Consider the following 144179-nt stretch of genomic DNA (forward strand, 5'->3'; position numbering starts at 1 on the left):
CCCCACATTCACCATTAGATTTCTAGAAGGAGTTGTTTTTATGCCAGGACCAAAGGGAGAAGTAGTTAAATTTACGAAATGAACGGGGAGATTTAAAAAACATACATCTATTAGTAACTAATGGATTAAAATGACAAATAATCAGAAAGGATAAGGGTATAGAAAGGATATAGAATATTTGAGCAATCATAGAATACATATTCTTTTTAGTTTACAGGAAGCATTAATCCAAACGGACCATATGGGCCTCCAGTAAGCAGTCCCGCAAAATTTCAAAGGACTAAAATCAAAGTATGTTCTTTGACCACAGAACAGTTACGCTAAAATTTAGTTTCAAAACAGAACTAGAAAACCCCCAGGGTTTGGAAGTTAAACAGAACACTTCTCAATAACCCACAGGTCAATGAAGACATCTCAATGAAAATAAAGTGTTTTAAACTAAATGGTAATAAAAATATGACATATCAAAACTTGTGAGATGCAACTAGAGCCATACTTAGAAAGAAATTTATAGCCATAAATACACATGTCAAAAAGAATAAAGGTTGAATATCAATTATCTAAGTAAAAGCATTTATTTAATATCCAACTCAAGAGAATAGAAAAAGAATAGCTAATTAGAAATTAGAAGGCAAGAAATAATAATACAAGTAGAAATTCTGGAAATAGAAAAAATGTACATGCAATAGAGAAAATCAACAACATCAAAATTCATTCTTTAAAAATACTAATAGGACTTCCCTGGTGGCACAGTGGTTAAGAATCTGCCTGCTAATGCAGGGGACACGGGTTCGAGCCCTGGTCCGGGAAGATTCCACATGCTACGGAGCAGCTAAACCCACGCACCACAACTGCTGAGCCTGCGCTCTAGAGCCCATGAGCCACAACTACTGAGCCTGCGTGCCACAACTACTGAAGCCCGTGCGCCTAGAGCTCGTGCTCTGCAACAAGAGAAGCCACAGCAGTGAGAAGCCTGCGCACCGCAATGAAGAGTAGCCCCCACTCGCTGCAACTAGAGAAAGCCCGCGTGCAGCAACGAAGACCCAATGCAGCCAAAAATAAATAAACAAACAAACAAATTAATTAATTAAGTTGGTAAACCCCTAAGAAAATCAGTCAAAAAAAAGAGAGAGGACATAAATCACCGATATCAGCGATAAAAGAGGACCATAAGTACAGACTCCATAGGTGCCAAAAAGATAATAAGAAGATATAATAAAAAATTTAAGCCAATAAACTTTAAAAATTTAGGTGAAATGGACAAATGCCTAGAAATACACATCTTACTAAAACTGACACAAGAAGAAAGAGACAATTGGAATAGTGCTATTTAAGTAATTGAATCTGTAATTTAAAACCATTCAACAAATGAAAAACCTTAAAAACCTAGATAGCATCGCTAACAAATCATCGCAAACATTTAAGGAAGAGATAAACACCATTGTACACAAATTCTTCTATTAAATTAGAAAAAATGGGGGTGGGTGGAGGGATTTCCAACTTGTTTTATGAAGACAGCATAATTTTGATACCAAAACCTAATAGGAATTCTACAAGAAAGGGAAATTACAGGCTGATCTCATAAACATGGAAGCAAAACTATTAGATAAAATATTAGCAAATTTAACCCAATGCTATATAATGGTAGCACATCATAATCAAACTGAGCTCAATCCAGGAATGCATGGTAGGAAAATCAACAATGTAATTCACCACATTATCAGAATAAAGGGGAAAATCATATTATCATCTCAATCAGGGGCGCCTGCTCCAGGCTTTCAAAGAGGAGCTCATGATATAATGAAGCAAGGGCAGTGGTCAGTCCTTTCTGGTAATATCAGCCAAAGTGGGAATGACAACCTCCCAACCTGGTTATAGAAGTGACATCTATGTCCAATGCCTGTGGTGTTGACAGTACAGCTTGTGGCCTCTTGGTCCCAAGAGTGGTCTGGTTTTCTTTCTCATTGGATCCAATCAGTGACCATGATTCCAGCCACCTTTTGTCTCTGCCCATTTTTGGATCCTGGTTGCCCAACCTTCCCAGGGATTCTAAATGTGGTTCAATGGAGCTTCAATTCACATGGGCCAAAGTCGGTTTTGCTGCATGTAATTAAGAACTCGACTGACAGAGGAGGACAGAGGCTGGGTCAATCTGAACTTTTCCTGGTCTGGCTTTTCTGCTACCATCAGCTGCCTCTTAAAGGTATAAAAATAATACAGAGAAAAATGAGATTAAAAATCACAATCTGAGAGGGCTTGTAAGCCTGGCAGTGGTAGGGGCAGTAGCGGGTGGAAGAGGGAAGATGGAAGACCGAGTGGAATTTGTTCCAGCTGTGAAAGCTACGTGTACAGGTGAGATGGGAATGGGCTTCTCTGGAAAACAGAGATTGCCGTGTTTCATGCCCTGGTCGGACAAGTGACCAAGGAGGGCTTCAGGGAACAGGTGATGATGGATGAGCTAAATCTTAATGCAAGAGTCTAATTTTCCCAGGTGGCTGGAAGGAGAAAGGGTGTTTTAGTTGAGGGAATAGCATGGACAAAGAGATGGGGTTTTGAGAAAATAGTGGTTATGGGAATGGGAATGTTGTGGATGGTTGATGTGCCAGGACACAAAATGGAGAGGTTGGAGATGACCCTGGAAAGAGGCCAAGCCCAGGTAGTAAAGTACCTTATTTACTGTTAAGGAGAGTGAATCTCTCCTGTGGCCCAAAAGAAAAGGATTGCTGAATATAAAGCCAATGTCACCAGCCAGAAATTCTCAAGGGAGTCCTGGAGTCTAAAAGGGCGTCTGATTGGGAATAAAGGAAGTTCCTGCAAATGACAGATGAAACAAGCACCTTGAAGTTGTTTAGTCCCAACACTCCTGCTCACCCCTGCCGCCCCTCACAATTTGCTTCTGCTTCTTTACTCCAGGTTAAGGTAGAGACTCTTCCCTTGCAGGTTTGAGCGCTGTCCTCTCCTCCCTGGCCTGACATGTGAGACTAGCACCAAGCCAGACCTCCAAGACCAGGTTTGGAGAAGACTGAGAATCCCCAGACCACTCTGTTAGCTCATTGGCACAGGGAAAGTACTTCAGCCGCTCTTCACAGAGGACTCCCTCCTCCCTCCATTAATAGGCTAAGGTTAACAGCACTTTTTCCTTGGGGGTTAGGGCACAGGAGGGAGCCTGCCAGGGACTAGGCTTCGCAGAGGAGGCCCCAGTGGGACAGTGCAACACACCTTCACACCCCCAAGAAGGCAACGTGTCCTGGGCCTCAGGTGAGTGACTCCTGACCTTCTCTGCCCCTGGTCTCTCCAACCTGTAACAGAGGGATTGTGACTGCTTGTGACATTTTCACATCACAGTTTCCAAATGCTGGGGAAATCTGAGGCATCACAGACGTACTCCCTGGGCGGTGGTATTTACCTCCAAATGCGAAGGAGGCAGATGCCAGCCCAAGCACGTACACAGGTAACTTCACCCTCTCCTCAACGACCTCAGCGGGCGCGCTAGACCTGCCCCACACCGGGGTGCTAAGCCTCCCTCTCGTCCTAACTGCAGACCCAAAACCATCCTTAATTAAGTTCTTACCTGCCCGCTGCCAGGTGTGCCCTTCAGCAGGACAGTGTTAATTCCAGCCTCCGGGGGCAGGGATCCAGCCCCCTTTCCGGGCACGTCTGCTCTCGCGCTCAGCCCCTACCTGGAAACCCCCTCCTGCGCCCCACGGCCCCCCTTCCTGTGGACGGGGGAGTTGCCTGTTACGCTGACGCTGCCGGGAAGTTCACTCACGTCCAGCGCCCACCCAGGCGAGCCCCGCAAGTATATAAGGACCGCGGAGAGAGAGCGGGACAAGGCGGCGCGAAGGAAGAGAAAGAGGGGAAGAAAAGTGACCGAGAGGCCGCCGAGCATCCTCGCCCCGGCGCAGCGGGAGTCGCCCGAGAGCAGCCTCCCCGCGACAGGTAGGGGCGCAACGGCGCGGAACCTCGCTCTTATTCCCGGACCCCTTGCCCCTGGGGCCTCGGGATGCTCTCGCCCAGCTCCGATCTCAGAGGTATCTTTGACTTGCCGCGGTCCTGAGTTCTTTGAAAACTTTCTGTACTGGGTGCAGCGTGGGAATCCGCCGGCAGCGGGGCGGCGAAGCCCAGCCTCTGGACGGTGGGAGAGCGGCTGCGACGGTTGGAAGTGGTGCCTTCCACGAGCTGGCAGCCACATCTCCCCCGGGTAGGGGGGCTGCTAGGGCCCCTGAGGCTCCTACCGCGTTCTGGGGAGATCTCGGGAGACCCAGTCTTTCGGGTTTTCTTCTGATTTTCTGGGTAGGGGTCACTTCTTAAAAGATACCATATGATGTTGGAAATGGGGGCAGAAGAGACGAGGCTAAAAGTCACAATAAACTCCCTGCGTTCCAGACTTTTTTGGATTCAAATTTCTGAATCCTCGTTTCCCTGTCCGCCTCAGCGCACCCGACGGGGCCGCGCTCTGATACAGACATGGCCTCCTCTACGAACAGCAGCTGGTGTTAAAAAGAGGTGGCCCGGACGGGAACTGTCCACGGTCCTGAACCACCCCGTCTCTTCCCTCAATAGGACCTCAGAATGGACCTTCTATCTCGCAAACCCTAGGTTGCAGGTCAGAAGCGGCCGTAGGAGCCGATCGAAGCCCAGGCAAGATGGAGGCTCAGGCGAGGTGGGTTCCCAGGGAGGGAGAGAGAGTCTGCAGGGCATTTGGATTCCCCAAATTCTTCCTGAATAAATGGTGAGGTGGTGGTTCCCACAGAATGGCTGGAAGGAGCCAAGGAAAGTAAAAGTGTGCATTTGTTCTGTCCATTGTTGAGATATGTACAGACTATGGCTTATGTAATGACTTAATGTTCCTTTGACATTCTGTTTTAGGACTTGATACGTGTGTATCATGGTGCGAGGACAAAGCTCTGCGCCTCTGTTCCTCTAATCTTTACAGAGGGCATGGCCAGTGTGCAATTTTATACTAACAAACAAAATGTTTTGGGTGGTGCGGGAGGGAGGGACTGGGAGTTTGGGGTTAGCAGATGTAAACTAGTATATACAGGATGGCTAAACAACAAGGTCCTACTGTAGAGCACAGGGAACGATGTTCAGTATCCTGTGATAAACCATAATGAAAAAGAATACTTTAAAAATAAAATAAAATTTAAAAAAAACAAAAAAAGTTTTGTTCAGCTCATAGAGAATTCACCCACACAAATGAATTTCTAATAAGTGTAGTTCTATTATAAAGTTAATGTCAAGATTAGCAAATTCCAAATTTCTACTTATTTTTCCAGGCTTTCAATTATTGGACACTCCCTACTTACAGAAAGCACACTTGACAGCTCCCCCTTACTTTATTGCTTTAAAAAATAACACAATTATTGGACACTCCCTACTTACAGAAAGCACACTTGACATCTCCCCCTTACTTTACTGCTTTAAAAAATAACACAATTATTGGACACTCTCTACTTACAGAAAGCACACTTGACAGCTCCCTCTTACTTTATTGCTTTAAAAAATAACACAATGTAATATTTGGTTTTGTTGAAAAATAGAAAATATACAGAAGCAGAAAGAAGACAAGTTGCTTTCAGGGAGCTATCTAACTTTTTAGCAGGAGATTGCAGCTCTGAGAGGGTGGGGAGTGAGAATGTCACCCTGTTGTACACATAGCCAATGGAGCAGGAGAGGAAATGCTCTCTGAGGCTTTTCAGGAAGGTCTGAAATCATGAGGTAAGTTTTTAGAAAATGAAATCATTCCAGGGCTTCCCTGGTGGCGCAGTGGTTGAGAGTCCGCCTACCGATGCAGGGGACACGGGTTCGTGCCCCAGTCCGGGAGGATCCCACATGCCGCGGAGCGGCTGGGCCCGTGAGCCATGGCCGCTGAGCGTGCGCGTCCGGAGCCTGTGCTCCGCAACGGGAGAGGCCACAACAGTGAGGCCCGCGTACCGCAAAAAAAAAAAAAAAAAAAAGAAAATGAAATCATTCCAGAATGGCCAACTTTGAGAACTGAAATATAGTTGAGGGGACTGTCAGACCTGCATGATTTTACTTCCTTCTTTACTAATATGTTATTTTATAGTTGCCCATAGTGATATAAAACTGTCATTTTTCTGCTTCTCTTGTAAACCTAGGCGTTTTTTTCTGACCAAAATGCGTTGTGTGGTCTCAGAGCTTTAACATAAATTGCCTTGTCCACCAAATTCAGGCTTTGTACTTGAACTGGAGCACCAAAAGTCTACAACAGGAGCAGCCTGTCCCAGGTCTCAACTGGACACCAAGGTTGACCAATGTTCTCCCAGTTGCCCTGAGACGCTGATAGGCTAGGCCACTGGCTGCCAGCACCACCTAATGGCTGCTCTGAAAACACTCAGGCTGTGCTTGGCAACCACTCAGAAGGGAGCCCTTTTGGCTCAGCTTTTGGGGGAAGGAGTGGGGTGGGACAGAGAGAAGGAAGTGGCTTCCTGAAGTAGACAATGAGAGCCAGGGGGAACTTTCACTTCCAGAGCCTTCCCTATAAAAAAGATTTGGCCTATGCCTCCACAAACAGGAGATTTCTTTAGGCAGATATTTTTAAATTAGGAGAGAAAATTAGTCATCCACACCTTAATGTGAATTACTTTTCTTATCTAATTAGGTTTCTTCCTAACAGCTGGTTGAAAAGATCCTCTGAAATCTAAAATGGTTGTGGAGCTGTTGGTGAGCTGATGACAGAACTCAGGGTCATTTCAGAGGGCTGACCTTCATGACAGGGGACAGGGCAGTGTGAAAGCTAGAAAGCTGGGGAAAGAGTCAGATACATGGGGCAAAATGCAGCCTTGATTCTTCCCTTTACTGCATCCTGACCCCTTGAACTCAGCATCTGACCAGAGGTACTTCCTGACTTCTCTGAGAAAGAGTCTTTGGTAGGTGTTCACAATGGGAGGTAATTCCCTTCTGCCCTGTGTGACCATCTCCTTCCCTTCCACACCTACAGCATCTTCAAGTCCAGCTATTTCAGACTACATTTGAGAGACTCATAGAACAAGAGGAGGTCTGACGTGTAATGTGTTCAGGAGATGAGCCAGTTTTAAAAGAATGGGTCTGATTTAAACATAAATCTCGGGCTTCCCTGGTGGCGCAGTGGTTGAGAGTCCGTCTGCCGATGCAGGGGACGCGGGTTCGTGCCCCGGTCCGGGAAGATCCCACACGCCGCGGAGCGGCTGGGCCCGTGAGCCATGGCCGCTGAGCCTGCGCGTCCGGAGCCTGTGCTCCGCAAGGGGAGAGGCCACAACAGTGAGAGGCCTGCGTATCGGAAAAAAAAAAAAAAAAATCTCTTCAAAGTTACAGGGGCCTGAGAAATAGTGATCCCCTGAGTGATGTGTGTACAGGACATCAGATTGGGTCGGCTGAGGTTTTGGCTTAACTGGACAGAGATTTTATTTGCCTTTATTTAAACCTACTATTCATAGGAAACAGGGTTTCTGAGGAATGATAGAATCCTGGTGGAGAGGAGTAGACCATCTCAAGCAGGAGTTTCAGAGTGCTTTGGCTTTCCCAAGTTACTCCTTCGATCTGGAGTGTTAGAACTATAGTTTCCTGAAGATGGTAAAATAGAAAAGCTCTGTGCTGGATCAGGAGGACTTAGCCTTACCTTGTCATGAGCATCTGAGTCACTGTCTCTCCCTGGGCCTTAGTTTCCTCATCTCTCAAATAAGGGGCCAGACCAAATGACCCCTAAAATATCTTCCAGCTCTAACGTCCTTTGGGGTCTGATTTTTAATAGGAGATAAAGGAGAAATTGTACATAGTTTCCCCAGGTCCCACTGCCCTCCTCTCTATCCCAACTCACACGACCACCCTGCACACCGCCTGCTCCTTGAGCTTGTCCTCGAAAGGCCTTGAGCTCCACAGATGAGTATATTGTTAATGTTGGCTCACGGTCCTTTCTGATGAGTGGCCAACATTGTTCTGCTCCTTGCAGGGGTCCCATTAATCTTGTTTGCCTCTGCAGAGCCTCAGCCTGCCTGGAAGATGCCGAGATTGTGCAGCACTTGTTCGGGCGTCCTGCTGCTGACCTTGCTGCTTCAGGCCTCCATGGAGGTGCGTGGTTGGTGCCTGGAGAGCAGCCAGTGTCAGGACCTCACCACGGAAACTAACCTGCTGGTATGTGGGCTGTGGTCGCCATCTTGGTTTGGGTATCAGATGGGACTGGGGCTGGGACAGCACAAAGAAAGGGGTATGGGGAAGGGGAAATTCATTCCCAGAGATATGGGTAAGTCACCCAAGGGCAGGAATAGACCTCCAGAGTGAAGTCAGAATTGGGCCAAGGAAGGGAGGAAGCAGCTTCAGGGAGATGGGTCTGGTCTCCAAGTTCTGCTTGATTATCTTTACTTCCTGTCCTGTCTTCTTGTATAGAGACCCACTTCATTTAAGCTATTTAGAGACAGTGCCATTAAAGCAAACAATACTAACAATGATGATAACAATAATTGCTCCCTCAACTGATCCTATACTTTCAATCTTTTAGCCCCCAAATTATTCCTTTTTATTTTATTTTTTTTGCGGTACGCGGGCCTCTCACTGCTGCGGCCTCTCCCGTTGTGGAGCACAGGCTCCGGACGCGCAGGCTCAGCGGCCATGGCTCACGGGCCCAGCCGCTCTGCGGCATGTGGGATCTTCCCGGACCGGGACACGAACCCGCGTCCCTTGCATCGGCAGGCGGACTCTCAACCACTGCACCATCAGGGAAGCCTCAAATTATTCCTTTTTAAATAACCTCATGTCACTTGACATTTCCATTCCATTTTTCTTCCCTTTCTATCTACTACAAGTTACGAAGCCAGGAAGGTAGTACTATAAACCATCTCTAGAGGGAGAAGGAAAAAACCCTTCAGCAGCCTTTCCAGAAGCATATAAAGGCCCTTTTTGCCAGGCTGGAACTCCCTCTAGGTCACCACAGTGTGTGTTTGTGTGTGTGTGTGTGTGTGTTTATGTGTGTGTGTGTTTATATGTGTGTGTGTGTGTTTATGTGTGTGTGTGTTTATATGTGTGTGTGTGTGTTTATGTGTGTGTGTGTGCGTGTGTGTGTGTATTTGTATTGGGAGGCATACATGAGAAACAATACCAAGTCAAGGCAAAAGACACACTGCTGGTGTCTGTGACTGAGTTCCATCCTTCTGCCTGTAGCTGCCTGGTGAGGGTGCAATGCATATCACTACATTCTGTGTATTTTGTCAGTAGAGAAGCTGAGTTTAGGTGAGGAGAGAGACTTTCTCAAAAACAGAGCAGGTTGCACGTGGAATATAAAATAGAAATAAAGAGCCTAGGGAATCCTGTGAGCTCTAGTTCAGAGACCCAAGAGACTCTTGACACCCATTGCACAGCCTCTTCCGTTGAGAGCTCACCAGGGAACGAGCTCTGGCCGTGGTCAGGCCCATGGGTTCTAGTCCCAGCTCTGTCACCAATGGGCTGTGGAACCTTGCCAAGTTCCCTTCTCCTCTCTGAGAAATTGGGTGTCATTATGTGTCCAGGGGAGAGGAGTATGAGATAATTTTTGTTTTCCACTGTTAATATTCTGCAGTGTTATAATTCTAAATCCCTGGAGTATGAAATCCCCAACTCAACAGAGTGGGTGCGATCATTCTGTTCCCTCCTTTGTTGTTCCCAGTAACTAAAAACTCAAGGCTGCAGCCCCAAGGTCATTTTCCTAAGCAAATGTGTGCCACAGTTGTCCAGTTATAGGGAGAGGAGATACAGGCTCCATGACCCCCGCAATGGAAATAATCCTGACTTTCTACCCTTCCCTCCAGTCAGAAGGTGACAGGGAAGTGAGACACCTCTTCCCAAAGCTCACTGATTGAGGAAAGTATAGGATCAGCTCAGAAGACTTGAAAGTGCGCGCCAGATGGGTGTGGGAAAGTTCGGAGGGAGATGGCTAGGGGAGGGTATGAGGTAGGTTTGCAGACCACTGGGGTAAGGTGGAGGCATTATGGAAAATACAGGCCCTAGAAGCCTGGACTTCTTTTCCCACGTTGGGAGATTCTCTCCCAAATTTCAACCCGATGCCCTTCCCAGACCAAACTGAACCATGTTCATTTATTCAGGATTCACTAAGTGCCAACAACTACCACCCACCTGCCGTTTACTGATGAATTCCTATATATCTGGCTTATAAGGTTTAAGACGTTGACCCTGCCCACAAAGCTAGGGGACAAGTAAACCACCGAGTGGGACAGGATTTTGTTGTAGCTGCCAGGCAGGGGTACCAGGGGACAAACGAGGCGCTGCCCGAGCTGAGTCTCAGATGTCCGTGGGTGCCCAGGGGCGGGGGTGGGCAGACGTCCTCGGCAAGGAATCCACAGGGCACTGGGGCCGCTTGTGCGGCCCGCACGTGCGGTGGGAGCAGAGGCGCAGGTGCAGCTTGTCGGTGGTGAGGGCGCCGCGACGGGGGATGGGGGCCGCGGGGCGCGGGGTCCTGACGCGCTCGCCGCTCTCCAGCAGGCGTGCATCCGGGCCTGCAAGCCAGACCTCTCGGCCGAGACGCCCGTGTTCCCCGGCAACGGCGACGAGCAGCCGCTGACCGAGAACCCCCGGAAGTACGTCATGAGCCACTTCCGCTGGGATCGCTTTGGCCGCCGGAACAGCAGCAGCAGCGGCGGCGCGGCCCAGAAGCGCGAGGAGGAGGGGGTGCCAGGGGGCGAAGGCCCGGGACCCCGCGGCGATGGCGCCGAGCCGGGCCCGCGCGAGGACAAGCGCTCCTACTCCATGGAGCACTTCCGCTGGGGCAAGCCGGTGGGCAAGAAGCGGCGCCCCGTGAAGGTGTACCCCAATGGCGCCGAGGACGAGTCGGCCGAGGCCTTCCCCCTTGAGTTCAAAAGGGAGCTGGCCGGGGAGCGGCCCGAGCCGGTGCGCGGCCCCGAGGCCCCGGCCGAGGGCGCAGCCGCCCGGGCCGAGCTGGAGTACGGCCTGGTGGCGGAGGCCGAGGCGGCCGAGAAGAAGGACGAGGGGCCGTATAAGATGGAGCACTTCCGCTGGGGCAGCCCGCCCAAGGACAAGCGCTACGGCGGTTTCATGACCTCCGAGAAGAGCCAGACGCCCCTGGTCACGCTGTTCAAAAACACCATCATCAAGAACGCCCACAAGAAGGGCCAGTGAGGGCGCAGTGGGCAGGGCTTCTCTCCCTGGGAAGTCGACCCCAAAGCCCCACCCCCTGCCCTCCTGCCGCCTCGCGGCCTGGGTGAGGCCTCGCCCAGGCGGTGATGGCGCCAGGCATTCCACCTTTTAAAGCTGTCTGTAGTTAGGAAATAAAACCTTTCAAGTTTCGCATCCGACTCTGACTTTGAATATTGACTGGGCGAGTAAAATAAAAATGCATAGCCATCAAATAAAGAGCAACACATATTGAAGGAGCGATAGTAGTTTCCATGTGACCAAGTGGTAGTATGTTTCATAGGATATAGTGGGAATGAAAAGAAAACGTATTTCCCACCCGTGACAAATGGGGCTTCAAGGGGTCAAATAGTTTGGGTGATGGCTCAGTATGGCTACATTTCCCACTCTCCATTGGATGGGGAAGGACTGCTCAGCTGGCTGATGTGTCAAGAGGCAGGATTCCTCCAAGTGACCCTGCTTCCCATCCAACTCCATGGGCCAGCGGGAAGCCGATGAAGCCCAACCAAAACTGGGAGGACGCTCTGGGCTCAGGTGGCAAGCTGTGGTAATGCCTCCGTGAATCTAGCCATCTGGGACCTTGGGCAAGTTTCTGAACTTCTCCAAGATTTAGTTCTCTCATCTACTCCTTTCTTCCTTGCTACTGTGAGGGCTACTGTGAGGGTTAATGAGAAAATGGATGGGATCATGTTATCACTGAGAGGCTAAATGTGAGAGCTGAGGGTTGGTATCAGTTCAGATTTGACTGCCTTATCAGACTACTCGCAGATATTCTCAAACACAGGGTCTCACCCACATAAACACACACCCATGGAGACACATCTGTCTAAATACAACACAAAATGCACAGATGCTTCTTCCAGTCCCTAGGGCTCAAGCCTTGAGGTGTGACTATCTTTTCCCCCTTGTCATGCCCAAGCTCTCTCCTCATGTCCAGCTGCAGCCTCCTCTTCATTCTCAGCGCTCGTGGCTCAGGCCTTAACTATCCTAACAGCTTCCTAACCAACTGGCGCCCTTGTCTCCAGTTGCCTTCTTCCCCAACCCATCGTACACATTCTTCATATTAATGTATACAAAATCTTGCTTTCTCCATATTCCCTAACTCGACACAAAACAATCGCCCCACCCCCACTCTTCCATCAATTCCAAACTACTGGGCACAGCACACACAAGGGCCCTTGTCCATCAGCTTCACTCTCCTTACCAAACCCCACTTCCCCTGGTCTTCTCGCTCTTCTACCATCCTCCTCCACCCTCTGCCTGGAATTCCCCACCTTCCCCCTCCATTTTGAATGTTACCCTTTTTTCAACATGAGCCCAGGCTGAAGTCCACTTCCACTGGGAAAGTTGGGATCTCTTGCAGCTGAACCTGCTCATTTTCAGGGTTTCTGCAGTCAGCCCCTCTGCATTGGTGGGGGGACATGCAGACCAGCTCAGATGGCAAGTTTCTTGCTGCACATGTCTTGTGCTTTTCTCTCAGGGAAACTCTAAGCTCCACGAGGGCAGAGGCCAGGGGTTGGGCTTCTCTTGTACGTCCCCATGATGTTTTCACGATGTTGGGGCCCCTGGTTTGCAGTCACACACATTTACAATCCACAAGAGACTCACAGACACTGATGCACAGAGATGCACATCTCCACATCAATTGCATCAGACATACCAGGGGATGATGCAGATCAAAGCCAGTTGGGGAACGTTTCTGTGTGGCACTTCCATATTTACTCCCATATATATATATATATATATATATATATATATATATATATATATATATTTTTTTTTGCGGTACGTGGGCCTCTCACTGTTGTGGCCTCTCCCGTTGCAGAGCACAGGCTCTGGACGCGCAGGCTCAGCGGCCATGGCTCACGGGCCCAGCCGCTCCGCGGCATGTGGGATCTTCCCGGACCGGGGCACGAACCCACGTCCCCTGCATCGGCAGGCGGACTCTCAACCACTGCGCCACCAGGGAAGCCCTACTCCCATATTTTGATGATCTTAGAAGTTCACAATTAAAGAAAACTGGAATGCACCTGGGAAGTCCTGATGGAATCAGAAAGCCAGACTTTTAAGATAAAGTCTCCCTCAATGAGGGTTATATGAAATGGGGCTAGATTCTAGTCACTGTAATGAAGAAATGGCCCAGGCCTTCCCATCTGAGGATGCTCCTATGCTGGGAATCCTGGGCCTTGTGTTTACATCTTGGTAGCATCCTTTCCCTTTCCCTCCTTCCTTTTGAGGCAAGTAAATAATGATAGGCGGGGGTGGCTAAATGTCAGTGATTAATACTGGTGGCATTTTCAGATCCTGTTTGCATCTCAAAAAACCATTTACTTTAAAGAAATCAAATAGACAACCGTGTGGTGACAACATTAACATTTATTTGAAAAGGGCATCATGAAGGCTCATTGGGAAATCACGACTAATAGTCCTAAAGAATAATCTTGCTAAGAGTCCTTCTTCCTACGTTCCACCCCTGCCCCCCCCAATCCTCCTTCCTATCCCTTAAACTAATTTGATTCAATGAGCTCAAAATACAGAAAACCGCCACAGGCACTAATTCTGCACTCACATATAAATACGTCAGCTATTATATACATACACTGTCAACTATGAACTACACTATACACACTTGCACGCGCACGGGCACACACACACTCAGCCAGGTCATGAACGTCTAAATGGACACAGACATGTCACAATGTATGTGTAATGCTGCAGCATTTGTGGATTTACAGCTCTGCTCTCCACAGGCCAGAATCAACAGCCATGGAGGAAGAGCTCAAAAGGGGAAAGTGATGGGCTGGGGTCCCAAGGGCTCCTGAAGGAGAAAAGACCTGGTCAACCTGGTTGGTGCTAAAGGAGAGCACGGAAAACAGGCCGCAGAGCCCCCTCCCACAGGCCCCTCCCCACTTCCCCAGCTGGCAGGCCCCACCAAGACCATCCTTCGGCAGGCTTCAGCCCTAGGCTGCATTTGGGATACGGGGTATTTTAACTAGAAGATTTCTAGGCTTAGCGAGGTGAAGAGGCAATACACTGCCCTAAGCCTTCTCCTCAGACATAAGGAAGGTGCCTCGTTTCAGCACAACTGCCTGCCAGGGTCTTTGGGTCTGGAGAAGTGGGCGTGGCCTGCTCAGAGGCGCCCACTTTCCTGTCTACCATCAAACTTAATATTCAGCCTAACAGCTCAGGTCTAGTCTTTTCCCACAGGCCCCAGCTGGCCAGCTGCCATTTCATGGTCATAAAGAGGAACTGGGAGAAATAGTCTCACTTCTCAGTGAGACTCTCTGTACCCAGGTGAGAAGCCCCAGGGACAATGGAATAGCAACTGGAAGGTGTCATGACCCAAGGGCCCCTAGTGAAGCCGGGAGGTCTGGCCTTTGAGGAGTCTAAACAACTGCAAGGCTGTTCTGATCCTTAGGCCAGTTGAAACATATCCTCTGGGACTGAGAACACCCAGGGCAAAGGACAGTGCACCTGGGACCCCTGCACTTCAAGCACTTCAGATGGTCCCAGCCCCACCTTTTCACTGCTCATCCATCTATGCTTATGCTTGAGGCGGAGGGCTGGACAGAGGGGAATGTCTGAGGACTTCTCTCCTTCTTCTTCTGACCCACTCAGGCTACTTCTCTGGGGAGGAGATGTTTAGCAGTCAAGAAATCACTTATTTCTACTTTTCAAAAAGAGGAAAATGGGAACAGGCACAGGCCATGGGGGACCACTTTGCAAGGAAAACCGGAAGGAGCCTCCAGGGTCACACTGGGGCTCTCCTCTCATCTGCTTCTTATGCATTTATGTGACTCAACCAAGTTCACTGAAATTCCAAATATATCCGTGCTACTGGGTTCTGTCAGCAGAGTGCTAACCGACCCTACCCCTCGCCCACGAGGAAGAGTCTTCAGCAGTTTTGGGGAGTGACTGGCTTGGGTGGCCTTGCTAACTGAAATTCACAACAGAGGGGGGATAGCAAAAAGGGCTGGTTGCTTGACACGGTGCCGCCAGACGCCAGCGGGCTTGGAAGGCAGGAAGAGTGGTGCTAGGCTGAAGGCTGGGGCACCCACCAAACTCTGCTTGCCTTCTCTCCCAGGGCTCGGGAGGGCAGGGGTGGGGTGAAGGAGGCGGCTTAATTTACCAGGTAATTGTTCCAGTTAATGTTCATCATGAACTTTCTGATTCTGAGGCATCTTTGGCCAGAATCCGTATTCTACTCCATGTCAGCAGGCAAGTTAATATTCTACTGAGTGTAAGTTTAAATTGAAACCGAGAAGGAGGGCACTCAAAATGTGGCCATGTCTCCAAAGGAAGCACATCTTTGCTATGTAGCGGTGACACAAAGAAAAAGCTGCTTCAGACAGAGGAAACAGCAGTGAAGTATATGAAGAATGGGAATCCTGCACCTTGTTTCTTCGATCTGTTCCCAGGGTGGGGATGAGGGAGAGATAGCTGATGGACATGTAGGTCTCTGGTTCTAGTGCTGGTTCTAGAAAGAGGCTCCAGGGAATGACTGCCAAGTCCCAGAACCAGGGCCCCAGGGCAGTGCTCAGGGTGCAGTTGCCATGGGGGTGGACCCTACAGTCAGAGAAGCACTAGAGAGAAACAGGGCTTCGCGTCAAAGCTGAGCAGGGAAGAAAGATGGGAAGATCCAGTGAGGAAAAGACATGTTTGTGGCTCAAGATTTACATTTTCTCTGAAGCTTCTTCCAAAGGTCATTTGTCTTCAAGTTTGTTTCTAGTTATTTTATTTTATTTATTTATTTATTTTTTTTTTCGGTTCGCGGGCCTCTCACTGTTGTGGCCTCTCCTGTTGCGGAGCGCAGGCTCCGGACGTGCAGGCTCAGCGGCCATGGCTCACGGGCCCAGCCGCTCCGCGGCATGTGGGATCTTCCCGGACCGGGGCACGAACCCATGTCCCCTGCATCGGCAGGCGGACTCTCAACCGCTGCGCCACCAGGGAAGCCCTGTTTCTAGTTATTTTAAATTTGGTTTCTTAATAAAGAGATATTAAAGTAAAGAGAAATCTCGGTTCATGCCTGTAAAGTTGGGTTGAGTATTAGCCAAAAGCCATAGAGCAGAGCCAAAGGCTGTGGTGGAGGGGCGGGAGCCGGGCCCCCTCGGCCCTGTAGTCATGTAGACCCTCTGGAAGCCACAGGCCCACAGCACAGAGGCAGCAACCAAGGGGGGAAACTATAGGAACGAGGGTCAGGTAGCCCCCACACCCAACAAGATTATTGCACACGCAATAGGAGAGTTCCATGTGTTAAGATTCTCCTAATTTGGACAAATACACCTGTCAGCCCTGATAATCAGGCTCTCACAGTGCATCTGTGCAGGGCCACGCACAGAGGGTGTCCTGAGAAGACTGCCCTCCCCTTAGCAGAATCAGCCCGCTTCTGACCCCACCCCACGCTGCTGAATATGGTACCCTCAAAAGGGGTTCCTTTGGGTCAAGAAATCTACTCACCCTCCCTCTTTTCAAGAGCAAATTCTCCAGGAAGGAATCATGTGACTATTCTCACCTTCCTGTGAGTCATATCAGCTCAGAAAAGTTATGGGAAGTTAGACTGGAAAAGAAGAAGGAAAGGGCTCTTCTTGGCCAGAGGGAGCTGCCTCAGGAAGAGGCCCAGGTGAGGCTCTGCCAGAGGCAGCTCACACGGGGAGCCGCAGGAAGAAAAGCATCAAAGAGGGAGAACTCAACTCAGAAATACATCCCTCTGGACAAAGGAGGGGAGATACTACAGCGGGACGCAGATTTGCCCACTTCTGCCCGCTGCTCCTGGACAGGAGGCCGGCCCGTGCTTCTGCTCACTGGCCCAGCCGGCCAGCCTGGGGACACGGGCTCCCTCTGTCAGCGGCCTGCTGCCCCCCACGGTGTCTCTACCCCAGCTTCCGTTATACAAGCTCAGTATTAATGAACAATAGAAACAATTCACGAAGAGGCAACTGGCAGGGTGAGCAGGGGAGTGGAAAAGACACCAGAGACTTGAAGGCCTTTGGACCCTCAAATGGGGAAGGAGGAGGGGACACTCTGGAGGAGATCAGCGCCCCATCTTCCAGCTCTCACAGGCCACTGCTTTACGGGAGGAGCCGGCCTTGCCTCCTCCTGATTGCAGTCTACGGCTTCCTTGGACCAACTGTGTTCTCTCTAGTTCCCTCCTGGGGGAATGGCAGCTGCACACCCACCCCCGTGAAAGCCCTTCACTTACTACACTAAGCAGGAGTTTCCTGGGACCTCAGCCTCTCTCTGGAGACCCCCAATGACTCCTGACCCCAGGATGACACAGAAGAGGAGACAAAGGGCACAGGTAGGAAGCTTATTGGCCCCAGCGTGGCCAGATCTCCCTCAGGGAAGACAAAGAGGAAGCAGGGAGGCCGAGAGGGGGGCAGGGGGGCCCAGGGCTCCACCTTGCTTAGCTGTCCAAGGTGCTTTTTCTCTGAGATCCCAGTTAGATCTCCATGGCGTTGGGGTGGGCGTGAAGGCGAGCCCCTCCCTCAGGCCCCACCCCTCCGAGAAGCTGTGTCTTGGAATTCAGTATACGCACAGATCGGGAAACTTCATCTCATAGACGGGGATGGAGTGGCTCTGAGGCTGGCCGTAGGCTGCAGTGATGGTTCCTGATGGGCTTGGTGGAGGCCTGGGACAGAAACACAAGGAGGGGAAAGGCATGAGGACGGTTCTGGGGTCCCGCCCCGTGCAGCAGAGCAGCTGATTGAGGTTTCTCTTTGAATAGGGACCAGAGATTATGTCAGTCTGTGGTTCCCAGGTTTCAAGTTGTTCTAGAATCTTCAGCTTGAAGTCAAGCTTTACTGCAGGCTCTACAGCGACTCTGTTGCTATAGAAAGTACCAGCTCGTGACACTAGGACCCCCGGCTCTTTTCCAGGGTTCACTGAGCTGTCTCTTTCTCCCTTCAGTCTCTGTTTCCTTATCTGGGGAGACTTGGTGGCCGACTCCAGCCCTGGAGACAGAGGCTGGGGGCAGGGAGGGCTGAAGACAGGTGCGAGAGGAGGACTTGGGGGGAGGGGTACCTACACTGGGCCACAGAAGTGGGGATCCCCTGCCCAGGGCTGCCACTTACCGGATGGTGATTTCAAAGATCTGATTGAGTTTGCTCTGCAGCAGTGATGCCTAGACACAAACAGAGGGAAAGTGAGCCAGGGGTTGACTCCCAAGCCCCCCTGCCCACCATGCACTGAAAGTGCTGGGCAGCTGCGGCCTTAGGAAAGAAACCGGTGTGAGCTCGTTTCCAGCACTTATCTGTGGACCCTGGCGGTGGGTTCAGATCAGAAAGAGCCGCCCAGCAAAGGCCTGTCGGGGACAGCACAGAGGCCAGGAACCCCAGGAAGGACTTCAGCAAAAGTTCTGGAAGAGCCCTTAGCTCCTCCAAGTGGGGCAATAGGGCCTGCTGGGCAGAGTCAGGAGGCTCAGAGCTGGTTCCAGCTCTTTCCTTAACTCCCAAGGAGCAGTTGTACAAAGTTGGTGCATTAGGGAAGATGTTCTCTCTGGTCCCTTCCGGCTCCACCTAAGTCCACGTACACAGAGAGTGAGATTGTGCTCAACTCTGAGCTCACGAAATGAGCAGCCTCTGCCTCTCAGGATGGAACTAGAGGTCAGCATAATATAGGCCCAGAAAAATCTATATTATACTTACATGTATTTTTATATATAATTTATGTATTTTTTATATATTACTATATATAATTAATATAATATACGAGAAGTTTATGTATATATATTTGAAATATATATAATAGAAAATTACACGTGTTTTTATTGAGAGGAAAAAGTACAATAAAATATAAGTTATTTGTAGACTTTGGATGTTTACAATTATGTTTCATTGTTACGAAGATGGACACTGGGGCTAACAAATCCCGGAATATCATTTTCAAGAAATGTTTGTGCTCTTCCCTTAGCCATCTACTCGTCTTTCTACTCGTCTGGCGCCCTCCCATTCAGGTTTCTTTTCCAAGGCCAGGCCGTTCCATTCCACCTGCCGGGGTCCCCCGGTTGGAAGCGGGCCCTCTAGCAAACGCTGGCCATCTTTCCTGTGCCCTGGCCCCTTCCCCCATCACTCCATAATGTGACAACCCTAATGGCAACAAACTGGCAGAGTTGTCATGAGAAGGAGATAAGCTGATAAATATAAGATGCTCTGATGAACAGCAAGTGCTATTTCCGTGCCTGCTCTGATGATTATAATTATTATCATCTATTTGGTACAGGAGATCCTGAGGTCAGGGTTTCTCCCTTATATGAAAACTGTGACCTCTGGAGGGGTGTATGACTAATAGCCTTTAGGTTCATGGGAAAACAATGTAGTGCCAAGGCACTGTTGGGATCTAAACCCTAATTTCTGGATGACAACAGAACCAGGATCTCCTAGAAACTCAGTCCTGCCCTGGGCCCACATCCAGTGTCCGTTTGATCCCGGGAGGGGCACCGTTACGTCTCACTTACCCGGGCCCCGCAATGCGCTGCAATCTCCTCAAAGGGCGCCTTCTGGAACTTCTCCACCACCTGTCGCCGCCGTTCACGTTCCTGCTCCTCGACGGCCACACTGTCCACTGCGCCACAGAGAGCCAGGTCAGCCCTCAGGTCCTACCCCAGTGATGCAGTCTGAGATTTCCCCCCAGACCTCCACTCTGCTGATGAGGGGCAGGGTAGCGTGGAGGGTGCGATGCCATCACTTGGCCCTGGGAGGGCTAGACCCTTTTCTGATCTGCCTGAGGGCTCAGCCCCCTTCCTTGCCTAAGAGTTTGAAAATTAGTTGAGTGGACCCTTAAGTGGGGCTAAAGCCCCATGTAGTTGCATTGACACTGGGACTCTTAGACGGAAGTTCCTGGAACAGGAAGTACTCTGGGGGGAATATGAAAAGGGACATCAACAGTGGAAAAGCCACAAAAGACAACGAAGAACCCCTATGGTAGAGCAGTCGAAGGCCATTAAGTTTAAGGCTTCTGCATATTCCTCTTGGTAGCCGAAATGAAAAAAAAAAAAAAAAAAGGAAGGGTATGAAATACGTTCATCATGCCCAGTTTAAGAAGGCAGAGCAGTGGGAACATTTAGAAAGTGTACCATCAATGACAACAAAGATAAAGATCTGTTACCAGTTATCGGAAAAATTCTCTAATTCGGGATACTTCATTGCCCAATAATCTAGACGAGGTAATACTGCATTTTAAAATCTATTGCCATTATTAAATAAATATTAATAGGATTTGTTCTTAATGGCTTTCACTAAGAACTTTTTCAACTTTTTCTTTTGTATCACACTCCACCAAAAAATTGTCAAGGTATTTATACAAATTAAAATTGCAGGTGGGAGGGAGGGAGACGCAAGAGGGAAGAGACATGGGAACATATGTATAACTGATTCACTTTGTTATAAACCAGAAACTAACACACCATTGTAAAGCAATTACACTCCAATAAAGATGTTAAAAAAATTAAAAATAAAATTGCTTTTTACTTGTCTGATTGGCTGTAACCCTCAACTGACCACTTTTAATGGCAGCAGTCAGTAGAAAAAGGGTTCCTGGCATAGGACATGGACACCCCCCCCAACCCGTTAAGAGAGGGGGACTTTTAATTGCAGCTTCAGTAGTTGTGAAGAGTTTAGAGGAAGCCACCAGCCTCTCCCCTCACACCTGTGTGAATCACACTTGCGAGGGCAGCAGACAGCTGCGCACACCCACACACCTCTCCAGGACCCAGCCCTGTGATCCCCTCCCTGGGGGCTCCCACTTACCAATGGCCTTCTTCAGCGTCTCATAGGTGATCTCCTCGGCAGGCACGCGCTGAGGGAGAGGGAACAGAAGTGCTCAGAAAGGGGGAGGGGGGAGCGGGGGGTGGGGAGGCAGCCTTGGCTTCCTCAGTTACCTGGCAGCCACTTCACTTCTCAGAAGAATGTCCTGAAGGGAGAAACTCCCTGAGGACACCCACATGCTCACTAGGGTCTCTGGAAGCTGCCTGAGCAGGCACAGAGCCTCCAACTGAAGGAGAGCAGGGAGAGAGAGAGGAGGGGAGGCTACTGCCTCATCAGTCACAACTCTGGCCTGAAAGAACTCACTGGCCCCTCCCCCCCTCGCCCCCCAGCGGGTCCCGTTAAGCTCCCTGGGAAGAAAACACTGTAATTCAAACAAATCTTCAGAGCACTTAACAGAAAATATTCGAAACAAGAGAAGGCAGTTAGCAAATATAATCTCATATGAAAATTTCAAGAACTAACATTTTTTTTTTTTTGCGGTACGCGGGCCTCTCACTGTTGTGGCCTCTCCCGTTGCGGAGCACAGGCTCTGGACGCGCAGGCTCAGCGGCCATGGCTCACGGGCCCAGCAACTCCGCGGCATGTGGGATCTTCCTGGATCAGGGCACGAACCCGTGTCCCCGGCATCGGCAGGCGGACTCCTAACCACTGCGCCACCAGGGAAGCCCCTGACTAACATTTTTGAAGACTTCTGATATTAAATTATCCACCAAGGTGATGTGAGTATTCAGTAAAGGTAAGGCATACTGAGGTTGGTCCAAGGACCTGGGTCACAGGATCTCAGTGTCCTGGAAACCCATAAAAGGAGGTGGAAAATAATGAAACCCAAAGAAGGGTGTTCTGTGGATGTGTGGCCTTAGGTCAGATGCTGAAAATTGTGAAGGAGTTTGGACTAAATTCCAGGAATTCCCCCCTAGACTGTGAGCTCCTTGAGGCAAGACCCATGATTTATTCATATTCTATTAGTTAAGTGTAATATTACATGAACGAGGCAGACACAGGAGAGAATGATTTCATTGATATAAAGCTCAAGAAGTGACATAAGCTGGGCTAGTGGCTCCCTCTGGGGAGGGGGTGCAGAGGCAGGGCTCCTGGAGGACAGCATTTTAGTCCCTGATCTGGGTGTGAGTGCATCCGTATATCCACTTTATACACTCAGACAATTCACTGAGCTTGGAATTCCACAAATGCTTGTTCGAGTAGGAAAGGACAGAGTTGTAGGTCTGGGATAAAGTCATCCAACAAATATTAAGTGAGCACCAATTATGTGCAGGATTCTTGGCTAGTCACTTAGTTGAAATTGCAAAATGTATTACTATAGGAATGACACGCAAGAGCGCTATCATTCACTCTGAAGATTCATTCACTGTGAAGGTTCATCCTCTGTAGGTCTGTCTATCTACCCATCCATCCATCCATCCATCCGTCCATCCATCCACCCATCCACTGTCAGCACTGATCAACGTCAGATATTCACGGGTAAAGTGATAGGAAACCATGTGGTGGTGGGAGAAAAAGGAAGACAGGTCACTTGGTAAAGGCAGGCAGAGAGGAGCTGATGGAGGAGATGGACCCCAGGCTGGATGTTGATGAATGGGCGATTCAAGAACGTAGAGGTGGAGAGGAAGGGTGATTCCGACATGGGATTCCACACTAGCAAAGACATGGAGGTGAATGAGATAGCATGGGGGAGACTGAGAGCAGACCAGCCAGAGAGGAGGGGAGATGAAATGAAATGGGAGGGCATCCCTGACTACAAATGGCTCTGAATGCCAGGCACTGGGTTTGGAATTTAACCAAACCAGCATTTATTGATCGTCTGTTATGAGGCTGGCATTTGAGGCTACAGGGAGTTACCGTGAGATTCTGGAGGGGTGGGGGGGGCAAGGTGGGCTGGAAGTGGAAAGAAGTACAGCACGGCAGAAGGGTGGAGGCTCCCACACCCCTGCTTTCGGTACCAAGCCATCCCCGGGCTAAGCTGACTCTCTGAGGGGGAGGAACCCATGATGCTGACCGAGGGGCCATGAGGGAGCAGGCAGCTGTGTACCCAGGTGAGCATTTCTCTTCCTTCTTCTGCTTCACTTTACTTATCAATTCCTGAGGGTCTCTCAACTCTCGGGAAGGAAGAATTACAACTATTGAGGGGATAGCAGTCAACTCACGCTGTGCTCCTAACACGTGAGGTTCCCATCCCTGCAGAGTTGGAAGGGCCTTGGAGGACACCTGGCTCAACCTCATGTTGCTTCTCCAATTGGCCTGAGTCAGAGCTTCCTTCCTTCCATGGGAAGGTTCCAGACAAGCTTGGAAAAGCCCTGCCCTGGAGGTCTGCCCTAGTAACCTAGGAGCTGTTGGAATGGCTGAGGGCACAGTTAGGGGGAGGCTTGACCTTTACCCCACTGACTTCTCCTTGCTCCAGGCCCATCTGGGGAAAGGCTGGGTGTCCAGGCTGTCCTTCACAGCTACTCCAGGCTGTCCATGCCCAGGGATCTCACAAGTCTCCTTGTCCCAGTCCCACCCAGATGTGCATCCTCCCTGCTTCTTGCTAAGGTTCCCCTGCGTCTCTGTCTCCATTAACTCCCCTAATTGGCAGAGTTACCATTTAAAACAAGGGTACCGCATCCTGAGGCTTCAGTTCCCTCGGGATGCCTTTCTCCCTCCTCACTGCCCCGCCCACATTTCTTTTTCATTTTAGTGAGTAAATTTGGTATTTCCACTAAAATTCTTTATTCCCCCTTACTTGTGGGTACACCTTCTTTATTTTCTGAGGTAGAAGCACTACCGCGCAAAAAAAAAAAAAAGCGTTTTTCTTGACATATCTGGAAGAAACATTGTAAAAGCTATTCTTGCCCTCCTCTTTTCTGTGAGGCCTTCCAATTTCCAACATGGAGCACGTCCGCCTCCATCATGAATAGGGAATGACTACCAGCAAGGCTTTCAAGACTGACTTTTATAACATGCTCATGGGAGTGTACGGGGTGGGGGGGATTTGGTAATTTTTTCCAGATGGAAATGTCTAGGATACGTATGATGAGAGTCAGTAAGAAAACAGGACTTACTTGAGAAATTTACTTTCTGTGCAACTTTAAATGTGTGGGGTGGCTAAGGGAGTCTAGATCGTGGAGTGTCTGACCACCTAGGAGGTAGGAAGAGCCCCCTCCCGGGAGGACGCTGAGCTTCACCAGGACAGTGGATCAAGAATGAGACGCTCACCTCCTCCTTCTCTGGGCTGTTCCTCGATTCTACCTCCACCTGCAGGGAAATGGTTTCTCCAATGCTCTTCCTCTTGGATAAGCGATCCTCATCTGGGAAAGGAGGATAGAGAAGCTAGAGTCCCCAGCCCCTGCAGAGCAAGCCAGGATCATGCCTCCAGCACCATCTCCCAACCCCCCTGCCTTTGCCTGGTCCACAGTCCTCGGAGGGCTCAGAGGGAGTTTATACGCTGGGGCTACAGCTGGAGTTTATGGAGGGCTGTGGGCCTTCACCGCCCATCTTAGGGCGGTGAGTTTTGCTTTTTAGGGCTAAGATTTTGAAATTACTGATGAGCACAAAGAAGCCGCTTATGACCAGAAAGCGTATCTCAACTTGCACAAGGGTCATCTGCTAACAGCACCAGCAGCTGTCATTTGCGTAGCATTTCCTCCTACGGGCATCTGCCTCTACCCTCTAAGGCAGGTATTGCTAATATCCCTACTTTACAGTCAAGGCAACTGAGACTCAGGGATGCCAAGGGACTCGTCTAAGATTCTTCAGGAAGTAAGCTACAGAGAACTGGGTCTCAGACTCCACAGCCCATGTGTGCTCTTTCCGGCACCGTGGGGTCTCTCCCACGCACAGGCCAGGCTATCCCGTGGGCCAGTTACTCCCAAGGACCCTGCACTGAAGAGGAGAGTGGGAAAATCAAGGATCTCACCATGGATTTCCCTGTGTCTTTCAGCTCTTGTGGGACATCTAAGGTGCCATGGAAGGTGACCGAAGGACTCACAAGTCCCTTCCTTTCAGGCCCTGGCCAAGAAAAGCCAGAGGCAGGCTCGGAAGTCCTCAAGCAGGGCTCCTACCTGTCAGCTGAGGGATGTAGGGCAGGCAGAGCCTGTCTGCATTGTAACCACTGCCCCCCAGGACCTCACTGATGTTGCTCTGGCGGAAGAGCAGCTCAATCACCACTCCATCGACGTTTTGAGACAGCCTGGGAGACAAAGGAGGGAAGAGGCAGATGAGAACCATGGGGGACTAGAATGATTTCCTGATGACCTTCCTTATGTTTTTTTTTTTTCTTTTTTTTTTTGCGGTACGCGGGCCTCTCACTGTTGCGGCCTCTCCCGTTGCGGAGCACAGGCTCCGGACGCGCAGGCTCAGCGGCCATGGCTCACGGGCCCAGCCGCTCCGCGGCATGTGGGATCTTCCCGGACCGGGGCACGAACCCGTGTCCCCTGCATCGGCAGGCGGACTCTCAACCACTGCACCATCAGGAAAGCCCGACCTTCCTTAATTTTAAAAGTAATCCTCAAGGCAGTTCCCCGGTGGCCTAGTGGTTAGGATTCCCGGCTTTTACTGCCGTGGCCTGGGCTCAATCCCTGGTCGGGGAACTGAGATCCCTCAAGCCACGCGGCAAGGCTGGAAAAAAAAAAGTAACACTCATTATACAAAAGTGACAGAGGAGCAAAAGGAAAACAAGCCACCTACAGTCCCACTTTCCACATTCAGATTTTGTGCAGAGTCCCTCAGTCACACACATTTTTGCACACACACAGACATCCCCACGGCCCCCACTGTCCTGTTCTAGGATCTATTTTATTCACCTATTGTACAGTGAATATCTCACATGAACTATTCTTTAAAAACACTTTGGATGGGCTACCAGTTGTCTAGGGTGTGGATGGGCCACCATTTATAAAGCCATCCTCTATTGTGGGATATTTTGTTGTTTTCAGAATATCTTTCCCTGGAGTCCCTCTGATGCTGAGGTGATGTTGGCCCACACTGCAGGCTGAGAAGGCCACTTGGATTGGCGGCACTGTCTTGTCAGGAAGGACTCCTCCAGGATTTGTTCCCATGGGCTTGGTCAAAGTTCCCAGAGGCTGCATGCAGCCCATATTCTATGGTACAACACGCTGAGATGGCTCAAGGCATGAATTATGGTCAGGTGAGGGGATCACACTTGACCCAGGACTTCTGGGTCATAGGCATAAGGTCCACTTTCTGCCCTTGAGCCCATAGAAGCCCAAGTCCCTGGCCTCAGACCATCCACTTCCTTGCTCAGCTGCTTGGGTTGTCCTTGAGCATGTCCTCAGTGTTCTCACCTGGGCCTCTCCACAAACACGTCCTCAGGGAGCATGTACGGAGCCTCTTTCTTCCTGCTCTCTATCACCTGAGGTTTGGGAGGAATCGTGAGAAAAGCTGGGTTCAGCAGGGAGAGGGAAATCCAAACAGGCCAGTGAAAGAGTTCCCACTCCCCTGAGCACTTCCTCCCTCCCACGAACCCCCTGGAAGAGCACCCATGGCTGGGCTTCTGAGGGAGAAACTCAGACCAACAGGGACGTCAGGGCAGCCTGTGAAGCCCAGGAGGACTGCTCAGGCTGTCTCCAGTGACACACATGCATTAAGTGTCCTCCAAAGGCAGGGGACTTAGCTCCCAAGAGAGTTCAGTTTCTTGCTCCTGTGTCCTATTCCTGTTTTCTGTTTAAATGCAAAAAAGGGAGCATAGGTCCCACTGTTCCCCAAACCCAGGTGCACTGCAAAAACACCCTGATGGAGAGTGACATGGTGAGTTTCCCTCAGCATCCTTTGCAAATTTTTGACAAGAAAGCTGACAGTTATTAAGATGCTGAGAAGTGGGAGGACGCTTGGCATGAAAGTATGTGCAGGAGGTGAGGAAGCCACGATGCTACTATTTTTACTGAAGAGGATGTGGGGGCATCGCCTTTCCTGCCCTCCTGGATCAGCCCAAGGCTGGGAAGATCCTGCCTCATTCAGGGTGGTCTCTGGCACAGCAATACAGCACCTTCCTCCATGCCCACAGCCAGCCCAGGCCAGCTGAGACCTGAGCTTTCTTGTTTAGTTTTATTTTGTTTTGCTAGTGTATTTTAAAGTTAATCCTACGTATTATATCATTCTACCTATACATAGTTCAGTATGTCTTAAAATGCCTTTTTGCAACAACTGAGAACATTTGATTACAGACTGGGTATAAGATAATACCAAGGCATAACCGATAATTTAATTAGGCATGTAAATAGCATAGCAATTAGGTGGAAAGGTGTCCATAATTTTTTGGACACATACTGATATATGCAGAGGTGGAACGACACGATAGTCAAGGTGTGTCTGAACACATTTCAGCAAAGAAAAAGAAAAGGAGACAGATGAAGCACACGTGGACGAATCTTCGTAACTGTTTAGTTCGTGTGACAGCTGTGCAGATGTTCACTGCCCTACTCATATTGCTTTCGTGATATTTGAAAATTCTCATAACAAAAAATTTCCTTAAAGTAGCTTTAGTCCCAGATGACCTGAGAGATGTGGGTATGTGCGCTTCCGGGAGTGGGGGGAGTATAGAGGGGCCGGAAGTAGAGGAGGGCAGGTAGCAAGCAGGTTGGGAAGGGGTACAGGATACTGCCTGTGCCTGACCCTGCCCTGCTATGTCATGTCGTACAGGAGGAGTCACTACCGCTGAGAATCTCTCATCGTTAGTTCTCATGCCTAGACTAAGCACAGGGCTCATGCAATGAAGCAAAAGTTGTTCTGGGGAAACCCCAAGTCAAGGGCCTCCTGAGCTCTCAGGGTCATGAGGACACCAACCTCACGGATGTGCTGGCAGAAGGCAGGCACTGTCGTGAGTTGGCTGATGAGGTTCAGGTAGGCGGCACCCAGCGCGTAGAGGGCACAGCGGTTGTAAACAGGCAAGTTCTCTTCATTGACCTGGGCCACGTCCTGTGGCAACACAGAGGGAACAAACTATGCTGGTGCCCCACCCTCCAGCCACCTTCTACCAACCTCCTTTAGACGTGGCCCACTACTCAAGACAAAGCCATTTCCAGCATTTTCCCCGTAACTCCCTGGGGAACAGAGGTCGCCCTCATTAAAGCTGAAGCAAATGGTCCTTTGTAGAACAATCCATGAGCTGGAGGCTCATATCCTTGAGTGGAGAGGCGACGCCCTCAGGGCCCCGCTCTGCAGTTCCCGCTGTAGGGAGCTGAACCGTCCAAACCCTCATGAGTCCCACCTCCAGGAGGCCGTCACCTTCACCACAGACCCTGGATGATCCTTGGAGGACTGGATTGCCTTGCTAAGCTGGGTTCACATGTTAAACCGACAAAGCTGTGTGAGTCACTAGGGGATCGGGACACAAAGGAATCTCAGATTCTAGGATGAGGACGATCGGAGCATCTGGGTTGGCCTTGCAGGACTGAGCGCCATCAAGCAGGTAGCTGAAGAGTCTCCACCACACAATTCCAGGCTCGCCACCATTCAGGATACGATGCCCACCTAGCCTCGGGGCCCTGCTGACCCTGGCCTTTGAGGTCTGAAGGACCCGCCCCAATTCCCAGCATCCTGAGCAGTGGACTTCCACCCAGGCAGACCATGAAAGTCTAAAGCCGTATCTAGTGCCACGCTGGCTGCCTGAGAGTCACGAGGGGAGCTTGTTGAATCTCCAGATCCCCAAGCTTGGGGACAGAACTGGGATTATATATTTTTATTTATTTATTTATTTTTATTTTTATGTTTTGCGGTACGCGGGCCTCTCACTGCTGTGGCCTCTCCCGTTGCGGAGCACAGGCTCCGGACGTGCAGGCTCAGCGGCCGTGGCTCATGGACCCAGCCGCTCTGCGGCATGTGGGATCTTCCCGGACCGGGACACGAACCCATGTCCCCTGCGTCGGCAGGCGGACTCTCAACCACTGCACCACCAGGGAAGCCCTATATATTTTTAATAAGTGCTTAAGGCAATTCTGAAGCACAGCCAGGTTTGGGAACTAGGTAATCTTTAGACAAATGAGTTTGTATGGAGATCACTCCGGGCTTATGGGTACCCTCTTGGCAATCCTTGGAGTCTCATTCAGACCTTGCAAGAGACCCAGAATACTAGGGTGAAGGGATATTTTTGAAAGACCCTGTTTCCCGGGTCTCCTTTACTCTGAGGATGAGCCAAAGCCATGAGTTCAGCATCGTTTGGTGGTTCCCCAAATAGGACCACGGTTTGTGGTCTTCGTGGAGGAATGGCCAACCAAGGGTGCAATATTCCTGGGCTCCAGAACAGGTGTTAAGCAGTGGCTACTTGGCTTTCTCACTAGTGCTTGGCCAAAACAGGTGCCTTCCCCCATCCCAACCCCTATGTCCCGCCCACAGGGGGCCCCTACCTGGACAGCCAGCACCAGGCGGATGAGGTCCACCACCACCTCCTCGTTGGCCAGCTCAATGCTGATGAGCGCCAGCAGGCCGTAGAGCGCCTCGTAGTGCTTCTGTATGTTCGTTTCCTCCTTACAGCTCAGGTAGATGTGTCTGTAGAGCTGCTGGGAGTGCTGGAGATGGCGACAAGGGTGGAGGCAAGGCCACGGCGGGCAGGGTGGGGACAGGAGGGGCAAGGAGAATGGGAAGAGCAGTCTGAAGGGGGCGACGCAGCTGTGTGTACCCCACCTCCGCCCTCAGGGACAGGATGCCTTTAAAGCAGACCCCAGTGGAATCGGGCAGTGCGGGAGTATGTGCTTAGGGAAGGTGGGCCCAGTGAAACCAGCAACAAAAGCTGCTGCCCAAATCCAGTTTTAGAACATAGTCAAGGGATGCTCCTCACTCTGGCTCGGTGATAAGTATGACCTGGGGGCTTGATCCCCTAGAGGGGTCGGCTGGTCATCCGGACTAAGCATAGTCAAAGAGGAGGAAGTGGGTTCTAGGGGCATGGCCAGTGGCGACTTGGGGGCTGGAAAACTGGGGTCCGCAGGGCCTGACCCACCCGGGGTTCACTGTGTCTTGAGGTCACACTTGCTAACCTTCTTCATGAAGATGGTGTCCTGCCGGGAGCACTTGTCCACTTTCAGCTTCAGGACAGAGATGTCGCTGAGGGTACTGGGAGGGGACGTGAGGGGCCACCTCAGTCAGCCCTTCTGCGAGGCCAGCAGAGCTCACATGGTATCACTGGGCTCTATCCCAGTGTTGTTAGTTGTTCCAGTGCCTCCCTGTGTCCTCCTGCCCTGGTTCTTAGCCTGATCTCCACTTTCTCCCAAGTTCTCAAGCTCCTGTCTCTTTTTTATTAAATACTGATCCAGATTACCCTCTTCCTCCCTTTCCTTCCTCCCTTTCAGCCCCCCAGTCTCAACTGATAACCCTGCATCCCCTTCTTTCCTCCCCACCTGAGAGCTCCCGTGGGTACCTGCTCTTTACCTCCCAAATCTCCCTCCCTTGCTCCACCAGGCACAAATGCCCCTTCAGTCTCTCCTTCCCTTGTAGGACCCCAGGGTCCATGTCCATGATTAGCTCCCTGGGGGGTTCCCACTGAAGATCTGAATCGTCTTCCCACCTGAGTGCGAGGTTCTAATGGGAGTCTCCTCCCCCATCACACACCAAATAGAGGGGAGACCCCAAGTTCACCTGATGGTGGAGAACTTGTGACGGTTGCCATGACGATCAATGAAACTGATGAGAATCTCTAGAACGAAGAGACGGATCTCTGCGTCCTCCATGAGGGCGGTGGAGAGAAGGCGGTCAAGGAAGTTGCTGGGCAGAGCTGACATCATGTTGTTGCACTGGAAGCCGGTGGATACCTGCAAGGGAGCCCAGGATCACGTGCTTACGAACGCCGGCCCTCCTGGCAGCAGTGAGGAGACTGAGGGGCAGTCGGCAGAATTTGGGTCTGAAGCATCCATCCTCTCTAAACATCTCCCAGCCCAGTTTCCCTGTCCTCCACCTTAGGCAGCTTTTGGGAACCCTCCAACATCTACCTAGGCAACCCGCCCAGCTCAGCTTAGCTAAGTGGATGGGGACAGTATGCAGGGACATTAAGTTACTAAAAGCAAGCAAAGGATGAGCCCTAGAAGAGAGCAAAAGCCAGGGAGCCTCTGAACCTAATGTTTCAGCCCATTAGGGCACAAATGGCGAACATTCACCATGAACACGCTTCATTAGAAGACGAACAGTCACAAAGAAGGAGAGACAGTGGAAGAACTTACAGCTGGGCTGAGGAATTAGAACCCACGGACATGGCAACAGCCGAGAGCACACACAGCATTTGCTTACATCTCTTCTAGCACGGCCATAATGAGGGTCTTCTGATTAAAGCCAGCAGGCGCAGAGACACCTCACCCATGATGGTGTCAACGTAGTTAAAAGCAGCAAACCAGATTTACTGTTAAGTCCATATTGCAAAACAATGCCTTTGATGATTCAGCAGGCCCTTGAGGCTCTGGTAAAGCCTGGTGGCATCGGTAGTAAACGTCAGTGTTCACGGAAGGGGGAGGTATTTGAGTGTGCCCCAAACTGTCACCTTGGTAAGACGCAGGGTACAAATTAATGACGGTAAGCTCAGCAAAGAAATGGCAGGAGTACACAGACAAAGGAGGTACGAGATGTGGGCAGTGTCAGCACAAAAAACCTTTATAAAAATAGTGTGACGTGAAAGGTGTGGGCTGGAGAGAGGGGAGGGAGGGCGTGAGCGGGAGCGAGGCGGCTGTGCAGAGCGGCAGGGTTAGAACAGAGACGGGTCGAGGGGTCACATGGGGGGTCTACGGAGGGAAAGGGGACTGAGGACCTTCCAATTTCAGTCTGAGAAGTTTGAAATCTGGATGCATCAATTAGAAACTGAGATTTACTCTTTAACAAGGAGCAACATGTGAAGAACAACATTTCTAGAAAATTCTTCTTGGTTGTATTTATGATAGGTGAGGAGGAGGGAGCAGCTATAGAATAATCTAGTTCTGAGATGTCCAGAGTTTAGGCCGGGGTTGTGCCTTGGGAAGCTTGTTACAAATACAGATTCCAGGACCTCAGACTAATGGCTCAAAATCTCTAGGGAATCTATATGTTAAACAAGTTGGTCATAGGAACAGCATTTGAGAACAATAAATCTAGCCTCCAGTGATGGCTGCAAAGAAGGAAAGAAGACAAATGTAAAAAAATTGATAAAGGGCTTCCCTGGTGGCGCAGTGGTTGGGAGTCCGCCTGCCGATGCAGGGGATGCGGGTTCATGCCCCGGTCTGGGAAGGTCCCACATGCCGCTGAGCGCTAGGCCCGTGAGCCGTGGCTGCTGAGCCTGCGCGTCCGGAGCCTGTGCTCCGCAACGGGAGAGGCCACAACAGTGAGAGGCCCGCGTACCGGAAAAAAAAAAAAAAAAAAAAAAAAAAAAAAAAAAAATTGATAAAGCGGGGAATTCCCTGGCGGTCCAGTGGTTAGGGCTCGGCACTTTCACTGCCGGGGCCTGGGTTCGATCCCTAGTCAGGGAAATAAGATCCTGCAAGCCGCGTGGCCTGGCCAAAAATATTTTTTTAAAAAATTAAAAATTAAGTTAGATAAAAGAATTATGGCTATTATTTTTTTTTAAATGGATAAAGGGAAAGACAGTGGCTAGGGGACTGAGGTGGTCATAAGTACCAAGGGAGAAACAGGTGGAAGGGACCTGGGGAGATACTTGGAGGGAAAAAGGGCAGGAACCAATAGAGTCCACGTCAATACAGAGATAATGTTTGAGTGACAAGGCCATCAGTAGCTGAGAAGGTACCTTTGTGAAAGTTAGAAACAGGCATCCTGCCTGCTCTGGAAGACCCAGCCCTGTGGGTACCCAGACTGGCTAGTGAGTGGAACACAGGTTGGATTTCAGCCCCCTACTCACCCCTTTGGCTGGGCATGTTTGTGCAGTGTGCAACCTGCACAACTGTATGTAGTAGCCTTGTCTTGTTTCCTTGGAAGGAGCTGCCTCCTACAGAGGCAGAGCAGGAATGGGGACAGGAGAGGCTCACCTGAAGGAGGGATTTCAGCAGCATAATCTGGGTCAGTCGGTTCCTGTTCTCCCTATAGACCAGAGACACAGATGATCACCAAGATGGTGATACAGGCAAAGACCCCACACTTGCCTGCCCAGTTCTTTCTCCTGATTAGATTCTCCATGAGGCTTATCTTGTTGGGTTACCCAGGACAGTGATTTCCAGACCAGGGAACTAATGGCTCCCCCCAAGGTGGGAGGTTGTTATTGGTGGGACAGCCTGAGGAACTGTAGGATCCAAAGGCCCACTAAAGGCTGCTGAGGGATTTGAGAGTAGAATGAGAGAAGACAAGGAAGGACAGAACCAGGAAAGTTGAGGTGGAGAAGGGAGAGAGCCCAAAAACGTGGGACGGGGAGTCAGGTGGAATTTAGGCTGGGAGAGGAAGGGGGAGGAAGGCATGGCAGACTCACCCGGTCCTCCCCATCTCCATGGGGTGATGCAGGGAAGGCAGTGGAACCTTGCTCATGATGAAGAGGATCACCTCGGAGCGCTGGTAAGTAGGCAACGTGCTGGCAAAGGAGCCTTCAGGAAAAAGACAGAAGAGAGGGTTTGAGGCCGGCAGCTGCTGGAGTCTCCGCTCAAACTTTCAGCTGAACAAACTACTGTGAAGAGTGCGGGCTGCTTCTCTAGGGAGACGATTAAGACCCAGAGGGAGACACCTAGATGACGGCAGAGGACTCTTCCAGGCTCCCGTTCCTTCACGTGTTATTCCGGAGGCTGTGGTTAAGGTCTTCGGGATGGCGAAGCTCCAGTGGCGCTAGGACCAGAGGGCTCTGAAAGTGATGAGCCCTTACACGCACATGGTGGCTTTATGGTTCTCCCCTTCCACATCCACGTGCATATCCATGGCCTTCTCCCTGTCCTCTTTCCTTCCTTTTCTCTTTCTTTCTCCCACCTCCCCTCCAATCGCTCAAACGTGGAAGCATCAGGCGGCCCTAATGGGGACTGGGGTGCGGGAAGAGTTCGCCTGTCTCAGCCTCTGATCTGAACTTCAGGCTGAGAAACCCAGGGAGACTGTGCTGTGATCTAACTCGGGCCTGGCCCAGGCCACTCTGTGAGCTGTGTGCGCCATGGGCTGACTCCATTTCCCCCAGTGTCCGTGAATAACACGATTTAAGCGGATGACAATCTTACACTCCCCTGGACTAACATCCTCGCGGAAGGGGCCTCGCCTTCCCGCCCGCCTGCCTGGAGCCTGCCCACCTACCTGCCCCTCCCACCGCAGTTCCGGCCCCGGGCCCCGCCCCTCCCCGGGCCCACCTATGGTCTTGATGACCGCCTCCTGGAACATGCGCTCTTCGTGCTCCTTGATGATCTTGGTGCCAAGGCTTATGGCCCCATCGTAGCTCCCGGTCAAAGCGTAGTCGATGCTGAGCCGCAGCTGCCTCAGCAGAGTGTTGAACATCTCCAGCACCGTGGGCCCTGAGCGCAGCGGGGTGGGAGACCTGAAATCCGGGGCTGGCACTCCTCCCTTATTCTCCCCTGCCCTGCATTATCGGGCAAGCCCAGGCCCCCTTCCAGCCAGGGGCTTCCTCTGCCCACTACCTTCCCCAGCTGATTTCTCCTCCTGAGGAAAGCCGGCTCTGACACCTCCCTATCGTGCCTTGCCCTCTTCTGGAAGGGGAGGCAGCCTACGGTTAAGGGCAGTTCCTTGTCCTTGGGGGGGTCCCCAGGCTCCACTCCACTCGGGATCCCCCTTACCCACAGAGCCCGTGGCGGCGATGACAGCAGCTTCCGACAGGACCTCCACGATGCCCGCCCGCACCGTGGCCGCGCTGCGGCTGTTGGCATCCAGGTGGCTCAGGAGCTGCTGGATAACCAGGTGGGAGTGCTGCGGCTGGGGGGGAGGGAGAGGTGCTGGTCCCCAGATAGCAGCCCCCATATGGCCTCTGAGCCAGGGCAGCCCTCGACGAGGACCCAAAGCTGGGTGGACAAAAGGGAGGTCCCAAGGCTAGCAGGCACTAGAGGTGGCACCCGGATACCCCAGTCCTTTTCCTGAGCCCCTCCCCCTCCTCGGTCCAACAAGGAGCTGAGTCAAATCCCAATGAAGATCTGGATTTCCACATTTTCCCTGGGCCCTTTCACTTCAAATGGGTCAAAAGTCAATTTTAAGATACTGTCTTCCTTTTCGGTTTCCCCAGATCCCAGGTCTTATTAGGGCCACAAGAGGCCCGGTGGTTTAGTCCAGTGGTGCTCAAAGTGTGGCCTGTGGTCTGGTGCCAGGTCAAGATCTGTCTGATGCCCATGTACATTGAGCTAAGTATGGAAATTGAGAGTAAGTGTTGAGTAAGCAACTTGACAGAAGCCATGGCAGCCAATTATGGTCTGTGGGCCTGTATTTTGCATGAGGTTGTCGTTTGTTTTTTCTAACAATTCTTTTTGTGTTTTATAAAGTATGGGTCTGTGACATATTGGAAATTAAACTAGTCCTTCTCCACGACTAGATTAAGCAGCGCGGGTTTAGACAACTAGGGGCTTAGGAGAAGTCACAGAGGACAGCTGGTTTTCTCCAGGTGTGCACCGTTCCGCTCCGAGAGGCGCCACCTTGGCCAGAGGGACAGGCTGGACCAGGGGAGCCGCCGTACCTGAATTGAGTACATGATGATTTTAAAGCAACGGATGGCGAACACCTTGGGTTCCCAAAGAGAATGGTTATCCAGATGGCTGTGAGGGAGAAAATATGGAGAGTAACTATGAAACGCAAGTGATGTTAGGAGGGAGAAGCTTGGTGGGAGAAAGTCACCCCCCGAGAGACCCAGCCCCTCTCGAAGCTCCCAGGTAAGTAGCAAGGGCTTTCAGGTGTAGGTGAGAGAAGGGAAGTACGAGAAGTCAACGAACAGGGTTCCATAGCTGTGGGCTCAGGAATGAAGCTGGGCACCTTCCTCCTCCCAACTCCTCTCCTCAAAACTGTGCTCGGTCACCATGTGGTAGCTTTTTTTTTTTTTTTTTTGGCGGTACGCGGGCCTGTCACTGTTGTGGCCTCTCCCGTTGCGGAGCACAGGCTCCGGACGCGCAGGCTCAGCGGCCATGGCTCACGGGCCTAGTTGCTCCGCGGCATGTGGGATCTTCCCGCACCGGGGCACGAACCCGTGTCCCCTGCATTGGCAGGCGGACCCTCAACCACTGCGCCACCAGGGAAGCCCACCATGTGGTAGCTTTTGATGCCACAGTGTGGGGAACATGGGCACAGAGAAGGGACCCACTTGGCCGAAGCACCGCAACTATAACACCTCCTTCCCTCCTCCCGAGTCAGCAAGGAGATGCCGGACCTGAAACTGTTCAAAGCTGAAGGCGGGTGGGTGGGGAAGGGGAACACTCACACGAGAACAGGCTTGATGGCGTTTTTGATGTTGCCAAAGGCAGCCCGGCCCAGCAGTTCCCGAAGGCACCTCTCAGCCAGCTCTGCAGGGTTCTCCTTCTCCTTCTCTGGTGCTTGGAGGGGGGAGGGGGACCGGCTGTGGAAACACACAGCCCACGGGTGAGGGATGGAATGCACAGCTGGGCGTCGCTTTGTGCAGGCCTTCTGTGCTTCCCTCACGCAAATGGTCCCAGTAGGACAAGCAGGAATTTGACGTGGGCTGCACTAGGTCACAGGGGAGGTGTTGAGGCTGTCAGAAGTTAAATGGGGGTAAGGAAGCCCACAGTGGAGGAAGATTGTGGGAGGAGGGATAAAGTTCTTTTTCTGGACATCCTAGGGATAGGCCTGATGTGCCTCTGCGGGAAGGATAGATGCCCTGAGCACCATGGGCCTGGGGAGGCGCAGACCACGAGTGTCTCCATGCCCCCAAGGCTTTGGAAGGAACGACAGATGAGATAAGAAGAGAGGGAGGCCGACAGAGTTGGAGAAAGCAGAAGAGAAGGGGAGAGAGGAAGGAGGGGAAAAAGGAAAGGCACGGGCGTTGGCTTAGTTAGGTGCGACTCAGTGGTACCCACCCACCTCCACCTGAGACCACCAGGGAGCTTGTCAGTGAGATGCTATTCCAGGAACAACCACCAGAGGGCACACTAAATTTCCCAACCGGCTCTAGCAGCGCAGGCTCAACTGACAGAAAGTGGGGAACCCACGATATCTTCAATCGGCGTCATGCCCAGGCGACGTGGACAGCACCGTGAAACTCTCCCTCCATCCCACTTCACAGAGGGGAAGAGTGAGGGGCAGGGACAGGATGAATCCTTTCCAGGGGTTCCCAGATTAAAACTCAGTATCTGTAACTCGTGTCAAGTGGCTGCTGGCTGGTCAAGTGGGCATTTCTAAGGGACTGGAACACCACTAGGAAGTGAGAGAGAAGAAAGGTCCTCCTCAGCACCTGGAACCATGAAAGGCATTTAAAAACCTCCTTGGCCTGCTGCTTCTAGAAAGACCAAGGGAACCCGACTCTTGGTTCTTTGTGTTCAGTACACACTTACCCCAGGGAGCCCAGCACCATTACTGTTTCTCCTTCAGGAATGCAGACCTTAAGGGGTACAGCAGGCTGGTAGAAGGCCAGAGCCAAGGCTCCTAGGGAAGCAGCTTTGGACTCACTGCAGAACAAGCCACAAAAGCCAAGAGCCCTGACTTTGGGGCTGGGTTTTACCAACCAACCCAGCCGTGTGGTTGCCAAGTGCCCTGGGAGGGCTGCAGGGCCGCGTGCAAGCTCCCCCGTCTCCTGCTCACCTCTCCGCCTCCTCCACGTGTTGCAGATTGAAAAGCAGGGATGGGACGATCTTGTCCATGTGCTGTGGGTCCCAGATATTGGCCTGCAGTTCATCATTCACGGTCTTCCTCACCACCCCTTGTAGACCTTTGATACCTGACATTCGGATTCTGTAAGGAAAAGGGAGACATGGGGCCATGAAGTCTGCAAGCCCTGACAAGTCCAGCTTCTGTGACAAGGAGAGGAGCACAGCGAGGGGATTAGGGATGCACTCGTCCCTTAAAAGGCAGAACAGAGCCCACCTTCTACTCTTCATGTGACTTGGCCTCCTGGCTGGCCGCCTTCTTGTGCTGGTGGATGTGAGCACGAAGGCCACGTCTTCTGGCTTGTCTTGGAGATTCCCAGACAGCCCTTGCCCCGTACCACCCGGGCTTCATCCCTAGGGTGCCCAGCTTCTCCAGGCTCTTTAGTACCCAGCTGGGTTTTCTCCAGTTTGAGCCCAAGATATAAGAGCTCAAAGTGCTGCCAAGAACGGACGAGGCAGAAACCAGGGCTGTGAGCAACTTACAGGGGGAGGGGATCTGGAGGGGGAGGGATCTGGAGGGGGAGGGATCTGGAGGGGGAGGGGATCTGGAGGGGGAGGGCATCTGGAGGGGGAGGGCATCTGGAGGGGAGGGGATCTGGAGGGGGAGGGCATCTGGAGGGGAGGGCATCTGGAGGGGGAGGGCATCTGGAGGGGGAGGGGATCTGGAGGGGGAGGGCATCTGGAGGGGAGGGGATCTGGAGGGAGAGGGCATCTGGAGGGGGAGGGGATCTGGAGGGGGAGGGGATCTGGAGGGGGAGGGCATCTGGAGGGGGAGGGGATCTGGAGGGGGAGGGCATCTGGAGGGGGAGGGGATCTGGAGGGAGAGGGCATCTGGAGGGGGAGGGGATCTGGAGGGGGAGGGGATCTGGAGGGGGAGGGATCTGGAGGGGGAGGGATCTGGAGGGGGAGGGGATCTGGAGGGGAGGGGATCTGGAAGGGGGGATCTGGAGGGGGAGGGGATCTGGAGGGGGAGGGCATCTGGAGGGGGAGGGGATCTGGAGGGGGAGGGCATCTGGAGGGGAGGGGATCTGGAGGGGGAGGGCATCTGGAGGGGAGGGCATCTGGAGGGGGAGGGCATCTGGAGGGGAGGGCATCTGGAGGGGGAGGGCATCTGGAGGGGGAGGGCATCTGGAGGGGGAGGGGATCTGGAGGGGGAGGGGATCTGGAGGGGGGGATCTGGAGGGGGAGGGGATCTGGAGGGGGAGGGCATCTGGAGGGGGAGGGGATCTGGAGGGGGAGGGCATCTGGAGGGGAGGGGATCTGGAGGGGGAGGGCATCTGGAGGGGAGGGCATCTGGAGGGGGAGGGCATCTGGAGGGGGAGGGGATCTGGAGGGGGAGGGCATCTGGAGGGGGAGGGGATCTGGAGGGGGAGGGCATCTGGAGGGGGAGGGCATCTGGAGGGGGAGGGGATCTGGAGGGGGAGGGGATCTGGAGGGGGAGGGCATCTGGAGGGGGAGGGCATCTGGAGGGGGAGGGGATCTGGAGGGGGAGGGGATCTGGAGGGGGAGAGCATCTGGATGGGGAGGGGATCTGGAGGGAGAGGGCATCTGGAGGGGGAGGGCATCTGGAGGGGGAGGGCATCTGGAGGGGGAGGGCATCTGGAGGGGGAGGCGCAGAGCTGTCAGGCTCTCAGGCACAAAGAGGTCTTGGCTGGGACTAAGCTGGCTGAGAAAGCAGAGGGGAAATGAGTAACAGCACAGAGGGGACCCCTTTTGCACATCCCCAGTTCCCACTCTGCTGACTCAGGGATCAGCACAGCCCTGCAGGAGGCGGCCCTCTTTACTGGCCATTTATTTCAACCTGAAGTTCCTTTTTTTAACCAAAGCTTTTTTTTTTTCCTGATTATAACATAATACATGCTAATTATAGAAAAGTGTAAAGATGATTTCCCATGCCATCGCCACTCAAAGATAATTATCTTGGCATTTTGGTGTCTTTCCTTTCTTCTGTGTATAATATATAAGAGGATCAAGAACCTGCTGCATATGTAATTCGTATTGGCTTTTTTCACCTATAGCATTCTATCACAAGCATTTCCCTACATCATTAACTCACAAACATGCTGAATGGTTATGTGCTACACTGTTATCAGAACTTTCTGAACTAGTCGCCTATTGGTCATTTAAGTTGTTTCTAAATCTGCTTCTGTAATAATGCTACAATGGACATCGCTGTACAAAGTACTTTACTACCTTCCAAATCATTGCCATGAGTAGAATGACTGAATCGAAAGGTAAGGAATGAAAGGCTCCCAGTTCTGCCAGATTCCCCCCACGCCCACTGCACAAGCTGCAGGAGAATACCATCCTCACTGTGCCTGCCTCAGCACTAGGGATCTCATTCCAAACATCTGCTCTAATTTTGTGGCTCAGAAAAATCCTCATATCTTGTAGCGATTTCACTTCGTATCCTTTCGATGATTATTGGAGTTGAGCAGTTTTTCTAAATATTTAGTTGCCATTTGTCATTTCAGCTTCAGTTTTAAGTGCTGTTACCACGGCGCTACCCTGAGCTTTACGCGGAGACCATAACTGGGTGGTGAGAGATGCCTAATGCACCGTCATCCCCTGGCCCAGGACCATTAGGGCTGCTGGCAACGGACAAGGGTTTCCCGGGCAAACACTTAGCTCCTCTAATCCTGAGCCAGGTCAGCACCCTGAGCTGAGGTTGTCCGGACTCGAGGACGAAGTAACTGTACTACAATTCTGCTAACTATTCCTGGCTCCAGGTTAAAGGTGCTCCCTAGTGCACTACAGAAATAAATCCCAGACATGCTGGACTCATGTCCCACCCAAGAGAGCCTGGCTGGCAGGAAACCAGGCCCAGGGGATGGAAATTTTTCTACCCAGGGCTTCCTTATGTGTGACTCAATTAATTTTTCTTCACTCTTTCAATCTCCCCAGAATCCCTTCCACATAGGTACACATTTCATTCCATGATGCCCAGAGCTGACTGATCAGGCCTGGGGGAGAAGCAGCCTCTTACTGTTCCTTATAATGGGCTCAGTGGAGGCCTGCCCACGTGCAAGGGACTGGGAAGTCTCTGAACCCAAGGGGAGTACACACACACACACACACACACACCTATTCATGAGACCCAAGGGTAGTTCTTGGAAAGGAGCTCTGAGCTCTGCAAAGGCTGCGAAGGACCAGGGGGAGAGCTCAGGGAGAAGGGGTGCAGGGAGGTTAGGGATGGGAGACAACACAAAGGGAGAAACTCCCCTCACCCGGCAGCCTTGCTTCCATGGGCGGCAGGTGCCAGGCTGTGGGTGCTGATGGCACTGCCCGGTGGCCAGAAGCAAACCTCAGCACCCTTCTCCTGACCTCCAGTCGCTCCCCACACCATCAGGACACGGTGCGACCGTGTCTGCTTCTGTGCCTCCTCCCCTGCTGTGGAGCGTGTGTGTGCGGTTGTGCGTGTATGAGTGTGTGTAGAGCAGCATGAGGAGTGTCCCCTCCCCTCCTGGAGCTGGGCTCTACCTGCGGTCAGCACCTGTTACAGCCACACCTGGTCACAGTCCCCCCCTTCCCCATCACCTGCTTCTGGACACACCCCACCTGCTCCAGCCCCTTCTGCCTCTTCACAGCCGTTCTGGAGCGAGGTAGCTGCTGAGGGAACCAGCGCTGGGGAGACAGGGGTTCCTTCCTCCCGTGACCCCCACTGGCCCCACTGAGGCACTGCAGCAGCACAGCCCCAGGGAGCCCCTGGCTGGTCCAGGCGAGACTGGGGAGCAGGGACACTGCCATCAGTCACACAGGGTCCTGCCCTGGAGCCGTTCCACAGCTTGGGAGCTTTGGGAACAGGCAGCCTGGGGGATGGAGGGGTTCACGTCCTGTTTCTCCAACCCAGGCCAGCAGCCATGCTGACGAAGTTGTAGTTTCGGGGCACACAGGGCTCCTGGACCGTGCCATTGTGTATCATGGGCACTCGGGCCCGCTGCAGTGCTGACGTGATGCAGAAAGAAGCCATGGGCTGAGCTCTGGAACAAAGCCATGGAGACCCAGTCTCCCGTGGGCATGTTGGCCACCCAGCCTCAGCCCCCAGCCCCTTCCTTCTCCGCCTCCTGCAGCTTTGCCTGGTAAGGACAGCTCAGCCCTTTTCCCTCCTTCCTCCTCCTTTTCCTGTGTTTCATTTCGCCTCCCCAGGTTGATAAGCACTCTTTGTAGGCAGTGGTTTACTTCTCATCCTTTATCTATCGGTATCAGCATATATTTGTGTGAATTTCTTTGTGATTTCATTAAGGGGTTTAATTTCTATGTCAATGAGTGTATTTCTGTAAGTTAAGTATTTTTGTGAGTGTGAGTATGTGTGTGTAAAAGTGTGTTCTGTAGTTGAAGATGTTGATCTGAAAAGCATCCTTTCCTTCATTCACTTACTCAACAAGTATGTCGTGAGTGCCTGCTGCTCTCCAGGCACTGTCTCAGCACTTGGGATGCGTCAGAGAACAAAACAATGACTCCTGTCCACACAGAGCTTACATTCTAGTGGGGAGAGACAGACAATGAATGAGAAACATATGTAAATTATGGAACATGTTTGAAGGGGATGAGTGCTATGGGGAAACAAAAACAGAGCAGGGTGAGGGAGAAGGTGAGGGTCAGGGGAAGGCGTTGTTGACAAGGGGACACTTGAGCAAAGCCTTGAAGGAGGTGAAGGAGTGAGCTGTACAGCTCCACAGAGGAAGCATCCCAGGCAGAGGAACAGACCGTGCAAAGGCCCTGTGGCAGGAATGTCCCTGGTGTGTTTCCAAGGCAGCACGGAGGCCTGCGTGGCCGAAGGGGAATGAGGAGGGGAAGAGTGGAGGAGATAAACTCAGGAGGACAGCAGGGATCAGCCAGTGTGAGGACCTCGGCTTTTTATTTGTGGGTGTATATTTTGATGGAGAGTGGTGAGTGGGAGTGTTTCTAGGGTGTATAAAGGCATGTACTTATGAACAAAAGAGAGCACAGGTGTGTACATGTGTGTGTCACTGGCTCTCAAATTGGGCTCAGAGGACCGTCACCTTACATCCCACCCTGTTTTCTGTGCCCAGAGGCTGTTCCTTTAGAAAGCATGTGCTGGGAGCCTAGCTCTGCCCACGCATCCACCTAAGTCCCGCCAGGTGCCCCTTCCCCACCAGCAACATCAGAGCCTCGGTAAACGCCAGTGAAATCAGACACGCAATCCGGGCTGGGAGCTCTGCAGGACCATCAATGCCTCTGCCATTAGAGGCACAGCCTCCTCAGCTTCCCTTATACTCACTTAGTCTTGATCTCCAAGTCTTCATGGCCAGAGTGGCACATTTCACTGAAGCGAGACACGAAGAAATCGTAGCTCCGATGGTAGGATGGGGTGTCCTCCTCTATGTTGGCAAACTTCACAAACTGTGTGGGGGGGAGAGGGGAAACGCATCGTGAGGTGACCCGCCATGCTCCTCGCCTTTGGGCTCGGGGACCTGGCATCCCCCAGGCCCTTTGCCATAGTAAAGCCACAAGAAAACACATCTTAGGAACCATGCATCTCAGGATCTGGCTATAGTCCACCTCCCAGAGCACACTCGGGCAATCTGAGTTTCTGAGTTCTCCTTTCCTTTCTACACAACAGAGCAGAACCCCTGGCCCTTCTCAGCCCTCCCCTGCTGGGTGAGCAGAGGATGGAAGAGAAGAGAAAGAGAAGGGGGCTCAGTCACTTAAGTTCCTCCTCCCATGTACATCCAGAGCTGCCCCAAACATACAGGCTGAAAGGCTGTGAGGAATAACGCTGGAAACTGAGCAAAAGCCAAGGCCACAGCACAGAGCACCACCCAGGAATGCATTCTGGGAAACCAGGACTGCGCTGAAATTTGATTTAAAACTGTAATTACGTTTTATTGTTAAAATTTTGAGTACACGTTGAACGTTTGCAATTTCGGTTCATTAAGCCTTGCTCAGCATTCTCAGCCGCTAGATTCCTTCTGTCATCACCAGGCCGCACACTTGCAGCTCTAAATAGGGACTTGATTTCAAATGAGTCTCTCAGAGAAGCAGGAATCACAGACTGAGTGGAGTTAAATGACTAAAAGTTAAATATAATTTTTATAGGTTATGTTGTTTAATGTTATGAATTTAATACCACAAACAACTCTAAACGGACTAAACTTAGACTACATCCTCCACTATTCTGCCTTGTATTATTATATAATTTTTACAAACCTTCGTTGGTTCAAAGAGGACATACTGTTATTCCTAAAATTATCTCATCAGCACACTCATAATATTCAGTATCAACTGTCAACCTGTTTCCCCATTTAACTACTTAAAAGTTGTGAATAAATTTTGGGGGGATGAAAATTAGCAACTTCCACAAACATCCTTGTTATTACAGTGTTTTGTTCTTGCAATAATAAATATGCATTTATTTTCTGCTGAATCATAAAACCTCAACATGCAAAGCAGATAAGGAAATCTTCCCTTCTAAGTTACATCTAAAATGCACACATATATGTGGAAGTATTCTGATATTAGCAATAAACCCAAATGACATTGCTTGCATCATTGATGGGGTTATGCAGAAGAGGCATAGTGGTAATCCATGTGATCACAAGATCATTGATTAGACCCAAGTTCAGGAGTTCCAGAAACAACGGTAGAGCTGGCCTTTGGCTACGTGATCTTCCTAAGCCCCACGGGCTAGAACACAGACTTAGGCTGATACCGAGGCTGAAACTAAATTTGGGTGCACTGCTGCTCTTAACCACCAACAGGATGTTCCCAGGCTGCACTCCCCACGGCCAAAGCCTGGCTTGGTCCATCCACTGAGAGGGTCATGCAGCTATGCGGTTCTAACCGCAGATCTACCTCTAACTGGTGGGTGACCTTTGAGTGGGACATTTGACTCCTGTCTTGGTGTTCCCATGTGTGAAATAAGCAGCCCAGTCTTCGTTCACTACATTTCTTTATTTTTTCATCGATGCTATATCTACTTCAAATATGATGAGGCAGCTTAAGATAAGACTATGTGTATGCGAGAGTGCATGCATTTCAGAATAATCAAAACAAGACTGAAAAAGAAAAGAGGCCAGTAATAAAGGAGAAACAGTCAAAGACTTTGTCCCCAATATAGTGACTGCGTAAACCCAAATGTATGTCAGGAGCATGAATAATCAGACTTCATGGTCACTGGTGTAGGAGTTTATGGGCTAATAGCAACGATGTTTAGAACATATGTGTATCAGGTACTGCCCATCAGCTCTGTTGTTTCTTAAAATGACTCTAAGTTAGAGAAATATTATTATTCTCATTTTACAGAGAGACTGAGACCCACAAATGTTACATAATTGCCCAGGGTCCTGCAGGAGAAACCCAGGTCTCAAGCACGAGCCTCTCCAACAGAGCTCTGCCCAGAAAACCCCCAGCTCTGTTCCTGCTCCTGGCTTCCTCTAGCGCCTCAGGCCAAATGACCCAGGAGAGTTGCTCTGGGGAGGCGAGGGTGATGGATATTGTCAGGGAGAACAGAGGATGAAGAAGCCGCCAGAGGGGACCTTAGTCTGGCATTTTTAAGAGGGCTGCAGGAGTGAGGCCACTGGTTTCCAAGCACTGCGGTACAACAGAGTCGAGGGGTCTCCGTGACCATGCAGATATCTGCCACAAGCCCCAGACGTGCTGAGTCAGCACTGGAGGAGATTCATCTGTTAGATGGTCTGAGGCAGAAATGCAGCAGGATTCCTGACAGGCAACCTGGCGGCCTCCCTTCCCTCTGGCCCCCCTCCCCACGCTGATACTTCACGGAACGATTCCTGATCTCTGTGGACGTGACATCAAGTCTCTTCACTTTTTTTTTTGTTTTGGCTGTGCCACGTGGCTTGCAGGATCCTACTTCCCTGAGCAGCGATCAACCCCCATCCTCGGCAGTGAAAGCACGGAGTCCTAACCACTGGCCCGCCAGGGAATTCCCAAGCCTCTTCACTTTCAACCTTGACTTTCCCCTTCCTCCAGTGCCGTGGAACCTCAAGGACTGGTGGCGCGTCAGGTGGCCTGGCCGGAGCCCTGTTCACGCCCAGTCTGCTCTGACTGTTTTCCACACCGTACAGGCTGCTGAAGATTTCGACTACGACGCCCTGGCTGCAAGGTTAAAGTGGAGATTACAATCAATTTCTTTTAATTAATTAATTTTATTTATTTATATTGGCTGCATTGGGTCTTCGTTGCTGCGTGCAGGCTTTCTCTAGTTGCGGTGAGCGGGGGCTACTCTTAGTTGTAGTACGTGGGCTTCTCATTGCAGTGGCTCTTCTTGTTGCGGAGCACGGGCTCTAGGTGCGGGGGTTTCAGTAGTTGCAGCACACAGGCTCAGTAGTTGTGGCTCACGGGTTCTCGAGCGCAGGCTCAGTAGTTGTGGCATGTGGGCTTCAGTAGTTGTGGCACACAGGCTTCAGTAGTTGCGGCACACGGGCTCAGTAGTTGTGGCTCACAGGCTCTAGAGCGCAGGCTCAGTAGTTGTGGCACCCGGGCTTAGTTGCTCCGCAGCATGTGGGATCTTCCCGGACCAGGGCTCGAACCCATGAACCACTGCACCACCAGGGAAGCCCCAATTTTTTAAAAATGGAACATTCTGTGATAGCCACAGAGGTAACGCAGGGTAGAAAACACGCATGGGGATTCCTTTCCTAGAACTACAGAGGCTTTCTTCTAGGCCGGCCCAGCAGTCACTCCTGAATCTCCCCTAGCTGGGCCAGCCACAGCTGCTAAGCTCACTGGAAAATTCCCTCACTCTTTTCTCTCGTGACTCTCTGCATCCCCAGATTTTTACTCTTCTAGAGTCTTCTTCCCTGGAAACTTAGTTTTGAGTCTCCTTCTCCATTTTCGATTTTAACATGATGGTGCTCTATTTAAGTGGACTATACTCGCCTACATCTGCCGGGCCCACAGTCAGACAGCCGTGTCCTCACTCTGCTTCTTGTCACCTGTGTGCCTGTGGACATCGTTTAGCTTCTGAGCCACTGTTTCCTCATCTGAAAAATGGGGGTGATGGGGCCTATGCCACGGGGTGTCACCAGGGTTAAACGAGGGGATGTATGCAGAGCCTGCCCGGAGGAATGCTCAGGGCTCTGCGCTGCAGTGAGCATGGTGATAGGGGCCTTTCATGGTCTGCTCATCAACTCCGGTCCTCGGCTCTGGTGCAGTGTGACCCTTGTCCTTTCCAGCCAGGCATTCACAGAGGAGGAGCCCAGATGGGCAGCGTGAACCATGCAGGTGACCATGCAGGATGCCGGGGGCAGGTGTGAATATGGAAAGAAGGAAATGAGTTAACAGCCACCCCAATGAACTGGTGCCCGAGGGTGGGAGTTGAGGACGGTGGCAGAAGGCAGGGAAGTTGGAAGATGAGGGCCAAGCCCCCTGAAGCACCCTTCAGGAACCGAAGGTCAGTTAGTGCAATAGGATGGGACAGAGCCCAGCACCGAGAGACAAGGAGGTGGGGCTCGGTGGGAGCTCTGGGCAGCCGGCACAGCAAAACAGGGAAGATGTGGCCGAGCATTTGTTTTCATCTCTTTACAAGGCATATATCACCTCCTAGGAATGTGAATGAGGTGGAGATAATTAAGAAAAGCTCCCTGAGTTCCTGGGATAACAGGAACTGAGTGAATTCAAGGCTTACTGTAAGTGAGGTTCCTAGTTCTAAGAGGCTTAAACTTTTTACGGTCCGGCAGGATTCAACACCGCACAGTCGTGGAACGAGCGTTTGCGGGGCAACGTACAAATACATTCAAGATACTGCTTCGCAGACAGCACGCCACTCTCCACGCGCCTGCCGCTCCGCTCCACCAGAAAAACAATTTCGAATATGGTTATTGTGAAGCATGTTTGCTTTGTTTTGACTCATACTTTGTTCCGTTGGGCGCCTTCAAAATATTCCTTGAAGAAGCTATTTATAGACACGGGAGTTTGTGTCCGGAGGAGCCACGCCAGGCCCCGTGCCCCATCTCTAACGCCACGTGTGGATGGCAGCACTCCGGGAAAGAAGGAGTTAACGCCTATATGCCGAGAAATGACAACATTAAATGTTTCTAAGGCACTTGCAGCTCAGGCATCATGTTAGTTTCCCGGGGCTGCATGCCTCCAGTCTCTGCTTCCGTCTGCACATTGTTTCCTCCTTTGTGTCCAACCTCCCCCTGCTTCTCTCTTCTAAGACCCTTGTGATTGCATTTAGGGCCAACCCGGATAATCCAGGATAATCTCTCCATCCCAAGATCCTTAACTTGGTCACATCCGCAGAGACCCTGTTTCCGTATCAGGTGACATTCGCAGGTTCCAGGGATTGGCACGTGGACATCTTTTGGGGGACCATTTTCCAGCCTACTGAAACATCCATTACCTGATGTAATTTTTGGCAAACCAGCGAGTTTAATAGGAGCGATGTTGCTCCCATTGTGAAGATGAGGAAACTGGAGCTCTAAGGGAGCGACTGAATTATTTCAGGTCAACCCGCTCGTGACAAGTGGAGCTGGGGCTCCAATTTGGGAATTCTGATACTTTGATGCTCTCTGCCCTCCACCAGTGGTTTTTAAATTTTACTGTGTATCAGAATGACCTGGGGAGCTTGCTGACAATGTAGACTTTTGAGCCACCCCAGGCCTGTTGAACAAGACTCTCTGTGGGTAGGACCTAGGCATCTGCATTCGGAACAACCCCCCCCCTGCCCCACCAACTCCTACCCTGGAGATTCTGGGGCAGGGCATCTACAGACCCCACGTCCTTTGTTCTCTTACTGGAAAGCTGGACCAGTAGCTGTGGAAATGATCCGAGGCAGGCTAGGAGGAAGAAAGCTTAAGCAATATATTTTGGCCTCCTCCTGTCCTTGGTAACGGAGGCCAGTCAAGGCTGGAGAGATGGCCGCCTCCTTTGAACTGGGGTGGCCTGGGGTTGAACCAAGGGGTCCATCTCTGAGGCCCGGGAGGCTGCAGCCTCCAGGCTCAGGCTGTCGACCAGCCAGGCCATTGCCTCGCTCTCCAGGACTCTTGCTCTGTTACGAGATCTGGTGATGAGGCTGCACTTGATGCCATCCAGAGGGACTGAACCCCGTTTATTACATTACGGGTGGCACCAGGGCTAATAAAAGAGGCAACATTTGGTACCAGGAGCTCTGAGCATCCTTGGGAACCCTTGGTTTGATAGCTTGTCGGGAGGAGCTTCCCTTCCCTGAGTCTGAAACTACGACAGCACAGATGACCTGCCCAGATGACCTGGTCAGGGAACGCTGGCCTGCAGTATCCCCATGGGGGCAGCTCCGAGGGAGCCTACCTCAAGCTGCTCCTGAGTCCTCCAGGGCTGACAGGAGGAGGCCAAAATGGAAACTTTGGTAATTGTGGTTCAGAGGATCAAATCCGGGGGACCTGGTCATGGGACCACACCCACTGGAGGAGTCCACTTGGGAAACATGCCCAAACCTGGCTGAGATGGGGTTGAGACTCTAGGGTTTAAAATAGAGCCTTCGGGGCTTCCCTGGTGGCGCAGTGGTTGAGAGTCCGCCTGCCGATACAGGGGACACGGGCCTAGCCGCTCCGTGCCCCGGTCTGGGAAGATCCCACATGCCGCGGAGCGGCTGGGCCCGTGAGCCATGGCCGCTGGGCCTGCGCGTCCGGAGCCTGTGCTCCGCAACGGGAGAGGCCACAACAGCGAGAGGCCCGCATACCGCAAAAAAATAAAATAAAATAAAATAGAGCCTTCATCCCTCCTATTAGAGGCAGAACAGTGTTATGATTATGAGAAGGGGTTTGGAACCAGAATGCATTTCTGAATCCCACCTCCCACTTAGTAGGAGGCTGATAGGAGGCACGTTTCTTAAGCGCCCCATGCTTCGGTCACCCCATCTGTACAATGGGGCCAGCAAGAGCAGCTGCCTCATAGGCTTGGTATGACCAGCCCATCAGAGTTAACAGTTATCACCTCATTTTTCCCCCAGTGGATTTCTGGCTTGCTGTCAACACTCCATACGTTTCCACTGGGCCCATTTACCTGTGTGACTCACTAATGTTTTAAACACTTGATACAGCAGGAACTTCCTGGCTACTTCACCCCTACCATTGTTAGGTCATACCTTACAAATGGCTTTTGTTAAAATGCTACTTGCCTAATGCACAAGACTGTGAAATAATAAAGTTGGATTTTTTTGGTTTTATTTTTTTAAGATATTGCAGTGATGAGGAAGGTCTCCATAGCGACAAACTGGAGACTGTGAAGATGTGACACTTCAAAGGCCAAGGGCACCACTAGGGTGACCCTTCCAAGACCAAAGTTTCAGCTCTTCAGCCAAGTTTGCTGGAGGAGATTCCCAACCCTCTGGCACAAGCAGGAAGGCGACACGGTTGTGTGAAAACTGAGAGTTACTAAGGGGCTGGGTCAATAGAGAGAAAGCAACCTCCAAATATTGACATTGCAAAACCAGCTCTCCCTGGGTCTGGAGAAGAAGCTGAGCTGGTCGGCCTCACTTCAGCGCTAGCCAAGTCTCTCCAAGCAGAAGTCAGCCTTTCTCTCTTCTGTAGATGGGCATTCTGAACCCAACTCCCTGTCATCAACAATAGAACCACACTGTAAAATACTGGGCATAGGGATTCCCTGGTGGTCCAGTGGTTAAGACTCCACGCTGCCACTGCAGGGGCCACGGGTTCGATACCTGGTTGGGGAGCTAAGATCCCACGTGCCGCTCAGCACGGCCAAAAAATAAAATACTGGGCATAGAGAGAACCCTAACTCTTTCATGGTAGGACTGCAGGCCTTTTCACTGTGTTAACCTACATAAGGAAAAATGGGAACGGTTGTTCTGTTGCACTAAGATGAACCCTAGCTGGAAAAGACACATGGTTTTGACTTTAACACCCCCTACCCTGTTCTCCCAACTGCTCTTGTTTATAGCAACTCCCGGAAGCAGTTTTCACTAAAGCCAGAGGAACAGTCCTACTGTGACATGATCGTGCCCTGCAAATCGCCTGCCAACCTGGGTGTAGTGATTCCCTAGACCTAGGACATCCTCCCCTGTCTACCCATATTACGTCTTTCCTCCTTCAAGATTCTTCGCAAAACTGACTGTGGTTTTAAAAACTCCTGGGAAAGCTCAGTCTTGCTGCCCGAGAAGGTGATCCCTCTGGTCCCAAGTAGTCCCACGTGCTAGCCAGCCTCCAAGGCCTACACTTGGGAAGCGCGGACCCAGGGAAGCACTGGCTGCCTCTGCTCTAAGATCCCCATCGTTTGCTGGCGCTGACCCCCGTGACCTGAGCTCTTCCACTGGCATCACAGTTCTGCCCTGACCTCCCTTCATGGAACCCACTTCTAGGCTGCTGGTCTCCAGCAGTGCTGATTTCTGTCGTGGTGTGGAAGATGAGAGAATTTCTAGTCTATAGATGACAAGTTGCAACCACAAGAGTTGATAAAATCGTCCAGAGGCAGCATATAGAGTGAGAAGAGGACAGAGCAGCAACCTTGGAGACCACAGACATTTCACGGGGACATGGAGAAAGAGAATCAATGAAGGAAACTCTATTAGTTTCCTATTGCTGCCGTAATAAATCACCACAGTTTAGTGGCCTAAAACAACACAAATGTATTACCTTGCAGTTCTGGAGATCAGAAGTCTAAAATGGGTCTGCAGGGTTGCATTCCTTCTGGACGCTTCCAGAGAAGCATCTATTTCCTTGGCCTTTCTAGCTTCCAGAAGCCACCTACATCCTTTGGCTCCTGGCCCCCCTTCCTCCATCTTCATGGCCATCAGAGGAGCATCTTCAAATCTCTTCCTCTCTGTCTCTCATCTTCTGTCTGACTCTGATCCTCCCGCTTCCCTCTTATAAAGGTCTTTGTGAGTACATGGGGTCCACCTGGATAACCCAGGATAATCTCCTTATCTCAAGATCCTTAACTTAATCATATCTTCAAAGTCCCTTTGGTCATGTACGGTAACATTCACAGGTTACAGGCATTAGGATGTGGACATACTTGAGGGACCATTATTTAGCCCACCATAGAAACGCAGAAGGGTGGGCCAGGTGGGAAGAGCTGGGATGACAGGGCCAGGAGGTCAAGGGAGTATGAAGAAGGTGCAATCAACGGGAAGAAATGCCACCAGAGATAGAAACATCCACTGAAAAACGAGTGAGGAATGGGTTATTTGCGTGGTTTCCACAGATTTCTAACTGCAAAGACAAAAAAGTCCTTTGACATTGGAGAGAGCCAGCTGTCACTACCCTAACCTGGGATGGCACTTAGCATCCATAAAAGTGGGGCACCAGACACTTGTGGTCCTTTTGGGATGCTCAATGCGGGACCCAGCACTCCCCGTGAAGTGTTATGCCTCAAGGTATTTAACCGCAGCCAGTCAAACCTTCAAGTCTAATTCTAGTCTGCAGGAAGTATAAGAGACAGGAGAGCAAAACGAAGGACACCACAAGGAAATAATCAGACAAACCCAGACTGTGGGGCATTCTGCAAAGTGGTGACCTGGGCAATATCATGAAAAACAAAGAGGGGCAGGAGAGGGGTTGGGACTGGTTAAGAGACATAAGGGACACAGAAAACAAAGTAAACACATGATCTTTACTGAATCCTGATGGGAAAGACAGCAATACAAGACAGTGTGAGGACTATTAGGGAAATTTTTATTTGGACCAATTTTTTTTTTTTTTTTTTTTTTTGCGGTACGCGGGCCTCTCACTGTTGTGGCCTCTCCCGTTGCGGAGCACAGTCTCCGGACGCGCAGGCTCAGCGGCCATGGCTCACGGGCCCAACCGCTCCGCGGCACGTGGGATCCTCCCAGACCAGGGCACAAACCCGCGTCTCCCGCATCAGCAGGCGGACTCTCAACCACTGTGCCACCAGGGAAGCCCGAAAGAGCAATTTTTAAAAACTCAGGTAAAGTTCACAAAACATAAAATGAACCCTTTTACAGTGCACAATTCAGTGGCATTCAATACATTCACAATGTTTTGCAACTAAAGCAAACCCCCAAAGGAAACCCACCTCTTGGTCATTAATGGGTCACTTTCCGTTCCTCTCCCTCCCAGACCCGGCAAACACTAATCTGCTTTCTGTCTTCATGGACTCACCTATTCTGGATATCTCAGCTAAACGGAAATATAACGTATGACCTTCTGGGTTGTTTCCACCTTTTGGCTATTGTGAGCAGTGCTGCTATGAACGTTGGTGTACAAGTATTTATTTGAGTATGCATTTTCCGTTCTTTTTGGTATATACCTAGAGAGAACTGCTGAGTCATATGGTAATTCTATATGTTTAACTTTCGGAGGAACCACTAAACCGTTTTCCGCAGTGTCTATACCATTTTACATCTCCACTAGCAACGTACAAGGGTTCCAATTTCTACACATCCTCACCAACATGTCATTTTATAGGATTGTTAAAAATATAGCCATCCTGGTGGGTGTGAAGAGGTATCTCACTGTGGGTTTTTTTTGACTTGCATTTCCTTAACGATTAGTGACGCTGAGCATCATTTCATGTGCTTGTTGGCCATTTGTGTATCTTCTCCTTGAATGTCTATTCAAGTCCTTTGCCCACTTTAATTGGGTTTTCTTTTTGCTATTGAGCTGTAAGAGTTTTTCATATATTCTGGTTACTGGACCCTTATCAGATATACAACTTGTAAATATTTTCTCCCATTTGGTGGTTGTCTTTTCACTTTCCTGACAGTGTCCTGTGATGCACAAAAGTTTTTAATTTTGAAGAAGTCAAACCATCTATATTTTCTTTTGCTCCTTTTGTTTTTATTATCGTATCTAAGAATTCATTGCCAGATTCAAGATCATAAAGATACACCCCTGTATTTCTTCTAATCTATAGGTTTAGCTCTTACATTTAGGTCTTCAATCTACTTTGAGTTCATTTTTATATATGTTGTGAGGGAGGGATGAAAGTACAAACTTTAAATCCGTGATCCTTCCTAATAATTTTATTATTTACACTAGGCTAATATATGAGATTGTTTATGTGAAGGGCCTCGGTATTCTCAGATTTAATATTTTCAGCTTATCCTCACAGAGTGACCTCAGAAAGTCAGGGCACATGGTCATTGCCCTGTCCCTGAGACACACGTTTGGACCTCTCAGGCAATAAGGCAGGTATGCAGAAGCCAATCCCTAAGCAAATCATTGAGCTTAGCTGGCTCTGGCTCCCCCTCATCCCCTGACTTTCCTGGTCTCTCACTGTCATCCCAAGTTCAGATATTCTCATTAAAGACCTGAAAGCAACACTTCAATTTAAAAAATTATACTTTACTGCAGATGATGTGCAGGAATGGTATTAGCAAAACCAGACTTTTTGCTGACAGGTTTTACCGTAGCTTCAATCCTTGGGGTGGTCAAGTACAAGCTGGATAAAGACCCATTAAGGATGAAGAAAGAAAGAGAGAGGAGGTCCCAGGCTTAGAGAGCTGGAAAGAGCATCTGGTTGAGGGACACTGCCAGCAAAGCCTGCCTCTGAAGCTGAACTCTGAATCTATTGCAATTATCTGACTCAACTTTCTTATAATCACCTCTCCTTACATAATCTCCATTGTCTGCAGTACGGTAATCATTAGTCAACTGCTTTCTTGCTAATACTGTGATTCACTGTGATGGGGAATCTAGGAATTGGCAGGATTCTGAATTTTCAAGCCTGTAGCTAACAAAATGCCTACCCTGGGCCAGGATGTGCTGTAGGGAACGCTAGCGCTGACAGCCACATGTTTCTATGTCTCCCCCGCCGACCCCTGGGGAGATACCCTCTGGATGCATTGATGACTGGTTTAGTTTCCATGTACATGTTCTCTTCTAGACTATAGTTATCTTAAACAGGGCAAGTGAAACAGTAACTGAAGCTGTTGCCAGGGCAACATGACAAAAGAATTTACCCTCAGCTACTGTATATGTAATTTGTCAAAGGCAGCTGGCTCACAGAGAGAGGAAAGAGGGGAATAGGTTGTTAGTTTTGGTCTTTGAAAGAAGAGTTGAAAGACTGTCTTCTGGTTAAATCAACTTAAGTAGAACAGAAAAGCAGCTGTGACCTGTGCAATAAACACTCAGAAAAGTCAGGTTGGGAAGGCTAAGAAGACAAAGCTTAAACTTATTTTTTTTTTTCCTGGTGATATTTGTAAAATAGTTGCATGTCAGGGCTTTTAATACCAAGCTGCTTGAAGGCCTGGAGCTGAAAGTATTCCCTGAAGGGGAAGGAACAGAGAGAGAGCAAGAAATGGAAGAGAACAAGCGGGATATTCAAGTATGTTAGATACATGCAAAGCTGAGCGTTCTTGACACACCTGATAGCTCTTCTCTCCCAAAACTATAAGCCCTCATGATAGCCGCCACTTGTACTGAGACCAGTTACGTTACAAAGCTTGGACTGAGTTCAATCCACTCAGGTTATCAATGAGAAGCCAGGCTCATGAAAGATAACCCGCTCGAGGTTACCCAGCTAGGAAAGGGCAGAACTAAGCCAGAAGCCCTGTTTCCTGCTTCCCTGTGATCTTCCCACTTATCTGATCCCTCTGTCCTGTGAACATCCGTTTACTCTGTCTTCGAAAGAAGCACAACCTGGACAGCTTTCAAAGGATGCCCCATGGAGTCAGGGGCCAAGCTCTGAGGGCACTGGGCACCCCCTGCTCTCAAAGAAATACCTCCCTTTCTATTTTTACATCTATTGGGGCCTCACCTAAACTTATTTAAGGGAAAAATCATTTTTAAAAGTCAGAAACCAAATAGGAATGGATCCTCACCATGCTGACCCAGAGGTTCTACACCCCCTCCTCACCATCCCCACTGGCAAAGCCCCTTGGGCCTCCTTACCGAGTTGGTGCCAAGGATCTGCAGGTTGGGCTTCTCAGACTCAAGCAGCTTGGCCACCATCTTGAGGAAACTCTCCACGAAGAGGTTGATGCTCTGGCAGTGACAGGCCATGAGCAGCTGGTCCAGCGCCTCCATGGCGATGCACACGTACCTGGGGAAAGCAGCAGCATTGCCGTCACTCAGCCTCGTGCCTGTTCCACCCCCACTGCGTGGCCGGGGCAATCTAGACGGCAGTGCAGTGGCCACCTGGGCAGCATCCAGCTAATGCAGGTCTCCCCTGGGTGGCCGACGACTGGACAGTTGTTCCAGCCCAGCCCTGAGAAGCAGAATGAGGCAGAGCTGGAAGGGAGCCTAGAGATGAATTCATCCAGCCCCTTATTTTACACATGAAGAACTTGAGGACAGACAAGGTACACCATTTCATGAGGAAATACAAGCAGAAAAAACTGATGCCCAGAAGAGCAGCTTCTGAACTCAAACCCAGTGAGGTCAGAGAATTACTCATCCAAGTCAAGACGTGTTTGTTGACACTGTCCTCGTCAGCGCAGGGGTGTAAGGATGAAGAAGTCCTTTAACTTAAAGAGCCTAGAGTGGGAGGGATAAGATAAATACACAGATATCTCCTCTAAAGGGAAAATAAGAAATGTTACCAAAAAAATGACATCCCACGAGGGTTCCAAAGAAGGAAAGAGGCTCTAGTGGGGAGGAAGCAAAGAACTTAATGAAGAAAGTTTAGGAAGAATCTGAAACGGGCCTGAGGACCAGCCAACTGCAAATGTTAAGGAACATAAAATTGCAATTTTTGTAGCTGAAGACCTCAGAAGTGCTATAATGACGTCCTACTCAAACAATACGGTTGACAGTGTTACCATGTTTGGATGACACTCAGCTTGCCCAGGGAGCATTTTTACCTCATGGAGAATAAGACAGAATGAAAATTCTTTTCTCCTTATGCAGCAGGTGCTCTGTGTCAATTCTAAGTCTCTAACCACTTAATTATTCTAAAGACTAAAACCCGAGTGAATACTTTCACAAACTAGGAACGCACGACATCCAATGGTGAAGAGCTGCCCATCCCATTTTTTGACAACCAAATGAACTCCTCCTTATATTTCAAGCAAACCCTAATAACCGCTATCCTTTATTCACAATTCTACTTTTAGAAGCAGCAAAAAAGAGAGCTGAACCTTCTCCTACCTGCCAGCCCTTCAACCACATGGAAACAACAATCTCATTTACTATGTTCCTCTCTTCTCCATGCTAAAAATACCCAATCCTGGGAATTCCCTGGTGATCCAGTGGTTAGGACTCTGCGCTTTCACTGCTGATGGCCCGGGATCAATCCCTGGTTGGGGAACTAAGACTCCCACAAGCCTTGCAGCACGGCCAGAAAAATAAAATAAAATAAAAAATTGAAATGCCCAGTCCTTTCCAGACTAGCCTTTGCAGGACAAACCCCAATTACTGTCTTCTTCAATGCCTCTCTTAAATCCCAAGAAAAAGGTCACAAATCAAATTCCTACTGAGAATCAGGAATACACATCTAAGCTCAAACCCAACATTTGTTCCACGATAGTGACATAATGAGCATTTGGTCAGGTAAGGCACATCATGAAAGATACATCCCCTACATACCAAGCATTTGCATTCTAAAGAAAGTAAGACAGGGCTTCCCTGGTGGCGCAGTGGTTGAGAGTCCGCCTGCCCATGCAGGGGACACGGGTTCGTGCCCCGGTCCGGGAAGATCCCACATGCCGCAAAGCGGCTGGGCCCGTGAGCCGTGGTCGCTGAGCCTGCGCGTCCAGAGCCTGTGCTCCGCCACGGGAGAGGCCACAACAGTGAGAGGCTCGCGTACCGCAAAAAAAAAAAAAAAAAAAAAAAGAAAGCAAGGCAGACATTCATAGAAAAAGGTTATCTTTTAACTTCTAATAAGGGAGACTCTGCAAAACTATTCTGGTTAAAATCTTTACAGTTTCCATTAAGGAGTTAGGTGTCTAGGGCAGAATGCTAAATGTCTCCCCTGGAATCTATTTTTGCCCTCTTCACTAGTCATTTAGAAGTTTAGCTGAGCTGTGGCTGCCCACTGGGAACATTTCCCAGCCTCTCCTGCTGCTAGGTGAGGCCACGTGACTTACATGTTGCCATTAAAATGAGAGGGAGTGATGCGAGCAACGTCAGCATTGCTTGCTTGAAAGACAGGATTGTCCTCCAGGTCCTCTCTTCCCTCTTCCTGCTGGCTGCAGAGTGGCAGCAAATAGATGGCCAGAGGTGAAAGCCCCGGATGACCTCATGGGCGGAGCCCACCAACCCAGACTGGACTATTGCATGAGAGAGAAAAAATATTTCCATATTGCTGGAGCCACTGTATTTTCAAGTCTCTTTATACCCTAAATAACACAAGTATCTGATAATCAGGTTTAGGAGTGCTTTAGAAACCTGAGGGCACAAATAAAAGGGAATCCTGAGCGATCCAAAGCAACTCAAGTGACTGCCCTCACAGGAAAGAGAAGTGAGGGCTGAACATGACTCCATCCTGCAAGAGGGGAGATCAGGCAGACTCCATGTACTCGGAGTGTGGTCATGTGCCCATTACAGGGTGGTGACCCCTCTACTCATAGAGCCATGTGGAACACAGGAAGTACTTCCTGATACAAACAAAATGCAGGCAAGGTAGAGTGAGAAGAGAACTCCAAACCTACCTGGGTGCTAAGGAGTCAGGCTGATGCTTCTAAGTCAGAGCAAGTTCTGCTACTTGGCCTCTCTTTAAGAAGCGGCCGAGAGGGACCTCCCTGGTGGTCCAGGGGTTAAGAACCCGCCTTCCAATGTAGGGCACACTGGTTTGATCCCTGGTCGGGGAACTAAGATCCCACGTACTGCAGGCAACTAAGCCCTCACGCTGCAACTACTGAGCCCATGCGCCACAACAAAAGACCCAGTGTGCCACAATGAAGATCCCATGTGCCACAACTAAGACCCGAAGCAGCCAAAAAGAAAAAATACAAATTAAAAAAAAAAAAAGAAGAAGCTGCCTGGTGTCAGGTTTATATGCCGTGTACATAATAGGGGATGAATTAAAAGATTTTTTCTTTATGTTTTGATCCAAATCATATCTCTTTGAAGGTTAGGCAGATAGTACAAAACTCTCGATTAGCTAGTCTTTGTTTTAAAACAGAGTTTGGTTAAATAAAAAGAATGTCCAGGAAGCATGACTATAGGATGATTTCTGAAGACACTACAAAACCACAACACAAAGCTCCACAAAGCCCTCGTGGCAGCCACTCAGTTTCAGACATTGTGCATCTGAACTGCCGCACACATAAGCCAGCTTTGCAAATCCATGTGTATAAAAGTAACAGCAGTCATGACGTTTTCTAAATGTCCTTTTTTAAAGACATCAGTCGCCATTTCTTCAGTACCCTTGCCCTAACTTCTTTACCAAACAACCGTAAGTAAAACAGCCTCTCTACTCTGAAATTTTCCTTCTCACTTTTGTAAAATGTTTATTTCTTTTATTTATATGAACTGAGTCAGCTATTATTATTGTTTAATATTATTAAATATCATTAAATAGCTGTCTCTGGGCACATTCACAAATGGATCCGGTCATGCTCTTATCTACAGAGTGTCTTTCAAATACAAAGGCAGCATTGGGTGTTTGGGCTCGTTTGGTGAACTGAAGCCACATTTTCTCCTGCTCTGGAGGGCCCGCCAGTCCTCGATAGCCTTGCCCTTCACAGGATGTCACAGCCACAGTTCAGGATACCTGTCGTGCCTTGCAGACCCAGGCCTGGCATGTTCCGGGTCCACTGTATAGGCCGTGAAGCAGACTGATTCCTGCAGGGTTGGGGAAGCAACCTGGGCCAGGGCCCTTCCAAAGGGACAGGTTTTCCCTGCGGAGAAACCTGGACACACTCTGGCAACCAAACATGGCGGATGGGAAATGGGAGCAGGCAGCATGGAATTCTCTTCTTCTATGAATCATCCCAGCATCCTTCTGCATGAAGGGTTTCACCATTATTTTATAGAGTTTAAATGAGGGAAAGGAAGGGGCGGGGTGGGGTTTGGCAAGAGAAGAAACCAGAAGGCCTCCCAAACCCCAGAGCTTAGATTGCTGCTTTTCCCTTTCCTGTAAAAAAATTCCCAGAAAATCCTGATAAGGAAAACCATCCTTTGCTAGCCAGAAAAAAAAAAAAAAAAAATTGGCTACTGACCAAGAGAGGAAATTTTGATGGAAAGTGAAAATGATGGTAGAAGTGAAACAGAAAAGTAAAAAAGTTTAAGGCCTAGTTCTCTGAATACACACTCCTTCAATCCCCATCTTTGATCCCAACACTAAGGATGGAAGGATTATAATTGCAAACTTGAACTTTTCAAAGTATCTTAGAAGATTAGAAGTCAATGGGCTTTGGAACCTCCTGCTCGCTGCATTGGTCCTATCTTATCATAACCTTCCTGGGTACATCTTATCCGTTAAGTCTATACTTTCAAAGAGCACGGGCTTCTCAGGGTAATGTCCACTCAACAGGACTGGGGCCAAATAGGTTAGTCTCAGCAGAGATCTGCTCTGGGCTTGGTATCCTGAAAGGAGTCCAGTGTAGTAATAGGTCTGAGAAACTGGCCTGACTGGGTAGTTGGAACAGGATGGGGAAGAAAGGAGCTGGTGAGAACCAGCCCACCACAGGGGCCCAAGGGAGAGGCAAGAGTAGGGCATGGACCACAGCAGCAGGTGATGACCAAGGATCTTGGATCCACTTGTAGGGCTTCCCAGTAGGTGAAGAAGGCAGAACTCAGGGAATCTGGGATGGACTGGGGTTCACAGGCAGCAAGTGAGGTCAGGAGAGGCTACTCAGCAGGTTATAACAACAGGAACTCAGAGTCATGGGCCAACCACAGCAGAAGGTGAGTTATAACAAGTGAGGAAAATACACAGGGGGGGCCTGGTGCGTAGGAGTGAGGCAGGAAATACCTTGAACTGAATTCCAGAGCAGGCAGCTGCTTCTGCGTGAACACCTTTCACTCAGTCAGGAGTGGGCTTAGGAGCCTCCGGGAAAGGAGGAACTGGCAGTCAAAGTCTGAGAACCAGACTTGGTTGCAGAGGAAAGCAGACCTAGGGTCAGAGATGGGAACCAGCACACAGAGAGAGGGGGCAGCTTTAGCAGGGCCAGCCATTGCCCAAGAATCACTCAAAGAACCTTGACCAAGAACCTCTTATTCTGGGCAGTCTGAATGTATTTAGTCATGTCCCCACTGCTGGACAGAAACTTCTGGGTTTTAGCAGCCAGAAGTAGGGGTTGACCTCAGCCAAGGGAGGGAAGGATCGACTCGTCATCTAGTAGGAATCTGTGACATCTCTGTCTGAAGGGTCAGCTCCGTCCTCCAACCAGGTTCAGGGTCCTTCTGGGGACTGTGTATCTCTTGGGAGCCCCACCAGCTCAGCTCCAGGGTCAGGCTCCTCAGGGAGTAGCCCACCCCTCTTTGGCATGGGCGTCTCCATCCTCCAGGCACTGGGGAACCTGACAGATTCTAATGTGGCCTTCTGAACGTGGTCATTGCTCCACGGTCATTGTCAGCTGACCCTGAATCTCACCCGGCACTGCCGTTACCTCCCTTGCTCTCCAGTTTCTAGGGGTGTTCTAGCAGTTGGGCTGAACTGGAAGAAGAAAAATATGAAGAATTCTCACTTTTTGCTGCTCTGCACATCACTGCCCATTATGGCGCACACTGAGTAGCAATACCTTGAAATTTGTATCTTATCCTCTCTCTGCCCACGTTTGGTTATCACCCTTGATGCTAAACACATACGAGCAGAGGAGGGTGGATCTGCCACTGGGCCCAACACCCAAGGTTCACGTCCACATGGTCAAACCATAAACACAGACACCTGCACGGTGGTAGGGAGACAGCTCCTCAGACTGTCTGCAGGTAAATATTTCACTCTTCCAAACCTGCCACCAGTGATTAGGACAATGATGATGAATGTGGCATTGGGTAAGGAAAGACGGGGAGGGAGAGGAGAGAGAACAGGAGTACAGATCTAACAGATTTTCCTTCTCCAAATGTTTATGGTTAGAGCCCCCAGAGAGGCCATCAAGGCTTTAAATGCTCAGAGGCTGCAATGGCTATTTTTAACAGAACGATAGCAATTTTGAGTTGCAGTGCTAAGGGCAGTGGAATGTTTCTGAGTGGCTCTGCTGGCTACAGGACATTTTTACTCAGAGAACCATCACTGCAGAGAGGGCAGGAAAAATTAGTATTAAATGTTTAATGGCATTGCTTGCATATTAGTTTCAGGTTCAGTCTAGGATAAGGTCATTTTTACTTGCTTGAGCCTGCTTTATAATATGTCAAGGCGATTTATATAATCAGCACGTTCATTCTATTCATGCCCTTTTGACTGAGTGTGTAACCTAATTTTATTATAGAAAGGGATCATAGAAATGAATCGTTTCCGGTCTTGCTTTTATACCGGGGATAGCTTGATGTAAGCGTGGCTGGTGGGTCCCGTGGAGGTGTGGACCTCTATACACTGTCAGCACAATGCAGATCTTTACACTCTGGTTCTCACTCCACCTTCCTCACCAGGAGGAAGGGACCCTGGAGGGTGATGGGGCTGATGGATGGTCGTAGGGGGGGAAAGAGGGTCCAGGGGAGAGATCGCTGCAAAGGCTCAGAGGCCAGAAAGCCGGGGGGGGATCGTCAGCTAGTCCATCTGGAATGGGTTTAGAGCAGCTGTGGCAGGTGTGTCTGGGTTAAAGGCAAGTTGGGGGCAGGTAGTGGAGGAGCCCAGAAATCAAGCTGAGACCTTGGATTGTACGCTAAAGAAGCCAGGAGAGTATAGCTTGATCTGTGTTTTGAAGATCATAGTGTTGATCTGGAAGGGCCAGTAGAGGAAAGATGGGAAGGGGGGAGACAATTTTCAAGGCCACTGCCATAATCCGGGGCCTGCCTCAGGAGAAAGGTAGGAGCAGAGGAAAGTAGAGGGTGGACATAAAAGGCTTCATAGAGAACAGAACCAATGGGACTTAGGAACAACTGCCCTAGATCTACCCTTCCCTTTGCTCCAACAGCCGTGCCACCAGGGACATCTTAGAGCTCTCTTTACATCCAGCCCCGCTCCAGATTGTGGCATGACGGTAGCGTAACAAACATGGTATGTCCTGCCGTTGACTTTTTTCATTTCAGGAAGTAATACATGCTCAATAGAGAATATTTAGGAAACACAAAAGTGTAGCTAGAAACCAAAAACCCCAGCCACCTTGTTCACAAAATATTAAGAGTACTCAGTATTTTGGCGTATTTATTTTTACTGTATTTTCCAGGCATTGAGATTTGTTATTGTTTTTAACTTGATTTAAATACTGTGTATATACGTATGTATTCTATTTTTCATTTACTTATGGCATTTTCCATATTATATGGAAAGTATGTTTATAAACACCATTTTTATTGACTAGGTAACATTTCCTGAAGCGATAAACACCATAATTTACTATTCTCCTCCAGTTGGGCATTTAAGTTACTTCCATCTTTTCAGTATTATAAAAATTACCATAATGAACATCTCTGTGTGTACAGTGAGATTATATATAAGATTGATATGGTGGGATAGATGAATAGAAATGGAATTACTGGATCAAAGGGCATAAGTGTTTTTGAAGCTCTTGACATATATTTCAAAATTACTTTCTAGAAAGCTTCAACCAATTTGTACTCATTCTAGAAAAGTATGAAAATGCCTCTCATTTTGCCATCCCTGGGTTAACACTGGAAATTATATATACTTTTTAAAAAAAACAATTTGATAAGTGAAGGTGGTAGCTTAGTATTTCAATCTACCTATTTGGCTGTTTAATCTATTGATCAGGGACTTCCCTGGTGGCACAGTGGTTAAGAATCCGCCTGCCAATGCAGGTGACACGGGTTTGAGCCCCGGTCTGGGAAGGTCCCACATCTGGTGGAGCAACTAAGCCCGTGCGCCACAAGCCCATGTGCTACAACGAGCCTGCGCTCTAGAGCTTGCAAGCCACAACTACTGAGCCCACATGCCACAACTACTAGTTCCCCCACCAGGGATGGAATCCGTGCCCCCTGCAGTGGTAGGGTGGCGTCTTAACCACTGGACCACCAGGGAAGTCCCTCCTTGCTTTTTAAGAGAGTAAGCTGAATGAGGCAGGGTGGGTTTGGTGAGAGTAACGGCACATTCTGGGTTCAATGGTGTGTGAGGGCTTCTGGATAGAGACACGGGGGTAAATGGAGGCTAACAGAGGTGCTCCTAGGAAGCCAACACCCCCTTCTTCCCAAATCTTGGCAAGGGCATCACATTTTACCTTTGGAAAAGCACAGGGAACCCACTCCTCACTCCCAGTCCCCATTTTCTCAGGCTGTTCAACAATCCAGTCTATTAACATTTCTTAAAAGGACCCTGGGACTTCCCTGGTGGCGCAGTGGTTAAGAACCCGCCTGCCAATGCAGGAGACACAGGTTCCGTCCCTGGTCCGGGAAGATCCCACGTGCCGCAGAGCAACTAAGCCCTTGTGCCACAACAACTGAGCCTGCGCTCTAGAGCCCGCGAGCCACAGCTCCTGAGCCCACGTGCCACAACTACTGAAGCCCGTGCACCTAGAGCCTGCGTTCCGAAACAAGAGAAGCCATCACAATGAGAAGCTCACGCACCACGACGAAGAGTAGCCCCTGCTCGCAGCAACTAGAGAAAGCCCGTGCACAGCAACGAAGACCTGGTGCAGCCAAAAATAAATAAATAAAAGGACCCTATGTTTTGCCCTGAAAATATATAATTTCTGCAAATCTCTCTCCACCCTCCCATACTACTTACCCATATCGATGACGACCCACATCACGGATGAGCCTCTCAGAGAGGTAGGCGCCAATGCGATCGAGCTTTTCTGGAGCTGACAGGGCGTAGAAGGTCAGCTTCTCCATGTTGGTCTTCACCAGGCCATCCTGTAAAAGACAGATCATCCTCACTGTGGCCATGCGATGGCTAGAAGACTTCAAGTCTAAAGGTAAATGGTCATTCAACTTAATCAACACTTACCAGAGTGCCTGTAATGTACGCGACAAACACATGTGGGTTTTGGGGATCTAGAGATGATTAAAACATAGACCCTGCTCTCCAGGAACTCCCAACTTCACCCAAAGTGTGCTAGCTATAAGCAAAAATAGTCAGTGATATAAATGTACATATGTGTGTGCATGTGTACACTATATGTATTTACATATGTATATGTGTATGTACATGGAGGTATATATGTGTGTGTGTATATGTGTGTATATGAATGGATGACAAGTCTTCAATGAAAGCAATGCAGAATTAAAACGTATTGGATATCCAACATCGAGAAGTGAACAGGAAGAAGGCAGCTCTGCAGCTTTCAGGGAATTGTCCAGAGGATGTTGGAAGTGTGACCCTCCACTGCCTATCAGGAAGAGGTCATTGATTTCCAGAGAAGAAGTCAAGTACATCAGACCCTTTCCAAAACCACATAACCCATAATGAAGCCTGACTGTAGAGTGGCAGCTTGGAAACCAAGAAGCCAGGTGTCCCCTGTGCCAACTTGACACCTGGCAGATACCAGAGGGAGCGTGGAGAGGACATGAGCTCCAGAGCCAAAACCCAAGAAGGGAAATGCTCACACCTGACAACAGCGAAATAGTAGCATTCTGAGTTAGCGGCTCAAGGAACTATCACCCAGAGAGACATGAGTGGAGAGAATGCTCAGCGGTGGCCAGAAGCACTGAGCACCGAGACACACTTCAGAGCCCTCTGCGGATGCTGCCCGCAGAGCGGCCCAAAGCTCCTCGTTCTTCAGGCTCCCAGCTGCCTCTGGTCACCGATGGGCTGTGGCCGAGGTTTTGGTGTGTCTGAGTGAGCCCCGGGGCCCACCCTCCCTCGGAGCAGCCCCCAGGGCCCTGGATGGGGTAAGGTGGTGAGAGGCATGCTGGCGGCAGGAGACGAGACCCACCTCGGGATCCTCAGGGAAGATGTTGTCCACCAGCCTTTTGTACCTGGGGCGCAGGGCACCGCAGCAGCCACATACACCTGCAACGGCAACGAGAAACACCGGGGAGCTAAGCCTCCTGGTTAGGCCGAGGGGCCCAGGTTGGGCCGTTTGTGAGAAACCAGACCCAGGCTGGAAACAGAAGGGTCCCTCCCTTAGAGCGCCAGGGCCTCGGTCCTTCTCACTGCTTCCCCAGCCCCAGCCCCACTCCAAGATGTCTGCCTTTTCCGCTGGGTGTCTTTGCTTGGAAATCAGGCATAGGTGCCAGCAGACCAGCACCTGTTCAGGAAGCCAGGCCATAGAACACACACGTGTGAACACGTGTGTACACACACGCACGCACACACTCACACCCACACCCCACACACACCCACTCACACCACACACACCCACTCTCACACTCTCCCCCACACCCACACACTCACACTCCCACGCACACTCACTGTAACACACACTCACACACTCCCCCACACACCCACACACTCCCCCACACCCACACTCCCACACACTGTCACACACACACTCCCCACACACCCACACACACTCACTGTCACACACACTCACACACTCCCTCCCACACCCCCACACCCACTCTCACACACACCCACACTCCCACACACACTGTCACACACCCATACCCACTCACTGTCACACACACACTCACATACTCCCCACACACACCCAAACTCCCACACACACTCACTCCCCACACACCCACACACTCACACACTCCCCCCACACACCCCCACTCCCACACCCCCCACTCTCACAGACACTCCCACACACACCCACTCACACTCACCCTCTCTCTCTCTCTCTCTCACACACACACACACACACACACACACACACACACACACACACACACACACACTCTTGCTCTCTCTCTCTCTGGGAGAAGACTATACAACGGTCTCCTGCAGCCCAAGGCTCTTCCCCAGTGTCCTGGAAGATGGACACAGCTTGGAAGAGCGGCTGCTGCACCTACCCGGCCCCCTCGCTTGATCCCCACTTCTTGTCTACTCTGGTCCTCAATCTCCTTTACCACCCTCTCTCCTGGGGCCATTTCCATTATAGAATGTTATGTGAAACTATGATAAATTAACACTACATTAATTATTAACATTTGAAAATGCATCTTTAATGCAGCGTGACTGCGGTGTTTGAAAGCCTTGGTGTTTGAGAGTTGGAGGGCTTCGGGGGGCCACCCAGTCGGTGGTTCTCACCACTAGCCCTCCCCCACCCCAGGAGGTTCTCACCCGTCTGGGGCAAAATGAAAAAAAAACTAAGAATAATGTACCACGTTTTCAGAAAGCTGAAGACTGACATGCGCTCCTTCTTTGTATTTTGGTGCTGTGAAATGACAGCATTAAGAAATCAGTGATAATAAAACAAACCTGGGGAAAATAAAAAGTTGATGAGTCTAGGTCCCACCGTAAAAAACTTTCAGTTGGAACCACTGATCTCCTCCCTTCCTCCTGACGCAGACGACTCCCCTGGCACATCCCAGCCGCACCCTCCCTGCATTGGGGAAGGGAGAGGATGGCAGGGAAGGGCCTGGGAAAGTCCCCCCCCAAAAGAAAAAGTAATTGCCTCCTCATTCTACCAATTAACGCTTAAATCTGTTTGTACAAATGCTTTACTTGAAATGCAAATGTGCCCTGGAAGGATCAAGCCTATGGGTCATTCAGAAAAGAATGAATTACTTTAGTGGGAATTACTTAAATCACACAAAGAGCCACAAAGAGCTTTACAGCGGCGAGCACGGCGGCTCTCCGGGACCAGGATGGGGAGGGCATGAGGGCGGCACCACCAGGAGGAGAAAGGAACCGGGATCCCGGCTCCAGGGGAGACTCGGTTGTTAGGGGATGGGCGTGTCCTTGGAGAAGCCAAGGGGCACCCTGAGGACAGGATATCAGATTTGCCATATCCAGGGACTACTGTGCCCTCAGCCTCCCACCCACCCCGGGCACAGGGAGGATTGTGGACCTAGTCCTCGGCTGCAAACCGGACTCTGGGTTCGGTCTCTCTGGGCTGGGCTGCTACTGGCGTCTCCCCATCTCCTCCCTGCCTCTGCCTGGGAGAAGGTGTCCAGGCTCCAGCTGGCTGGCATCCAGGGCTATTTCTTGTGACAGGACAGCTCCCTGGGGCCCCTGGCCTCAAGGCCCAGGATTTAAACCTGCCCTCCTGCCCTCTCTCTGCCCACTGCGGCTGTCGGCACGCTCCTTCCCAGGATGCCCAGTGGCACATGCCCTACACGCTCCCTAAAACAGGAACACCGGCCCTTTGCATTTTAAGGGAGTGAGAACTAGAGAAAATGAGAAATTAGGGCCCCCAAACCCCACTGTCAGTCCCTTCTTCAAACCTTTCTGAAGGGCCCGCGAGCTGGGACCTGCCCTGGACAGAGGACAAGCTCAGGGTTGTTAGAAACCCCAACTGGTCGAGAAAGCACAAGCCCATTTTGGGTACTCAGGGTAGAAACCTCTGTGCAGGGGCTCCCCATCCCAGCACAGAGGCCACGACGCAGGGCCTCCGTGAGAACCCACCGCATTCGAGGCCCGGGCGTTCTCCTGCCTGTGGGGAGAGCTGAGAAGGCCAGAGAACAAGAGATGGGAGCAGGTGCCCCTATCAGCAGAGCTGCACTGCTTTCGGGTGCTTCCTGACCTACACCCTGGCAGCTCCTTCTAGTCTGTTCTTTCTTTCCAACCTCCTCAGACCCTTGGAGGGCAGGGGCTGGGGAGGCAGAGTGGGCAGCAACATGGGTTTCAAACCAAATCCTGGCACTGCTGCTTCCTAGCTGTGTGGTGTTGGGCAGGTGATGACATTCTGTGTGTGCGGCGTCCTGGGCTTAGCACACGGGGCTGCTGTGAGGCCACAGCGAGTTTACGCAGCAAAGCACTCAGAACAGGGCCGGCCTGCTAACAGCCAGTGCAGGTCCCCGCCAGCTGCTCTCCCCTCTGCATTCCCCAGCCCAGGGCAGCTGAGCCCTTCCCGAACTGCTAGCTGGTCGGCGCTGGCTGGTACATCTTAGCGTGGCTTCCCCACTGACCACTTACTCAGCTATGGTGAGCAAGGTCAAGGGGCAGCTGAAGGCCTAAGAAGGAAGAATCCCAGAACGTTCCCAGAAGATCAAACTTCACTAGCCTGTGGGTCTGAAATGATAATCTGACCTCAACCTCCAGTCACTGCCTGGTCACCTTCTCAAAGCCAGCATCCCTGAACTTTCCTGCCTCAGCGTCAGCTCCACAAGCACACACAACAGACTGGAGTCAAATGCTGTCGAGAGATAAAGCAAGAGGCTCACTGGGGAGCACCCATAGGACTGTACGTTGGAGGGTCGCCAGGAGAGTAGTTACAGTGGGTAACTAACAAGCGTTCATCAGAAAAAGGGTCTGTGGACAAATAAATCTATGAAACCTTGCACACCAAATCCCCCATTTCAGATTTGCAGGCAAATAAGCTTATTACAGCCTCTGAAGAGTCATAAGGTAAAGAAATCTATTTAAATTTGTTCAAATCAACATCTCCCCATTTTTCACTGTTACAAAGAGCAGCATGATGAATACTTTTAATCGTCTTTTTTCAAGGCATGTGTATTGGCTACTGTGTGGGAACAGAAAGGTATATGCTACTATAAATGGAGCACATTGGAAACTGCTAATCTTAGAGTTTAAAGAGTCTTGGGTTCAAGTCCTGGTTCTGCCATTTGATCTTTGAGACTCAGTTTCCTCATCAATATAATAAGAGGAGGGCTTCCCTGGTGGCGCAGTGGTTGAGAGTCCGCCTGCCGATGCGGGGGACGCAGGTTCGTGCCCCAGTCCGGGAGGATCCCACATGCCGCGGAGCGGCTGGGCCCGTGAGCCATGGCCGCTGAGCCTGCGCGTCCGGAGCCTGTGCTCCGCAACGGGAGAGGCCACAACAGTGAGAGGCCCGCGTACTGCAGAAAAAAAAAAAAAAAAAAAAAAAAAAAAAAAATATATATATATATATATATATATAAAAAATAAGGGGAGATTTTCCCTAAGGTACAATTCTATGATTGAAGTCCGAGACCATTTGCAATAGACTCTGGAAAGGGAGAAATCACCTTGAGCTCTGCTGGTTGTGGGAAGGCTTCCCAGGAGAGGAAGGACAAGAAGACGTGGGGCAGGATTCACAGAGGTGAAAAGGACAGTGGGTACTTTATTCTTTATGTGCCAGACACAGTGCTAAAATACTTTACAAGCATCAACTCACTTAACCCTTACAATAACTCCATGGGGGAGGTATTGTTTTATCCCCATTTTACAGATGTGGAAGCTGAGGCACCAAAAGGTTAAGTTACCTGCCTAGAGCCACACAGCTAATAAGTGGCAGGATTTGAACCCCAAAATCTACCTCTAGGGGCTACGATGTTCTTAAGTACTACACCAGGGAAGGGATGCATTAGCTAGGGAACTAGGGAAGGCTTACACAGAAAGGGAAAGACCACTAGGGCAGTGCATTTTGAGGGAAACCACAATATGTCAACCCCAAATATGCCTCTTTGACATAAAAATTGTCTTGAGCTGAAGGCAATTAACTGGCAGCAAAAGGCAGGAAAGGCTCCCCCTTTTCTGCCTCAAGAGCGGAAATAAATGCTCCTTTTACTGGAGACAGACTTTAAGAAGTCAGCAGAGGAATCTGCAAACAAACCTTGTTAAGCTAACCCTTATCTTCCTAGTTCTTTCCTCACCATTCACTACCCATAGCCCCAACCCCTTTGTCTGGTCAGTTCTTCACAAATGTATTATTTCTTTGTCTAAAAGGTATAAAATCTTCCTGCTCTGGTTACTTCTTTGGGTCTTCACTCTCTTGTGAAGGCTCCCAGGCACATGTAAAAATTCAATCAAATTTATATGCTTTTCTCCTGTTAATCTGTCTTTGTCAGTTTAATTTTCAGACCCAGCCAGGGACCCTCAGAGGGTCAAAGAAAACTTTTTCCTCCCCTATAATTTCAAACTGTAAAGTGCACACTCATCATTTGGGGATCTTATTAAAATGCAGATTCTGCTTCAGCAGAGCAGGGGTGGGGCCTGAGACTCTGCATTCCCACCAGACTCCAGGTGATGCTGATGGCCGTGGCCCAGGGACCACACTTTGCGTCTGCAAGCCACCAGAGCACAGTGGCTAAGAATTTGGGCTCTGGAGTCAGACAGGCTTAGGTTGACATCCCAGCTCTTCCAATTTCTTATTGTTTGATCTTGAATAAGTTACTTAACCTAAACCCAAGTTTCCTCATATGAAAGATGAAAATGATAATGGTTCCTTCTCAGAGGGCTGTGGTGAGGATTAAATAATAACATCTCCCTGGCTCCTTTTTCCTTTCTAACTCCCTTGAAGGAAAGATACAGAGGACCAGGCGGGGGCCAGACTGAGTACAGCCTTAAACAACAGGCTGAAGAGTTTAGGCTTTGCCTACATTAACCGAGAGCTCTGGGAGCCTCGTGAGCAGTGGGTGACATCGAAGATCAGTCCAGAGGTGTCATGCAAGATGGGATTGGACAGAGAGATTTAAGGCAGAGATGTGTGAGCGAATCGCCCCAGGTCAGGGGCAAATACCTGAACTGAGTGATGTTATCAAGATGGGAGAGTAAGGGGCAGAATCAGCAAGACTTGAGGAGCTCTAAAAGGAGGAACAGGAGGAAAGTACAAAAGAGGACTGTGGGCTTTTCGGTCCCGCGACCAGACACCACAACCCCCTTGACTGAAATGGAGAAGAGACAGGTAGCTGGGGCTGGGGGGAGTGGGGACATCTAGGTGGGATCATCCAGGTAGTTGTGAGGAGGGCTGAGACTCATGGGAGAGACCAGGGCTGGAGCTCTGAGGGTCACTGGCCCTCATTGCCCACTGGTGTGTGAGAGAGGACCCGACTGCTCAGGGGAAAGGGGCAGTAGGAGCGGAGCCCCAGAGGATGGCTGCCTTGTCCACTCCCTCTTTCTTCCTGTCTTCCCCACCCACTACTTTTCTGTAAAGCCTTTCACCTTTCTTTGCCTCCTTTCTCTGCCCATCCCCTAAGGCCCTCCAAGCTAAGGCATTTGGAGACTTCATGCTGTTCACACTGATCCTGAAACAGGAGGGAAGGGGGCAGGGCACAACCCCTGAAAGAATGACATAGCCCGAGGACATGACATAAACGGATTAGAACCAAAGGAGTCCAAGTTGACTTCCACTAGACCTTGAGCCTCAGTATATGCTCACTGTAACACATCAGAAGCTAAATGACACACCCACAGGCGCCATGACAGTCCTAAGGCGACAATAAGGATCAAAAAGTGGGCGGTGGCCCAATTCCTGGAAGTCCCCGCCCCCTCCCCAAAATAGCTGGAATACTCCTCCCACTCATTAGCCTATGAAATTACCCACCCCTATAAAAACTGACAACCCCATACCCTGGCGCCTTTCTCGCCTTCTGAGATGGCCCACGCTCTGTCTGTGGAGTGTGTTTCTCTCTAAATAAATCCACTTCTTACCTATCACTTTGTCTCTCACTGAATTCTTTCTGCAATGAGACATCAAGAACCTGAGCTTCATTAAGTCCTGAAACCAGGTGTGTGATCTCAGTTGGAAGACTGTGGGTTTTGGCCGGGTTTGAGATCAAGCCGCGTGGGTTCAAATCCCAATCTGAGGTGCACGGTTTCCATCCCAAAAACATGCCCTTATTGGCACACCCCCCACCCCTGCTAAAATTCAAAGTCCCCCGTCTGATTATCTAATTCACGAGAGGCTAGTAGCTGATCAATAGTCTTTCAGAGGGTATATGCATTAAGGCTTAAAGGCTGAAAAAAATAATCTCTAATAGTTGAAACTTGGAGACATTTGGGTGAGGAGGGTGTTTTATATGAGGAAACCAGTATACAAGTGTCTACAAACTGTTCTGATATGTTGAGCTCTGGAGTTTGTTTGCTTGTGTTTTAACCCTTTCACACCCAGTTTTAAGGAAAATAAGGTAGGGAAGCAAAGTTAATAGGCTTGTTGAGGGGGGGAAAGTATAGAAAAAGTTAAGAGTTTTTTGTTTGCTTTTAAGCAATCACAGTAATTTTCAAAAGAGAATGGGGCAGACAACTATGAAGCCATATAGGTGACCATGTCCTGATTAAAGGAAAGAAACACAAGAAAGGATCATTGGGGAAAATAACCTAAAGCTATTTACCATCTTATCTGCTCTACTTTAAAAAGGGACCGATCATATGACTAAAGAGATTTTTTGGAATCTCAGCCAGAAGTCAGAAAAGCTCCACACTTCCTGCATAGGTAATCAAAGCAGCAAACAAAGGTCTCCCCTCGATATGGGGACATATGTATATGTATAACTGATTCACTTTGTTATAAAGCAGAAACTAACACACCATTGTAAAGCAATTATACTCCAATAAAGGTATAAAAAAAACCAAACAAACAAAAAAACCAAAACAAAATAAAACAAAAAAAAAGGTCTCCTCTCTGATAAGGCAAAGAGCCAGAGGGCTTGGTCAGGAGCCCACCGCCTCTGGGTGCCAAAGCAGTTCAGGAGGTGACAGAAACCCACAGGCACCCCTAGAAAGCTTCCAACCAGAAAAAGGTGAATTCGAAGTAGCCACAAACAGGCCAGGGGGGGAAAAAAAAACAAAGAATAGAAGACATTTAAAAAGAAATTGAAAACAGTTCCTTGTTACGAGAGATTAAGTAATATATTTTCATGTATTTCTTTAGTCTTGCTTCTAATGGTATTTATTCTTAATGTTTGTACATAGAAGTATATGGAGTTCAACTCGCCATTTGCCTGTAAGAGAACCTATTAAATTATGAGTCATTTTATTTCTAAGAGAGAAGCACTCTCTACCAGGGCCCTCTCTCACTCTCTGGGGATCATGTCTGGCATATCCAAGCACGGATGCCAGAAGTAAATTTAATAAGGATCCTCTTCTGTCACTAGGACTTGTCTTACCTAATATTTTTATACTTATTTTAAGAAAAAGAGGGAAATGTGATATGGTCAATTTCACTAGTATGTATTTAGCTGCTCTGGTTACTAAAAAATCATATCAGCAGGATTAACAGAGTGTCCAATGACACTCAGTGGCTTCCTCCAACTTCAAAACTCTAAGCATGGTTAGACCTGCACCAGTGGCCCATCCTGCCATCTCCCGATAATTCATCTGCCCCAGCCTTAGGGGCCTCCTTGTACCATCCTGCCTCAGGGCCCTTGCACTGAATATTCCCCATCTGGAATGTTCCTCTCTGTATCCTCCAGGCTCCCATGCTCATTTCTCTAAAGCGTCTGCCCAAATGTCACCTAACTGTGGAGAACTTCCCTGACCATCATTCTCCTTTAATTTTCTATCCCTGATCTATTCCTCTTCGTAGCACTTTTTACCAACTGACATACTTTGTATGTGGCCACACTCTGTCTCCCCCACTCAAAGGTAAGTTCCTGAAGAGCAGAAGCCCGGCCTGTTTGTCCCTGCCTATCCCGGAGCCTGAACAGGGTCTAACCTGTGGTGAGGAGGAGGGAGAAATAGTCATACCCATCTGTTGAATGAAGAAAGAGTGTGTGATTGGGAGGAAAGCGATCATGAATTTCAGGCATTTAGCAAAAGGTCTCTGGGTGCTTGCAGGATATTCTCCTAGGAGGACTCAGGGAACGTTTCTATTGGAGAACCGTTGGCTCCAGTTCCTGAATCCTGCCCGGGATTCTGGGGTTGCTGCCACCTGTGGCTAGGAGCCAGGCTCACTGGGGCCAATCCCCCTCCAGGTGTGTGTGGGGGAGGGGGACTTTGGGCAGTGGGTAGCCTGGAATCAGGGTTCCTTCTGCCCTGCCCCTCCCTCCCTCTGGCCCCCTGCCTGCTGGCCCCCAACCCCCTAAGCCCCGTTTGCTGTCTCCTGGCTTGGCCTGTGGCTAGTCCTGCATCTCCGAGGAGGGGCCAGAGGTGATCCTCTGTGGTTCTGGTGCGCGGCCAGGATAAGAAGCGCTGGCCCAGCTCTTTGCCTGGCAGCATGTGATGGCAGATCTCACAACTGCTGGCAGCCTCCGCGGACTCTGGACCGCTCACTCGGCAGCAACCCTGTCTTCACACCTCCTGCACACTGCAGCCCTGTTTCTCCTTTGCTCTGCTTGCCTGATCCTAGTTTCTCGACTGATCTGTCCGCTTGATCAGAGCTACCCACAACCTGGGGCAACTGGAGGTCTGTAACAAGCAAAAACTCTCAAACACTAAACACATCATGCTTTTCAACATCTAGGCCACTTCCCCCAAATTCCCTATTTCTAACCCAGCATCACCTGCCAGGCCCCCTGAGATATAATATTAGTTCCTTTAGATTCCTTCCTCTCCTTATCACTGATCCAGCCTCTGTCATGCTGATCTTTAATAACTAAAAAATCCACGGTTTACCACCTCCTCTGTGCAAAGCACTAGGCCAAGCAACTTTATACATATTTTGTATGTATAATACTCAAAACAAAACACTAAGGTTTGTACTATTATTTTATAAAGAAGCAGGATCAGAGAGGTCAGATGCCCTGCCCAAAGTCACACAGCATGTGCCTTTCTTCAGTGAGGCTTCCCTAATTCTCCCATCACTTTCCCCAAAATACAGCCTCAACAATTTCTCAGGTTCATCTTGTGCTCTCCTTTGCCACAGCTACCATACTAGGACCCCTCTCTTACACCTGGTATCCAGTCTTGTAAATGCCACTCGGCCAGTCTCCTTGCTTCAATTCATTCTCTAGGTAGTTTTGAAGCAAATTTTTGCTTGATTTAGCTTGCTTCACAGCTAAGCCGTTTGTCTGGCTCGCCATTACACTACACGTCAACCCTTCCACTTGGCATTCAACAAAGGATGCCCTGTAAAAGGGGGGTCGTTCCGTCTTCATGTCCTTCCTCCTGGCACAGCTCTTGTCCAGCAGCCAGAAGCCACATCAGAGTCCAGCTGTGAGAAGGGCTGGGTGGTCTGAGGAGCAGACTGGGGGAGCCATTCAGCCACGGAGAGCCCCACAGCTGCAGAGGAAAGGATGTTCAGGTGACAGGGACAGGGCAAAAACTGGAGATGGTAAAGGAGCAGGAAAGTCAGAGTCACGGTCCTGGGGGTCCTGAAGTCATCACACTGCGGGGGACGGGGGGCGCTGGCGACCCCAGCACGTGCTGAGTCCTCATTAGAAGACATGCAACTCTAGGCATTACTTGCCCTCTGCCAGCTAACTTCTGTTAGCTGGTACAAGGTACCCCTTGTACCATATTATCTTACGCAATCTTCTACCACTGCTTGCTCAGGCTGTTATTTCAGTGAATGGCATGTTCTACCCCCCAAGATAAACTGTAAATTCCTCGGGTCTCATTTTCTTCTAACCTCAGTACAGTATCTGGAGCCCAGCAGGACTCGAGGAAAACTGTCATGACATGTGATGCCTTTGATCAGCGTGAGGTCCAGGGAAGTCACCTTCTCTCCTAGACCTTGGTTTCCTTTTTATAAACATCAATGCCATTATTCCCATTCACCAAGAAAAATGCCTTTTTGCTTAAAATAGTTCATATTTATTTTCTCAGCTTTACAATCCCCTTGTAAAGGCAAGGGCTGGACTTGCTCGTCCCTACCAAAGCAAACTGAATTCTTTTTAAACAATTTACAATAAAATTTAACCCAAGGCTAATGGCACTGACACTCCTTTCAAATGAATTGGAGGAAACAGAACAAAGTTCAGAGAGAAAGGGGCGCTAGGTTCAAGTACCTCCCGTGAGGACCAGGTCTTGTGTCCAGCTGATGTGAACTGAACTTCAGCACTTTGTACGGTACTCGCTGGTGGGGTGGGGAAGAGGAAAAAGTTTAAATATATAGGTTCTGCCATCAAAGAACTTACTCTCTAGCTGGGGACATGAGACCCACCCACATTTAAAGTTGATGATGTGTCGCAATGAGACTAAGAAGTCCATAAAACTGAAGAAATCTCTGGGAGTTTGATGAGTCCAGGAAGGCTTCCTGGAAGAGGCAAGACCTGAGCTGGATCTCTATGGGTGGAAAGAGCTGGTAAGAACTGATGAACCCATGAAAGGAAAAGTCAACAGGACTTCAAAGGGAAAAATTTTAAGAAAACCATAAAGGTTCCCTTTTCTCTTTTTCCTTATTTCTGATTTTAAAAGGAATACATGCTTATATGTATACGAGTGTAAAATAGGAAAAAATAAAAATGAATGTAAGCATCACTTATAATCGCACGATTTGTGATTATTAACCTTATAATGTATTTCTTCTGGTTTTTGTTTCTGTGTTTATACATATTTTGAAAATATGCACATAAAATTGGGATCATACAGTAAAGCATTAAAACCTATGTTCTTCTTATATTGTGAGCATCTACTGTCTCACTAAATATTTTTCAGATCCTCATTTTAATGGCTACTTACTATTCCATCTTTTGACAAGACCCTGATTTATTTAATCATTTCCCATTGCTGTTTCCAATTTTTCATTATTCTGAATGATGCAGTGATTTGCCCTTGATAATTAAAGCCAGGAATCGTACAGGCAGAGCCTGGTCTGGTTTTATCGGTGATAAGGAAACCAAATGGCGCCATGTGGCTGTGGGGACAGTAGTGCGGTGGAGGGGACATCTGTAGGGCCAGGACCCATCTCTCATTGTCCAGGGAAGATTCGGGATCGAAAGACCAAGAGGAGGTGCTGACACAAATGTGTTTGGGGAACGAGGCAGAGTCCGAGTTTCCAGACAGATTTTATTGGAAGTGGAATTAAACAGTAGCTGAATTCTCCGTGGGGAGACAGTTTGGACCAGACTGTGTCTGAATTCACAGACAACCAGTAGCTGTCAGTAGCCTGACCTTTTGGAACTCCCTCACTTCCAATACACTCACTGCTTTCCGGCCAATCTTGGCTAATCTGATTGCCACCTTAATTGAGGGTGGGGATTGAAAAACAGAGAAATGTGTCCAACTGATTTAATGTCAATGCTTCTATTCTTTCCTAACTGTAAGCTGCCCTGGGCTTGGGTATCACACTTCCAGCGAGTAATAGGTAAAAATAAACAGAATGTTTTTCCATTTCTTGTCTCTTGGAAACACTAACAGCAGGAAAAATGTATCCCAACTATTTTCAGGAACCAGACAGCCTGACTTCCAACCTCAGTTCCAGCTCTCACAGCTGTGCAAACTTAGGCAAGGTTTCAAGGTCTCTGCGACTCGGGCTACTCATCTGCAAAATGGGAACAACAGAACCTACTTCATAGGGCTGTGGTGAAGACTTGAGAAGTTAACACAAGTGAGTTCTTAGAACTGTGCCTGGCATCTAATAAGCACTCAAAAAATATTAGCTGTTATCATCATCGATATTACTATGGTAACTGTTATTAAAATCTCTTCCCTAACTTAGCAGAGAGAAGGCAAGATAGAATAAAATGGAATTTCAGAGCAAGAATGGCCCTTAAAGCCTTTTGGTTTCATTTTATACTTGGAGTGTGAAGCATAAACAGCTGTTAAGAAATCTAAATCCAAATTCAGGTAGACACACATCCCCTCTCGAATGCCCAAGGACAAACCTCTGAGTAGAAACACAACTGAGCAGGGGTCATCCTGACCAGCGGCAGCAGCTACCGTGTTTTCAGTTGGTCTGTGCCAGGCACCACCCTAAGTGATTCACCTGCATTCATTCATTTACTCTTTACAAAAGTCTATGAGGTTGATACAAGTATTCTTGTTTTACAGATGGCACCAAAGGCTCTTATCCAGCTTGTTGACTTGTAAATTAAAGCACTGAGGTCTCAGTCCTCAAATACCATATATTGTGGATAGGTAAAAATAGAAACGAAAATGTATTCAACAGGAATGTGGACCATGTAATCAGCAGCATTCTAATTAAATGTCACACATACACAGAGCAGGATTGCTGAGAGATGGAATTGGAACATGTCAGAGGAGACTAATTTTGAACATTATTTATAAAAGGATTCCATTCAGTTGTGAGAAAAAGAGGGCTTTCCATGTAGCAAGAGGGTAGAAAGAAAACACGGACATTTCCTGAGTGCCTATTTGATCATGTGCCTAACTTAAGCACTACAGTTTTTTAAAAAATCCCATGAGGTATTATCACTCTACAGGGGAGAAAACCAGAGCTCAGAGAGGTTAGTTAAGTTGCCCAAGAGCGCTCAGGGTGCAGGGAACAGGGCCAGGAACAGAACAAGGAAGGCCCTCTGACTTCAGAGCAATAGTATGTATGACGATTTGAAGCAAGAGTAATTATGGTAGGCAGGGATATGAAGAAAATGTGCTCAAGTAGAAAAAGATAATTTCTAAGATGGATTATTTTTAAAAAGTCATGTATAACTGATGATGAAATCTGGACCAGCTCTGTGGATTGTACCAATGTCAGTTTCCTGGTATTGATACCGAACTATTGTTGTACAAGATGGTAACATTGGGGCTTCCCTCATGGTGCAGTGGTTAAGAATCCGCCTGCCAATGCAGGGGACACGGGTTCGATCCCTGGTCCAGGAAGATCTCACATGCCGTGGAACAACTAAGCCCATGTGCCACAACTACTGAGCCTGTGCTCTAGAGCCTGTGAGCCACAACTACTGAAGCCCGCGTGCCTAGAGCCCGTGTTCCACAACAAGGGAAGCCACAACGAGAAGCCCGCGCGCAGCAACGAGGACCCAATGTGGCCAAAAATAAATAAATAAATAAATAAATTTTTTTAAAAAGATGTTAACGTTAGAGGAGGCTTGGTGGAGCATACAGGGGCCCCACCCTGCACGTTTCTTTGCAATTATCTATGAATCTATACTTCAAAATAAGAAGTTTTTTAAAAGGTGGCATATAACAATGAGTGGAGGTGGTAACTGGCAGAAGAACTCGACAGAGAACTCTGATCTACTCATGGGGGGCACAAGAACCGTGCCATGCCAGAGCCTCTCCCACAGCCTCAACTGTGGGAGAAATAAGGTTTGCCAACACACATATTGAATATCTATTACGGGCCTCAGTTGTACCCAGGGCTTCCTGGGGATATGAAGCATTAACAAGACATAGGTCTGGCTTTCGGGGCTCTTACAGTCTAGCTGCAGAGAAAAGGCACAATCGCTTAATAAAATATAAGCCGGCCTAGGTGTACTGATGTTTCTTAAGGAAAGTTTCATGTGTTATAGCGACTCAAAGGAGAGTGCATGGGCTTCCCTGGTGGCGCAGTGGTTGAGAGTCCGCCTGCCGATGCAGGGGACACGGGTTCGTGCCCTGGTCCTGGAAGATCCCACATGCCACGGAGCGGCTGGGCCCGTGAGCCATGGCCGCTGAGCCTGCGCGTCCAGAGTCTGTGCTCCGCAACGGGAGAGGCCGCAACAGTGAGAGGCCCGCGTACCGCAAAAAAAAAAAAAAAAAAAAAAAAGGAGAGTTCATAGTGCATGCTGCTTAGGCTGGTTGGTTAAGGAAGACTTCTTGGGGGCGGTAGGATTTAGGTAGAGCCTTGAAGGATGTGTAGGGGAGGGGGAGGGACAGTCCAGGCAAGAGAAACTGTTAAGTAAAAGATTATATGTAGACATGGCTTTGGAGCCTAAGCTTGCCTAGGAGCTAGCTCCTTGCCATCTAGCTGTCAGTGTAGAATGGGCATTCAATAAAATTGTTGAATAACTTAAATAATATTCACAGAAAACAATTTTAAAAGATTCATCCTCAGTATTGTTACTCCAAATAGGAATTGTATCACATAGATACAGTTTTGTGTTTTATAGCATAGAAAGAACACGCTTTGGAATTAAGCAAAACTGGGACTATGAGCTGTGTGACGTCAGGTCATCCAAGCCCTCTGTTGGTTTCCTCATCTGTGGGAGATGAGTAAGGCATCTAGCATGAGCTGGTACACAGTAGGTGCTCCATAAATGTGAACTCTCTGGTCCCTTCACCCTATTTCATAAGCATTTTTCCTGTTGCTGAATTGTCGTCATAATTACCATTGTTAATGTGGCTTAAAATTCTAGGGAGAAGATCTATAATCATTTACTGAACTGTTTCCATATTATTTGACATTTATCTTGTTTATACTTTGATGCTTTAAAAATAATGTTGGGACTTCCCTGGTGGTACAGTGGGTAAGACTCCATGCTCCCAATGCAGGGGGCCCCGGGTTCAACCCCTGGTCGGGGAACTAGATCCCGTATAGATGCCACAACTAAGTGTGCATGCTGCAACTAAAAGATCCCACATGCAACTAAAGATCCCACACGCCTCAACTAAGACCCAGCACAGCCTAAATAAATAAATAGATAAATATTGGAAAAACAATAATGTTGAAATGAGTGTGTATACATTACAGCTTTTTTTCACTTTCTGGATTATTTCCTTAGGATAGATTTCCAGAAATTGAGTCAAGAGGTATGAATATTTTTAAGACTCAAGAATGTGAACTGCCTCTTCAGGGACAGGAAATGGCCAAGGGTAGATGGAGAGGAGGTTCCAAACAGAAGGCTCTCAAGTCCTTAGGACACAAGAAGCTCTGACTGCCCAGTAAGGACTCCAGACTTTATCTTGTAGGTGAGAGAGAGTTATTTAAGGGTTTGTTGAAAAGGAGGTATAAGAGGATGAAACTAGTGTATTCTAGGAAGACCAAGCAAAAGTAATCTGGCCATTGGAATATGTCCCCAAGACATAGGGAAATACGGGTGGTGGGAAAAGAAAGAGAAAGGAAGAGCCAGACGGGCCAAATCTGAATGAGAACAGCGCACAGCTGTGAATGACAGCACAGAGAGGGGACGGGAGTCCAGAGCTTAGAATTAGTGACAGAAATGGCGATGCCTCACCCTCAATGGTGGCTCCCTGCCCACATTGGTCCTGGAAATGGGATCAGAAACTCTTCCTGCCACTGTGGAATGACAGTATGAATAACATCACATCACCACAGTGACTCGCGAGGTTTGGGACCAGCCATGAGAAAGAAGGTAGATTGGGGCCAGAGTCTGAAGACTGCCCAGTAAAATCAATGCACCAAAAGCCGATTACAAATCTGGAGGGCAAACAACAGAGAGAAGCCTTCCAGAATCAGCATTCTGTTTTTCAGATGTCTACTAACCATAAGCCCAGCATACACTGCCACCACGACGTCTGTCAACAAAGGAACGCAGTGAAACTTAGCCAGCTGGCTGAAATGTATTTGAATAAATAATTTAAGTGCAAACCTCACCGGCATACTTTTGAAGACTAGGTGACAGCATGGAAAATTTCCTAGGATGGAGTGTTTAATAAGAAAGGTATATATGTGCTAAACTATATCGGCAGTATGGCCCAAGCTATGAAAATTATGATTAAATTAGGACAAGAGATGTGGAGAAAAGAAAACAGCTTGATCTGTTGGTGTATCAAACCACAGTGAATTTTCTCCTTTGTTTTCATTTCCATGAATGCTGTATGGGTATTTGCAATTCCCCCTGCCCTGATCTTGTCTGTAAGCCTGGTGAGCAGGGCCTGTTCCCTCTGAGCCTCTGCTCCACTCTCCTGTGCTCACCTGCACTCCTCTCTGTCCCCAGCTCTTTGTTGGACAGGGGCCCATTCCCACTCCTGGCTGTGGTGGGACATTTCTAACTGAAAGGGTGTTACGGGCTGTTTACCACTTTCTTCCTCCGTTCTTCATCCCAGCTCAGCCATCACTAACTCCTCCAGGGTTGAATTTTAAATCACCACTGGGAAAAAAACTTGGTGTGGAATCTTTAATAATTTTTATTTCAGGGCTTCCCTGGTGGCGCAGTGGTTGGGAGCCCGCCTGCCAATGCAGGGGACACGGGTTCGTGCCCCAGTCCGGGAAGATCCCACATGCCGCGGAGCGGCTGGGCCCGTGAGCCATGGCCGCTGAGCCTGCGCATCCAGAGCCTGTGCTCTGCAACGGGAGAGGCCACAGCAGTGAGAGGCCCGCGTACCGCAAAAAAAAAATTTTATTTCAGCATGCTTTGAAATTGGGGGGGTGGGGGGAGTATTGCATGAGCTACACTGTGACCACCAGAAGCAGGCAACAGTTTCTCTTCTCACTTTAATTTACACTGACTCCCAGCCATTCCCAAGGCCTGGACCTCCTTTCCCTCATTTCCAAAGTGACTCTGATCCAGATCGTACAATGAATCTTTGTTTTACTCATTGCTCAACATCTAATATCCAATGCAAGCAAATACATGGACCTTTAATCCCATTTATCTTATATTTGTGTCCCAAGATGGGTCTAATGATCACAGTTTGGGAACTCTAACTATGAGGCACTTGACATTCCAGATTGTCCTCAAGTCTGCAGTGAACTCAGCTCGCAGAGGAACGCTGTCTGTGTCTGTCACCTTCAAATTGTTATTAACGTCTCAGTATTTTCAGAGCTCATCACAGCCTGTTGGATAAAATCTAGGTTTCAGCTTCTCAGCACGGGGAGTGAGAACAAAGATCAGAGCAGAACACGGCTGCCAGCTTCCTACAAAAAAGTAATAATATTAACGGCTCCCCTGCACTGTCTCAGACACAGGGGCTTGTAGGACGTGTCGGCCCTGACCCTGCATGTTCAGTCCAGGAGAACCAGGGCTGGGAGGACCACAGATGGAATATTGGTACTTTTCCTCCCCTTGGTTCACAAATCCCATTCTCAGTACCTGCACCTGCTCAGATGCACAAGAAAGCAGGTAAGAATGGATTGGTGGCTTTGTTTGGAAACAACCTAAATGTTGATCAATAGGAGACTGGCTACACAGACCGGGGAGCATCCATGCAACGGACGCTGTGCAGCAGCTGAAATGAGTAAAGCAGAGCTGAGAGCACCACCGTGATAGCTCTTCAGACACACTGTTAATTGAAAAGGAGGCTGCGGAACTCATGGCATGATGACATTGGTGTGAAACACTTACTGGCCCAACAAACTTGGCACATATGCAAATATGTGTGTGAAATATACGCTGTAAATGCACAAAGAGAGACCCGTAAGGACACACAGCGCAGGGTCATCAGTGGTTACCTCCAGCGTGGGATGAGGAGATGAGGTAGCCACCAGTCACTCGTGGTTATTTAAACTAATCAAATTTAAAATTCAGTTCCTCGGACACACTAGCCACACTGTATGTGTTCAGTAGCCACAACTGGCTAGTGGCTACCTTACCGGACAGCGCAGATAAAGAACACTTGCATCCGACTTAGAGCCTTAGTTTTTAGTTGAATGTCCTCCCCCAACAAAAATGTTTTATGTACTCCTCACTTAATTTAAAATAGATATAATTTAAAATTTTTTCCCATTTTCTCTTCAGGGTGAAACACCTCACAAAGTCTGATGCGAATAATTTTCTGTTCAAAGATTTGGAATCCAAGAGTTTAAAACACACACACACAGAGGGACTGTTTTCTGTATTTGGTTCTTGCTGGAGCTGATTCAAGACCTGGCAGTCATCTCATTTATTCATGCACACACCAGGCATGCAACACAAATGCATCGAGTCCATTAGATGTAGATGAAGAAAAAATAATAATAAAACCAGGATGCGTGAGTCCCTGTCCTCTTGGGCATGGGTTCAAGCAGCCATAACAAAAGGACAAGTGTCACTTGAGTCAGAGAGCCAGCGTGCTGGGACGTCAGAGGGTGGAGGTGTCATTTCAGTCTAGGTGCTTCCCAATGGAAATGAGGTACAGATAATGTGTTGACAAAGAGGAGAGAGGAGGGCTTTCCAGGCAGTGGGAACAGCATCTGCAAAAGCTCGGAGGAGCGATGTCCAAGGGAGCCTTCTGAGAGAAGTCAGCGGGCCAGTCTGTCCAGGGCAGTGTGAGGGCAGCTGGGGTGTCAGGGAGGGGCCGGGTGGTGAGATGCCCTGGATGCCAGGCCAAGAGGGGAGAACTGTCATTATACTAACAGCCACGTCATCTTTGACTGTGCCTCAGAATGTGTAAGGAATCTACTTCCGGTGGATAGATGGATGGGGCGTTGCTGGGCGGCCACAAAGAATGTGACAGCCCTGGCAGAGGAGCAGGACGAGGCCTTGAAGTAGGAATGTCCAGCTGGAGGTGTGACAAACGTGGGGAAGTCACACAGGGTGAGTGTGCGACCCGGGTCGGCGGGGCGGGGCATATTCAGTCTCCAGCCCGTGGCAAAGCAGAAATAAATGGAAAGGGAAATCAGGAAGAAGCAGAGGCTTCTGATGGGTGTCTCACTGGCCCCAGAGCCAAGGAATGATATTTGGGATCAAGACCAGAGATGAGGTGAGTGGAACGCAGGCTAAGCTCGGCCTCCCTCCCTCCCTTTACACGTGAGGGCCACCAAACAGAGCTGACAGCTGAGGGGCAAGTGGAGGGGCTTTCTAGGGGCGACGATAGAGACAGGAATGGCCGGGCCTCACGGCATCTGCACAGCGCCCGCGATCACAGAGGGAGACGAGGATCCGGAGGGCACCGTGTCCCGGCAGTTTGAGCGGGGAAGGTGAGTTTCAAAAATTGAAAATGGTCAGGAGAGGAAAAAAGCAGCAAGAACTGAGAAGGCGAAGGCAAAGGGCTCAGTAATCAGGCCTCCACTGGTGACCTTCTGGACAGGTTTTCAGTAGAGGTGACCTTGGAATCTCAAATAGAGCGAGTCAAGTGGGGAATGATTACTAAGGGAAGAGGAGAGGCGTAATCTCAGCTTCCGTGATTGCGGGTTTAGAAGCACCAGAAAATATTATATGAAACACTGATTTAAAGATGACACCACCACCGGCAGTGCTTGGCTTGCTTCTGCCTGGGTCACGGGGACACGTGGCTTTGACAGGCTCAGCCTCCACCAGGTGTGAATAATGGACAAACTCCAGGCCGCTTCTACTATCAGAGGCAGCGTAGGCCCCCAGGCCACGCGGGTTAACTTCCGAAGCGGCCCTGAGACCTCCTGCTTCCAGTGTAGCCTCAGGACCCTGGAGGTATTCTGTAACTTTGATGATAGAATTACTGCTAACAGAGCATTGTTGGCATTTTATAATTTAATTGGTTCTCACTTTATAAACTTTGTTTATCAGTATAAGCAGTGTATTGTTTACATATATGGAAGGAAGTAATTTGTGGGCCTTCAAAACCCAGGGAATCCTAATAAATGAGATCAAGGGTGGGGTGGGGTGTGGTGGGAGGTTAATGCCTATATGCATGGCTGTCTGTAAGGTGTTCTGAGCTCATTGTGGGAATTCATTCATCTGAAATTTATCCATCGAATACCTACCACTTGGCATATTGAGGCATTCAATTTTTTTTTTTTTTAAGAACACATGAACCAGGGGAATTTCCTCGTGGTCCAGTGGTTAGTACTTGGGGCTTTCACTGCCAGGGCCCGGGTTCAATCCCTGGTCGGGGAACTAAGATCCCGAAAGCTGCATGGTGTGGCCAAAAAAAATAACCAAATTTAAATAAATAAAAAAAATAGAATAGGATTTAAAAAAAAAAAAGAACACAGGAACCGTTGGGGTAAGGTTTCCAGTGGATAACTCCCGCCCTCAAACAGTCTGCAGCATAGGGAGTAGAACCTATCCCATGAAAACAATAGAGTGCTTGAAATCTCACTGCTGATTTGGTTTAAGTTTGAAGCTAAGAACTGGAAACCAGGACTCAGGATTTATACCATGAATGCTTTCCCCATTCCCATAATATGTCCAGTTTCCTACTGTGGTCACCAGGCAGCCTATAAAAAGCAAGGTTACTCACCTCTAGCTTTCCAAATGAACACAGTATCAAATATAGAAACCAGAGGAAGCTTCATTGTTATGGAGCCAAAATGATGGAGAGCAAGTGTGAGTGCTTTAAATATACAGATGAACTAACAGATTTAAGACACAGACTCTTAAAGGCTAAGAGTCCAAGATCAATCATTCAAAAGGTCAAATATATAATCAGAGAATCTGTCACAGCATGAGCAGTGGTGATGGAACACAAAACAGGCACGCCCCAGAGCTGCTAAAAGATAAAGTCAGGACCAGGGTGACCATGGTGCCAGAGGGGACTTTCAGAAGCAACACTTTTGAAATGCAAATCAGAATTAGGAGCAAGCACCAGAATTCGGCAAAAAAAAAAAAAAAAAAAAAAAAAGCAAAACAAGTGCTAGGTTGAGCCACACTAAAAATGCCAAGTAAGCATCAGGCCAAGCACAGCCAAGACCCATTTTTAATGAGGCAGTTCTAGTGCGCATGGGCATACTGAGTATATACCTGCACGAGGAAGAAAGTCCCTCCAGCAGGTTCTGCCCACATTGAAAGAAGCAAAAAGCAGATAGTCTGAGAAAGCAGCTAAGCAGAGTGGGTCCTGAAAGCAGAAACCCAGCTGGCCAGGGACAGCTTCTTAAAAAGCTCTGAATGATGAGTGGAGATTGCGAGCTTCAAATCAGATCTTCAGCCTCTGGAGGGGTGGCTCTGTTACTGCTATGTTGTCATTAAAAAGGATCTGTTGATAGTAAAATACGTATTACAACCCCTCCTATTAACATCAACATCAGCTAACATTAAGCTCTCATTATGCATCAGGAACTGTTAAGAGGTTTGAATGAATTGTTTTATTCAATCCTCCCAATAGCACTGAGGTGGAATCTATGTCCCCATTTTACAGATGAGGAAAATGAGGCTTAGTACACACAGTTGAGAAACTTATCCAAAGTCACACAACTGTTACTTGGGGTAGTGGGATTCAAACCTAGGCCTATCTGACTATAGCATCTTCACACTTAACCCCAGGGCTGCAAAGGAGACACTGAGATTTATTCACTTCCATGTGCCATTGGAAAAAAAATCCATTTTTAGCTAGGGAGATGTAGGTCTTTGTGCAGAGATATCACAAACCAGCACATTATTAAGAAACAGGTGAATAATAAGGCCATTAAAGGCTATGCATTCTTAGGAGAACGACATCACTGCGAGGTCACAGAAGCCCCAAGGAGGAAATGGAAAAATCAATCCTGCGCACACACCCAGCTCTGCTCAGCCACCCTCCGTGCTGGTCCTGGTGCTGAGACGGGCACCAGCAGGCCTGGTCAAGCCAGGCTTTGTTCTGCCATTTAAGGTCCAACAAGAGTCAGCAGTGCCCATGGCAGTGCTCCAAAGGCCTTGCACCAGATGGCCCTCCTTACGAGCCCTCTGCCCCCTGCCCTGCCAGCACCATCAACCTCCCAGCTGCCAACGCCGGCCTGGACTTCCTGGGTCAGCTTCTTCCGCTCTCTGCTCAGCACAAGTTTTCTAGCAGCATGCGCTCCACCCAGCAGCTCTCAATGAGCACTTTTCCTGGGGTGCTGGGGACCTTGCTGGGCTTCGGGTGACAGCCCGGTGCTGGCTGGCACGGGTCCCTGGCTGTCTTCTGGCACACCAGCTGCCAGCAGTGCAAAACAGACCTGCGATTGTTTGCATGCATGTTTTCTTTCCCTGGGTTTCCTGCTGTCTTATTGCAATATAATTAACATGCAGTAGATGCACAGATCTTACCAGTTCAGTGCCTTGAGTTTCGACAACTGCCTATACACTTGTGTAACCACCACCCAAACAAGAGAGAGAACATTTGGGATGTCCCCAGAGAGTTACCCTTCCCAGTCAAGCCCCTCACCCAACCACTATCTGATTTCTAACTTCTATCATCACTGATTTGTTTTTGCATGTATTCTTGCCTAATCGTACCTAAAACATAATGAGAAGATGTTAGATAACCATCCACAGGCCTTTGATGGTGAAAAACATTTTGGATTATATTTAGTTCTGCCATTAAAACACATGCTCACTACACAAAACGTAAAAAAATACCAAATAGTTTTTTTGTTTGCTTTTTGTGTTTAAAAAAATTTTTTTTTAATTTTTATTGGAGTATAGTTGACTTACAATGTGTTTTTAATTAATTTATTTATTTATTTATTTTTGGCTGCGTTGGGTCTTCGTTACCGCGCCCGGGCTTTCTCTAGTTGTGGCGAGCAGGGCCTACTCTTCGTTGTGGTGTGCAGGCTTCCCACTGCGGTGGCGGAGCAGGGGCCCTAGGTGCGCACGGGCTTCAGTAGTTGGGGCATGCGGGCTCAGTAGTTGTGGCGCACGGGCTTAGTTGCTCCGCGGTATGTGGGATCTTCCTGGACCAGGGCTCGAACCGTGTCCCCTGTATTGGCAGGCAGATTCTTAACCACTGTGCCACCAGGGAAGTCCCTGACTTACTATGTTGTGTTAGTTTCAGGTGTACAGCAAAGTGAATTGGTTATACATATACATATATCCACTCTTTTTTAAGATTCTTTTCCCATATAGGCCATCACAGAGTATTGAGTAGTTTCCTATGCTATACACTAGGTTCTTATCAGCTATTTGTTTTATATATAGTAGTATGTATATGTCAATCCCAATCTCCCAATTTATGCCTCCCCCCCCATCCCCTGGTAACCATAAGTTTGTTTTCTACATCTGTAACTCTACTTCTGTCCAAATAGTTTTCATTTTTTGTTATTTTTTAATAAATTTATTTATTTTATTTATTTTCGGCTGCGTTGGGTCTTCGTTGCTGCGCGCGGGTTTTCTCTAGTTGCAGAGAGTGGGGGCTACTCTTTGTTGCCGTGCGCAGGCTTCTCATTATGGTGGCTTCTCTTGTTGCAGAGCGTGGACTCTAGGCACACGGGCTTCAGTAGTTGTGGCTTGCGGGCTCTAGAGCACAGTCTCAGTAGTTGTGGCGCACGGGCTTAGTTGCTCTGAGGCATGTGGGATCTTGCTGGACCAGGGCTCGAACTCGTGCCCCCTGCATTGGCAGGCGGATTCTTAACCACTGCGCCACCAGGGAAGCCCCCAAATAGTTTTGGAAAGAAAGTTTAAAAATCATCTGGGATCCTATCACTCAGAAATAACCACTGTTAGTATTGTAGAGGGTTTCTTTCAGGGCTCGTGTACCTGCATTGAGGACAGGCTGGCTTTCTAGCGTGGCATTAGCTTTTTTTATAAATAAATAAAGCTTGCTGCTGCCCTCAGAGCAGGCCACTTAGAGTTGCCTGTAGTGAGAGGCAGCTTCACCAAAAATCAACCTGCAATTTCAAGCGCCAACTCTTGTGGTTCATTTGGGGCCGACATCTGAATTCACTGCTTGTCTTCTGCAGAGGAATGTGTCTGGCACTTTTTTTCCCCACTGGCAGTCACATGACCTCTCCTGGTACCTCAGTTTCACTGCTCAGAAGGACAGCGTCTAGCTCCTTGAGACGCACCTTCCCCCACAAGGTGAATAATGCATTTGCCATTAAATCAGACCATTTGTAACAGAACCTCCAAATTTGATAATCATTCCTCCAGGCACTTTCACAAAAATGCAGCCACAGACCTGCCCTTGATATTATTCAAATTTTCTTCCTTTGAAAGATGGCACTTTAATAATATTCTTAATTTAAGTTGGAGTTTTCTAAAGACCCCAAGATTATGATGGTGTCAGTTTCTGGGTCTCCTTTTATATACACCCCAAGCAACAAGGTGACTAATGCTAGGTCATCAGCCTAGCCTTATTTATGCTCCAGAACTCTTTTTATCTTGCAGAACTCTGTACCCATTAAACAACTCTCTATATCCATCCCCTCAGCCCTTGCTGACCTCTATTCTATGAAGCTGACTACTCTAGGTACCTCATATAAGTGAAATCACACAGGGTCTGTTGTGTTGTGACTAGCTTATTTCACTTAGCATAACGTCCTCAGGGTTTATCCACTTTGTGGCATGTGTCAGGATTTCCTTCCTTTTTAAGGCTGCATAATATTCTTCTGCATGTATATACCACATTTTGTTTATCCATTCATCTGTCAAGATATAATTAGGTGGCTTCCACTTTGGGCCATTTTGCATAATGCTGCTATGAGCATGGGTGTACAAATATCTTTTTGAGGCCCTGTTTTCACTTCTTTTGGTATATATCTAAAGACAGAATTATTGGATCATACAGTAGTTCTGTTTTTAATTTTCTGAAAAACTGCCACAACGTTTTCCACTCCCACCGGCAGTGCACAAGGATCCCAGTTTCTCCACACCCTTGCCAACATTTGTTATTTCCTGTTTTTTTGGTAATAGCCATCCTAATCAGTGTGAAATAGTATCTCATTGTGGTTTTGATTTGCATTTCCCTAATAATTAGCGATACTGAGCATCTTTTCAGGTATTTGTTGGCCATTTGTATATTGTCTATGAAGAAATGTCTATTCAAGTCCTTTTCCCATTTTTAACCAAGTTGTTATTCTGTTGTTGAGTTGTAGGCATTCTTTATATATTCTGGATAGAAATCCCTTATCAGATATACGATTTGCAAATATTCTCTAGGTTGCCATCCTGTGGGTTGCCTTTTCACTCTGTTGATAGTATCCTTTGGTGCACCAAAGTTTTAAATTTTGATGTGGTCCAATTAATAATGGCATTTTAAACGAGTCCACTTGGACTAGAAGAGAAAACAGTGTTGGGAAAAAAACCCAGACCTCGTTCTTTTCTTAGTTGTGCCACTCAGTGAGCTGGATGACCTTGGACAAGGCATTTAATTTCTCTGAACTTTATTATCTTTTTTTTTTTTTGCATTACGTGGGCCTCTCACTGTTGTGGCCTCTCCCGTTGCAGAGCACAGGCTCCGGACGCACAGGCTCAGCGGCCATGGCTCACGGGCCCAGCCGCTCCACGGCATGTGGGATCTTCCCGGACCGGGGCATGAACCCGTGTCCCCTGTATCGGCAGGCGGACTCTCAACCATTGCGCCACCAGGGAAGCCCTGAACTTTATTATCTTTATATGAAAATTGGAGCGGGGAAAAGAACACTTAGCACACAGGATTTTTGTGAAATGTGAATGTACATAGGGCAAGAATCATAGCATCCAGCACTTGGAAGGCACACGCCTCTTATCCACGCCTACCCCAGCATACTTGTCAGGAGCATCGTTTCATTCCACAGGACCCCAGGACAGACACTGTTTGAATTAACAAAGGGATCATTACCTGGTCTTAACAGTGAGGAAATGGGTGCTTGGCCAGGTTACATAGAGAACCCAAGACCCCAGTGCCTACATCACCACTGGGATCTCCTGCTGTGGATGCACCCACAGTCCCTGCTGTCTCACCCACAGGACAGACCAGTCACCCCAACCCAGGTGCAGACGTAAGAACTGGGAAACCCTTCAAGACCATCCAGTCCGGCTCTCCCAACTTACAGATGGTGAACCTAAATCTGAGGGAGGTTGAGAATCTTGCCCAGATTCACACAGCAACAGAGCCTGAATCACCCTGACGGCCAACGCTCCCTCCCAGCGCAGAAATGAATGTCCTTGAGAAAACAGAAGGGAGGCCTTGTATGATGTCCAGCACCACCCACTCCTCTCCAGAACACTCAGCCCTGTTCTGCTCCGACAGTGTTGTCTGGGGGAGAAGAGGACATTCCCAGCAGTGCTAGGGAATATCTTTGGTGTGAAATTTCTCAAGATAGACAATCAGACATGTTTACTCTATTTAGCAGCCCCTGGGCCCAGGCCTGCTACAAGGACCACGCCCCTATCAGGGGTTTGAGGGAAGCAATGGGACGACCCTGGTATTTTTTCCCTTTTCTACTCTACCTGTATAGGAACCTCAGCCAAAGTCAGCACACCTGCTATTCCAGGTGCCCCCGAACTCTAGCCCTGAGACCAAAGGTGCACAAGGGTGCAGAGTGCTTTATCCAGGAACATTCTGGCCAAGTGCTTCAAGAAACAGACATTTCATTGCCTTTGCCTCAAAAGGCCTTTTCATCTTTCTTGTTTTGTGAAAGAATACTGCACAGACAATATGAATGGAAATCAAAATAAAGATTTACCCAGAATTATGCCACTAAGTAACCTTCCTTTTTGAAGAAAATGATCATAACATTTATTCCGAGCTCTACAAACCAAGAAAGAAATATGTAAGAATGACTCTCTAACTGCCCTAACCATCTCATTGGTAGGCCAAGTGGTTACCGCTCATCATTAACACCATTAAAGTCTGGAGGAAAAGCCAAATGGTCATATTCCGGCATATTCTTTATGCTCTACAAAGTTATGATCGATGCGGAAAGGCACCGTAAGATGGTAAAATATTATTGTCACTACAGGATTCTCTCTGTTCTTAGAGAGATTCCCCAGCCCACCATCACTGGTACCTTGGAAACTTGGGCTGCTAGGTATGTACCTATGGTTGGATGAATGACACATACAATTATTTTATAGTTCGATGCAAATATCTGAGGTCTTACTACATACCAAAGATCTTCCCTAGATGCTAGGAAAAACGAAGATTAAGGTAGAGGTTGTGTCCTCAAGAGGTTCACAGATCTAGTGTGTAAAGGAATAAATGACATTCAGTTTGATAAATACATGAAAAAAATAACAGCCAAGTATAAGATACAGTGGGGACACAAAGAAGGCTTGGGGAAGGCTGCACAGCTCTGGGTTTTTTCAGCATCCATCCTGTATGACTCAGCTCTCGGAACATACCTCCTGCACAAGTAGTAAGAAGCTAGGAGGTGCTGGGAATGCATCGCTTTATTACAAGCAGTGCCTTTCTAAGAGATCTTCATCCAAGGTCTTTATAAATGTTCTTGTAACTTAGGACTTATGATTTATAAATGTTATTTCACGTATTTGTCACCTGAAAAGAAAGTTGGGACATGGAGAGAAATTGTTCTGAATAGTTATGATGAAGCTTGGAGCCCTGCCAGGCTAAGAATCTAAGACTCCTGGTTCCCAGATGCTTGAATTTATCTGGGTCCTTCTGTAGGGTAATGAGAAAGTTGGCATTTGAGCCCAGGAATCCTAATTCTCAGATTTATAGGCAAACTACAGCATGTGAGTTAGGGCACTGAGCTTCAAAGTCCTCATCAGGCACCCATATTCCTAGACGTAAAGCCACAACTAAACTATGTACAATCTACTGAAAGACTCAGTTTGGAATTCTCTCGTGGTGAAATTTGCCATTTGGCATAAGGCACATGTAATCGCCATCAGGTACAAAAGCAGTGTTTTAATTTCACATGCAGTTCTGTGAACACTTGCTTAAGAGACAATGGAGAATGAACTTCAACCAGCTGCATGACCTTGGGCAAATTATCGGTCTTCTGAATCTCTGTGTCCCCAGCTCAACCACAGGTGTAATGACATCCACCACCAAAGGGTTGTTCTGAGTGGAGGTAATGAACAGAATGACACAGGATAAACATCGCTACATTTTAGTAATGCCTAAGAATGTAGCGTAGTCTAAGGACTTAGAGGAAGATGTCACACCTGTCCTCTTTGTGGTCTAAGAGATTTTCTCATCTTTCTGGTGCAGGGATGAGAGGGACACAGTCACGGCCCACCAATCTGTGCATGGTCCTCGAGGAGACAAGAAAGTGCTCGACAGAATCAGCGTTATGGTTGTCCCCGTTCAGGGTCCCCATCTGACAGGTAGGCTTCCCAGAGGCAGGGGCCCAGCTTGCCAATCCTGTAGCAGCTCTATGGTTTGATATTCTTATTATCAGACCCCTCTGTCTAAGGATTTTAACAAATACAGTCTAGATATGATATACTCATCCTTGTAAGCAGGGACTGTCACTGTTTCTGGAGAGGGCATGGCCTTGTCCGAGAAGCAACCACAAGAATTGCTCAGATGATGATAATATCCCCTTTCATAGGTATGATGTCCTATAACATAAATACATGTATGGGGACATTTTCTCATTACAAAGCAAACTATCCCCGTTTTATAGGGGAGGGAATGGGCTCAGAGAGAGAGGAAATAACTGTCCAGGGTCCTATGGCTAGAAGGTGGCCACTAGGGACTTGGACCACCGTCCCTCTCTAACACACACAGCTCAGTCCTAACCCCACATCTCAGAGGCAGCAATCACTGCTTCTAGGCTGGCTGGACCTGAAGATGTAGGGAAGGAGTTTTAATTCACAGACAAACTATCAGAAAAACAGAAGCTCCTCCTGTGAATGAAGGTCTCAGTCTCTGGGGTCCTTCTGGGTCCTCTAGGCCAAGCACTGACCATGGACCATGTTGTTAAGAACACTGCCAACAAGGCATGTGTGTGACTCAGTGCTGGTTGAATGACGGCCCCATCCGCCTGCCTGCCAGTCTCTCTCTCTGAGATGCACGCCCAAGCTCCCTTGTTTTTCATGCCACCACTGGTGCTTACGTTGTCTTCCGCTATTCTCCTGAATCCTCTCTTACTTACCTTTTCTCATCTAGGTCCCCCAGACTATTCCTGGGCCATTTCTCTCTCTGACAAAGCAAAACGATGATAAAGGAGGCGGAGAGGCTGCCAAGAGGCAGAGGCTCCAACCTGAAGCGAGCTCCCTGCTTCCCTGCTGGCGGGCCTGGGACCAACGAGAAGGCACATCCCCCTCAGCAGTTCATCCCTGACGCGCACACTCTCCTCTCTCCCCAAATTGACATGTGCCAGTCTCTGTGGTGCAGTGAGCTCTGCAAAGGAAAGACCCATGTTCTCTGAAATATTCAGAATATTCTAGGGACAGCATTGTAGGAGGGGGGTGAGTCCGCACTGTGGAGCTGGAATGCCGAGGTTCAAATCCCAGCCCAATCACATAACCGTGTAGCCACGGGTGGGTCACTAAAACCCTTAGCTCCTCAGTTTTCTCATTTCTAAAGTGAGAATAATAATTACCAACCCCTAGAATTTGGGGAGGATTAAATCAGTAAATACCTAAAAAGTGCTTAGAACGCTGCTTGGCACATAGCGGTGCCCAATGAATGGAAACGAAAGTAAGCGTAATTGTACTGTTATTCAAAACACAGTTAAGGCTGAAATACAGAGAGGGTCAGAAGTTATAAAGAGGTAAATTTCAGAAAAGACATCTAGCTCAGAATTCACCCATTCAACAAGGATGAATGAGTAGGTTTTTGAGCACCTACTCCATACCAGGCAGTGCTCTGTGCCCTAAAGATGCAGTGCGGAACACAGAGGAGAGGAATATTAGATTGTGGTCCATGGCTGTGCAGTGAATTAAAATAAGGCATGTGAACGAGAGGGACAGACAGCCCTCCCTGGATTGTGGAGACAGGAAGAGCTTCTCCAGGGAGCACACTCTCAAAAGACTCCCATTCATCCGTAGAAGGAGAAAGTAACATCCACAGCTGCGAAGCGGGGCAGGAGCCTCGGCAGGTCCTGGCTCATCCAAACCAGGAAGGAAGCCGACGGCAGAGCCCGTGGCAGTTTCAGGGAGGAATCAGAATCCACAGACTTGTATTTGGACCAGTGTTCATACTCTACAAACTGGGATACAGCTGATTAAGGGAACTATATTTTCAAAAGAAAAATCTAATTTAGGCCAATATTTTTGAAATATCTCCTTTTTAAGGAGGAACTCAGGGAGGAATTTCTTTCAGATCTTAGCATCTCAAAAAACTGTATTTGTCCCAGGCAATTGCATTTTTTTACAAGTTTTAAAGATGCTCTGAGTTTTGCAAATGACTTTTCTCCTCTTTTTTTGGCCTACAGGAAGCTCAAAACTGAATTTGTAACAGGGCTGATAGGTGTTTTTTCCCTGATACAACTTTATCTTTGGTTTTTTTTTTTTTTCTGTTTTACTCTTAGATTTTCTTTGCATTGATTGATTGATTGATTGATTGATTGATTTTTTGCGGTACGCGGGCCTCTCACCGTCGCAGCCCCTCCCGCTGCGGAGCACAGGCTCCGGACGCACAGGCTCAGCGGCCATGGCTCACGGGCCCAGCCGCTCCGCGGCATGTGGGATCCTCCCAGACCGGGGCACGAACCCGCGTCCCCTGCATCGGCAGGCGGACTCCCAACCACTGCGCCACCAGGGAAGCCCGATTTCTTTATTTATTGTAGCACAGGTGTGTGTGTGTAACATATATGCTCCATATCCTCTTTAGGATTAGTTAGATTATAATCAATTTACTGCTCTAGGTAATTTAGCACCTATTTCACAATAAACTATTTTTTATATCTGCTTACATAACCCACATTTTATGTACCATGGGAATTTTTTTTAAAGTTTCAGTTCACCTTATCCCCACCCAGTCCTACTGTTTTTTTTTTCTTTTTTTAAGGGGCAAACATCTTCCACTGCATATGCACAATTGTAACTGGTCCAAAGCCTTCTCACTCCTTAGGCTACTGCCTGCATCTTCAGCATCTATCTCCTCTTCTTTCCTTCATTTCCCCTCATCCCCCCACCCATTCTGCACAGTGCCCCCCAGTTTCATTTCTTTAAAACATTAATTGAGCAAATCAGCCATTTGACAGTTTTCAACTCTTCACCGGCTCCTATTGCTCATAGGGGTAAGTGAAAACTCCGTATCCTGACAAAATCTCCTACTCCATCACGTAATTCACCATCTAAACTGCCCAATCCCTGGCAGTTTCCCTAACTATCCCTGGACATGGCTTTTCTTTCCCCACCTCTGTGCACTTACCCTGGTGTGTCTCCCGGCATGCTCCCCGGCCCCCTACCCCCCAGCCCTCAGAACGTCACACAAATGCCTGCTGTCCTGCGAAGCCCTCCTAATGGCTCCACCTCCCAGTGGGCTCTTCCACGTCCAAATATTGCTGGCTGACCATCTGAAGAGTAGCTCCATTCTACCTCGCGAAACTGTGTAATTTTACTGAACCTGTCTCTGTATCGTTTAATTTTTTGCAGGTTTTACAACTCGTTTGCGCACTGAAACTGGAAACTTCTTGATGGAAGGAACTTTTATACATTTTTTATCCCTCACGATGCCCTGTGTAGTATCATATATAGTTGACACTCCACAAATACTTGATAGTTTATGTCTATTTCCCTTCAAAATACAAAGCATAAAGCAAATGACAGACCCATGGTTAAGTCCTCAATAAATAAACTAATCATACTCATATGACAATTCACTAAAATGCAAAAGATTAGAAAATATAGGAAGTGTTTAACTTCACTAGTAATAAAGAATACAAGTTAAAATTATATAATGTTTCTTATCAAATTAGTAAGATTAGGAAAAAATCTCAACCTTTAATGCTTTTGAGAGTACAAGGAGATAGGTACTCTTATAACTGCTGGTGTTATCGATACAAATTGAAAACAATTTGACAATATGTAACAAATCTTTAAAATGTTTATATGCCTTGATCAACCCATTTGGAGGGCTAGGGAGATACTCCAAGGTGCAGAGAAAGCTCTGTGCACCAGCTACTCTTCCCAGGGTTATAACACTGAATCTTTATGAACAACTTAAATGTACAATAAGGAAATTATATGTCCATTCAGTGGACTGTTACATAGCATTAAAATGGCATTAAAAATGGCAGCCAGTGACTCTGTGTTAACTTGGGGGTGGGGGAATGCTTATATTCTAATGTTAAGTAGAAAAAAATAGAATACCAAATTATGGGAAATGAATAATTCTAACCACATAAACAAATGCATGGAAGGAAAGATATCAAAATAGTAAAAGCAGTTATACTTGTTTATTGTTTACGGTGTTTTCCAGATTTTCTAGAAGGACTGGATGACTACCAGGGGGAAAAAAAAAGATGCTTTTTTTTTTTGGCCACACACCTTGGCTTGTGTGGGATCTTATTTCCCCAACCAGGGATCAAACCCGGGCCCCCTGCAGTAGAAGCGCAGAGTCCAAACCACTGAACCACCAGGGAATTCCCAAAAGATGCTTTTCAAAGTAGATTTTTCTTTTGTTTATACCAGGAACAGTATCACAAGCACTGTTATTAAGTTTATGAGACATAAGCTTAATTTTCTTTTTTTTTTTTTTTTTGCCCCTTTTTAAAAATAAGAAATGGAGAGAAGAGAGAAAGTGGAAGAAAGGGAAGGAGAAAGTGCGGGCAGCTCTCTTATCCTGATTAATCCCTGCAGGAGGTGGGCATTGTCATCCTGTAGAGCCAGGAAACAGGCTCAGAAAGTCAGGTCCAAGGTTACCTGAGGGGCAGAGCCACCATCACAACCAGGGTAACACGCCAGGAGCAAGGCAAGAAAGAGAAAAGAAAGGGCAAAAGCAGGTGAGCACAAAATCTTAGGGGTAATTTACATAACAACATGAAAGGTTGGTTCTAGTGGGTAGAATTGTGGATGGTTTTTTTCCCCCTCCTCCCTTTTCCAGATTTTCCATAAGGTGATATTAACTTTTTGTTTTTATTTATGTGTGATAAGGAAACTGCAACCGTTTGAAATCACTGAGCTGTGAGCAGCCAGAGAGAAGACAGGCTCTACTCACTCCACCCCCCGCCCCGCTACGGGGAATAAAGGAGTCAGGAGGAGAAGGGAGGGGGTGGGGGGACAGCTCCCACCTGAACAAGCCACATGCTGCACCATAGGACTGCGTCAGGATTTGGGGGATGAGGTTGGAGTGTGTGTGTGTGTGTGTGTGTGTCCTGCGATGAGGAGAAGCAGGATCTGTGGAGCTGTCTGCCAAGGTGAGCCTTTGTGCCGCACGTGGAGTCGGCTCCACCCTGCACTTCTCCCCGCCATCCACAAGTCACACACACATGCGCTCTGTAACGCACATTTACAGAAAGTTGTGTGCTGTTCCCTACAGTCGGCTTTCTGAATCACAAAGCATGAAGAAAGGCCTATGTTGGGCATGAGGCAGAACCTAGAGGTGAGGAGGGATTCATTAGTGCATCTTTTGTTTAAGGGAGATTGCGCTACACAGATGGTGGTTCTGGGAAAATGCTTCCCAATCGTCTTCATGGCCTGCTGCCCTGATTCCGGAGGGTAGTGTTTCTTGGAGAGCTCGGCCCCGCCTTGGTGCGTAAGCGGGACGCTCCTAGGTGGGACCACCGTGGCTCCATCCCAGGGGAGAAGCAGAGGGAAACTTTTAATTATGTAATTCTAACACACACAAAAAAACCCTAATGGGAATCCATTTTTTGCAGAGAATTTGCTCACAATCTTCCTCCCCGAGCACAAAGGGCTTTTATAGTTTCCCAGATCCCTTGTCAGTCTGTGTTCAGTTAGAAAAAGAGTGTGGGGGGTCACCTGTGTCCTTTCGGAGAGCCGCTTCCAGAAAGTGGCTGGGCTTTAGGAATGAGTGAGCGGTGAGAAGCAGCTGGGGTGAGTTTGGGGAAGGGAAGGAGAAGTAGTTCAGTGGCTTGAGTGGCTAGCTAGGTCGAGGTGACTTGTGTGTTAAGCTGGGGTGGGAGGTTATGCAAACAGGCATCTTTAGGAGCCAGCAGAGAGGAAAAGAGAAGGGCAAAAAAAAAAAAAAAAAGAGAAGGGCAAAGGTCCAGGAGGACCTGAAGGGCACGGCTCTTGAGCAATTTGTCTTGTGAGTGTAGAACCTCTTATAATGCACTGTCACATCCACGGTCCAGCTCTGAGGCTCACACAGACCTGGGAGGTAGATGGGCCTCTCGCCGTTTTATACAGAGATATCATTCTGAGAGACAAACCCACTTGTCTAAGATGAAACAAACATGAACTGACTGTGGGTTGAGATGGGCTGGCCCCACGTCTAGGATTCTTTCTGTCCCAGATGGTACCGCGTCCTCTAGCAAAGACAAGGGGCCCTTATTCTCCCATAGATGGAAAGAAGAAGATGGGGGAAACTGAGGACACAGGGAGACTGAGTTGTCGGGGGCAGAGGTAAGGTGAGGAGGAGACGAGAGGGGAGGTGAAGATCTGTCCAGCATCACCACGCAGCTGAGAGGCAGCAATGGGAGTGAGATTATGCACACTGATAATGGATCCAGTAACCAGGGTGGATGGTCAAGGGACACCTTTACCTAAAGCTCTTACGTGACTGTTGGCTCTACACAGGGGCCTCACTGCCCATCAGTTAATAAAATCCCTGGTGGCATTTTCCCAGTGAGCATTTACCCAGGGCATCAGGGGAGGGGGAGGGGCACTGAGCTAGGAAGCCCCTGTTTTCATTTTGCCTTTTTCCATCTAACTGTGTCACCTTGGATAAATCACTCAGAAAACAAGAACCAAATATAAGAAGTCTATGATTCTATGCCTTCCCCACCTCCCTATTCACATCTTTTTTCATCATTGATTGCCGCTGAGGAGAGAAAGATTATAAGTATGACACGGACCCTTTCTTTTCATGAGAGCCAAGAAAATACTAAAATCCAGGCCAACAAGCCCTCCCCTTGGAGAGTGGGCACCTGTCACACCTCCTAAGACAAGGCTTTGCACTAAGCGAGATTCAGTAATCATCTCCCAACCAGCACTGGCATGACTTTGCTGCAGGCAAGTATGCAGAGGATTCCTTCATTGCAATCTTTCTATGCATGATTCAGGGGTAAGTACCGTCTCTGTTTGCATCTGGAGGAATAAGAACATATTACAAAACAGAACTGAAAAATCTGTGGTGTATCCAAAAATAGCACGCAGATATTTCAGCCTCCCGGTTCACCTTTCTGTACCATCCAACTCTCCCTTGACTTGCTTCGCACAACAGAGGCAGACTGGGACTCCCAACGCTCAGGCATCCTGGGATCAGTTATCCAACTGTCTCGGACTAAATGCCTCGAGGTGACCCAGCAGAACTAGGGTTCCTAATTCTTACCCATTCTGCTGGGCCTCGTCCTAACTCCTTCCCCACTGCAGGTGCCCCTGCAGTCACATGCTTTTATCAAGTGATCTGCAGCGTTAGCCTGCCCACTCTGCAGAAAAGAACGGGGGGAAAACAGAGAGTAAGAAAATATAGCTGTCTCCTGGGAACCTCACAGCCTCCTAGCTTATAAAACACGACCGCCTTGCTACCTTCCTGCAGACTCCCCATTGGCCAGCAGCACATGCTCGGAAGTCAATCCCCTCCCACCCCACTCCCCAGCCTTGGCCCATCCAAGAGATGATACTTGCTTGAAGGGACCTGATGATGTTCCAACCTGGGTCAGAAATGCACATGTGTGACCAATGGGGCAGGAAAGGAGGCTGATTAAAAGGCTGAGTGTCTCTCTAAACAACGAGGCCCACTGACTGCTGAGCCTTCGTACTACGCTCTCAGCTTCCTGTGTCTCAAACTTTGTGACTCATAGCGCTTGCTTGCAGAATGAGGCAGCTGAGCGGCCTTGGCGATGGGTTAAATCGGGAATGTGCTTTTCTTCCGACACTCACCCCTCAGGTGCCACCTGAGCCTCTACCTGGCCAGGGGGGTGGGAGCTGAGCATAGCTTCAGCTCTTTTGCTGGCCCTAAATAGCTGCAAGAGCCTGATTTCCGATGGACTTAGGTCCATGGGGATCCTCTCTCTGTCTCTGTCTGTCTCTCATACACACACACACCAGTTCAGAGTATCTGGAGGCTCTGTAATGCCGCTGATTTCTAAACTGGTCTGGGTCTCCAGTCCTCCAGTCCTCAGAGCTGCAATCTGAGACCCAGAGTGCTATTTTCTTCACCCACACTGCCTCCAAAACCAGAGGAATTCCTGGAAATTTTTAAAGCAGAACAGGGTATCAAGAGGGTCTGGCTAACTGTTGCACATCAGTTGAGGGGATGGCTGTGGAAGGGGGCTAGAGAGGTCAGGGGACAGCCAGAGGTGGCCACCCAGAGCTGCCCGGCACCCTCAGCAGCGTCTCTCCCGTTCATCCCTGCGGAGGGCATATCTGGAAGTTCGGGAGCTTGGGTGCCACGGGCGGCAGGGGCAAGCAGAGGGCAGGTCCATCCAGGGGCGGCGAGACCAGGCTCCCAGAACTGGCTCTCTGGCCAGCCCTCTGCACCGCGGGCGCCGCCTCCCACATGCTCGGAGCCTGCACAAGACAGGCAGCGAGCGTCTCCCCGCAATCCCGGACCGGCTTCCCGCATAAAACTCCCCAGCACAACCTGCTTTTGTTAATTCTGCAAATGCTGTCACGACACCCCCTGTCTGCTCGGCTCCGAGGGAGACTCGCTTTCCCCAGAACCCAGCCGCTTCGGATCCCCCGAGCCCCCCGCACCCCGACGGACCACCGCCCACCCGCCCCAGCGCCCTCAAACAGCTAGGTCCGAAGGACCTCGAGGACCCTACAGCCCCCAGTCCTGAGCATCTTTGTCCTCCCAGCACAGACGCGCACACAGAGCGACAGAAAGAGCCCAGCCGGGCACCGAGTCCGCGCCCCTGGCCTCGCCGGGGCCCCGCAGGGGGACAATGGTCCTCGTTCTGCAAGTTTGCGAGCCCGGAAGCAGAGCCCTCCTTACCGTACATCTTGGCGGGGCGAGTGCCTCCCGGGAGGCCGCGTCGCCTGCAGCCAGCCCCCGGCGGCGCCGGCCTTTCATTCACAGCCGGGGTGGCCGATGGCGGCGGCCGGCGGAGGCCCGGGCGGGGCGGGAGCAGGAGCTGGAGCAGGAGCGAGAGCGGGGGCCGGACGCCAGAGGGCAGGGGCCGGGAGCCGCACGCCCATTCAGCAGCCCCGGCTGAGCGCGGCCGGCCTCGGCTCGGGTTTCTGGGCAGGGCTGCGCCGAGAGGGGCGGAGGCTATGCTAATGAAGGTCCCTTCCAGCGGGCTCGGCCACTGCCGGGCCGCCCCGCCCAAGCTCCGCCCCGCCCCGCCTCGCCCCCCGGCAATTCCCACCCTCCGAGAAACCCAAATCCCTAGAAGCACCTTTCCCAGGCTGTCGCCCCCAGGTGCTGGGTGGCGCATTTTCCAGAGGCAGCGTCCCGCAGGGGAAGTGACCCACCCTGCTGTCCGAACGCTCAGGCCTACAGCTGAGATCTCCCATAACCCGCGGGCACCGAGGGTCAGCAGGGGTGCTGGAAGCTGCATATGTAGCCCCTCCCCCAAATTTATCCAGAATGCGTTGTCTGATCCAGGGGGCGCCAGGAAGAGGAATTGGGGCATAACCTTCCGCCGTCCCTTGGCCCCCTTAATAAACCCCATTCCCTAATTAAGCCCTCAGCTATGGCCACTCTCTTGCCAAGTGCTCGCTACCAAAGCGCGTCTTTCCTCCGCCAGGTACGCAGGAAACGCACACCGTCCCACCGCTCAAGTGCTGCAGGAAGTCAGCTTGCTTTTCCTCTCCCAGATTCACAAGTGTAATTCACATGCTTTGTGACCAGGATCCTCTCTACCTGTGCCCCAGGGCCGACTTCACCCTCTGGAACCAAGTGAGAAACAGACACAGAGAGGCAGAAGGCTCACGCCCACAGCCTGAAGACAAATTCTAGCCCAGCTCAGGGCTTCCCTAAAGCTTCTCACCCAGCCCCCTCTACATTTCACATTTACCCCAAGGTTGAGGGGTTTTGTCCTCAAAATATTCTACTAGTAGAAGTTAGAGAGGAGAGAATCTTAAAGATGCTGTCATGTCTCTCATTTTAATGAAGAGGAAACTGAGGCTGTGAGAAATTAAATTGTGTCCTTTTTCCTAGATACACTGAGCTGTGTGTCCATAGGCCAGTCATCTCCCTCTCTGAACCTCAGCTTCCTGCAGGACTGTTGGGAAATTTATATAAAACCTACATGCAAGTACACAGTGGGCACTCACGTATTCATTTTCTTTCCTTCCTCACCCAAGGCAGAGACAGAGCCAGAGAGAGACTCTAGGTCACTGGACTCTTGGAACAGTGCTCTCTGTTGTGCCCCAAACCCATGTTTCCCATTTCTCTCTGGCCTCAACACCCCCTCCCACTCTCTTGATGTTTCCAAGTTTTGTTCCTGTTCCTTTACCTCTTTACCTCTCTTAGCAGCACGTGCAAGTCTTGAGGCCCCATGGGAAACTCTGGGAAGGTTCCTAGAGCTCACATTTAACCTAGACCCTCAGATGGTTCACAAAGCAGCTCTGTTTTCTATGTCCAGTTCGAGGACCAGGTCAGGTGACTCTGAGATTCGCTGAGAGTCACTTTTGCCCTTGAACCAGGGCAGAAGGGAGAATTTGGAGTCTAGTTTGGTCTGGATACCCAGAGATACCCCTACCCCCGCAATCTGTGCAACACAAAAGATATTCGTTAAACACTGGTGTCTGCAGCACAGTGGGAAATGCAGTGTCTGTCTTCACAGAGTGAAATCGCTAGCAGGGAGTATAAGACTAATAAATACTGATAAAAACATGTATAAAAACATGACAAGGAAGAATATGGTAAATTGTGCATGAGAAGCACAGACCTCTACTTAAGACGTTCAGAGGGCTGAGAGCCTAATTCATTCTTTTTATCAAATATTTACTGATCACTTTATATTATGTGCTAGACACTGTGGAAGGTGCTCAGGAGAAGGGAGACATGCAAAAATGATAATAAAATGTAACAATTACTATGGTGGAGACCCATAGAAGAAGCAGAGTAGAGCTTCAGGAAGGAAAAAAACATTCAAGATGGGCTTTGAAGAATGGGCAGGATTTCTAGATGTGGAGATAATGTAAATAATTCCAGCCAGAGGGACTACAATTTGCAAAGGTCAGGATGGTAGAGGCGAGAGAGTATGTGAGCCGCTGCCTGGAGTCTCATCTGGCTGGAACAGAGTCTAGGACAGGGAGCAGAAGTAAGAAGGGAAGGGAACTCCCTGGCAGTCCCGTGGTTAGGACTCCGCTCTCTCACTGCCGAGGGCGCAGGTTCAGTCCCTGGTTGGGGAGCTAAAGTCCCACAAGCTGCATGGCGAAGTAGGAAGGGGAGCTGAGAAGGTAGTCTGGCGCCATGCTGGGAGGACTTTGAGCACCGATCCAAAGGCTTTCCTGTTAGATCTAGGGCTGCCAGATTTAGCAAATGAAAATACAGAATGACCAATTAAATTTGAATTTTGAATAAATAAGGAATAATTTTTAGTGTATGTCCCATGAAATACTGGGGACATGTTATACTAAAAAAATTATTTTTGTTTACCTGAAATTCAGATTGGACCTATGTTTTATCTGGCAACTCTAGTTAGCACCATCCTTTGGGAGGGTGCTCCTGGATCCTCATGACTGAACCAGGCCTGGAGTGGTCCTCACCCTCACCCTCACCCCAACCTGTATTCCCAGTTAGATCCCATTGGTATGTGGCCCCTAAGGGCACAGGGATGGGGTCACTCTGGCCAACCTGCACCCTTTGCCATGGGTGCTTTGGCCTGAGCACTCAGGCCCCTCTGGGTCTATATGTTCAGTGGTGGAGGAATCCGGCCCATACTCAGCTTCTCTGAGGGGTAGTCAAGATGTTTAGATAAAATATGTACAGGAAATGGTGCTGTGGAAATCTAGGGTAGTGGTGTTACGTACAAGGAAGCTGGAACACAATACTCCAGCTCACGGTTTAAAACAAAAGTGCAGAACCCAAGGGCCCCAATATCCAGAAGAGTGTGCCCATGAAAAGATGCCAAACAGATATCAACTCTTTGGGTGAACTGTGGAAAGGAGGGAAAGTCAGAATTGGGATTCCTACCCTAACTAGGTTCTTACTCTAGCTGTGGAAATCCAAAACATGGGATGAACGTGACAGTAAGGAAAGTAGAGAAGAAATAACATTTATTGTGTGAGCCACAGGTTCTGTGCCAGGCACTCTACACAGGTTATCTGATGTAATGCTCTGGGCGACCTTGCAAGATCCATACTATTATTCCCGTTTTACAGCTGGGAAACTGAGACCCTGTCCTAATTTAATCATAATTTTTACAGCTTGGGCCGTACTGTGGATGCAGTTTAGTTTTTTCCTTCGTGAAGCTCTACTCTGCTTCTTCTATGGCCCTCCACCATAGGAATTGGAATTCTAGTAAATGAGCAGGAGCTCAAGCCCAAGAAACTCTTGCCCAAGACACACTTTCTTTCCACCACGCTGTGATGCCTTACAGTCCACACTGAGAGTCACATAACCACTGCACTTTGGACTTCCCTGGTGGTCCAGTGGTTAAGACTCCGTGCTGCCAATGCAGGGGGCACAGGTTTGATCCTTGGTCGGGGAAGTTCTGCACACGGCCAGGAAAAAAAAAAAAGGCAACTGCACTTTAAATGAAGTTTTTTTTCCCCAACAACTTCTAAGATGGTCTAAAGCACCGTGCCCCCTTCCCTTGATTTACCTGCATTTACTCCTTTCTCACCCGTATTTCACTCCCTCATTACTTGGGTTTGGAGGGTAGAGATTGGAGAGAGTCTCAGGCTAAACAGACCAAAGCAGGTGCTCTAATTTCCACCCCATTCCTAGACCATCATTGGTGGCCCCCCTGTGGCCTCACCTGCCTTCAGAGCCCGAGGGCCTCCTGGGACTAGTTGGGTCAGGCGGAGGAGCTATGCCTTAGAAAAGGTGATTATTCTTTGACCAAACTTGCCCTGGTTACCACAGTCACTCTGAACAATGTCCTTTGTTGAGACAGCTCAAAGGATCCCCTCTGCCGTGAGCAAGCACCACAATTCCCACAGTTTCCTTTTGAACTAGAGGCTGAATTGCCCTGAGTTACAGAGAAAGGCAGCTTAGAAGAAAGAGGCAATCTACAGTCATCACATAAAACCCAGGACCCTCACTTGCATCCGAGGTTCCACACCTCCAGGCCTGTCCTTTAGCCCAGGAGTCTGGCTTCCTGATGCTCCTGCCTCCCATGGCCCCCAGGGGATTGACTTTGTCTGCTCAAAAGCCTCTAATCTCCCCAACAGCCACACAACTGCAGCAGCTCTTATTGTGGGTACCAGCCTTGAGCGGCCAACAGCTTTAAAGGGCCTTTTCCAGAGGGAGGGAAGAGGGAAGAAAGTGACGGCCCTGGGGAATACAGCTTCAGGGGAAAATATCACAGCGACCCAGTGAAGGGCTGAGGGAGCCGAGGGGAGAATGGGCCCCTGAGATTGTCAGGTAGCCGATTAGCTGTGAAGCCTGAAACAGAACTCGGGATTCCTGACTCCCGGCCTGGTGACTTGAACCCCTGGCACTTCTCCCTTAAAGCCGGTACCTTGACCTACTTCTCAGAAGCTGCAGAGAAAGAACAGCCTCTAAAAACGATACCCAAGTATAGGAGCAGGTGGGTATCCAAGGGCTGAAGAAGTCATCTCCACAACCCACAAAACAGCTCAGGAGCCAGGTCAGGAGGACGCACTCTTGGCCAGGTCCCTGAGAGCTGCCTCGGGCTGCAGGGAGAGTCTCAGGGGCACCAAGCTGCCTGCTGCTGTGAGAGCAGGGCCTGAGTGCCTGGGGTGGAGAAGGCTGCTGCAGACAGATTTTACCTCCTCTAAACCAGATTTCACCAGTGAGTGAGGGAAGTTTGGGATACTGATTATTGACAAGTCGAGGTTTAAATGTACTAAGGCAGATCTCCAGCCACCATCATTTTCACTGCCTTTTGTGTACCCTGTGTTCACTCTGCAGAGAAGGGTCAGGCTGCCTTCATTTACTGCTGTTCCCTACGGTCCCTGGAAAAGAGGCTTCTCTTTTACTTGAAGATCAAATCCATGTTTCCGGTAAAAAACTCAGGCATTATCATGCCCTTAACCCTGACTCCTCTGTCCTTTCACTCTCTCCTTGCTCCAGGCTGTCAAGAGATACCTGCTCCCCACTGATTACCTCCCATCTCCAAGTGTGATACTTGCCCCCACGGGACCCAAGCCCACCCACGCTCTGAAGGACTTGAAAGCCCATGGTGTCATTTTTATTTGTTGATAGACGTGACTTAGAAAACACGGGAAGTGGAGAGCTGGTCAGGTAGATGATCTCAGAAGGTCAAATCTGGCTTTCCTAGCCATAGCTGAGGAGACCTGCAGCAAACAAGGTGTGATGGAACCTTGAAGGAACAGGCTTGCCCAGGGGCTGGCCAACCTGGTTAAAGAAAGGTTTAAATGAAATTGGAGGAGAGGAAGAAAAACAGCTCCAGAAAGTTGCAAACCTGGCTACTGGGGAAAAAACCAGAAAGACATATGAGATGCTGAGCTCTAAGAGCTGAAAGTGGAGCCGGTGGAGGAGGAAGAGCCCGAGGACCTCACTGGGGCCAGATGCCAGCTCTCCGAGGAAGTTACCCTGGCCTGCCTGAGCCAAACCCAGTCTCCCTGGCCTTGTCTATTCACTGCCTCAGATTGACGTTGGACCCTGAAATCACCCCTCCTTCTCCCCCAAAGGATGCTGACTTACACTCATCGGCTCAGCTTTTGGCAGCCCTGCAGTTAGGAATCCCTGGCCCGTTTCCCCCTCCCTGGACTCTGCCCGGCTGCAGGACTCCTCTTTGATAATCAGTCCCAATTATCAGCTTCTAAATCTCTAGCCCAGTTTTCTCTTTTCTGGCTCAGGGATGACAGATCACTTCAGTCTCATGAGAGGATGCTCAGCAATTCTCAGGTGAAAATAATGGAGAAGCTCAGACATCTATAGGCCAACATGCACATACCCAAAAAGTCAATTTGATTTTGAACCTGTTAATATCTGATGTCTGTTAGGTTAGGACTCATTTGTGTTCTAATTTACAGAACATGCATTTATCGAGAGCCTGCTACATGCAAGAGACTCTGTTAGACACAGTGAGGAGAGACAACTAAGAATGTCCTTGCCATTCAGAAAACTGACACTCTAGGAGAGAAGGTAAGTCAAGACAGAAATATGACATGTCAGAAAAGAGATAAAAATAGTTCTAGGACTTAGACTCTGAAAGCTGCAAAATGCTGCTTTAAAAAATTAAAGAAAATACAAATAAATAGAAAGACATCCATGTTCATGGATTGGAAGATTTAATATTGTTAAGATGCCCATAGTTTCCAAAATGATCTTCAGATTTAATGCAATCCCTACTGAAATTCCAATGGCGTTTTTCTCATAAATAGAAAAAAACAACCCTAAAATTCATATTGAACCAGAAAAGACTCTGAATAGTCAAAGCAATTTTGAGAAAGAAGAACAAATTGAAAACGTCACACTTCCTGATTTCAAGTTATATTACAAAGTGATAGCAATCAAAACAGTGTGGTACTGGCATAAAGAAAGACATATAGACAAATGGAATAAAATGGAGAGACCAGAAATGGACCCTCACATGTATGATCAAATGATTTTCAACAAGCATGCCAAGACCATTCAATGAAGAAAGAAAAGTCACTTCAACAAATGGTGCTGGGAAAACTACATATCCTCATGCAAAAGAATGAAGTTAGACACTTATTTTACATCATACACAAAATTAATTCAAAATGGATTAAAGATTTAAACATAAGGCTTGAAACTGTAAAACTTAGAAGAAAATATAGTGAAAAAATCTCCTGCACATTGGTCTTGGAGATAATTTTTTGGATATGACACCAAAAGTACAGGTAGCAAAAGCAAAAATAAACAAATAGGACTACATCAACCTAAAAAGCTTCTGTATAGCAGGAAACAATCAACAAAATGAAAAGGAAACCTATGGAATAGGAGAAAATATTTACAAACCATATATCTGATAAGGGGTTAATATCTAAAATATATGAGAAACTCATACAACTTAATAGCAAATAATAATAATAACAACTAACCTGATTTTAAAATGGGCAAAGGAATTCCCTGGTAGTCCAGTGGTCAGGACTCCACACTGCCACTGCAGGGGGCTCGGGTTAGATCCTTGGTCGGAGAACTAAGCTCCCGCAAACCACATGGTGCGGCCAAAAAAAAAAAAAAAAGAAAAATGGGCAAAGGATCTGAATATACGTTTTTCCAAAGAAGACATACAAATGGTCAACAGGTATCTAAAAACGTACTCAACATCACTAATCATCAGGGAAATGCAAACCAAAACCACAGTGAGATATCACTTCATGTCTGTTAGGATGGCTATTATCAAAAAGGCAAGCGATAACAGAAGTCGGTCAGAGTGTGGAGAAAAAAAGAACTATTGTACACTGTTGGTGGGAATGTAAATTGGTACAGCCAGCATGGAAAGCAGCATGGAAGTTGTGTAAAAAATAAAAAAATAGAATTACCATACAACCCAGCAATTCCACTTCTGAATGTATAGCTGAAGGAAATGAAATCAGTATTTTGAAGAGATATCTCCACTCCCATGTTTGTTGCAGCATTATTCACAATAGCCAAGATATGGAAACAACCTAAGTGTTCATCAAAGGATGAATGGATAAAGAAAATGTGATATATATATATATATATATATATATATATATAAAACTTCTTTGTGGCCCAATATATGATCTATCCTGGAGAATGTTTCATGTACGCTTGAAAGGATTGGATCCTGGGGAGCCAAACATCCACATATATCTTCCTTCCCAAATTTCCAGCATAAAAGCATTCCTACTTAATATAATGCAACAATTCCTCCTACAATTAAAAATATACTATATCCTTCCCAAGAGGAGAAAGTCCTAGCCTGTCAGTTACTGAATTCAGCTCCAAGTGTAGCGTCTCAGAGTGATATCCATTGTTCCTCTATTTCATCATGACTTGTCTCAATATTTGCGTCCTATAAATTAAATGATTATTTTAAATAATACCAGCATATGCTATATAAAATAGTAGACAAGACAGGAAGAGGAAATTAGAGAGAATTTACCTGAAGTAGATAAATTAAAGTATTTAGTATACCAGGGAAGGAAGCACAAGTGAAAATGGACTTGGTAGGGGAAATTTCCCTGTAATCAGGTTAATGTACAGCCTCCATCCCTACCACCTTGGCCACTTTGTTTGATCCCACTGAGCAGGCATTGGGGTAGCTTGGGAAGGAACCTGAATGATATTCTCAGAGTGAGTAATCTGTTCACCTGATTAATTGGGTCCATTCCATTAGGTTTTTCCACATTCTTCTTCCCCAAATGACTTCAGTGCTATTTCTGACCAAGATGTCAGTCCAAATACTTCTTCCTCAAAATTCTCCTTCAGTCTCGTTCCAAGTTCCTAACCATAAAGCCCAAACACCAGACACTGCCCATGACTCATTGTAAATTCTTACTTCAGGTTATCTCTTCTTTTGGATAGAGATATGCTGTGTGAAGTTCTGCCTACTGGGAGTATATTTCATCTCCACTGTCCTTTGGGACTAATCTGAGTGGGGTTGCTACTAGATTTGGCTAGTAGGGAACTAACTCCATATGAGATCATGGAGTTGAGGAAGGGGCAGCAAGGCAGCAGAAATTGGCATACTGGAAGTGTGAGCAAACTTCTCAAATAATTTATTGTGCTTTCAGGACCTGCTTGGACATTTTCTCATACACATTGCTTTCTAGTGTGCTGCTAACCACACCCAACCTTATGGCATTGTGGCTCAGATGATACCAAGTTCATGATGGACAGCTCAAGATAGCATTGTCACCAGGTGCTCCACAGTTGACATTCACTGCTTTTTCAGAAGCAGGCTGAGAAGTATCTCTTACAAAGACAACAGTTGCTTGCTGAAGAGGTCGTAGATTGATGGAAAACCATAGGGGTCTCCACAGTGATTCTCTTAATTAGGCTTGCCACAAGCTCCATTTAGCAACTCAATCTGCCATTGATAACTCAAGCACCCTTTGAATCCACTGGGTCATTAAGGCCACATATGCTGCAGCCTAGAGAAAATTTTCTTTCTTTGGGCCTTACTCAAAACTTGGAAGTCTTTTAAGTCACTTGGTAAACAGTTTGGAGAAGCACACCAAAATGTGAAATATATTACCTGGAAAGTCCAAGAAGGCCCAGTAAGCACTGGGCTTCTTTCTTTGTGATGAGAGTACCAGGGGTTACAAAGTGTTCTTCATTTTGTATGAACTCTCCTGACATGACTTAGACCACTGAACCTCTAGAAATCCCTGAGGCAACAGACCCCTGTACTTTCTTAGAATTTTCCTGCCTCCCTCTTTCTTTCATGTTTTTTTTTTTTTGTTGTTGTTGTTGTTTTTGTTTGTTTTTACCAAGGTACCTAGGGTACCTGATACTTCTGGGTCTCCATATCTGATCATCATGATGTCATCCATATTTTACTGTAGCATGATGTCCAATGGGATAGAAAGACAATCAGTGTCTTATGCATTTAAATTGTAGTACAGAAACAGAGAGATGACATAGTGCTGAGGAAAATGGTGTGTTTCTCCACCAGGTGAAAGCAACCTTTTTCTCTGGTGTTTTCTAATTACTGGGATAAAAAAACATTAGAACATTAGGGATAAGCTGCAGTCTTCTGGGTACCAAAGTCCACATTGTTTTGATCTAGTAGGAGACCCCAACTGGAACAGCAGATACAATCGGAGGCATCACCTAGTTAAGTTTATAATAAACCAGGGGTACTGAGGACCCATGTTATTCTCAGGATCCAGCCAGATTCTTCACTATCTCAACTAAAGAGTTAATGGAAATATGATAGAACTCTGTACCGTGCAGCTAACAAGACTATTATGGTGGCAACTGTATTAATGACTTCCTTGGGGAGGTAGTATTGTTTTTGACTGTTTTTTGGTTTGTTTGTTTAGTAGGAGGGATTGCAGGTACTTCAACATGGCCCTGTTTACCTAATAAGCCTTATTCCACAGGTGAGGAATCCATTTCTATGATTATGCCAATCTCTGAGACTGTTTAGTCCAACTCGAAACTCAAGAACTGAGGAAATAACTGTGGGATTTCTCTGGGATTCTAGGGCCCACTGTGAAGTAGATTCTGGTCAAAATTCCACTTACGAGCTGGCTCCCATAAGCCCCACTCCAACCAGTGGGCAATAGCAGTATTAAGTGTTCTGAAGAATTAGTGTTAGCTCAAAGTCAATGTCCAATAACCCATAAATGATCCTTTTACTTCCCCTCAAGTTACCTCGGTAAATGGCCACAATTCCCTTTGGGAAAGGGTAGAGGAAATATAAACTGTTTTACTTGTGGTGGCTGCAGTGTTGTTCCTCAAAAGTACCCAGGCTTTCCCTTTATTCATGGAATCTTGGATCTAGTAATTGGATGTGGGGCTGTCACTCTATTGTATTGACTTGAATCAAATGTTTTTGATTGGAGTTTGGTTTTGAAATTTTTGAATTATTTATTCAAAATAATAATTTTTAAATTATTTATTTTTAAAAATATATTTTAAATCAAATGGGATCCCAGTGGCTAATTATTTATTTTGGTACTGAGGACTCATGATAAAAAAAAAAAAAGTGAAGGTCTGAAACTTCATGCTGACCTTGCTGCCCCAGATGGCGATTAAGTGCCCATATAGCCTCTGCTGAGCCAGGATCTGTCCACTGTGATTGAAATAAGAGGGGGAGGGGCTTTTCATCTGTAGCATATCACAGGCATTCCTGGCCTACTTAGAGTAGCCACTAAAGCACTCTCAAAGGTTTCTTTCATGAGCTTTTTCTGGGCCTCCTTAGAGACATAGAAAGAAGACATGATAAATGCCCTCCAATATTTCTATCTTCCAATGTCTTTGAATTTCTTCCTCAACGTTATACCACATTGTACCTCAGCTTTGTTTAGCATTCTCTATTGTGACTAGGTTTTAGGCAACCCACGAAGAAAATACTTAGAAACACTTCCAACTACTCAAGCCAAGATGTTAAATTCAAATTTCTAGCAAATGCACCCTTGTCGATAAATTCAGCCTGAATCTAAGTTTTGTTTTTTCCTCCTTAGAAAAATCCATCCTCATGTGTGTTTCCCCCATTTTCATGTAAATTAGCAAATCTTGGTGTGTGCATCTGTGTATGTGTGTGTGCCGATCCCTAATCCCAGTTTATACCTTGTAATTGGCCCCTTGGGTGCGCTGGTACCTAATTTTAGTCAAATGTTTGGAGATAATGAGGAGTGAAGGGAGTAGAACACAGGATAATTGGCTTCCTTCAGTAAGGTGACTCCCTTCGGTGGATCTTCATGGAAAGCAATAATAACCTCATTAGATATGGCTGATGATGGAGGCTCAGTGAGGTTTAGGGGTACAGGGTTCCCCAAGTTCTTCAGATATTCACATATATCCCCACTGTAGTTCTTGAGGTACAGCACTTTCCTGATCAATGCCCTAACTTTCACATAAGAGACCTGGTGAGGCTGTAAATTCAGTGGACTTTGTAATCTGACAACTCATGGAGTCTGGCTTTCAGTTATCTCGGTCATGCAGCTGTAAGAAATGAGTTTCTTTTTTGTACAGTCTTAGAGAACGTTACAATTTGTATTATGATCTGAAAATTTAAGGATTTGAGCTTGCCATTTATTTTTGTTTAAGCAAACTAGATGCAACAGAAGAAGTGACACCATCCTGTAGTCCTTTAATTCTTTTTGACTCTCCTGGTTTGGCAGGAGCAAATAGTTGCTTCTAATGAGCAGCAATCAGAGACTTTATTTATCTTTTAATTTTTCCTACCATTTTATGTCACGGACATATCATCCCTATAGACTAACAGAATATTTTCTGCTCTTGGTATTAAGTAACCAGCTAGCAGGTTCCCTGTCTCATCCATTTCCCCAAGGTTCTGTTGCCTGCAACCATCTCCCAGCACCAATTTCTCTGTACTACTCAAAGATCTTGGTCCAGATAACATAAACTAACTCCGGCTAACTTAGAAAAGAAATTCCTTGGAATGGTATAGGATCACAGAGTCAACGGGAAGGCGAAGATCAAAACCCAGCCAGGAACCAAGAGAGATTGGGCATGCAAATACGATCAAGATCATGCCACCAGAATAAGGCCACCATCACTGGCACCACCACTGCTGGCTGCTGTCACTCTTGGTGTCACAAAGGATGCCCCCTCCCCACATCTGTACTCTTCTACCATCGAAACGACAACAAATAAAACCTCTCACCTTCTGTGTCTTCACATTCCTCATTCAATATTAAAAATCCTGCGCAGTAGCATCTGGCTCACTGAGCCTAGATCACATGCTAATACCTTTGGTGGAGAACAAGGAGAGCCGTCCCCTTTGGTTTCCACAGTGGGAGGTGGAGCTCTGTCTCCCACATCTTTTGGATTCCCTCAGATAAGAAGGATGTTTAGATGCTAGGTGGTCCCACTCCTTTCCCCCCAGGAAAAGTCTACTGTAGTCCTTAAATGGAAAGGATTTAGAACAAACATTGCAAAGAGAGAATTAAAGCCTAAGGTAGGCAAAGTAATTTAATAAAGTTAATTATTTTAATACGTTTAAAATTTTTTAATTTATTTAAAATTAATTACCAAAACCCCCCATGTCTAGACAAATTTCTTCCTAAGATGCTAAGAAGACTTGGAAAACGGATTGCAAAGCAGCTATCAATAAACTTTAAAAATTCATGAGAAACTAGAGAGGACTTGAAACTGGGTTGACCTTGTATGAAAGGAAAGAGTAGGTTCTGCTAATTACCAGCTTGGTGGTGAATATTGACAATTAATAGAATCCCCTGATTAAACAGAGTTGCTTGCTGTGAACACCTAAAAAGTAATTAAGTGAACAGCTGGAGCCAGTATGAACTTGTTAAGGACAAATCATAGTACCCATCTTTTTTTTCCTTTTTGAATCAATTGATAGATTTGCAGGCCATTGGTGGACAACATGAGATTGTTATAAAAACTGTTAACTTTAGAGTTAAAAATATCTTTATTTGCTTTTAGTGTAAAAATAAAACATGGTAATTATAGAAAAGGTAGATAGTTTTCTAGTTTAATAACCCCCAACTATTACCTCTGCTTCCTTTCCACTGAAAAACACTAAAATTACACTAAGGGAACAAGAAAGATAAAAATTCATAAGGATAAAGAAATTAGGAGAGGAGATAAAAGGATTAATAATGACAACAAATGTTTGGAAGATGAAAAATAAATTGACGAGTGGTAACTGATTTGGCAGAGAAAAATAAGCTGAAAGCAGGTGCCTACAGAAGATGCCAATGAAAGACAATTTAGGCAGCAGAAGCCCAGAAAGGCTCAGGAATCAAAGGCACTAAGAACCTCAGATGTAAAGGGTAGAGTTGAAAACAGGTACAAACCCTGACCATCTACATTTCTGATAATCATTTTAGTGAGTTGCTTTTAAATATAAACTATCAGCCAATCAGACCTTTAAGAAAAGCATCTAACATGAAAGAGAACAAAACACAAAACAAATAAACAGCGAAAAGAATTTGTAGGATATAGAGACAGATCCTGCATGCCACTCAGCATGGCCAAAAAATAGGAAAAAAAAAAAAGTCTGCGAAAATGGGGCTCTTTGTTGTTTTTTATATCAACAAAGAGAGAAGATTTTATGTCTATGAAAGATGACATTTTACACTTAGAGCCTTATCAGTTTGTTGTACAGGCAAGGGGTAGCCAACTGGGTAAACCTCCCATATGCAAGAGCACTCTTGTTTTATTTTGTTTTACGTATCGGGATTTTTAAAATGTCTTTAAATTTTTTTAAGGGTTCTAGAGTTAGAATTTCTGATTGTAAGCAACCGAAACTAAAACTGGATAAGTTAAGAAAAATGCAATTCATTAGAAAGTTATGGGTAGTTCACCAAATAAAAAGCATAAGTGAAAAATCAGAATCAGAAAGGGCAGGAGTCAGGGGAGCTCTGGGCTCCTGGCAGCAGGAATTAATAGCCATTTGGATCAGGGCATGACTGCTGTGATGCATCAGTTCCAACTTTTCTTTGGTCCTTTATGTGCTAGAAGACAGAACCAGCCCAACTGTCCTAGGTTGGGCCAGATATACACCCTCTGGCTAGGGAAGCAAAAGATACCTTATGAGATAGTTTCACTAAAAGTACCCAGTGAGAAAGGGAAATTTTCCCCGAAGAAAGTCAGAGTGATATTATTAGAAGAGTGAATAAAAACTAGAGGGAAAACCCCACCAAATTTCTACAATATCTATGGCTAAAAATAAGCTTGGAAACCATGAATCTGCAGAATTCTGTTTTTTTATTTTGCAATGACAAAGAATAATTCATCGAAAGTTTGTACAAAAATGTATTAGTTAATTAATGACTCATTGGACATTAAGGGTTTTTTTTTTCTATTTTTTGCTTTTACAAACAGTACCTCAGCAAACATCCTTAGAGCCCCATTTTCGCAGACTTCTTTTTTTTTTTTTCCTATTTTTTGGCCATGCTGAGTGGCATGCAGGATCTTAGTTCCCCAACCAGGGGAAGCTGCGGCCCCTGCAGTGGAAGCCCGGAGTCTTAACCACTGGACCGCCAGGGAAGTCCTGCAGACATATTTATTAAGAAGTGGTAATTTTTGTCTTCTTTATAGAATGATTATAGACCAGGTGGAAACTTGTACCCTGAATGGATTACACATGAAGAATGCTGCTGGTCCATTGATGCTGATTTACAGAGACTTTCCTAAAGTTATATTGATTTTGCCCTTGGTCTTTTTCTGGTCACCAATTTTATAGATGATTCAAATATAACATTAAGGGCTTCCCTGGTGGCGCAGTGGTTGAGAGTCCGCCTGCCAATGCAGGGGACATGGGTTCGAGCCCTGGTCCGGGAGGATCCTGCATGCCGTGGAGCAACTGGGCCCGTGCGCCACAGCTGCTGAGCCTGCACTCTGAAGCCCGTGGGCCACGACTGCTGAGCCCGCATGCCACGACTGCTGAGCCCGCATGCCACAACTGCTGAAGCCCACACACCTATAGCCCCTGCTCCGCAACAAGAGAAGCCACCACAATGAGAAGCCCGTGCAACGCAACGAAGGGTAGCCTCTGCTCTCCGCAACTAGAGAAAAGCCTGCGCGCAGCAACGAAGACCCAACGCAGCCAAAAATTAAATAAATAAATAAAAGACTTATTTAACAAACTTACAGATGACGTAGATCTAAGAATGATGACAAATATGATAATAGAATGTCATCAAACTTCAAAATGATCTGTATGAGCTAAAACACTGGGTCCAAACCAACAAAATTAAAACTAATAGGAACAATTTAAAAGTTCTGTATCTGTTTAAAAAAAAAAATCAACTGCCTAGAGACAGGAAGGTTAAGTGCTATTTGGACAGAAATTCACACAAAAAGGTCTGAAGATTTTATTAAATGCAAGGTCAATATAACTTAACAGTATGATATGGCTGCTAAAAAACAAAAACAGTGTAGTCTTAGAATGTATTAAAATAAGTAAAATGTCTAGATCTTTGGTGGTGTTGGCACCTTGCACCTTTTGCCTGGTCAGACTAAATAGAGTTTGGGGTTTAATTTTGACTGGTTACACTTTAGAAGAGATATTAACAAATTGGAGTGCAAAGAAGGCATCTGGAAGGTATAATAATAACTTACTGAGTGCTCACTATGTACCAGCTACCATACTGAAAACATTTAGAGAGCTAGGAAGTAGGTATAACTTTATACCTATTTTACAGATGGGAAGATTGAGCCATGGGAAATTAGATAACTTGCTCAAGTTTACCCAGCTAGAAAGTGGGACTGAAACCCAGTAGTCCAAGCCCAGAGATAGCTGTCAACCACCCCACTCACTGCTTCTCTATTTTAAAGCAAAACATATGACTCCACCATACATGTGTGATTTGAGGAACTCTGAGCAGATCCTCTGCAGAGAAATATCTCACTGGTTAGCTGGCCTGTACAAACAGACCAGTTATGCACTTGAATTTTATAGTTCTTTTTTTTTTTTTTTTTTTTTTTTTTTTTTTTTGTGGTACGCGGGCCTCTCACTGTTGTGGCCTCTCCCGTTGCGGAGCACAGGCTCCGGACTCGCAGGCTCAGCGGCCATGGCTCATGGGCCCAGCCGCTCCGCGGCATGTGGGATCTTCCCAGACCGGGGAGCGAACCCGTGTCCCCTGCATCGGCAGGCGGACTCTCAACCACTGCGCCACCAGGGAAGCCCTATAGTTCTTTTATATCTAAATCTAAATATCTAAATATTTTACAAATTGAAAGTCAGCTGAGAAAAGATTTTGATAAAAGGGAGAATTGCCCACAGGTGCTATACAGTAGAATTGATTCATTCAACTATTTATTGAGTGCTACAGTGTACTTGACAATGTGGTAGGCCCTGATAACAGAATGATGAAAAAGGCTATCATGGGAATTCCCTGGCCGTCCAGTGGTTAGGACTTGGTGCTTTCACTGCTGGGGCCTGGGTTCAATCCCTGGTCAGGGAACTAAGATCCTGCAAGCCATGGTGTGGCAAAAAAGAAAAAAAAAAAAAACACCAGAAAAAAAAAAAGAAAAGAAAAAGAAAGAAAAAGGCTATCGTTTCTTTACCCTGGCAGAATTTACCTCCAATGAAGGGCTGAATAACAGAATAAGTGATAGTAGCAAATATAGTTGGTGAATAAAAAAAGAGGGGGAACTATGGAATCATATGATAGGGAAATCTTCCCCAGTCTAGTGGGGTAGCAGGTGGGGGTGGGGGTGAATTTCCTCGGGAAGTGAAGGCCACGTTGAAACTTGAAGAGTCGGTCAACACTTTCCCCAGAGAAAGGGATGTAGACAGAAAGAGTTTACCAGGAAAGGGGAGCTGTTCATTTAATCCCAGTAAGAAATGATGATGGTTAAGTCATGGGCTGTGCGGTGAATAGAGAATGGATTTTCCAAAGAATGGTGTGCATACCATCAATCAATACTTATTACTTCAGGTGCTTCGCAGATATATACATCCCTTTACTAAGTGTGTGTTTTTTTGTGTGTGTGTGTTTTTTTAATATGTATTAGAAAAATATATAACTAGCATATCAAACCTGTGATTTCCCAGACAGGATTGTTTAATATGAAACTAGATGCTTGAGTTTTAAAAAGAAAGTTTTAAAAAGAAAGGGGCTGCTACACAAGCACAACACACAACAGAGAATACAGAGAGACAGGCAACACACACACACACACACACACACACACACACACACTCAAATGACCATAAAGATAACCTTCTGTTTGGAGCCAGGATCTGTCTCACACCTCTACGCTGAAGCCAGGGAAATGCGTGACGCCTGGTTTAGGCTCAGGATATGGGAAAGGAGACAAATGTGTCATCGCTGTGGCCAGGAGCAAGCATGCCTGAGTCACGGAAACACGCTGTCCTTCCTCCTTTCTCCATGTGACCCACCGGCAGCTCTGGGAATAACCAGTGCTGGTCCCTAGCCACATGGTTTAAGGGACAGCCAGAGATTTAGTTCTGAGACATCACGATGACTATTTTGGAACAAAGAAGGAAGTGGGAAAGCAGAGTGCTAGTAGCAATAACACTGGAGACTGACAGTCCAGCTCTTAGCCACGTTCCCCATGGAGGAGGCCATGTTCCTGGGATGTCCCAGGGCCCACTTCAACCTTGACCCAATGCTTTTTTCCTAATATCAGAGGATTCAGTTGTTAGGACTTGCCAGGGTGATATGGAGTTTTCCAAGGGCAATAGAAATCATTGGGAAAGAGTCCGTGAGTAAATTCTTCTACAATCCCTTCTTAACATCTAAAAATACATCATATGAAATAATGTAACTGAACAAAGTTTAAAAAAGGAAGACCACGGAATGTGAAAATGATTCATGACAAATATAACTCGTAGAAGTTTACATTCCTAAAAAATCTGGATCTAATAAAAATGTATATGGCTGATCAGCTTCTACCTGGCAATTGACCAGAGTAGGAAAGGATAAGAATAGACTTATACACAGGAAAATAGATAGAAACCATCGATAGAAATTAAACTATCTAATTCTAAATTATTGATAGAAATTAGGTAAATATCAATCAAACAACTTAGAGATTCTATTATATGTTTATAGTATAGTAAAAGTGAAATAATAAAAGCCAGCATCAGATTCAAGAATCCCAAAGGAAAAAACATTTGCACGGTGATGCATTCACTGTATTACTTATGATGCTCAAAATAATTTAGAAACAGCTCCTAAATCTCTCACAATAAAGATATGGTTGAATAAACGATGGCATGTCAATAAATGGAATATTATATAGTCATTAAAAATAGTAAGTGCGATGGTCATCAACATGTGTATATTTGGAAAAAATGCAGGAAGACAAGGAGTATGTAGGCAACAATTCCAAGTGAATGTGCACCTTCTAATGAGGGTTAGAAATGGTTTCAGAGAGGTGTACTTGGCTTATGGGGTTTCCTTTTCTATAAAGATAAGTGCATGACAGAAAGTGTATACAGACATATATAAAAGAGGGGGTGGAGAGCAATTTCTTTTTTCTCCTTGATTCCCAGGGAGACCATAAGGATGAATTAAGTGGTTTGAACTTCTTGGATGAAAATATTAGATGCTTGAATTGGTGAATGGTTCGGGTACTTCCTTGGAGACATTGAAGAATATCCATGTGTCAACTGTTAGGATGTTTTAATTTAATTAACTTATGACATTAGGAAATGCTTGTGAGTCATTCTGTTGGGTTTTTTTTTTTAAGATTCTAGAATGCATCCCTCCTTACATCTCCCCCACCCCCGCTGTCATATACACACATACACACATGTACACAGTACATTAAAATTAGACCTTATTATTTGGCATTAGTAAGAAAGGAAGAGATGGAATCTCCATAGTTACCGTGTGTGCCTCCACACCTATCATATTTAATTCATTGCCTTACTCCTCCCGCTTGGCTCTCTCCTGCTACCCACTCACCACACACACACACACACACACACACACACACACACCCTACAAATTGCACCAACACCACCCAGAACTGGTTCTATGGATCTGTTACCGACCAGGGTTCTTGGACTCCTTAATCAATAGAATTTGATAAGAGGCCAGATGAGAAATTCAGGCAAGGCTTTATTGGGACTTGTGCTGCAGCAGGAGGGAACGAAAACAAGTAACAGGTGCCCTTGCTCGCTCTCTGGGTGGGGATGGGGGGGATGGGAGGGGGAGCTGATCCTTTAAATTGACTAAGGGCAGGGGCGGACCCATGGGTCGGGCCAGAGGAGTGGCTCAGGTGGTCTGCCCACCCCCTCGGCGGTGCTGTTTGCAGGGATCTTGTGCGGTACCCTGCTTTTGCTCCCGATACCTCAGAAGTGGCAGTTGGGTTTTTGGTCTTTGTGTATCTTGGTATCCATAATTTGCCCGAAGTGTGTATGTACACAGTTATTTTTAGTCCCTTATAGTTTCTTTGTATTCTGTTGCTTGAGGAGATGTTTGTCCAGGTGCAAGCACTGCAGCAAAGGGTCCCAGGTTCCAGGTCCCAGCCTGTCTCAGATCTGCCATTAATGATATGGTACCATAAACTGAGAAATTCTAAATCTATTTCTTTCTCTTGTCCTTTCCCTAGCTTGGTGTTTCCCCAGTACCAGTGATGATGTAACAGGTCAGGCTTACATCAGAACCAGAAGAAATGGGCAGAGTTGCCAAATCATTTGGAAAACACTTTATATGAAAACAGTGAATCTTTTAATTATATAAGGAGATAATTATATCATTATCATATAATGATAAAGAAATATATTTAAACATTGAATTTTAACATTACATTTCTCAAAACATAATGTTTCATTATTTTGAGAGTTATGAAAAATGAGCTTCTTAAATGACATCTGATGCTTGTGAAACTGCAAAAGAATTACAGAACGGCGATCTGTCCCACTCCTCCGTGAGAGTGCTCAAGATATGTTATTAAGTTAAGAAATCAGAATACAAAACTATGTAGATGATAAGAGATCAGCTATGTAACACACATACACACTCATGCATTCGGAAAAAATTTTAATAGTGGCTATCTGGGAAATGGTGGAATTGTGAGTAATTTAAATTTTCTTCTATATAATTTCCCAAAGTTTCCACTTTTCTATCATAAGTGTGTGCTAGCTTTAGCACAGAGAGAAAATCAGAAGAGTTGTTAATAGAAAGCAATATCCAAGAGTCTGGGAAGAAGCCCTGCCATGAGGGGTGGCCGGGTCAGGGGCCGGCAGCTATTAGAGCTCCACTTACCGAGCGGAGTTCAATGAGGACCGCGTCTGGTCAGGGACAGGCTCTCAAAAGAGGATGGCCGGAAAGGGCTGGAGAAATAAATCAGGACTGAGAGAATGACATGGCACATGTGACAAAACCTTTAATGCTTAGGTCAGATGGCTCCGAGGAGCGTCAGTAAGGAAGCGTAACCGTGACTATGCATTTGGAGAAGGTTAAACAGGACCTCGGAGGACATCTGCTCCAATCTCCTCATTGTCAGAAAAGAGCCTCAGAAGAGCTAAACTCATTCCCTCAAAGCCACTCCATGGCTCTCTGCTTCCCGGGGTGGTGAGTTGAAGTGCTGTCGTTGTGATTGTTGCCGCTGTTCGCATGATGAAAGGACATCACATAATCTTTGACCAGGAGTGGAAATCCTGACGGGCCTGCTTCCCTAACGTCGCTCCAGGTGACTGGACAGATTCCCAATATTTCTGTAATTCTCATGGCTCCAACCTTCATCCCCAAACCTACTGCTTGGGTCTTGGGTCAAGCTCTCATTAGTTTGTCTCCTTTTCCTGTTTCTCCTCCTTCTTTTCATTCTCATAGTGTTTAAGTCTACAAATAAATGTGAAAGAATAGTGCAAGAACTCTCATGTAACCTTCTCCTAAACAGAAAATTGGTAACATTTTGGCACATCCCTCTCTTTCCTTTCTCTCTCTCTCTTATAACACACACACACTATACACAACAAATACCCTCAAAGGTCTTATTTTCTCCCTGAATCATCTCATTTACTTTCACTGGCTCAGAAACTATCAATAGGCATTCATGCCACCAGCTGATGTATATCTGATGCTGTATATCTTAATTATATCTCACTACCTGCTGGACAATTCTATCTGGATGTCCCACAGGTACTGTGCAGTCAAAACTAAACTCATCTTCCCCCAACTCCGATTCTTTACTGTAGCTGGTGGCACCATGATTCCGCCCTGTCACCAAGATACAAACTTGGAAGTCAAACTGACCTTCCACCTGACCACGCATCCCATCAACCCCCAACTCCTGCCAAGCTTCCCTCAGAAACAAGTCTTAACTCAGTTTCATGACTTTTTCTCCACCTTGGCTTCATATCAGAATCACCTGAGGAGCTCTTAAAAATCCCCACACCCCGGGCTTCCCTGGTGGCGCAGTGGTTGAGAGTCCGCCTGCCGATGCAGGGGACACGGGCTCATGCCCCGTTCTGGGAAGATCCCACATGCCGCGGGGCGGCTGGGCCCGTGAGCCATGGCCGCTGAGCCTGCGCGTCCAGAGCCTGTGCTCCGCAACGGGAGAGGCCACAGCAGTGAGAGGCCCGTGTACCGCAAAAAAAAAAAAAAAAATCCCCACATCCAGGCCCCACCACAGGCCATTTAAATCGGGACTCAGGCATCAATAGCTTGTTAAAGGTCCCCAGGTGATTCCAATGAGCAGCCAAGCTAGGAATCTCTGGTTTAGCCCTCCGTCTGCTCTCAAGCGTCAGCATTCAGTGTCGCTGGCTTTCCACTTCCACTCCAGCAATAATGAACTTCTTATAAACGCACCTCTCCTCCTCCGCCTGGCTGCTGCTTGTCTCCATCACACTCCCCACCATCCCACCCTCCAATCTGGCTTACTCCTACTTATCTTATGACTCTGGCATTTGCCTCCTCCAGGAAGTCCTCTCTAATTCACCAATCTACGGTTGAGTTAGGTATTCCTCCTCTGTACTCTCTTGGTGCCCAGTAATATCTAATATCAGTGTGCTTAGCAAGCTGTTTTTGTTTGTTTGTTTGTTTTTTACATCTTTATTGGAGTATAATTGCTTTACAATGGTGTGTTAGTTTCTGCTTTATAACAAAGTGAATCAGTTATACATATACATATGTTCCCATATCTCTTCCCTCTTGCGTCTCCCTCCCTCCCACCCTCCCTATTCCACCCCTCCAGGCGGTCACAAAGCACCGAGCTGATCTCCCTGTGCTATGCGGCTGCTTCCCACTAGCTATCTACCTTACGTTTGGTAGTGTATATATGTCCGTGCCTCTCTCTCGCTTTGTCACAGCTTACACTTCCCCCTCCCCATATCCTCAAGTCCATTCTCTAGTAGGTCTGTGTCTTTATTCCTGTCTTACCCCTAGGTTCTTCATGACATTTTTTTCCTTAAATTCCATATATATGTGTTAGCACACAGTACTTGTCTTTCTCTTTCTGACTTACTTCACTCTGTATGACAGACTCTAGGTCTATCCACCTCATTGTCACAGCTTACCCTTCCCCCTCCCCGTATCCTCAAGTGATGGGTTGGATTTTGATCAGTATTTTTTCACTCCATACATGCCATATATATATCATGTATATGTAAAAGCATCCATGTATATCATATATGTACACATATATATATTACATATTTTCTGGAACCATTCGAAAGTAGGTTGAAGACAGCAAAACACTTCACTCCTCAATTTTCCAGCATCACTTAAGAATAAGACATTCTCTGACATAGCTATGATATCATTATCACACCTAAAAAAACTAATATCTAGGGCTTCCCTGGTGGCGCAGTGGTTGGGAGTCCACCTGCCGATGCAGGGGACACGGGTTCATGCCCCGGTCCGGGAAGATCCCACGTGCCGCGGAGTGGCTGGGCCCGTGAGCCATGGCCGCTGAGCCTGCGTGTCTGGAGCCTGTGCTCCGCAACGGGAGAGGCCACAACAGTGAGAGGCCCGCGTAATGCAAAAAAAAAAACCAAAAACTAATATTTAGTTCATACTCAAATTTCTCCAGTTGTCCCCCAAATATCTTTTATAGCTGTTTCAAATTTTTGGTCATTGATCTCATCAAGTGTTACATATATATGAGGCTGTTGAGTCTCTTTAATCTCTTTTGATTTAGACCAGTCCCCTCACATTTTATTTTTATTTATGTTTTTCACGACACTGAATTTTTGAAGAGTTCCAGCCGGTTTTCTTAGCTAATTTCCCACATTCTGGATTTGCATGATTGTTTCCTTATGATTAGATTCGGATTAAACATCTTTTTATTTTTTTGGCTGCACCATGCAGCTTGTGAAATCTTAGTTCCCTGACCAGGGATCAAACCTGGGCCTTCGGCAGTGAAAGTGCAGAGTCCTAACCACTGGACCACCAGGGAATTCCCTAAACATCTTTAAAAAGAATACTATATAGGAGATGTTATGTGTTTCTTAATGCATCACATCAGAAGGCACATAACGTCAGATTGTCCCACTGTGTTAAATCTGACCTCTAGGTTAAGGCGGCAGCCACCAGGTCTTTCTATTGCAATGGTACAGTTTCCTCTTTGTAGTTAATAATCAGTGGAGAGATTCTGAGACCATATGAATATCTTAGCATCTGTTGATAATCAGAATCCTTGCCTGAACTGGGGTTGCAAAATGGTGCTTTTGTTAATTGTCCTTTTTTATTAGCTGGCATTCGCTGTCAAGCTGAAGTCTTCACTGCGTCCCATGTGCTCTCCCACGGCCGTCTTCTGACTACTTTTCCTGCCTCCAGTCTGGCTCACTCCACTCCGTCTGCTGCCGGAAGCAGCACACTTAATTGCGAATCTGGACACATCCACGCCCTGTTTAAAATCCTTCAGGGATCAGCTCAAATCTGTGATCTGGCTCCTGCCTACCTCTTTGGGTTCACCTGCCTCTGCACTCCCTCATGTACTCCACTCACTTCTCCAACCATAGCACCCTACTTCACACCCCTGGACCTCTGCACCCCCTAGTCCCTCAGCCTGCGAGACCCTTCCCCGCCCTCCAACCTCATCGGACCTCCCCGCCCCCCACTTGCTTTTCCGGCTCTGGCTCATGCCTCAGCCCCTCTGAGCCTAAAGTTGAACAGGTGCCATTGGCGGGGGTGCTCTCGTGACACTTGTGCACACGTCTATCATCACACGTGTGGCCCCGCATTGAAAATGTTTGCTTGTTTGCTTGTCTTTCCCACCTGATTGAAGCTCTTTGTGGGAAGAGGTTTGCCTTTCATCTCTGGATGACAAGAATCTATCATGATGTCTGGTGTTAAGTAAGCACTCAGAAAATATTTTCCAATGAAGTAACTCATGTTGCCTCAGATTCTTAGAGAATGTGACCAGCTTCCAGAACAACTAGATTATATGCTCTTTTAAGGACAAAAAGCATGTCTTATAAATCTTTGTTTTGCTCGCATCTTTCACCCTATTGCTTGTTAATTTGAATTAGCTTTTAAGCAGGTATGGCTGTACTACTTTTTATCTGCCCATTTTATGTTTTCCTTTGGAGAATTGCTCCTTCTCTATCTAACAGGAGGGCCAATTCCTTGCCTGGTCTTCCCACACATAGTGGGCTCATAATGTGAGCTAGACATTAGAGGACTTACTTCATCCTCCTGGCTGCAATGGTTGGTTCAAGTAAGGATGCTTGGCCCAAGCCAGGCCTATTAGAGTCATCCTGGGACTTCTGAAGGAGCTAGTGGGAAAGACAAGCAAGGAAAACCATATAGTAGCCATTGCTGTCAAGGTCCACCTTTGTCACAAGGTGAAGAGGCTACATGAGAATGAAGCCGCCACAAGGGCAAACAAGCCAACAATAGGGAGTTAGAACTAGTGACATTATTTAAACTCCTAAACCCAGTCACATCTGAAGAGTCATGTCTTATGTATTTTTTAATCCGTATTGTTGCACATAGTGATTTTTCATTTTCATTGCTGTATAGTGTTCCATTGGACAGTATTTCTATCGCTATTTTTACCCAACATACCTTTTTAAATTTATTTATTTTATTTATTTTTGGCTGTGTTGGGTCTTCATTGCTGTGTGCAGGCTTTCTCTAGCTGCGGTGAGCGGGGGCTACTCTTGGTTGCAGTGTGTGGGCTTCTCATTGCAGTGGCTTCTCTTGCTGCAGAGCATGGGCTCTAGGCACGTGGGCTTCAGTAGTTGTGGCACATGGGCTCAGTAATTGTGGCTCGTGGGCTCTAGAGCACAGGCTCAGTAGTTGTGGTGCACAGGCTTAGTTGCTCCACAACACATGGGATCTTCCCGGACCAGGGATCAAACCCGTGTCCCCTGCATTGGCAGGTGGGTTCTTAACCACTGTGCCACCAGGGAAGCCCCATACCTTTTTTAAAATTCAAATTTGGCAATTTTCAACTCTGCCCTAGCTGTTACTTTTTTTAAATTTATTTTTATTGAAGTATATTTGATTTACAATCTTATGTTAGTTTCAGGTGTATAGCAGCAAAGTGATTCAGTTATATATAGATATATATATATTTTTTTCAGATTCTTTTCCCATATAGGTTATTACAAAATATTGAGTAAATAGTTCCTGTGCTATACAGTAGGTCCTTGTTGGTTATCTATTTTATATATAGTAGTGTGTATATGTTAATTCCAAACTCCTAATTTATCCCTTTCCCTCCCTTTCCCCTTTGGTAACCATAAGTTTGTTTTCTATGTTTGTGGATCTGTTTCTCTTTTGTATATAAGTTCATTTGTATCATTTTTTTAGATTCCACATATAAGTGATATCATATGATATTTGTCTTTCTCTGTTTGGCTTACTTCACTTAGTATGCTAATCTCTAGATCCATCCATGTTGCTGCAAATGGCATTATTTCATTGTTTTTTATGGCTGAGTAATATTCCATTGTATAAATATACCACATCTTCTTTATCCATTCATCTGTCAATGGACGTTTAAGTGGCTTCCATGTCATGGCTATTGTAAATAGTGCTGCAATGAACATTGGGGTGCATGTATCTTTTCGAAGTATGGTTCTCTCCAGATATATTACCAGGAGTGGGATTGCTGGATCATATGACAGTGAAGAGTCATGTTCTAGACTTCCTGGCACATGAGTAAACACTTCCCTTCCCTCTTGCTCTTTAAGTTGACAAAATCCTGACATATATGCAAGATCTGACGCCATGACATTCCATATTTGGTTAGCAGGTAAACTGAGATGGAGAATATGAATTTCACCCCCATTTAGTTCTTTATTGATGTTTGAGAAATTATGTAGAGATGAAACCTTAAGTAGCTTGGAAACGTGGACTTTCATTTTTCTGACCCATGCTACCAAATTCCCTCCCTAAGGAAGAGGCAGAAACCTGGCTCAGAACAATGAAGAGATATGGGGAAGAGCAGAATTTCTCTCTTCTAACCTGTTTCCATAGTTCCCCTGGTGCCCCAGGAGGTACATCTCTGTCAGGCAGGAAGCCACACCCTTCCAGACATTCTCAGCATTTGTGTCCCCCTTCATGCAACCAAAGCAGGGGTCCCAGTTCTGCCCTGATCTCTAAGTTGAAGAAGACACGCAAGGGTGCTAACCATAAGTTTCAAAAGTGCAGCTTGGTGAACTTAGGGAAAGGAAGGAAAAAAGACTAAGCTTCCTAGTTGCCTACAGGACTGGATACTGAGAGCACGTTTCCTTCCTCTGAGTCCCCTGATTTATGTAATTCAGGTACCTGGGGATTCCAGAGTGTTACCTCATAGCAACTATTATCAAGTACCAGGAGCACTGATCCCCAGAGGGTGTAGGAGGAGGGGTGAGAACTGAGGCATTGAGCAGAGAGAGGGAAGGTTAAAGGCCCAGGCACAGCTGGGGGTGGCCTTTCCCTCCTCCTGGTGCTTGGCGTGGGGCTTGGTGATATCACAGGCCTAATAATTAGTTTAATATCTGGGCTGTGGGTCACTTTCAGAGGTTTCTCCGGGCTGGCAGGTTGGAGTCTCCAGGCAGCCCAGCCCCTCCTGCATCCCCTGCACAGCCGCTGTCCGCTTCCAGCACCAGTTCTCCTGTTGCCACAACTCCGGGAGGAACTGGGCTGTGCAGAGCCGGCCCTGCAGTCTCCCCAGATGCCCGCAGAGAGCCAGCGCTGCCTGCACACAGCTCTCCGCCGCCAGGGAAAACCAAGGAAGGCTGGGCCTGCATCCCTGACTAATGATCACGCCTTCAAGATGGGATGCAGCCTGTGACTCAAAGGGTGGAGGGACAGCACATCGAAGAAAGAGTGGGAGGGAGGAGAGGGACACGGAGGAAAACACAGACAGGGGGCGGGGGGGGGGGGGAGGAGAAAAAAGCAAAGGAACAAAGGCCTCTGAACTTTGAATCTATAAAGGTGCTCTCCCCCCATGGCTTCTGCAGTTGTTGAAGTACAACATGATGACGTGAAATACCTTCACACAACGGCGTAGTAGTCCAGTTTGATGTCACTTTGGAGGGAAGAGGAAAGTAAAGTTATTAAAGGGTGTTACTGTATTTGTAACTACTGTAACTTGCAATACAATATAATGTATACTGCTTATGCAAATTCGGTGTTAGGTAGACTGTGAAATCTTAAGGACAAGAATCATGCTGCTTCTTTTTTTTTTTTTTTTTGCGGTACGCGGGCCTCCCACTGTTGTGGCCTCTCCCGTTGCAGAGCACAGGCTCCAGACGCACAGGCTCAGCGGTCATGGGTCACGGACCCAGCCGCTCTGCGGCATGTGGGATCTTCCCAGACCGGGGCACGAACCCGCATCCCCAGCATCGGTAGGCAGATTCTCAACCACTGTGCCACCAGGGAAGCCCCATGCTTCTTTTTAAGTTAGAAAAGTAATAATATACATCAAAACGGTTTTAGTTTGATTCCATTCCAAGAATAGAAGTCTGGCCAGGAAGGATATTTAGAGACAAGTTAGGTTCAGTTTTTCCACAGGAAGTTGTAATGTCCTGGGTTATATCATTTGACGTATATCTGATTGCTTATAACAACAAGCTATAAGAGGGGATTTTCTTTGTGTGTGCAGTATATATGGACATATTGATGTCTCTCTGTGTGTGTGTGTGTGTGTGTGTGTGTGTGTGTGTAGACTATAGTTCTACAGCTATATTTAAAAGTTCATTTAATATTCTAAGGCAGTTGTTTCAATCCTGTAAGACCTAACGTTAGCTTTTTATTACAAATATTTGAAACATACCGAAATGAAATTCATAAACAACATAATCTACATAATCACATAATTTCCTAAAATTGACGTATACCTGTGATTTTAAAAAGCAATAAAGAAAAGTAATGTATAATAAAACAAACTGTATTTTAATACATAAATACTCAGGCACAGCTAAACTAGAAGATATAGTAAAGCAGGCAGATGCTTGTGCCTACTTGTAATGAATAAGTTTGCATTTAAGAAAAGTAAGATGATATTCATCTGAATACTGTTGACCTTTCATCTTTGTATTTAATATTTAGAAAGAAAGATTAAACAAATATATTTCTACATATCCATAAAATTACCACAAATCAGACAGACACAAACACAGGCTGATGCAGGTGTGTTGACTCAAATACCACAAGCAACGTTGCCATCAATGATATGATTTTCTGAAACTTTGAGCAACTTTTGGTAAAGTTGCCAACAAAACAAAATGCAATCTTCTCTCAATCTAACTAGCAGTTGCATTTGTGGAAAATTCGGTATATGGTAAAACCACATAAATGTTTTGTGAGTGTTTATGTGTAAAATGGAGTTCACAGCTGTGCTTCGATAAGTATAGAAGGGTTTTTTTCCTGTGTGAATTTCTGGCAGGCGTTGGAGGATTGTGTGGGAGACGGTACAGCCCTCCATGTGTGGACTGTCCACACACTGTGGGATGTCCAGCATCTCTGGCCATCCAAGCCACTGGGGCTCCTCAATCATCATGGCAACCAAAATGCACCCACAGGTTTCCAAACACCTCCCAGGGAGACTGTTCTTTTTCAAGGTTGTTTTGGCTGTTCAGGGTTCCTTGAGATTCCATATGAATTTTAGTATAGATTTTCCTACTCCTGTAAAGAATGTCATATGGATTGCATTGAATCTGTAGTTTGGGTAGTATTGACATCTTAACATTAAGTCTTCCAATCCATGAGCACGGATGTCCTTCCACTTATTTTCCCTGAGCCCTTTTTGAATTTTTAACTATTGGATCAGATTTTCTTTTCTTTGTATCTGGTTTTCTAAAATCTAGGATACTGGTCTATTCCCCCGATCCCCACCATTTCCCTCTATTTTCTCACCACTTCTATATTAGGAATCAGTTCTCTCTCAGTATTTCTTGATAAACTGTTGGCAAGGCAAGTCAAACGTCAATCAGATGTCCTTTCAGCTGAGTAAAACTTCCAGCAGGGATGCTAATAAAGAGATTCCAGAATTAAATGAGATATTAACTTGCTGACATACACTCCAACTCTAAGACTCTAAGATGTCTTTTATTTTTCCCTTAGACCATGAGTCACAAACTTTTTGATAGTATTTAATAAACATTAGTAAATATTTTAGACTTTGCTGGTCATATAGACTCTGTTGCAACTATGTAACTCAGCCAATATAGCATAAAAGCTGCCGTAGATCTATGTAAAGAAGTACAAATATATGCTAAGTGAAGAAAAAGCCAGGTAAAAAAGCCTGTACAATGTATGATTTCATTTGAAATGTGCAGAATGGGCAAATCAAATAGAGGCAGAAAGTAGATTAGTGGTTTCCAGGCTCTGGGTGAGAGGGGAGAATGGGGAGTGATAATGAGTGTGGGGTTTCTTCTGAGTGTAACGAAAATGTTTTAAAATTAGATAATGGTGCTGCTTGCACAACTCTGAATATAAAAACCACTGAATTATAAACTTTAAAGTGGTGAATCTTATATGAATTATATCTCAATAAAACTATTTAAAAAAAAAGCCATAGACAATATGTAGACAAATGGGTGTGGCTGTGTTCCTAGGAAACTTCGTTTACAAAAACAGGCCGGATTTGGCCCTTGGGCTATAGTTTGCTGAACCCTGCATTAGAATGTAAGATTCACAGAGTCAGGGCTGTGCCTTGTTTATAATTAATGTCCAGGACCTAGGACAATTCCTGCCAAATAAGTATCTAATAAATGTTTGCTGACTGAATGAATTAAAGGCTCTGTTTGTCCAACGTGGAACTATGCCTTCAGCAAGAATCTTGGTAATATTCTCTCTGGCCGCTGAATAAAGCCATGTCCAGTTCCTTACTTCTGGACTTAGCTTTTCTAAGCCACACAATTGCTTCTATTTTCTATTTCAATCCTCTTCTAGTTTCTCATCCTCCAAGAATAATGACCCTCATTTGCTCATTTATTGCTCTACTGCCATGTAATAACCTCACCTCTCCTTCAGTTCACTGCCTGTTCCTCTTAGATTGCATCTCTCCTCTTTGCTATCTGCAATTTTTCATTAATTCATTCACTCATTCCACAATAAGTATTTGTAAACGATAGAATACTGTCTGTTACCTATACTCCCCACTGCTTCTAAGAAGGGTGGAGCCTGGTGTCACCCAGAGGTCAGCCTGAGCTCATGCTCCTCCATCTCTGCAGGTGTCACAGTCGAATCAAGAGTCCAGCAACAAAAAGTATTTAAAAGAAATTGCAATCTCTTTTTGCATCCTTCAAAGACTATTAATAAAGACCTATCCATACCAGATGTCATATAAATCTCCTTCTCCTTCATTCCTTTTGATCTTCATGTCTCTCTTTCCCCACTCTCAACTCCTTTTCTCTCTCCCTAATTAAACATTTGTGACTCTCCAAAAAGAGTGATACACATCAGCTTAGACCATCCTTCCTTCTTTTATATTTACACTCCTATCCCCTGCTGGGGGAGTGCAATTCTTAATGAAGGCCTCTAGAGCTGCTGTCAGATTCTTAATTATTCACAGTTTCTGCTTGAAATCCTTAGGCTTGAGGAATGGGGAATTTCTCTAGGAGAAGTTGCACTGTAATATGCAAGAGAGAATATATTCACTGGGTAAAAATTGCAAGACTGCAGGTTCCCACTAGCTGTTCCTCTTTGCCAAAACTCAAACAAATATGGGACCATCCTCCATCTGCCCAAGTCCCAAACATGGGCAATAAATTAGGGTCTAAAAATGCCAAGGGATGGGTGACCAAGTATTCACAGTGATACAGCTTGTGACACATTGTACCACACTGCAAGCAGATCAGGCTGTGAAGTCTTCAATCTGAGCCCAGACGGCTTGCAGAGCTCCTTGACTGGGGTTGGAGGACCACTGACCTCCATGCACTGAGACTCACTGGCCAGAGATCTGGCTCAAGGGGCAGAGGCCCTGCTATACCACTTCCTTTGCTGCTCCAGACCGTAACTCCTCCATCTGTTCTCATTTTCTAAGAGCCATCCTGGTTTCTTCTTCTCTTATCCAGCCCTGAATAATTCACCAGTTATGAGAATTCAATAGGACCCTTGCGGTTGTGATACGTTTTTACTACATATTTTTAGTTCACAATCATTCTTACATCATCTTGATTCAAGTGCCCCTGATCCTTCAGACCTTGTTCAATTGACCCCTGTGAGTAGTCCACTTTAGCATGAACACATCATCAGTAGACCTATTTCCTTCTCTTGCTGGTTATGAATTTGACATTTAAAAAAAATAGTTGTCTTCCATGCATTCTTCTTTTTTTTTTTAATTTATTTAATTTATTTATTTCCCTGCACCGTGCGGCATGTGGGATCTTAGTTCCCCAACAAGGGATCAAACCCACGCCCCCAGCTTGGAAGCAGAGAGTTTTAACCACTGGACCGCCAGGGAAGTCCCCATGCATTCTTTTTTTTTTTTTTTTTTTTTGCGGTACGCGGGCCTCCCACTGTCGTGGCCTCTCCCGTTGCGGAGCACAGGCTCCGGACGCACAGGCTCAGCGGCCATGGCTCATGGGCCCAGCCGCTCCGTGGCATGCGGGGTCCTCCCGGACCAGGGCACGAACCCACGTCCCCTGCATCGGCAGGCGGACTCTCAACCACTGTGCCACCAGGGAAGCACCGCCCCCCATGCATTCTTTTATTTCATATTTCTCACTTAAAGTTTGCAGATTTGGATTTTATTTTTTTCCAACTTTTATAATAAAAAGTTTCAAGTATACAAAAAAAGTTGAAAGAACTTTATAACGAGCACTTATATAGACTCTACCATTAACACTTTTCTTTTCTTATCACATACTTGTCCATCTATCCATCCATCAATCCACCTAGATTGTTCTGATGCACTTCAAATTAAATTGCCTACATCAGTACACATCCCCTTAAGTATTTCAGAATTCATATCATTAACTAAAGTTCAATATTTGTTCATAGGTTTTCTTTTCTTATGAGGTAAAATTTACATACAGTGAAAGGCACAGATCTTAACTGTACCTTTGCTCAGTTTTGACAAACACAGACATCTATGTATTAAAACTTCTTTCAAAATATTAACATTACATCATCCCAGAAAATTCCCTCATGCCCCTTCCCTGTCAATGCCCATCCCTTCCCCACAGAGTCAATCACTATTCTAATTTTTTTCCACCATAAATTAGTTTTCTCCTTTTTAGTATGACATACAAATGAAATCATACAGTATTTACTTGTATGTATGGCTTCTTTCACAGGACAAAATATTTTGAATCATCCACACTGTTGCATGTATGAGTAATTTGTCCCTTTTTATTGTTGAGTAGTATTGTTAACTGAATATATCATAATTTGTTCATCTATTCTCCTACTGATGGAACCTGGGCTGTTTCCAATTTTTGACTATTTTTAATGATGTTGCTAGGGACATTCTTGTACAAACTTTTTGTGGACACATAATCTCAGTTTCCTTGGACAATTTCCTGGGAGTAGAATTGCTGGGTCCCAGGGTATATGTGTACTTAGATTTATGAAAAACTGTAAGATTTTCCCAAACTCCCACCAACAATGTATGAGAATTCCAGTTGCTCCATGGTGAATTTGACATTTTAATCCCCCGAATTATCCATCCCTTCTGCTGTACTTTCTTTAGAGAGTAAAGAAGCTTCACACCAAAGTAACAGTGTTTTTCTTTTTTACAAATTTATTTATTTTTGGCTGCGCTGGGTCTGCGTTGCTGTGCGCGGGGCTTTCTCTAGTTGCGGCGAGCAGGGGCTACTCTTCCTTGAGGTGTGTGGGCTTCGCATTGTGGTGGCTTCTCTTGTTGCAGAGCACGGGCTCTAGGCGCGTGGGCTTCAGTAGTTGTGGCGCACAGGCTTAGTTGCTCCGTGGCATGTGAGATCATCCCGGACCAGGGCTCGAACCCGTGTCCCCTGCATTGGCAGGTGGATTCTTAACCACTGAGCCACCAGGGAAGTCCCCAACACTGTTTCTTTTTTGATCTCCATGAACACCTTCTCAGGAGGGGACTCTGGAAGTTGTCACTTGGTTGGTGGCATTTCTCTGCCTCCAAGGCTTTTCACTCCTTTTCAGTGAGTCGGCATGTGTTGACCATGACTCAAGTACTTTTCTCAGATCCTTGACCTTTGCCCTTTCTATAAATTTCTTGGATTTCTGGCAGCCATTCGCCTGAAGCAGCATTTCCAAAGCCTGCTTGATAGCAAGTACCACAGCAGGTGTGGATCCCTGGATCTGGTCTCCACAGTGGAGCTGGGCAGAAGCTTTCAACTGTCACAGACCTCCTCTCCCCTTCCAGCAGAAAACAGGTTAAAAATTAGTGCCTGGTTTGCAATTACACAGAGTGGGAAGGGGGTGTTTGGCTTCCTCAGTTTAGTGTGATTATTAATTTTGTTCTCTTTCTGGAACCAAACAGCCAGTGCTAAGCAATCTATTCTCTTCCTTTTGTAATTCTGATGCCAGGATCTTTTCAGAGGTATTTAATTTTGCAGCTGTATAGCTTGGCTCTGTGCTTCCTCTGCTTCACATTTAGTTGAAAATCTTTTTTGGTTGGGTTAGAAGGTCTGCCCTGAAACACATTCATTTTCATCTTAATGAGGAGTATGCTGTCCCTTGCTAGCATTCCTTTTGGCCTCATAAGATGCAGCAAAAAAATAAAATAAAATAAAAATCCAAATTCTGTTCTTTGGCGCTCTTTAATTTGCTGTTTGTTTCTAATATTGATGCTCCTTATTATTTTCTCTTAAACACTTACTTTTTGAATAGTTAATAGCTATGCATGGTACAAAATACAAAAGGTACAAAAAGTACTCAGTGAAAGGTATTCAGTGGAAAGTCCCCCACTCTTATCTCCCAACCCTCATCCCTCTCCTCAGGGACCCACAATTACCAGTCTCTCTGCATGTTCAAAACCACGAGAATGCACATTCTTTTTTTTTTTTTTTAACATCTTTATTGGAGTATAATTGCTTTACAATGGTGTGTTAGTTTCTGCTTTATAACAAAGTGAATCAGCTATACATATACATATGTCCCCATATCTCTTAAACCAAACAAATAAGAAACCCACTCACTGTGGGTGGTGACATTGGTCTGCACCTTGCTTTTTCCTTATCTTTCTCTTTTCCTATTTATCACTGATACAGAGCTGCCTCATTCTTTTCACTAGCTGCCTGTGGTTGTACCATAGTAGAACCCAAACCCTCCCCGATGGACAAATAGGTTGTTATTGATCTTTTAGTTTTTGTTTTCATGATCAAACCTGTAACCAGATGAAGAGAGGTGAAAACAGCTCTGGTGTACCAGCAACAGCGTCAGGGTTGCCAGTTCATCCTGTAAGGTTTTATCAGGCTGTACGACATTTCCCACACAAATCAGCTGGTGAGAGTTTAATGACGCTTGGCAGGCTTTCTGTCAGATCTTGGATACATGCTCAAGGAGACTGGCTACCTCCTGATGAGGTATTGCAGGCCGACATATGGCCAATTCTGAATACCCATTTCGAGCTTCCCTTCTCCCTTCTCTCCTCCCTTTTTCAATGCTATGTATGATAAAATAGAGAAGTAAATGACAGAAACAATAAAGAACATGAGCGTTTAGAAGAAAGAAATTTATATGGGCTGGATAAGAGCAAAAAAGAAGATTTTGGAGGTACTATTTGAGGACGGCTGGCCAGGGTTGGTAGAAAGGTGGAATTTGTGAATTAAAAGCAAGAAAAACAGAAAGAGCAAAGAGAGGGGAGGCAATAGCCTAAATTTAGAAGATGAGGAGAAGATCAAACAGACTGGAACAAACACTTCATGCTGAGGAGCAGGGGCCAATGAAATAGGACAGACAAGGTAGAGAATGATTACGGACGATCTGAATATGTAGATGATAAGTTTATATTTCATCTTTTAAAAAAATTTATTTATTTTTTTGGCTGCATTTGGGTCTTCATTGCTTCACGCAGGCTTTCTCTACTTGTGGTGAGCGGGGGCTACTCTTCATTGCGGTGCGTGGGCTTCTCATTGTGTTGGCTTCTCTTGTTGCAGAGCACAGGCTCTAGGTTTACGGGCTTCAGTAGCTGTGGTGCGTGGGCTCAGTAGTTGTGGTGCGTAGGTTCAGTAGTTGTGGCTCACAGGCTTTAAAGCTCAGTAGTTGTGGTGCATGGGCTTAGTTGCTCTGCGGCATATAGGATCTTCCCGGACCAGGGATTGAACCCCTGTCCCCTACATTGGCAGGCGGATTCTTAATCACTGTGCCACCAGGGAAGTCCCCCATATTTCATCTTAGAGGGTCTAATATAATTCTTGCCGTTTGATAGGGCAGGTCTCCCCAACTTTGTTCAGCCACATAAAATTTAGAATCACCTTGTCAGGTTCCTTTTGGGATTGTATTTGTAATGGCATTGATTCTATAGATTAATCTAAGGAGAACTGACATGTTTAAACTTTAATTTTAAAAAAATACTCAGGAAATTTCCTTTTAACAAAATCCTACAAATAATTTTTCAACCCAAAGTCAAAGATACCAAGCATGGAAGGAAACAAGACATGAGCAAGGTTCAGCAGAAACAACAGGCGGTAGAAACAGACCAGCAAAGACTTCAGATACAGAACTCTTCGATACAGATTATAATTAAGCTTAGTATATTTAAATAAGTAAAAGAATAGCTTCCAATACCTGCAGGCAGAATTCTCAAAGTTGGTAGAAATTTGGTTTTACTCACTGCTCTGTGCCCAGGGCCTGGACCACTGACTGGCACATAGTTAAGTACTGAGCGAATATGTGTTGAGGGACTGACTGAATAGCTACCCCCTGGGCCTCCTGCCTGGCCTCTTGTCACATATTTAACTGCCTGTTGGTCTTTACTAGAATGTTCTTTTGTCACCCTCAATTTATATCCAACAAATCCAAAATTTTCAGCATGTTCAAAACAGAGCTCACCAATGCTTACACTGTTTACCCTTAGGCCTCCTTATTTCTATCAGTGACTCAGGCTCTAAAACTTGAGGTCACCCCTTCCTGCTCTTTCTCTGTTTCCCTCACACCTAGCAATAGCCGAGAGTCTTCTTCTGGCCTTCTTTCATCTCTCCCTTACTGTCCATTCCCATCGACGCTATAGTTTAGGTTTTTTTTTATTACACCTGGGTGACTACTGGGCTTCTGATTGCTCACCACAGCTACTTTTATTTTTTATACTATTCTTAAATTAATATTTCTTCTTTTTTTTTTTTTTTTTTTGCGGTACACGGGCCTCTCACTGTTGTGGCCTCTCTCGTTGTGGACCACAGGCTCCGGACGCGCAGGCTCAGCGGCCATGGCTCACGGGCCCAGCCGCTCTGGGGCATATGGGATCTTCCCAGACCAGGGCATGAACCTGTGTCCCCTGCATCGGCAGGCGGACTCTCAACCACTGCGCCACCAGGGAAGCCCCCTAAATTAATATTTCTAAAATGGTATTCTGTGCATGTTAATCCCTTCTCCAAAATGTCTATCAGCTGCACAGAACAAAAGTTACATGTGCACAGCTTTATCAGAGTCTCTATCTTGCTTTTAGTCATCCAATTCTTCAACAAATACTAATTGAATTTCCATTCTATACCAAGCTTTAGAGCTAGGAAATAAGTGAACTACAGAGACACAGTTCTTGCCTTCCGCAAACTTGCTGTCTAGTGGGGAAGAGAGCCACTTAAAACAACAATTACAGTTCAGCGTGACAAACGTTATCATAGAGGAAGTCCACAGGTAGTGTAGAAACCTATGGCAGAGGCAAACTTGGGGTGCGTGGGTAAAAAACAGGTGGTGGAGGAGGCTTCCCAGAGTAAAGGACTTTGTGTCATTTCTCATTATTCCCCTATTGCAACGTTCTGTTGCGTTAGGCATCATTCCTTCTATATCTTATCCTTCCTTCAAGATCTGTGTTAAATTTCTTCCCAGTTCTCACACCCATGATGTCATTTCCTTCTTGGCTCTGATAATAATACTAACGTGGTACAGAGGGTATGCTAGGTTGAATTTATGTATGTACACATACACATGTACATGCATACACACATTAGGTTCAATCATACAAAAATCACTGAATATTTAACCATTTTTAATCCACAAAAATGGCAATTCCATATGGTCCAAACATATGACTTGAAAACTTTGCCTAGGACTATCCCTGCATAAATCCATTATACAAATTTACAGTTTAGATCAAAGATAAAAACTTTTATGCAGCCCCACAAATGTTCTCTTATACAGATTCCCATAGGTGTAAATTCTCATTTACATAGTTTACATCTGATCACATGTACACATATAAACACACGCAATGACAAACTCATGCATGAATGTCCTCACATATCATACACCTGAAACACACACACCAACTGACAGATGCACAGGATGCAAATCTACATACGCTCTCTCACGCACATTCACAGAAACAACACATTGGTATACACATAGATTTCCACACATGCACTTGCACGCACACATTTGTATCTAGATGTATCCATAATTAGTCTCAAACTTAGCAAAGCCAGACATATGTGCACCCTTAGGGGCAAATTTCACCCATCCACTTTTTCACCCATCCCGCGGCATGCGGGATCTTAGTTCCCCAACCAGGGATCTAACCTGTGCCCCCTGCAGTGGAAGTGCAGAGTCTTGACCACTAGACCAACAGGGAAGACCTGCCCAACCACTTTTAATCTATCTTTTTGTAGACCTGGAAAATCAGATAATAAGGTGATATGATGATGCTTAAAACAAGAATTTATAAGTTCTGAGCAAGGATCTGAAGAACTCTGCTCTAGGTAAAGTGCTTTTGCATTAGTGCACAGACTCTGGAACATTCACTCTCACTACTCGAAGGCCTTTTTAGGCTGAGCCCTCAGTAAGGTTCCACTTTAGAGCTGAGGTTACCACATAAAGCTTAAAGCTAGTGAGGTGTTATGTGCCCATCCAGAGAAGGCCTTTTCTATTTCAATTCCCTGCTAGCCCAACTTTCCTTCTGGGTTGAGTAGAACAGAAACTAGTCATGGGGAGGGTGAGCTGGACCTAGTTATGTGATGGATTCCCAGGAAGTTATGACAAGCAGTGGTCACAGTTGTCACAAGCAGACAGTGGCCTTAGCAGGGAACGGCTGTGGCTTGAGTGGGATCTGAAAATACAGGGGGGAGAAGACGCCTGCCGAGTGTCTGTTCCTTTGTCTCATGTGCTGCTTCCCCACCACACGGTCTCTGTCTGGTTTCCATAGACACCAAGATCCATCATAGGAACAGCACGAGAAACTCCGAGCAGAGAAAAACATCAGGCCATGGCTGCTTGCTTAGCTCTTAAGCCCTTGTGAAAATTAGGTAGGAATTGTTTTTGTGAACTTTTTGTACTGAGGTGTAACATACTACTGAAAAGTGCACAAATCATTAGTGTGCTGCTCAGTGAATTTTCACAACATGAACACACTTTTGTAACCATACCCAGATCAAGATATAGAACGTGACCAGCACCCAGATACCCTCTTTACACCCCTTTTCACTCACTAAGCCCAAAGGTAACAGAATCCTGACTCTTAACACCACTGATTAATTTTATCTGTTTTTGAACTTTGTGTAATTGGAATCATCCAGTGCATACTCTTCTGTGTCTCGCTTCTTTAATTCAACATTATATTTAAGAAAGTCATAGCAATTGTGTAGTATTGTATAGCAAAATATAGTATTCCATCGTAAGAATATACCACAATTTATTTATCCATTCTTCCACTGCGGGACAAAAGCGTTGTTTCCAGTTTTTGACTAATAGTACTGCTATAAATATTCCTATGCAAAGAATATATACCCGATAAAAGATATATATCTAGAACATATAAAGAATTCTTACAAATCAATAAGAAAAAATAAACAACTCAATCAAACATTGTATGAGATAATTGAACAAGTACTTCATGTAAGAGGAAGTAAACAGGTCTTCCCTGGTGGCGCAGTGGTTGAGAGTCCGCCTGCCGATGCAGGGGACACGGGTTCGTGCCCCGGTCCGGGAAGATCCCACATGCCGCAGAGTGGCTGGGCCCGTGAGCCATGGCCACTGAGCCTGCGCGTCTGGAGCCTGTGCTCTGCAACGGGAGAGGCCACAACAGTGAGAGGCCCGTGTACCGCAAAAAAAAAAAAAAAAAGAGGAAGTAAACATATGAAACATATAAACATATGAAAAGGCACCGAACCTCATCAGTCATCAGGCACAGGCAAATTAAAACGACCATTAGATACCACTACAGGCCTATAAAAGGAGGCTAGAATGAAAAAGACTGACCAAGTTGAGGGCCAACGAGAATTTGGAACAACGGAAATGCTCATCTCCTGCTGATGGGAGTGTAAATCGATAAAGCCACTTTGGAAAACTGTTTGGTAGCACCTACCAAAGCTGAACACATACGTACCCTTTGACAAAGTGATTCAACCCCATAGAAATGTGAACATAAGTAATTTTGATGGACTTTAACTGCAAAATGTTAAAGTTGCATTAAGCTGCTAATAGGCATGACTAGTCGGTAGCAGACTGATCACTTCACACCTTCTCTCTGCCGTCCATCTTCATCAGCATAGTTCCTACATTTTAACGGTTCTCCACAACTTTTTCCAACATCCCTGGTATCTTTACCTGAACTGCTAAAGACAGCTGGGTAAAAAGCAGAATCGTATGGCATAGCACTAGGGATTTCCTTCTTTCTTTCGTCCTATTTCTTGTCATTCCCTTCCCTTTTCCTTCTTCCCTTCCCTTTTTTCTTTCTTAAACTTGTTATCAGGCTATTGGATGCCATTCACTGCAACAGGCTATGCAAATGGAAACACTTGTTTGTGCCAAAATCTCTACTCCCTGGTAACCAGACCAGTATGGCTGGAGCACCTGGAGATCCGGGGAAGAGCATGCTAGGCAGAGGGAAACTAAGTACAAAGTCCATGAGCTTCAAATGAACTTGGCATTCAAAGAATGGGAGGACGATGGCATTGGAGCTCTTTCACTCTAGTAATTCACCTGGTACCCCAGGATGTCTTCCAAGGAATCTGCACTTTGCTTTGAGTTCAGATTCCTTGGGAGGGTAAATGGCAGTTTTCTAGCTGTATCTGTATCACTGATTATCACTTGCCACAAACTCCTTGTTGTCACATTCCGCTTCTTGTTGGCATCCCTGTTTCGTTGGTTTGGCACTTTCAGGACGGCTCAATCCCACGGCTGGCAAATTGGTGTCAGGTGTCATATGGGAGCTCAGCTGTGGCTGTAGATGGGGGTCGGGGGCCTCAGTTCCTCTCTGTGTGGGCCTCTCCACGAACTGCTGGGACTTCTGCATAGTTAGAATTTCAAAAGTGAGCGTTCCAAGAGAACTAGAAGGAAATCACACTCTTTATTATCTAGCTTTGAAAGTGTCATAACATCACTTACACACAGTCATAAGGCCACCCAGATTCAAGTGAGAGAAGACATAGACCTGTCCCGGACAACACCTCTCAAGGAGAGGAATGGCGGTCCCATTATAAGAATATCATATGGGAACCTTGAAGACACTATGCTAAGTGAAATAAGTCAGTCACAAAAGGACAAATACTGTGTGATTCCACTCATATTAGGTGCTGAGAGTAGTCAAATTCATAGAGACAGAAGTAGAATAGTGGTTGCCAGGAGCTAGGGGGAGGGAAGAGGGGAAATCAATGTTTAATGGGTACAGAATTTCAGTTTGGGAAGATGAAAAGATCTGGAGATGGATGGCAGTAATGGCTGCACAACAATGTGAATGTACTGAACAGTACACTTAAAAATGATTAAAATGGTAAATTTTATAAAAATGGTAAATTTTATAAAGAAAAAAACCATATCAGATGGAAGATATTGTTTCACCCATTCAGTCCTTGGGATGATAATAGGATGAGTGTGTAGATGGCTATATGGCAGCATAATATTCACGTCCTTTGATAGGCTGTAGTGCTTGCTCAGAACTAAAATCCTGTACACTAATATGTAAGACAGAAAGGGCTAATCAGAGTCAGTATCTTCCAAGGTCCTTGTATTGCTCAGGAGAAACTCATCCTACGCCAGTTGCTTCTCCAAGCTTTTTACTCCCCTCCATCATCTGCCTGATTATTATTACT

General features: G+C 47.2%; 2 protein-coding genes and 1 long non-coding RNA gene across 7 annotated transcripts; 2 read left to right on the forward strand and 1 right to left on the reverse strand.

Moving 5' to 3' along the window:
* The first annotated feature begins 3845 nt into the window (after positions 1–3845).
* Positions 3846–11294, forward strand: POMC (proopiomelanocortin). Of its 2 annotated transcripts, none has more exons than XM_079940825.1 (3): positions 3846–3939; positions 7982–8133; positions 10468–11294. In XM_079940825.1, exons 2-3 carry the CDS (start codon positions 8002–8004, stop codon positions 11122–11124), a joined length of 789 nt encoding a protein of 262 aa, XP_079796951.1. In that variant the 5' UTR covers positions 3846–3939; positions 7982–8001; the 3' UTR covers positions 11125–11294. The 2 variants fall into 2 exon arrangements, with proteins under 2 accessions (XP_079796951.1, XP_079796952.1); XM_079940826.1 differs by having other exon boundaries at positions 10471–11294.
* A 1999-nt stretch (positions 11295–13293) lies between these two features.
* On the reverse strand, positions 13294–102829 carry EFR3B (EFR3 homolog B). 4 transcript variants are annotated; one of them, XM_079940890.1, is made up of 24 exons: positions 102431–102442; positions 66679–66731; positions 65343–65419; positions 64193–64320; positions 55360–55510; positions 42825–42946; positions 37518–37667; positions 36184–36318; positions 35449–35527; positions 34565–34700; positions 34124–34285; positions 33274–33385; positions 32840–32891; positions 30480–30652; positions 29882–29957; positions 29255–29416; positions 27696–27827; positions 26198–26265; positions 24956–25083; positions 24111–24202; positions 20883–20931; positions 19592–19698; positions 18210–18259; positions 13294–17767 (listed from the first exon to the last, which is right to left on the reverse strand). In XM_079940890.1, exons 4-24 carry the CDS (start codon positions 64297–64299, stop codon positions 17662–17664), a joined length of 2349 nt encoding a protein of 782 aa, XP_079797016.1. In that variant the 5' UTR covers positions 64300–64320; positions 65343–65419; positions 66679–66731; positions 102431–102442; the 3' UTR covers positions 13294–17661. The 4 variants fall into 4 exon arrangements, with proteins under 4 accessions (XP_079797016.1, XP_079797015.1, XP_079797014.1 ...); XM_079940889.1 differs by lacking the exon at positions 66679–66731 and having other exon boundaries at positions 34565–34670; positions 102431–102829; XM_079940888.1 differs by lacking the exon at positions 66679–66731 and having other exon boundaries at positions 34565–34673; positions 102431–102829.
* Positions 84403–96404, forward strand: LOC307196140. Its single transcript, XR_013831051.1, has 3 exons — positions 84403–84577; positions 93623–93738; positions 94526–96404. It is a non-coding gene; the product is annotated as an uncharacterized lncRNA (long non-coding RNA).
* Positions 102830–144179: the final 41350 nt, after the last annotated feature.

The sequence above is a fragment of the Stenella coeruleoalba genome (assembly GCF_951394435.1).
Source record: "Stenella coeruleoalba genome assembly, chromosome: 13".
Lineage (NCBI taxonomy): Eukaryota > Metazoa > Chordata > Mammalia > Artiodactyla > Delphinidae > Stenella > Stenella coeruleoalba.

Bases quoted from the DNA above. Each gene is read 5' to 3' on its own strand.
- EFR3B (XM_079940887.1), bottom strand. The intron at 64,321-65,342 runs GTGGGTCTCGTC...TGTCTTTTACAG, and splicing joins TCTTCCCTGAGGATCCCGAG to GATGGCCTGGTGAAGACCAA. The intron at 25,084-26,197 runs GTGAGAACACTG...TTTGTCTCCCAG, and splicing joins GTGTTTGTGGAGAGGCCCAG to GCTGTCTCAAAACGTCGATG.
- POMC (XM_079940825.1), top strand. From the start codon at position 8,002: ATGCCGAGATTGTGCAGCACTTGTTCGGGCGTCCTGCTGCTGACCTTG. The intron at 8,134-10,467 runs GTATGTGGGCTG...GCCGCTCTCCAG, and splicing joins CCACGGAAACTAACCTGCTG to CAGGCGTGCATCCGGGCCTG.